The sequence below is a fragment of the Puma concolor genome, chromosome C2 (assembly GCF_028749965.1).
Source record: "Puma concolor isolate L17-30 chromosome C2, mPumCon1.1.hap2, whole genome shotgun sequence".
Classification (NCBI taxonomy): Eukaryota; Metazoa; Chordata; class Mammalia; order Carnivora; family Felidae; genus Puma; species Puma concolor.
Genome location: NC_141675.1, coordinates 22,015,367 through 22,129,268, shown reverse-complemented (window position 1 = coordinate 22,129,268; position 113,902 = coordinate 22,015,367). Strand labels below are relative to the sequence as shown.

The following is a 113,902-nucleotide window of genomic DNA, read 5'->3' as shown; positions in this document are numbered from 1 at the left end:
CCTGTTAACAAACTTTTTGAATTCAAACTTTTCCCACTGCGAACAGTTTTCATTTTGCTAGTGCTTTTAGACAACCGTTCTTTTTAACCACCAGCGCTTCTTAAAAAAAATTACAGAAAATACTGATAAACACGTTTTTTTCCCCCTCTGGCAGACGGGATCCAGGAATTGCTATAGGAAGAAAGCGTTCTTAATTAAAAAAAAAAAAAAAAAAGTTGCACAGAAAAGTATTTAAAAAGAGAAATAGAAAACATTACGCCTTTATTTTGGTGACTTAGTAACAAAGAAAAGGATTAGCTTGGACGGGTTCTTTTCAAAAATATTTTTTTTTCCTCTGGCTCCCGCTAGGGTGGAGGAAGTTGTCTCCGTTCGGAGAGTGTGGAATAGAGTGGAAGAACAAATGACTGGGAGGCTCTGCCTCGTTGGGGAGAGCGGGGGTCGGCCGGGGGCGGGGGCGGGGGGGGGGGGGAGGCCGCCGAGACAGAGGAGGCCAGCAGGTGCCTGCGCTCCAACCCCCTACCCCCACCCTCACCCCCTCCCTCATCCTCACCCCGAGCTTGGCCTCGCCCCCTGGCGGGCGAGCGCTCGGTGCCGAGCAGCGGGGGTGGGGGGCGCAAACCCCGCGGGCAGAGGGAAAGAGGCCGAGGGGGGCCGCCGGGGCCCGACAGGCACGGAGAGGTCGGCACCCGTCGGCACGCACCCTCAGCCCGCAGCCCGCGGAACATGTCCGCGGCCGGCGCGCGGAGCGGAGCCCCGGGGAGGAGGACCGGGGGAGGGCGTGTGCGGCGGCGGCGGCGGCGGAGCCGCTAGTCCCCTCCCTCCTGGGGGAGCAGCTGCCGCCGCCGCCGCCACCATCAGCGCGCGGGCCGCGGCCGGAGCGAGCCCGGCGAGCGGCGCGCGCGGGGGAGGGCGGGGGCGGGGAGGGGGGTGGGCGGAGGGGGCGGGAGGGCGTGGGGGGAGGGTCTCGCTCTCCCGGCGACCAGAGCCCGAGAGGGAGACCCTGGCGGCGGCGGCGGCGGCGGCGGCGGCGCCTGACACTCGGCGCCTCCTGCCGTGCTCCGGGGCGGCATGTCCGAGGCTGGCGGGGCCGGGCCGGGCGGCGGCGGGGCAGGGGCCGGGCTCGGGGCGCTGCCCCCGCAGCCCCCCGCGCCGCCGCCCGCGCCGCCGCAGGGCTCCCCGTGCGCCGCCGCCGCCGGGGGCTCGGGCGCCTGCGGACCGGCGACGGCAGTGGCGGCGGCGGGCACGGCCGAAGGACCGGGAGGCGGCGGCTCGGCCCGTATCGCCGTGAAGAAGGCGCAACTGCGCTCGGCCCCGCGGGCCAAGAAACTGGAGAAACTCGGAGTGTACTCCGCCTGCAAGGTACTCCCTCGCCGCTCCCGGGCCGCCGAAGGTGGGGGGGGGGGGGGGCCGGGGCCCAGCCCGCGGGACCCTCGCCCCCTCCCCCTCCCGCCCCCGTCTCCCGCCTCCCGCCTCCCGCCTGGGGCCGCTGCACCGCGGAAGTGCTGCTGTCGCCCGCGCCCAATTAGCTTCTTCTCGGACGAGAGTCCTGTTGGGTTGGACGGAGGGGATCGCCGAGACCCGGAGCCTCTCATTCTTCCCCCTTGGAAGGAGTTGCCTCTGCGTCTGCGCTCCTGGGCTGCCCTGGGGCTTTGTTGCTCTGTAGGAGCTCGCCTGAGGCACCTTCCAGAGAGGGGAGCAGCGCTTACTAAGTGGCGGGCGCCCCGGGGCCGAGGAGACACCCACCGGGGGCGTCTGAGAGCCCCCTCTTCTCCCGTCTTCTCCCCGTGCCCCGTTGGGAGGAACTGGGTGGAAGGGGTGAGAGTGAATTAGGCTCCAGGACTCCGGCGCTTTGGAAGATCGAAGGGGCGGAACGCGCCGGATGGCGATGTGGGCACAGCCCGAGGCGAGGGTCCGGGAGCTCCCAACATACTAGGCTGAGGGCGGAGGCGCTGCTGCGCGCGGTGACAGCCCCGTCATTATTGTATTATTACTTGTTTCGTTAAAACGCTGTCCCAGCTGCTCGAGGTGTAAACAGGATTTGGCAAGGTGACAGCCCGGCGCAGCGGGCACCACTGCTCAGGTTGAGGACACGCCTTTCTTGCCATCCCCTCTCCATCCCAGCTCTCGGCACCCTATTGCCCCTTAGCTGCAGATCCAGATGTGGGCGCCGCACTCCCGGGGTGGGAGGCTTGCCCGAGGCCGCGGGGCAGGCTGGCCCTGCGCTGTCAGCAGCGGCTTTGTTTTGACAGGGTGACAGCTGAGGGGGGCGGGGACTTGGCCTTGTCAGCTCCTGCGGCCTGTGGCTGAGGCGGGGAAGAGACACACTCACACCTCCCATGTATCTCTCCCGCCTGCTGCAAACAGGGTCAAGTTCCCAGATTCCAGATTCCCACAGCCAAGCTGCAAGGGCCACTTTCTGAATTTTGATGTAAAGATTATTAATCCTGCTGGAACCTCTCTCCACAGCGATGCTGTTTTTAGTATTTACTGGAGTTTCTCAACTGCAGTGGAAGGTCTCTGCCTACCCCCTTTCCCACACCGTTCCCATCCTCATGTATATGTTGAATGCCTACTGTGTACCCTGTATTGGTTTAATAAGTATTTGTTGAGTGAATGTAGGATGTAGCCTAGTGCTTCTCAAACTTTGAGGTGCATAGGAATCACCTGGGGAGCTGTTAAAATGCTGATTCTGAATCAGGGTGGAGATGTCTGCGATTCTAACAAACTCTCAGATGATGTGATGCTAGTCCAGTGGCCACACGCCAAGCAGCAAGGCCCCAATTCAGACCTGGGTGATTTATTATTAATCGCTTTTGGATTCAGTCAAGAAGGCAAACTGTCTTCCTCTGAGGTCAATACATGGTTGGTATTTAGAAAGGACTATAAAGAAGATAGAGGGGAGTATGCTTCTAAGAAAGGTGAAGGGCCAGGAGGTGGTTACAAAGGGCATTAGGCGAAGCGAGATCTGTGCCCGGAATCGAAAACAAGGTCAGTTACCTGGTGGACTTGAGGTTCTGCAGCCAGTGTGGGTTCACGTAGTAAGTGTCAGTTCAGCGTTTCTGTCCCGGCGTTTTACCGTGTTCACTTCATGAATCCCTTCTCTCCCTGCTGCCTGCTCTTGCCTTAACGCCCGAAAACTTCCCAGAAGTTTTGGTCCCCAAACCATGAGCATAGGTTATGTGCCCTGCATTGATATTTTTGATCCTTTCAAACTTCTGAAGAGTGAGATGTAGCAGCTTTTCTAAAGTTTGTGATTTGAGTGTTTCATGTTCTCATTCACGACCAAACTTTGGGGAAGGGAAAGCTTCTCATTAAAGGCCTCTTTTTTCTGCTCCCGGGAGACTCTGAAAGTGTCTATTTTTATTTGCTCATTCATTCGATAAATACTTAGAGGGGTCCCAGCTCGGTGCCAGGCTTTGTGCTCGATGCTGGGGCTGTGGTACCCAGAATGTGTCCTTCTGGAGCTGCTGAGGGAGTGTGTGTGCACGGGCACATGCACGTGCATGCATATGTTGGAGGCCGGGGGAGGTGTGCAGTGAACCATTCACAGCGAAGTAAAAAAAATTGCTTTCTTAGTTTTTTGTTGGAACTCAGAGGAGGGCAGTTCATGGGCTGGCATGGGTGGGGTAGGAATGGCTTCCTGGAGGAAGTGTCAGTGGGTGCTAAGGACTCTTGGCAGTGCAGGGTGGGGTGATGTGAAGCTTCTTGAAGAGGAGAAACTGAAAGCACTTGTGAAAGCTTGGAGCTGGGCCAACGGGAGCTTGCGCTGCTTTGGCTAAGGTCACCAGGTTGGGGGGCATTGTATGTGGCCCCAGGAATCCAGGAATCTTCACCAGGGGAGTAACAGTCTTTCAGATTTGCCTTTCTTTTTTCTTTTTCAACTGTGCTTGGTTGGGTGTGAGGGGAGTGTGAGAGAGCAGTTCTGTGGTTCTTTCTCAGCTTGTCTCTACCCTCACATAAGAAAGCCCCAAAAGGATTCCCCTCTACCTTTTGTCACTGATGGCCCCTTGGCAAGTTGGAGGGAGTAGAGAGGTGAGAGAAGGAGGAGGGACCTGGACAGGGATGAATAGTTTACTGGGGGCTGTTAAAAGAAAACCAGGTCCCAGACCTGATAAAAGATCTGGCCTTTAAACTTCACAAACGAAACAGAAGGAGGAGGGATCTAGTTCACAGCCCTGGTGGTATGCCACACCCTGGAGAGAAGAAAAAAGAAGAAACAAACAAACTTGTTTTGCAGGATTCAGGGTAGAGTTCTTTGAACTATGTTCTGGCAAAGGTTGCTTCAGAGAATCTCTTTGCTCCTGTGTGACACGGGAGTGTGATCATTAAAAATGTAGATCTGACCACATTATATCTCTACTTGGGACCTTTAATTTCTCTTTGCTGGGGTCCACGAAGCCCAGCACGGCCTGACCACTGCTAAGTCTGGCTCCTTTTCGGGGCCTTGCACCCGTGGTTTCCTTCTACCCCGGGGCCTTTGTACACACTGTTTACTGGTACTGAAAGCTTCACTTTCAAATTAATTCCCAACTCTTCTTGCAGATCTCACATTCCTTGTATTTCTTTTACCTCCCCCCACCCCCCCCCCCCCCACCTTGGGCCAGGCTTCCCATTATAAATTGTTTGGAACCCCCTTGTGTATACCTTTCCTTCCTAGTGCTTTTTTTTTTTTTTTTAATTTTTTTTTTAATGTTTATTTATTTTTGGGACAGAGAGAGACAGAGCATGAACGGGGGAGGGGCAGAGAGAGAGGGAGACACAGAATCGGAAACAGGCTCCAGGCTCTGAGCCATCAGCGCAGAGCCTGACGTGGGGCTCGAACTCACGGACCGCGAGATCGTGACCTGGCTGAAGTCGGACGCTTAACCGACTGCACCACCCAGGCGCCCCTTTCCTAGTGCTTTTATCACAAAAATTAATTGTGTGATTATTTGATATGTGTTTGTCTCTGAATAGATTCTAACTGATGTGGTTACTGATTGGATGAATGAATTAGAGAAGAGAAAACAGAGGAAATGATTAGCTCTTACGGATGGAAGTAGTGAAATTTTAGCCTGACTGCTTCTTGACGGTGGGGTAGAGGGGATTCTTTCATGTAGGACATTTCTAGGTATCTCACAGGTGTTCTCAGGACTGGGTTTTTAGTGTTATAAAATAAACTGAAGTAAATGTATGAGTAGCCCAAATCTAAATCTCCTTGAATTTAAGTATTATTTATCTACAAAAAAAAAAAAAAAAAAAAAAAAGAAAGAAAAAAATATCCCACTGACTCTTCCTAATGAAATAGGGCACTTTTTCAGGAGAGGAGTCAGTATAGTGGCCAAGAGCCTGTGCTTGTGAGTTCAGACTAACTGGAGTTCAGATTTCAGGATATCCAGCTGTGTGACCTTGGACAAGCCTCCACTTCCTTGTCTGTAAAGTAGGAATAATAATACCACCTTTTTGCATAACAGGGAGGATTTCAAGTGGGCTAATATGTCTGAGGCATCCAGATGGGTGTCTGGTCCTGGTAAGCCCCTCCTGCAGCTCAGTTTGGGCATATGCTGTTAACGTGGACGTCAGGAAAGAACATGGGGCTTAGAGGTATCTCCAATCTCAGCTCTGCCTCTGTGTGATCCTGGCCATAAGTCATTTGGTTTTTCTCTGAGCCTTGATTACTTCCAAAGTTCCTAGAACCTAAAAGTGTTGGATTAATGCTGGCTAATGGGAATGGCCGAGTTGTCTGTCGGCCCCGGTGGCCACAAAGCATTTATGGAGAACCCAGTTGCTTTGATTTCTGGGCTGACTGCCATACTTGGAGAGTGACACGGGCTGTAAAATTAGGCTTCACTTAAAAAATAATGGTTTCTAATCTAAAAGTAACACTGCTTGTAGCATATGCAGAGGGCAGAGGCAGAGAAAAATTGTCCTGCGTTGGCCAGGAACTGGTGCTTGGGGCCCTAGAACAAGCCCTAAAGTTGGGGAGAGCCCCCAACGCTTTTGTATCTGTCAGTCGCTCCCCCAAAGAGCAAATTTCTTTTTCAGCTGCAACATCTAGAGCAGCGGCCCTTACCTAGGAGCTATTTTGCCCCCCAGGGGATACTTGGCGGTGTCTGAAGACATTTTTGGTCATTGTTACCGTGAGGGAGGAAGTGCTACAGGCAGCTAGTAAGTAGAGGCCAGAGATGTTACTGAGCATCTCACTCCGCACAGGACAGACCTGCACAACAATTATCGGGCCCCAAATGACAGGGCCAAAGCTGAGGAACTCTGTTCTAAAGGAAAATTATATTGACCCATAATATTGTAAATACATTTGCAGCCTAGGAAACATTAATGCTTTTAAGGTTAATTTGAATAGTTTTCAAGTAAACCTGAAAAACCTCACTCTGCGAATCATGGGGCATATTTCTAAACAGCTTTATTGAACTATAATTTATAGATCACAAAACTCACGGGCTGTAAGTGTGCAGTCAGATGCTTTGGGGTAAAGTTATATAGTTGTGTATCCATCACTACAGTTCATTTTTTTTCCCCCGTCACTACAGTTCAGTGTTAAAAGCCTTTCGTCTCCCTGAAAAGTTTCTTCCCCCGGGCACCTTTTTAAGGTGATATTTTGTGTTAATTCATAGTTCATAAACAGAAACCAAATTAGAAATATCCTTTTGGAGACTCAACGGGTAAGTAGAATTATGATAGCAAAGCAGAAAACATGGAAGGGTGTAGCTATAACGTCTACATCTATAGCACATGATTATTTCACATGTGGTAACTTCTCTAAGAGGCGGTGTCATGGAGCCAGGCACACATAGGAAAAATATTTCAATTGGCAGGCACAATATAAAAAGCCCTAGAGAAAGATGACCAAATTTAATTGTTTCCTCATAAACTTTCAGGGAAGATGGAAATTCAAGCCCGCAAAGCCTTCAGATTGCAATTTGCAGTTTTATGTAACTGAGAAAGTTGTTTATAGGGCAAAAGAGAACGTTTTGTTTCAGGAAGCATGTGCTTACACATAGCATTTTGTGATGCGGTGCTGGTGTATTGTTTTTTGTTTGTTTGTTTGTTTATTTTTAAACTACTGAGCAGATTTAAACCTGGCCACATAGGCGGGATTTAATTCTGTTTCTATCAGCTACATCCACAGGTCTAACCCGTCGTGGGGAACGTCTAGGTGGAAACATACGGTTTCACATGAGGTCCCTCGGAACAATCAGAACATGTGCTTCTCACATGAAAGATCTGGATACTCCGTGCAGTGCCAATAAAACTTGGATTTCCAAGGCTCGGTGGCCTCTGATTTAGTTGGTTTGTCTCCGCGAGAGGAAGGTAGTTATTTAGGAACAGTTGTCAGTGGTGTCTTACTCTTAATGGTTTCCTGCTGCTAATCTGATTCCAACACAAAGGCACCTGTGGCAGAGTCGTGGGCGTACTTCCTATTCTGCGCGCTGCCTGGAGGAAACGTGGAGAATGCTCTTCCCTCACCCTCCGTGCCGGGCACGATGGGGCAGCCACTTCAGGGTCTTGGGTTTCAGTTTCCCTAGTGGTGAAGCGGGAGTCAAGGTGGCACCTCATCGACGTGAGGATGACATAGTTTTAGCGTATGTGAAAGTTCTTGGGATACAGGCGTTCCGCCTACGTCTATTTTATTTTACTTTTGGAAACTTTCCCTTGGTATCAGCAGTTGTGTTGATAGTGTTTTGCCAAAGTGTTATGCCTCGTGTCATTTGATTCTTCTGCCTGGGGCAAGAGGAAGGTTAAGGAAGGTCATTTTACTCGCGGAGAACTGAGACCCAAAGAGGTTAAGCAGCTTCTTGGGAGCAGCGGCGGTTGCTCAGGGAAGAGCCAGCCCACGTAGATTTTCTTTCCAGCGCAAAAGAGATTTTGCGTCCTCTTTCCAGACTTTCTTGTGGGGTGGAGGGGATGGTGTTCTGAATCTCAGTGGTTTACAGAGAGGATTTCATTTTAGGCGTTCGATTGCTCTCGTTTGACATTTATTGTTACTCCTATTGAGAGTATGTTCAAAGGCTTTTCTAGTTCATTGAAACCGTGCAGGCCATAAAGCAAACAAAATAAAGTGTTCTTTATTACTGGCCTAGGGCAGACCGATGCATGCCCTTGATTGTTTTAAAGCTGACAGTCAAGAATGGTCACTGTGCTGGCCCATTACAATTCCTTGTTGAAGGAAGATGAAAGTGATACCTACTCAGGCTGTAGAAGGTTCCAGATGTGTCAGAGAGGTAAGGAACGGACTGTCCGGGACATTTAGACGTCCCCAAATAGCTCTACAGAGGACTGCACACACAGCAGTGTTTCAGTACAATTCAGAAGGAAGTCATTTTTTTTACCTTTTACTTTTATTATGCAGACAGTAAAGTGCTCATATCGCAAGCATACAGCTTGATGAATTTGTGTGTAGGCACACAGCCATGCAGCTGCCATCCAGATAAAGCTGGAGAGCATTGCCAGCACTTCTGAGGGCCCCCTGGTGCCTCCTCCCCACCTCTGCTCACCCTTATTCTGACTTTTATTACTAGAGATTACTTTTGCTTTTCTTAAACTTGACATAAATGGAATCACATGGTATGAATTCTTTTGCATCTGGCTTTTGTCACTCACAGGATGTCTGGGAGCTGTATCCATGTTGTTGCATATAGGAGTAGTTTGTAAAGACATTTTTATTTATTATTATTATTTAAGTTTATTTATTTATTTTGAGAGAGAGAGAGGAGGAGAGGCAGAGAGGGAGAATCCCGATCAGTGCAGAGCCTGATGTGAGGCTCAAACCCATGAACCATGAGATCATGACCTGAGCCAAAATCAAGAGTTGGACACTTAACTGAATGAGCCACCCAGGTGCCCCAAGACACATGTTTTTAACCTAAAAATAAGTTTAAAAATTGTCAGCCATTTTCAGGATGGAAGTCCTTGGATGTGGACAACTTCATAAAATGAATTTTAATTAAATCTTCAAAAGATGGGAATTTGATATTCCAGAATTTAGCATATGTGAAAGTTCTTGGCATATAGGGAAGAACGCATGAGGGCAGAAATGGGGAAAAGTAACCAAGGAGGAGGGCGCCTGGGTGGCTCAGTCAGTTAAGCGTTCGACTCTTGATTTCAGCTCGGATCACCATCCCAGGGTTTGGGGGATCGAGCCCTGCGTTAGGCTCTGTACTGACTGGGCTGCCAGAGCCTCCTTGGGATTCTCTCTCTCTCTCCCTCTCTCCCTGTCTCTCTCCCCTCTTTCTTTGCCCCCTCCTCCATCCTCACACACATGCCGCTCTCTCTCTCTCTCTCTCTCTCAAAATAAATAAAAAAAACAAAACAACAAAAAAAAAACCAAAAAAAAAACAAAACCAAGGAGGGCTGTAGATAAGCATTGGGATGAAGGAGGAACAGAATGCTGGGGAGGTAGGTGCTGGGGGCCTGTGATGTCACAGCTGCTGGAACAGCCAGCCTGCATACTTCCTTCTCCTCTGGAATCTGTAGTGGTGAGTCCTTACTGGTAAATACCCCTGGGAAGTCTTGCTGTCACCCATCCTTGGTTCTGAAAGATATCTAGAGTTCTACATTGTATCCTGCAAGCCATGCAGAACCATGGTGGGAGCTGTGGCAGGGTTTCTAGAAGGCTGGCCAGAACCCAGCACATAAAGCTCCAGTAGGCATTGACACCTCTGTTGTGTTATTGGCCAAGGGGATGGAAATGCAGGAAAGAGATCATTTTCCTTCATACTGGAAGTGTGTGCTGAGACCACTAAAGGCCCCTTTCTCTCTAGGAGTGTAGTGAGGAACACTGATTACTCTGTAGCCCCACACAGTTTTGGCATAGCAACTCATCCTTGAAAACTCATATGAAATATGCAAGCTTATTATTTCATGGAATCATATGGACTATCCACTTATAAAGTAATGTTTTCTGTAATTGATGTATTTAATTGTTTTTTAATCTTTATTTATTTTTGAGAGAAAGACAGAATGTGAGCAGGGGAGGACCAGAGAAAGAGGGAGACACAGAATCCAAAGCAGGCTCCAGGCCCTAAGCTGTCAGCAAGAGCCCGACGTGGGGCTCGAACTCACCAACTGTGAGATCATGAGCTGAGCCAAAGTTGGACACTCAAACAACTGAGCCACCTAGGCGCCCCTGTGATTGATGTATTTAACACAACAGAATTTTTTACGTTTTTATTTGTGTGCACATGTACATGGGGGTGTTATAACTAATGCTGTTTGTTTATTCTACATTTATTTCCATGGGCTGCTTTAGATTTCTGCTTAGGTAGCTCCCATCTAAATTCCTTATGACAATTCATCACTTTTCATCACAATTGAAATAGAATTGAATCTTTATAATATTGAATTGCTTTCATCTCTGGCATTTAATTATGCATGCTGATACCCCTTGCATTGCACACTTTTCTTCTCCAGGTATTGGTGTGGCTTGTTGTCAAACCTCATTCTGGTCTGTTATTCAAATGCCAACTTTTCAGAGAAGCCTTCCTGACCACCCCCACCCCCCCACCCCCCGCCAAATACAGCAGCACCCCATCACTCTAAGGTTACCTGTTTTGCTTTTCTTTTCCTCATTTTTCAACACTTGGAAATACATATTGTTTACTTTGTGACAATAGAAGTTCCATGAAGCAGGGACTTTGGTTCACTTTGTATTCCAGTTCCACTGACTATGCCTTGCACATAGTAGGTGCTTAATACATATTTGTTAACTAAATGGGTAATTTCGTGTTCACAGCGAATTTCATATTCACAGGCTTCATGAGACTGGAAGAGGGGAGATTGTGTGTAGAGACAAGGCAGCTGAAGCTCAGAGAGGTTTAGCAACTCCCGCGAAGCTGTGTGGTCGCCGGGCTGGGGCTGGAACAGCATCTTCTGACTCTGTTGCTAAGTGTGGTCCCTGGTGAGCTTACAGTTAGACCTGATGACATAGGCAATACTTGTCAGATGACCTGGGCTTCTGCTGTAAGACGAGCAGGGAGAGTCACATCCACCATGAATCCTTTTCTGAGAGGATGATGTGAACTTCTTTGACCACCGTCTCCTCTTCTGCAAGTTAGAAGTCAGTTCTCAAAAGTGTGTTGTGAGTATCGTGAGACCAGCGAGTTAAAACCTATGAAGTGAGAAAAAGGCCCTACCACATATTCTAAAAGTCTATACTGTGTTAGTGAACGAAAAAAAAATCACCTACAAAGGCATGTTTTCTTTCTTTTTTTTTTTATTGTTTATTTTTTGTGGGGGAGAGGGGCAGAGAGAGAGGGAGACACAGAATCTAAAGCAGGCTCCAGGCTCCGAGTGCTCAGCACAGAGCCCCACGTGGGGCTTGAACCCAGGAACTGTGAGATCGTGACCTGAACCGATGTTAGATGGTTAACTGACTGAGCCACCCAGGCACCCCCAAAGGCATGTGTTCTAACTACTGTTTATATTTTTGTTGCTTTGCTGCCTACTTAAACTAAAGGCTACAGTCGTCTTTCTTTAATTTGTTCTTCTGTTTGTACCAGAAGCACAGACACAGGGTTTATTACTTTTTAAATCAGGAGGTGAATACATTTATTTTGCATCAAGTGTGAATAATATCTTTAATGATCCATTTGGAGTGATACATCACCTAACCTTAGGAGGAGGCTTTGAGTAACCCCTTCAGTCACCTCAGGCAGGACATACGAGGATCCTTCCATTAGTTCTATGCCCTCCTAAAAAGTCCCCATCCGTTGCATGCTCTTGGTCTGTGCAGCCCTCTGTGAGGCTTCTGTGGTATGCAGGAGATTCCAGAAGTACAGGGATGAGACCTGAGTAGTATCATAGTGACTGATGGTGGCAGCTCTAATTTGCATCAGCTCTAACAAGCTGGTGTTGAAACTGGATGGCAGAATGCCAATGAAGTCAAGGTCAGCATACTTTGAAATAGCAAAGTGAGTCATGTAACCTGGGATTTGCACATACCCATAGGACTACCTGACTCACCCCACCTCCAGGGGGACACGTCCATGAGTATTGTTAGGTACCTGTGCCCAGGCTCTGTCCTGGTGGGCGGTGAGTGACAAAGGAAGTGAAAGCCACAAGGAGCCTCACATCTTGCTGGGGAGACAGATATGGAGGGAAAGAAAAATTCAAGTGAATAATCAAGCATGAAGTCAGTGCAGAGAAAAACCATGATAAGCTGGGGGCAGCTGGAAGTGTAGGAGAGAGGCTCAGCCTAGGTGGAGTGAACGATATAAAACAGCAGAGAAACAAAAGTGAAGGGGGCAGGACATCAGAGTGGTTTGGAACGTGCACCTAGGCAGCAGACTGCCTGGGTTTGAATGCTGAAATGCTGCTTTCTCGCTGTGTGAGCAGGGGGAGATTACTTACCCTTTTCAAGCCTCAGATTGCATAGCTGAATATGGAGAGTGTGATTTTGTCAACTTTATCCATTCATTCAACAAACTGTTACATCGTGTGCCAGGCATTGATTTAGATGCTGGGGATACAGTGACAGATGGGTTTTTATTCTTGAAGAGCTTGCTTTCTGGTAGCAGAAGCAGACAGTAAACAAGAAAATAACAGAAAGTGGTAAGTGCCACACAGAGAATGAAAACAGAGAAGTAAATGAGAGTGCCTGGGGAGTCCTTCCGACATGACATGTGCCCATGAAGGTCTCTCAGTGGATGGGACAATGTCTGGGGCCTGAATGATAACAAGAAGCTTGGGTGTGGGGACTGTGTGTGTGTGTGTGTGTGTGTGTGTGTGTGTGTGTGTAGAGGATGCCAGGTGGGGAGTGCACAGACTCTGGGGGGAGAAATGGCTTGGTATGCTCAAGGGTGGCCAGGTGACCCTTGTGGGTAGATGGGGAGCAAGGGGGCAAGTGTAGGAGATGAAGTGGGAGAAGTAGATGGGGCCAGATGGCCAAGTGCATATAATTTTCACACAGTGAAATGATCTGATTTCCGCTTCTTTTTTAAAAAAATGATATAGCTCGCTTGCTCTTCCTTCTTTCCTTCCTTCCTTCCTCTTCCTTCCTTCCTTCCTCTTCCTTCCTTCCTTCCTTCCTTCCTTCCTTCCTTCCTTCCTTCCTTCCTTCCTTCCTTCCTTCCTCCCTCCCTCCCTCCCTCCCTCCCTCCCTCTCTCTCTCTCTTTTCTTTCTTTCTTTCTTTCTTTCTTTCTTTCTTTCTTTCTTTCTTTCTTTCTTTCTTTCTTTCTTTCTTTCTTTCGTTCTTTCCTTCCTTCCTTCCTTCCTTCCTTCCTTCCTTCCTTCCTTCCTTCCTTCCTTCCTTCCTTCCTTCCTTCCTTCTTTCTTTCTTTCAAGAGAGCACAGGTGAGAGAGGAGCAGAGAGGGAGAAAAGCGTGTTCACCTGAAGCAGGGCTCGAGCTCACCTGAGGCAGGACTCAAACTCATGAACCATGAGATCATGACTGAGCCCAAGTCAGATGCTTAACTGACTGAGCCACCCAGGTGCTCCCCATTTCCATTTCTGATACTTTCAACAAATGCATATCAAGACCCAGAACATTTTTTTTTTTAGTTTTTTTTTAATGTTTTTATTCATTTTTGAGACAGAGACAGAGCATGAGCAGGGGAGGGGCAGAGAGAGGGGGAGACACAGAATCAGAAGCAGGCTCCAACTCATGAACAGTGAGATCATGACCTGAGCCGAAGTTGGATGCTCAACCGCCTGAACTACCCAGGCGCCCCCCAGAACATTTTAATCACCCTAGGAAGTTCCCTTCTCCTTGCCACTCAAATTCCTCACTATCAGAAGCAACCACTGATCTACTTTGTATCATGATATATTAGTTTTGATATTCCAGAATTTCATATAAATGAAGCCACACAGTACATCCTGTTCTTCGTTCAGTGTAGTTTTTTTGAGATTCGTCTATGTTGCATGTATCAGTGATTAATTTCTTTTTATTGCTGAGAGGTGCTCGACTGTATGGATGAACCAGTTTGCTTATTCATTTACCTGTTGATGGGTTGTTTCAGATGGATTCAGATAAGATTTTCATTTTAAAGCATCTCCTTGGGCTGTTTTAGGAAAAATAAAGTGTGCAAGAGGAAGAAAAGAGGGCCAGTTGAAGTTGCTGCAGGGTTAGGTATAAGTGGGACGGTGGCTTATGACGGGGGATGGCAGTGGAGGGGTAGGAGTAGACATTTTGGGCAATACTATGAATTCAGAGGCAGCGGGACTTGATTTGTTGGGGGATGGTGGTGAGGAGGAGACAGAAATGAACCTGATGTCTAGGCTTTTAGCCTGAGCAATGGAAAGGATGGTAGTTCCATTTACCAGCTTGGGCAAGACTATGAGAGAGGCAGGTTTGGAGTGGAGGAGAAGAGTCCTTTTTCTGGAATGTGTTTAGTCAGGTGAGTCTTTTAGTAGTCAAGTGTTGTCTTGATAGTAAAATGAGGTAATCCACTTAGTTTGCTTTAGTATCTGGAATATTCTAATTGCTCAAAAAAATGGTAGTTACTGTTACAGTTAAAAGCAGAGCTAAATAATAACTACTGATCTTAAAGAGGTCGGCCAAATTGGAGGAAAAGGAAAAACAAGTACACAGAAATAGTGGGAAATAGGATCCTTTCTTTGGGTGAAGAAGAAATCAGTTGATAGAAAGTCTTGAGTTTCAGGTAGAAAATTTTGGACTGAACTCATTAAATAAAAGTAAGTCTTTGCACTTTAAGAAGGAGGAGACCCGAGATATTTTAGAGTGCCAGCGAAAAGCTCTAGGTTTTGGTTTTGGCTCCCTGCTCCTTTGCCAGCTGGGGTAGCTCAGGCAAGCCACACCCCTTCTGTAAGCATTGAATTCCTTGTCCTGTGGGGTTATAGGGAGAGGAAAATAAGATGATGTAGGTGAAAATTGCCTTGGAAAGTATCAGGCGGAAGTGCTCGATGTTGTTAGATGGCATTTTATGTTATGTTATGTTCTTTTGAGAGAGCATGAGCAGGGGAGGGGCACAGGGAGAGGGAGAGAGAATCTTAAGCAGGCTACACACTCAGCATGGAGCTTGGTATCAGGCTCAATCCCACGATTCTGGGATCATGACCTGAGTCGAAATCAAGTGTTGGACACTCAACCGACTGAGCTACTCAGGTGCCCCAATTAGATGGCATTTTATTTATTTATTTTTTTAAAGTTTGTTTATTTTGAGAGAGAGACACACATGCTCAAGTGGGGGAGGGGTAGAGAGAGAGGGAGTGAGAGAGAATCCCAGGCAGGCTTCGCACCGTCAGCAGAGAGCCCGACTCAGGGCTCCATCTCAGGAACCATGAGATCATGACCTGAGCCAAAATCAAGAGTCAGATGCTTAACTGGCTGAGCCCCCCAGGCGCCCCAGATGGCATTTGAGAGTAGGCTGATGTGTCCGGTGCTTGTTAGATGGAGGAGGAGTGGGGATATACTGAAAGTGAGAAGAAAGCTATTCCTTCTAACTGGCTATTAAAACCTTGACCCGGGGCCCTGCCCATGAGAATGGAGAAGGTGCAAATCTGGGAGAGACTTGGAAAGAAGAATCAGACGGCCTTCCTTGGGTGAAGGCACTGAATGCAGATGTCCTAAGAAAAGGCAATGCCACTGGAGGGAATAGGCTAGTTGAAGAGGGGTGTTGGGGTTGAGGCCCAGCCTAATGTAAAGCTTACCGGGCAGAGATGCCAGGTGTGGGCAGTTGGGAATGCAGGCTGGAAGTTCTGCTTTGCAGGTTCGGCTGGTTATGTGGATGTGTGAGTCATCGGCCCAGATAACGACGGATACCATGAGAACGTGAGCTGTCCAAGGAGCATTGTTTCTGTATGGCACTGTTGGTTTTGCTCATCCCGGCTGACTTGGTGCTAGAACAACAGGCTGAAGAATGACAAATTCTATCTGTCAGCTGGTTGTCTGGCCTGCTCAGTGTCAGCCAAACAGTTTGACAAGTCTTTCCACTGTGTGGAAGACTGAGTTGTCGCTTTGGCAAGGTCACCAATAAAGTCTGAGATTGGTCCTGTGTATATTAAAAGAGGTTCCAGAGGTGCCTGGGTGGCTCAGTCGGTTAAGTGTCTGACTTTTTAAAAAAAATTTTTTTTAACGTTTATTTGCCTTTGAGACAGAGAAACAGTGCGAGCAGGGCAGGGGTAGAGAGAGAGGGAGACACAGAATCTGAAACAGGCTCCAGGCTCTGAGCTGATAGCTCAGAGCCTGACATGAGGCTCGAACTCACCAGCCGTAAGATCATGACCTGAGCCGAAGTTGGCCCCCCAACCGACTGAGCCACCCAGGCGCCCCAGTGTCTGACTCTTAATCATGGCTTGGGTCATGATCTCATGGTTGTGAGATCAAGTTCCACGTCTGGTTCTGCACCAACAGCGTGGAGCCTGCTTGGGATTCTTCCCGACCCACCCCGCCTCCCCTCTGCCCCTCTCCTGCTTACTCTCTCTCTCTCTCTCTCTCTCTCTCTCTTAATAAACAAACAAACATTAAAAAAAAAAAGTCTCAGTGATTGTTTGGGATTTAGGGTTCTGGGGCACCAGTTTCTTGGCCTTGGTGTCATTCAGGACCTCTTGAGGCCCTTCCATGGGTGATGTGTGTTTGGGTTGGTCCTGGAGACATGCCTCAGATGTGATGAAGAGTCTGGCCCATCCCTAGGCAATTTGGTAGCACTGGAGTCATTTAGTACCTTTTGAGATAATGCCTGAGGGTGTGAGCCTTTGATTCTGGCAGACCTGATTATTTAGCATAAAGAGGGCAGGCAGTTCCTGATTGAGCTCCAGCCCAGGCATAGGACTTCTTCCAGATGGCAAGGTCACGAAGGTTTTCTGTTGATGTTGGAGTAATCTTGAGAGCTTGGAAGAGGAGCGTCTGACTAGGGTGTTTATACCTAGGTCATTTCCTCATGACATATTTTCCATTCTCCTTGTGTATCCTTGACTACTCTTCAGTATTTGCTTTGTGTCCTTGTGACTTTCCAGACCCAAATGGCACTCTTCATTAAGGTCTTCAGAGATATTTCTCCCTGGATTGCCACACTGGTTATCTTTTCTCCCCTTCTACCTCTGTTTTTACTTTGAATTTCGGGCAAATTTGTCTTCTGAGGGAAGTCTTCCCCCCCACTACCACCTTCTTTTCACTTGTGCCAAAAGTACCCAGATTTGGGGGGCACCTGGCTGACTCAGTTGTTGGAGCATGTGACTCTTGACCTTGGGGTTGTGAGTTTGAGCCCCACATTGGGTGTAGAGATTACTTAAAATCTTAAACAAAGAAAGCACCCAGATTTTTTAAATCCCAGTTTTAAGTCATAGCTTTATGGTGCCTGCTGGCCTTCCATGTACATCTGTGTGAGCTGGAAAGACTTTCACAGTGGAGAGAGAAAGAGTCTGTGTCCCCGAAAGGATTACCTAGCTATTTACAGTTTAATTGTGTATGAGAAGCTGAAGTTAATCCCGGGAAAAGAGGAAGGTATTAATACATGCATCAGACCACTTTGTCCTTTCAAGTCTTTGATACTCTAAGGGTGGTCCTCACTTGGGAACTTTTTAGGAATGCAGCATTTTAGGTCCCCACCCTAGGTTTACTGAATGAATCTGCATTTTAATGAGATTTCCTAGGTGATTCCTGAGCAGATTACAGTTTGGGAAGCACTGCTTGAAATCACGAGAGCATTATCCACATTGCTCCCAAAGCAGTTCACCTCCAAACTTATTGGGATCACTACTCCTTGCAGAGACTCCAGGTGTTGTTTTTTAAAACAGGATTAAGAGATTTTTTTTCACAGTCACACATGCACACCGTTGAGAGGAGAATCCAGGCAGCTCACGATGGAGGCACATGAAAATATTAGCCCTCTCACCTGTCCTCCTCCATCCTGGCTTTCACTACCTTTCCTTGTCTCCAGATCCAGAACGTGTCAGTCTCCCCCCCCCTCCCCCCCCCCAAGACTGCACCGTGTTGTTTATACCACAGTTCAAGGAGGGGAACTCGATTCACTGTACAGAAATCCATTTGGATTCCTGTTAGGCTCGAATGAAGCTGTGAACATGCCAGAAAGTTGGATGTCAGCAAGTCAAGAGTGTTGGATGAGGGTAGCCCAAAAGAAGCACCAGCAATGTGGCTTTATTATTAGCAAGTTTTAATTGTTTCAAAGTCTCCATTCATTTTAAAAACAGGACAACCTACTTAAAGACGTATTCCCATCCTTTGCTGTTTCTCTTTTGCTGACAGATTCTGACAGTAGAGGTGTGGCTACCTAGACAACTAACTTCTTTTGCTTTTTTAGATCGGAGAAGGACAGAGATGGAGACCCCCATTTTCTGGTTTGTCTTTTGTTTTTTTCCCAAATGTAGCTTATTAAGCTTCTTTAATTTGTGAGGAGAATACGTGCTTCAGTTTTGGGACACAGTTTGGTGAAACTTTCCAGAAGACCTGTATTTGAAGTGATAATTAGTTATTAGCAGTTCTTGCCTTTTTGAAAAACAACTTCAGTGGGATATAATTGGATGCCCTAAAGTCTCTGGTTTTAAGTGTACAATTCAATGACTTTTAGGAAATTGAGTTTTAGATTTCCATCTCCCCAGAAAGATCCTTGTGTCTATTTGCAGACAACCCCGTTTGCACTCCAGCCTCAGACTATATCTATTTATATCCTTCCTTTCTTTCTTCCTTCCTTCCTTCCTTCCTTCCTTCCTTCCTTCCTTCCTTCCTTCCGAGAGAGGGCGCAGGAGCAAGAGAGGGGCAGAGGGAGGGAGAGAATCTTAAACAGGCTTCCTGCTCAGTGAAGAGCCCAACATGGGGCTCGATCTTACGACCCTGAGATCATGACCTGAGCTGAAATCTAGAGTTGGACTCAACCTACAGAGCCACACTGGTGCCCCCAGACTAATCAACTTTCTAGATCTATAAATTTGCCTTTTCTGGACATTCATATAAATAGGATTATATAGTATGTGTCTGGCTTCTTAGCATAATGTTTTTGAGGTTCATTCATGTAGCATATATATATATATATATATATATATATATATATATATATATATCAGCATCTCAGTCTTTTTTTAATGCCAAATAATATTCCACTGTGTGGATATGCCATATTTTGTTTATGTATTCACCAGTGATGGATATTTGGATTCATTCTGCCTTTTGGCTAATTAATATGAATAATGTTGCTGTGGACATCTGTGTGCAAATCTTTGTGTGGATACATGTTTTCATTTCTCTTGGGCAGATACTTTGGAATAGGTTTGTTGGGCCATGTGGTAAATTTATGTTGAACTTAATTAAGTTGTGGTAAAATAAATCTTGCATAAAATTTACCATCTATAAAGAATGTTTTTGTGAACTTGGGTGTACAAATATTTCTTTAAGTTCCTGCTTTCAATTCTTTAAAATTGCTAGATCATATGGTAATTCTATTTTTAATATTTTGGGGAACTGTCATACTGTTTTTCATAGTGGCTGCACTGATTTTCCTTTCCACCAATAATGCACAAGGGTTCCTGTTTCTCTGCATCCTCACCAACACTGGTTCTGGTCAGTAGCCGTCCTAATGAGTATGAGGGGGTAGGTATCTCATTATGGTTTTGATTTGTATTTCCCTAGTGATTAGAGATGTTGAGTGTCTTTTCATAGGCTTATTGACCATTTGTCTTTGGAGAAATGTCTGTTCAAGTCTTATCCCCTTTTGGGTTGTTTCTTCTTTGGTTGTTGAGTTGTAGGAGTTCTTTATAGCTTCTAGATATTACCCTTTATCAGGTATTTGATGGGCAAATATTTTTTTTTCATTCTGTAGGTTGCCTTTTCACTCGATTGATTGTGTTCTTTGATGCACAGAAGTTTTTAATTTTGATTAAGTTAAATGAAGCTATTTTTTTAAAATGTTCATTTTGAGAAAAAAAAAAAGGGGGCGCCTGGGTGGCGCAGTCGGTTAAGCGTCCAACTTCAGCCAGGTCACGATCTCGCGGTCCGGGAGTTTGAGCCCCGCGTCGGGCTCTGGGCTGATGGCTCAGAGCCTGGAGCCTGTTTCCGATTCTGTGTCTCCCTCTCTCTCTGCCCCTTCCCCGTTCATGCTCTGTCTCTCTCTGTCCCAAAAATAAACGTTGAAAGAAAAAAATTTTTTTAAATGTTCATTTTGGGTGAGAGAACTGGAGAGCAAGTGGGGTACGGGAAGAGAGAGGGAGAGAGAGAATCCCAAGCAGGCTCCCCACTGTCAGCACAGAGCCTGGCTTGGGGCTTGATCTCATGAATAGATAGATGAATACCTTCCTCCTACAGGATGGAATAGAATAGAGAGCCCAAAAATAAACCCTCACGTAAATGATCAAATGATTTCTGTCAAGACCAGTCAGTGGAGAAAGGGCAGTTTTTTCAACAAGTGAGCTAGAAAAACTGGATATTAACTTGGAAAAGAGTGAAGATATTGGACCCTTACCTTAAACCTGGGTGGCTCAGTCAGTTAAGCATTTGGCTCTTGATTTTGGCTCAGGTCATGATCTCATGGTCATGAGATCAAGCCCCAAGTAGGCTCTGCACTGAGCACAGGGCCTGCTTGGGATTTCCTTCTCACTCTCTCTGTCCCTCCCTTGCTCATGTACCCATGTGCACACTTTCTCTCTGAAAATAAGTAAATAAATATTAAAAAAAAAAAAAACAGGAAAAGCTTCATGACATCAAATATGGCAATAATTTCTGATATGACACCAAAGACACATGCAACAAAAGAAAAAATAGACAAGGGGTATCTTGGTGGCTAGTCAGTTAAGCATCTGAATCTTGATTTTGGCTCAGGTCATGATCTATGTTTAACTTTGTAAGAAACTGCCAAACTCTTTTCTACAGTGGCTACCATTTTACATCTCCTCCAACAATGAAGATTCCCATTTCTCTACATCCTTGTCAACATTTATCATTACCTGCTCTTCTGTTTTTTAATTTTGTTTTTGTTTTTTAATTTTTAGAGAGTGTGAGCGGGGGAGAGGGGCAGGGGAAGAGAAAGAGAGGTCGAATCTTAGGCAGACTCCATGCCTAGTGTGGAGCCTGATCTGGGGCTTGATCCCATGACTCTGGGATATGACCTGAGTCAAAATCAAGAGACAGGTGCTCACTGACTGAGCCACCCAGGTGCCCCATTATTATTATCTGCTCTTTTGGTTGTAAGAGCAAGGTGTGAAGTTGTATCTAATAATGGTTTTGGTGTTGACTTTTAAATATTCTACTTTTGTCTCACCTGGAGTAGAGAGGTAGTAAAATAGAGTGAGGACCTCCGCACACAACCACAGGACCAGTTATTTGCCTCAATGTACCCAATGAGTGCTTCTGCAGGGTAGACTGAGAAAGTTCTGGCAAATCTCTTAACATCTTAGAGCCTCAGCTTTTTCTTCTGAATAGCGGGGATATGGGGCGCCTGGGTGGCGCAGTCGGTTGAGCGTCCGACTTCAGCCAGGTCACGATCTCGCGGTCCGGGAGTTCGAGCCCCGCGTCAGGCTCTGGGCTGATGACTCAGAGCCTGGAGCCTGTTTCCGATTCTGTGTCTCCCTCTCCCTCTGCCCCTCCCCCGTTCATGCTCTGTCTCTCTCTGTCCCAAAAATAAATAAACGTTGAAAAAAAAAAATGTTTGAATAGCAGGGATAATTAATACCTTCCTCCTACAGGATGAGATAAGAACAAGTATACAAGTGCTTTTTCTCATTTTAGGTGCTTAATACATGTTGGAGGCACAGGTTTACTCCATCAGTTTCCCTTCAGTGTGTTCTTGCTATGAGACATCCCTGTCACTGATTTAAGTTTTCTAGCAAATAGGACTTCCCAGTATTGTAAGCATGACTGAATCCTAGTCATCTTGGCTGTCTTTCTCTTGTTCCTCTGGATGTCACCCAAATATCTTCACGCCTGTCTCACTCATCGACACTGAATGAACTGTGAGCACCCTGCTCCCTTGTCTAGCTGTCATCTGAGTCATGATCCTGTGTTTCTCCAGTGTAGCTTCCTTCTCATCCTCCATCCTGGCTTCTGCATACTACAATGAAGGCTGTTGCCTTCTCTTGCCATCTGACCTTGGATTCTACTGGGGCAAGACCATTTACATCCTGGGCCTGTTGAAGCAATCCAGTGGCTTTTTCCTTCTTGCTTGGTTCTGCCAAGTCTGCAGAGATGTGCTCTTGGGGGAGATGAAGTCATCTGGGGAGCTCTCTCCTCCTTGTGCCTGGGTTGCTAGCTGCAGCAGTAATTGGCTTTGCAGCATACTTCCTAAAAGGTTGTCCTTCAGATGGTACTTTGTTAAAGCTGCAAGGCCAGTCCCCTTGGGAGTTCCCGTAGATAGCAGCTGTCTTGCCTAATTAAGGAGAGATGTGGGAAAGGTATTTTGAAGGAAAACCTCTTATCTGGAAGAACAGTGGCTGGGTCTGCACATCTGGAAGGGAGAATTAAAGGCCAAGGCAGAGGGCATGGTAGCAACAGCTTGGAACATGTGGCAGAAAGTGCTTTGCTGGCAGTCAAGGATAAAGGCAATGAATGTTTTCTTTAGTATGTCCTCTTCAGTAAATTGGGCAAGAAGTCCCACACATACTACAATTTTTTTGCACTTAGGTTTCCAAGTGCCCAAGTGCGTGTCCACATGTAAGAAGTGCTTTGTATATCCTACTAAAAAAAGAAAAAAGAATAAATCCTGAAACAAGTGCTCAAGGGATTTCCAGGTATCTCAGAGAGGTATAACTCAAACCACTTAGAACCACTTAGGAAATGTTAGGACTGTCCTAGGCGTAAGCTCTTAGGGTCTATAGCAAAGACGGGTTTTGGGGGGTGGATCCCTTTTAAACTCTAGTGCAGCAATAGCCAGTAGAAATGTAGTATGAGCCACGCATGTGACTTAACATATGTAATTTTCCAGTGGCCATATGTATTGGTTTCCTAGGACTGCCATAACAAATTATCACCAATAAGGGGGGTTAAGTAACAGAAACTCCTTATTTACAGTTTTGGAGGCCAGAGGTCTGAAGTCAAGGAGTCAGCAGAGCCATGCTCCCTCCAGAGGCTCTGGAAAGAATCCTTTCTTGCCTCCTGGCCATCTTCAGCATTCCTTGGTGTATAGATGTATCACTCCAGTCTCTGCCTCTGTCTTCACATGGTCTGTGTGTCTCCGTGTCTATGGCTCAATGTCCAAATCTCTCCTTTCTTTTATAAAAGCACCAGTTATTGGTTTTAGGGCCCAGTTGATGTTCGGGATAATTTCATCTCAGCATCCTTAACTGTTCATATCTACAAAAAATCATATCTGTTTTCAAATAAGATCCCGTCTGGTGTTCCAAGTCCCGGACTTGGCACCCACTATGCCAAATTAAAAAAAAAGAGAGAAAAACAAAATATTAAATTTTATTAATTTTAGTATGTTAAATATTCTACAATATCATTGTAACATGTAATAATATATAATAATTTTTTTTAACATTTATTCATTTTTCAGACACAGAGACAGAGTGTGAGTGGGGGAGAGGCAGAGAGAGAGGGAGACACAGAATCTGAAGCAGGCTCCAGGCTCTGAGCTGTTAGCACAGAGCCCGATGCAGGGCTCAAATCCATGAGCAGTGGGATCATGACCTGAGCCAAAGTTAGAGGCCCAACCAACTGAGCCACCCAGGCGCCCCTAATATAAAATAATTCTTCATGAGATATTTTAACATTCTTCTTTTGTTTTTGACACTAAGTCTTTGAGATCTAGTGTTTATTTTACTCTTAGAATGCATCTCATTATAACATGTAATCAATGTAAAATAATTCTTCGTGAGATATTTTAACATTTTTTGTTTTTGACAGTACGTCTTTGAGATCTAGTGTTTATTTTACTCTTAGAATGCATCTCAACTTGGACCTACTCCCTTTTGGAGACTGGATACCCACTTGTGGCTGCCTGCTGCACACCGGCCAGCTCAGCTCCAGTGCTTGTGGGGCTCACAAAACTTTTATACATCTCAGTGTTTTGCTTATGTTTTCTCCCTCCTTTGCTCTCTCTGTCCTTTTATCTTCCGATTAGTTTTCAGGGAATTTTCTATTTATTTGGAAACAGTCTCAGTTGTTCTGAACAAAAGAAATAAAAGTCTACTTTGTGAAAGCTACTGAGATCCAAGACTCAGTGGGGGAAGCAGAGTGAGTCCATTTTGAAAGAAAAGTCCTTTATTCAGTTACATGTTTAAGTGTTTATTGTTGGTGGAATTCATTAAGTACTTCTATCACAGGTAGCTTAAGGAAGTGAAGTTAATACTTGGGATGTAACTTTTTTTTTTTTTTTTAGCAGAGGGAATGTAAGACTTTATTATTCCAAATCTCTCTGCCCTGAGATCTTTACCCATTATCAGACCCCCATGAACATGGCCATTCTTCTCTGTCATGTTAAGACAAGGAGTGGAATAAACTTTTCTTTATGGGCTGATTCTTCTAAGTCTGTTGTAATAATGAAGTCAGAATTTCTATCTCTAAAAATCTATATTGTCTTTTTCAAGAGTTGCAGGCTTGTTATTTGTTGGCTTGAACCTCAGGAAAGGGAGGGAGATTTTATAAGCAACCCCACGGGGGAAAAGTTTTGGATCCTTGAATTCTTAAATGTGGTTTGTGATAAGGATGTGGTTTCTGCACTTCCTCCCCCACGACTGATTTATACTGAGCCTCTGTTACAGTCCTTGGATATTTTTCTGGAATTCTATTTTCCCCTCAGATGAATTCATGTTAAAGAAAATTAGCAAGCAACCCATGAATATGAATACCGTAGAGAAAAATATAAAGTACAGTTTGGGGACATCTGGGTGGCTCAGTTGGTTAAGCATCTGACTCTTGATTTCAGCTCAGGTCATGATCTCAGGGTTTATGAGATAGTGCCCGATGTTGGGCCCTGCACTGACAGCTCAAAGCCAGCTTGGGATTCTCTCTCTCTCATCCCCCATTTGCTGTCTGTCTGTCTGTCTGCCCCATTTGCTTTCTCTCTCTCTCTCTCTCTCTCTCTCTCTCTCTCTCTCAAAACAAAGAAATTAAAATAGAAAAAGAATGATAAAGTACAATATGAATGTCCCTCTCCCTTTCCCACTTCTGCCCCCCTCCATAAGTATGTATCCATCTAGTTTCTCTGTATATCCAAATACATATTACATGCTTAAATTGCATATTCTCTTATTTTATTAAAAGATATATTGGATTATGCTTAGTATTGTTCTGTAGTTTGCTTTTTCTGCCTTTTACTGGGACCTGGAGGGGTCCCAAGTCTACGCGGTTAGTTGTATTGATAAATGTGGCATAATAGTCTGTGGCACCAATCTACATAATTTTATAAATTCTTATATTAATGATCAGATTTTACCTGACATATATTTTTTCTTTTGCTCTAATAAATGGTGTACAAATATCATTGAGCACATGTGAGTATTTCTGTAGGAAAGCTTCCAAGTAGTGTCCTTGGGCCAAAGGGCGCAAACAGTCCAGTTTGGTTTCTGAAAGTCTGTATCAATGTTTCCTGCCACACATGTTATATGAGGGTGTGTGTTTCCTCACATCTTGGTCAACTTTAGATATCAATGTCAACTTTTTCTGTATTTTTGCCAACTTAATTAGTATGAGGAAATACCTCACAGGGCTTTTACTTTTTCATTTCTACATTACTAGTTATTTTGACCATTTTGTATAGGTTTATTTAACATTAGCATCCGTTTTTCTTGGAATCATCTGGATTTGCAAATTTTTCCCTGTCAGACTGTGCTTTTTACTTCTTGTTTTATAGATGATCTTTATAAATTCTGAATATTAATACTTTGTTATATATGTCATAAGTGTATATTCTTTCAACTGATCTGGTTTATGGAACTTACACGTTTGAGGAGAATTGCAATCTTTACAATACAGATTTACCATATTGTAAATTGTAAAATTAATACGTTTACATCCTGTCATGAACAATGCATATTTCTTCATTTCAATACAGAAATTTGTCCAGTCTTTAGTAGAAAGTTATAGTTTTCTGTATACAGATCTTACTCATCTCCTTGAAGATTTATTCCTAAGTATTTGATGGTTTTGCTATTAGGATCTTTTTTTTCCCCTATTACATTTTCTAAGTGGTTCTTGCTGACATAGAGAAAAGATTCTGACTTTTATATGTTGATCTTATTCTTTAGTCAATTTACTGATTTCTGTATAAGTTTTGACAATCTCTAAGAATTGCCTACCAATTTTTACAGTCTTTATCTACTTCCAGGACAGTGTTGAACAGTGGATGTGTTGAGGGCTTCCTTGTTATGGTAACTTTAATAGGAATAATGTATCTCTTTATTTAATATAATGTTTTTGAGTTAAAAGAATTTTCTTCTATGGCAAGTTGGCAATTTTTTTAAATCAGAAATTGATACAGAATTTTATGAAAAGCTTCCTTGGCATCAATTGTAATTATTTTTTTCTTAATTTGTTAATGTAATTTGTTTGCAGTGATTGATTATCTTTGCATTCTTGTGATAAACTTGCTTAGTTCTTAGGTGTCGGTCAAAATGCATGATTTTAATTGTACTGTTGGATTTAATTTACAAATATTTTATTTCCATTTTCTTTAAAGTTTTTTTGTGAGGTTGGGCTAGTGATTTTTTCCGTGTGTTTTGCTGTCTGTATTCTGTTTTTGTGGCGGGGTTATACTGGATTCGTAGAGTGACATGTGAGTGTGCGTCTTTTTCTAACGCTCTGAAACAGTTTACAATGCAAAGGACTAATCTCTCCTGAGTCCAGTATGGTAGCCACCAGCCACAAATGACAGTTGAGCACTTGAAATGTGGCTGGTCTGAATGGAAATGTGCTATCATATATTTATGTCATATTAATAGTGTTTTTATACTGATTACATGTTGAAACGGTAATATTTTGGACATACTATATTAAATACATTTATTTAAATTAATTTTACTTTTTTTTTTTTTTTACTTTTTAAAATGTGGCTACTAGAAAATTAAAAGTTTTATGTGTGGTTCACATTATATTTATTTTGGATAGTTCTTGAGAATTAACTGGAACTTACTATAAAACCGTCTGATCCTGGAGCCTTTTTTTTTTTTTAGCTCTTTGACTACCTTTTCGTTTTCTTCTAGGGTTGTTAGAAAACTTTACTACTTATTAAATCAGGTTTGATAATTTATATTTTCCTAGAAAGTCACTTGATTCATCTAGTTTTTCACGTTTAGTGGTATAAAGTTCTACAGAGTACTTATCTATAGTTGTAAAATAAATCTGTAGTTGTATTTCCTTTCTCATTGTTCTTTTTTTCTTGCCTTCATTAGAATTGTCAAGAGTTTGTTTCTTTTAATGTCTTTTAAAAAATCAACCATTTATTATATTGGTTAGGTATATGATTTTCTTTGTTATTGATTTCCTGAAAAATTTTTTATGTAAGTTCCTTTTGTCAATTTTTCTTGAGTTTATTTTGTTACTCTTTTTCTAGATCATTGAGTTGAATGAATAGTTTACTTATTTTCAATCTTCATGTTTTTCCCGTATATGCATTTAAGGGTATATGTTTTCCTTTAAATGTTGCCTTGACCATATCCCATGGATTTTGATATATTATATACTTACTGGGTGATTGTGTATATGTAACCCGGCCATCATTTTCTCTTCACCTCTGCTTTTTGTGAAAATGTCCACCGAGATCACCAGTGAGCCGTTGAGTGACTTCCCACTGTTCTCGCCTATAGTGGACATGGAGTTGATTTATTCTTTGAGGAAAATAATTTTTTACATAACTTATAAGCTGCTCAGTCTTTTATTCAGTAAGATCTGTAACCTCTTTCATAGTGATTGAGGCCAGTGTCCTCAAACTACTTCCATTGGTTGCATCCTCTTCAAGTCCTTGCTTTAAAGTATTAACTGTCGGGGCGCCTGGGTGGCTCAGTCGGGTAAGCGCCCGACTTGGGCTCAGGTCATGATCTCTCAGTTCACGAATTTGAGCCCCGCGTTGGGCTGTGCTGACAGCTCAGAGCCTGGAACCTGCTTCAGATTCTGTCTCCCTCTCTCTCTGCCCCTCCCCTGCTCATTCTCTCTCTCTCTCAATAATAAATAAAACATTTAAAAAAAATTAAAAAAAGTATTAACTGTCATAGTTCCTCATGATTTATAGAGCCCTTGTTCCTTGCTCACCTTTCACCTAACAGAATACTCCTAGCATATTATCATTATCAGTGCCACTGTAATCTTTGTTACAATTTCCATTTATTCAGCATCTACCCACATTAATTGCTTAATACCTCCAACAGTCTTGTGAGATAGGTACTTTAAAACCCACTTTATAGATTAGGAAGCTTGGAGAGGTTAAGTGATTCACCCTAGGTTCACATAGTAAGTGTTGGAGTTAAGATTTGAAATTGTATTTCTTTAATTGCAAGTCCTTTCCTCTTGACCATGGCATTGATGCTGTATACTGTCACTTGTGGTCTTTCTGCCAACTGCAACCTAAGCTGAAACATTTTGCTGACCTTGAGTTTGCCTCCATTCCTTCTGTTGCTGCTATGATTGGGTTGAGAGCAGGGTGTTGAGGGGTAGTGGAGAAAGGGAAAGAGCCCTTGCAGGAGTGCTCAGAAAGAACTCTTTCTTAGTTTCCTGCCAGTCTTTTTTTACGACGGTGGATAGCCTCAAACTCCTGTCTTTCCTGTAACCTGGCCCCTTTTTTCTATCCCTGGCCTCTTTGCTTCTTCAGAGTCTGAGGAAGGCTGTTCAGGAAGGCCTGAAAGAATGTTCTAGTTCTTAGATTTTGCTGCAAGAAGATCTCGTCTCTTTCCATACAGCTATCTGGGAAAGTATCTGAGAATGTATTTCCTGAGCAGAGCTTCAGGAGGAATAGGTATGCATCACCTATTTGATTCAGTCCCAAAGTCTTATCTATTCTAGGCTGATGATTCTCAACCTTTGTTTTTTAATTTAGACTGAATATTTATTTATTTATTTTTATTAAAAAAGTTCTTTTTTAATGTTTATTTATTTTTGAAAGAGAGAGAGCATGAGTGGGGGAGGAGCAGAGAGAGAGGGAGACACAGAACCTGAAGCAGGCTCCAGGCTCTGAGCTGTCAGCACAGAGCCCAGTGTGGGGCTCGAACTCACAAACCACGAGATCATGACCTGAGCCGAAGAAGTTGGATGCTTAACCGACTGAGCCACCCAGGTGCCCCTAGGCTGAATTTTTAAGATAAATATCATGACTAAAAAAGGCAAGGTTCAGGCAGAGATCTATAAATGATAGCCCCCCCCAAAAGGAGTAATTTTATAATGTATTTGTTTATAGTGATAATTTTAGAATTTTAAACTATACATATTCTTTTATCCCTTCATAAAAATCCTAGAAAATTCTGACACAAAGATGTTAACCACCCTCTTTTCTCCTCTGTCACCCAGCCTCAGGAGAGTACCACTGGTCTCTAATTACATAGAAATGTTATGGAGAAAGCAGGCACCTACATATTTAGGTATACATGAAGCGATGGGTAAGAAGTATGTTCCAAAGCACACATCTGCTGTTTCCCTTCTAAAATGAACTCTTGTTCCCCTCCTCTCCTCCCACTTGAAAAGCCCCTTGTCTGTGTAGATCTTCCTGACATGGCCTATTAGTATGCATGTGTGTTTTATTTTTTTTTAACGTTTATTTGAGAGAGAGAGAGAGAGAGTGTGACTGAGTGTGAGCAGAGGAGGGTCAGAGCGAAAGGGAAACACAGAATCCAAAGCAGGCTCCAGGCTCTGAGCTGTCAGCACAGAGCCCAGTGTGGGGCTCGAACTCACGAACCATGAGATCATGAACTGAACCAAAGTTGGACGCTTAACCGACTGAGCCATCCAGGCACCCCAGTGTGTGTGTTTTTAATGGATCCATTATTAGTAACTCTTCCTTTTAGATCAGAGATGCCCAAGTTTGTCTACACATTGGAATCACTAGCTTAAAAAAATACTGATGTCTGGGATCTATATCCAGATATCCTGATTTAATTGATCTAGAGCCAGGTGTGGTATTAGGCTTAGCAGAGCTCTCCAGTAATTCCAGTGTGCCTCTAACATTGAGAACCACTGGGGTAGGTTTCTATTTCTGGAGAAATTTCTTGTGTGTCTTCTGTATCTGGTCCTATGATTGATATGTAGTAGTGCTCAGTGTTTGAAGAATGAATACGTAGCCAGTGCATGAGTCAGTAGGAAAGGTTCACATTCTGTCTATTCTTTTCCCTCTGCATTCTTCCCACCCACCGTCCAAATACAGAGAAAACATTCCCCGTTAGCATTGTCTTCTGAGATAATCCATTCCCAACACTGCCTTAGCTACGGCGTGATCCCATGGATTTCAGCCCCAAGCACAGTATGGAGAGATTTACCTGTAGACTCATACCTTTGAACTGCGGAGTAGTGTTTTGTCAAGGCTGATGCCTCTTGTAGAGGTGAAGTACATAGGCTAGAAATACTTTTGGATCAGTTCAGAGCAAGTTGGCTTCTCAGGCTTCCTCATAATGAAGGAAATTCATGTCTCACTGGGTCACTGTCTCTCTGAGAATCTGGAGTTACCGCTGCTGGCAGTGGTTAGTCTTACTCTGGTCCATGCAGAGTTCCTGCTAGTTTTCCTGCCTTCCCATAGACAACCTGCCAAAGAAGGAGACGTAGGCTGTCGTTGCTAATGTGCCCAGATGCAAAATCCATCGTTTGTCAAAAGCTAAAGTGAATGAGGACAGAATCCCAGATTACATAATTCCTTGGGGTTTTGAACTTGTTATTACCCACCTGATCTCTAGCCTAAAGTTAATCTTGGGCCTTAGTAAGTGATAAAACTCTTTTTTTTTTTTTTTTTTGAACGTATGCAAAATCTGTTTATTGGGATAGTTCCCCGCTCACGTTGACTCAGGGTGCACTTAGTGCTACTTCCGTCTGAAGGAGCATCCTTCCGTGAGCCTTGCTTTTCCTCCTGTCAGCTGGCACAGAATGGTGGAGCAGCCCACACACAGCACCACTGTCTGTGCATGGCTGAACACGGTGGTGATTTTGTAGCACCCCGGGCACTTCACGTCCATGAAGTAGGAGTTGGGGCTCTGTACCAGGCGCTTCTTCTTGTGTTTCCTCTCCTCTTCTTCCAGGGATGGGTGCAGGAGGTCCTTCGCGAGGGGCATGTTCTTGTGGGCAGGTTGTCACTGCCAGAAAGGCTAAGTGATGAAACTCTTAACGAGACAACTTGGCATCTTTTGGTAGTTTCAGAAGAATCCTTTGTTCTGTTGCTGGGCCTTGGTTAAGGTATTAGACTAGAGTTCCTTTGTATCTAGATAAGCAAAGAGATTTATAAATTCTGGAATGTATGAGTAGTTATTGTGCTTCCCTGTGTAATAGAATAATGCATAGTTGATCCTGGATTGGAAGTTAAAAGTGAAAGGAAATTGGATTATTTGCTCACATAAGCTAATGACAGAAAAATGGATGCCTCTATGAGTGATGCTAAAGGAAAAGAGAAAGTGGGAAGGCTTTACACAAATGAGGAAAGGAAAAAATGAAAGAAACAAATGAGTTTGGAGACATCTTGCCTCATGTCCTTGTGTTCTGTCCCTATCCCTGTTTCAAGCCCAGAGGATCCTGTTGGAGAGGGAGACACGACAGCTGAAGTCCTTCTTACTGCCTCTGAGGCTTTGCAGGATTCCTCCTACTTCCAGCTCAGCTCTTTCCTTTGCTCACTGTGCTCTAGCCATGCTGGTCTTTGCTTTTTGTTGATCAAGGCAGCCACTCTTGACTTTGCTTTATTTCCTCTGTCTGGGATATTCTTCCACCAGACATCTAATGGTCGCCTCCCTCTGCTCCTTCAAGTCTTTGCTTTATTGCTCCTTTCTCAAAAAGGCTACTTAAAATTGCAGATTCTATCCTGTCCTTTCCCCCACCCCCTCTCCCATCTCTTCATCTTTCCTTCCATAGCACTGTCACTTTCTAATATACTATATACTTCGTTAATTTGTGTTGCCTGTTTGCCCCATCCGTCATCACCAGGAGGGCAGGATCTTTAGTTCTTTCCTTCTATACTTAGCAGAAGTACTTGGCACAGAGTAGGCCCTCAATACATACTGTTCAATGAATGACTCAATATGCATAGTAGTTCTTTGGCTTGGAATTTAGTTCTACAAACTGAAAGGCTTTGGGCCATTGCTATTTTTCCTTTTAGATTTATCCTGCTGTATTTAATCGGTTTGTTGGGACTACTATTGTCATCATTTTTCTTTTTCTACCAAGAGTTTTTTTTTTTTTTTTTTTGGAAAGGGCAGCTGCTCAGAGAAGCCAGAGGCCGTGGGAGTCCCTTGGGTAGCTATTCCACTGCTAGGAGAGGAATGGTCCACAATGGGGGTGTTTTCCTCCATCCCTACAAAGATTATAGGGATGCTTTCTTGGGTGGAAGTTGTCATGAGAGCCCTTCTCAAAAACATGGCTCTTTGAGACCTTTCCAGTCTCTGAAGAAGTGGCTGGCTCATTATAGGGAATTTCACGGCCCAGTTCAGCTTAGTAAGTGAAGAGTAGGGTTTGATAGTCAGATCCTTCCTGATGCCTGGCCAAACATAAGAGGGTTGCTTGAGCTACTACTCATTGGGGGTTGTGCTGTTAAGCTGCTGTTTTTGGTCTTCCTTCTCCATCCTCATGGATGATAAAATGTGATAAAATGTGAGAAGCAGTCAGGCTGGGCTTGCCAACGTTCGCAGGGCCCACTGCAAAGGACTTATCTTCAAAAGCATAGGGTCTTATCTGTAGAAACACGTTTTCCTTCTTTCACCTTGGCCCTTCTTGCCTTGCCAGTTATGTATTCTTTCATTTCTTATTCTCCTATATGTGTACACACTTCAGAAACTGCCCCTGTCTTGGAGAATTTTCTGTGTGAGGTTAAGGTAGCAGCCTTTCTCCAATTTTCTACAAATTAGACTTCTACTAACTTCAGCTATCTGCTATGGGGTTTGTGGGCTGGCGGGTGGGAGGTGGTGGGAAGCGGGAAGAAAAAAATCTCTGATCAAAGATCGAACACAAAGCCTGAGCACAAAAATTTATGCGATGTTTTGTAGACCAGTGCTACCCAAAGAAGTAGAATGTGAACCACATATGTAATTTTAAATGTTCCAGTAGCCACATTAAAAAAGTAAAAAGAGGGGCGCCTGGGTGGCGCAGTCGGTTAAGCGTCCGACTTCAGCCAGGTCACGATCTCGCGGTCCGTGAGTTCGAGCCCCGCGTCAGGCTCTGGGCTGATGGCTCAGAGCCTGGAGCCTGTTTCCAATTCTGTGTCTCCCTCTCTCTCTGCCCCTCCCCCGTTCATGCTGTCTCTCTCTGTCCCAAAAATAAACAAACGTTGAAAAAAAAAAAAATTTATAAAAAAAAAAAATAAAAAAAATAAATAAAAAATAAAAAAGTAAAAAGAAACAGGTCAAATGAATTTTAATATCTTTTATTTAACTCCATGCACCTAAAATATTAATGTTTCAACATGTAACCAGTGTGAACATTAATAATGCGATATTTTATTTTTGCATTAGTGTTTTAAATCTGGTATGTAAATCTGCAGCACATTTCAGTTTGGACTAGCTACATTTCAAGTGCTCAACAGTCACATGTGGCTAGTGGTTACATATTGGACAGTGTACATAGAAGGCTCTCACCCGCAATCAGCCAGCTATGTTTCATGCTATTTTTACATTTGAAAATAGTTGATATCTTTCTATCCCTCGTCCTACATTTTATAACCCAAGTCACTATAAAAAGGCTAGATTGTATTCACTGTTCTCAAAGAAGGTAGGGGAATGTGGAGAGTATGGAAGATATCTAGTAAGTGTTGCCAAAATAATAAATAATAGTGTTGCAGTTCAGGAAACCTCAGAAATATCACAAGTAGAAATCCCAGACTACACGGTGAGACCCTCTCTCTTTCTAAAGCTGGAGCCTACTTGGAAGGACTTAGAAGCCAGCAAATGTGGCTTCCCCTGGGCGTGTCCCTCCTCAAGTCCTTAAGATTGCTAACTTCCTCAGTTTCGTGGGTTTCCTTTCTGGTCCTTGGGACAGAGTTGCAGCGGGGAGGGGTGGGGGGGTGGGGTGGGGGGGGTGGGGGGGCCTTCGAACCTGCAAGGCTCAATCATGGCCAAGGCCCCGGCTGTGTTCCAGGTACCTCAGGAATCTGGCCTGTTGCCTCGGGAAGCTTTCTGCATGGATTCCTTAGGAACTGACCACTCCATGGACATTTGCTTGGGGCAATGGTACCAAAGTGTATGGGTCTGCTGTCTGAGCTGCAGCACTCACATTCCAGCCAGCAGAAAAGAAACAAACAAAAAAACTACAAAAACACAAAATGCCTGGATCAAACACTCCCTTTGCCTTTTTCTCTGTTTTTTTGTTTCTTGTGCATATATTGAAAGTTACAAAGTCAGGAGCGGGGAGGATAGCTGTCCTGTAACTAGTGTGTATTGATCTCACGTAAAATGTTGAGTCCATTGCTGCTTGTTACATGATTTTCTCTATTCCTTTTTTAGGCCGAGGAGTCTTGTAAATGTAATGGCTGGAAAAACCCCAACCCTTCTCCTACTCCCCCCAGAGCTGATCTGCAGCAAATAATTGTCAGTCTAACAGAATCCTGCCGGAGTTGTAGCCATGCCCTAGGTGAGTTCCTAAATCTTCAAGGGAACGTGAACGATGTCCTCGTTGCCTGAAAGTTCTAACTTACTGAATTCCGTGGGTTAACCAAACTCGCATGCTATTTACCTCTTTTTGAGGCAGTAACAAAAGAGTCTATTTAGTCTCATGAATTTGCTTAATGTGAGACAAGCTCTGCACTGTTTGCACTGAGTCCTTATCCATCTCTCCCCCCTTCCCTAAGAGCTGGGTTCCACTGGGGGATTGCTGGATAAGATGGACCACGGCCATTGAGCGGCTTAGAATAGAGTGTAATGTGTCCTCATTCATTCTGATGGGAGCCTGAAGGTCTTTGAGCTAATCGTTATTGTTATTTTTATTATTTTATTTTCTGATTCCTTGAACTTGCTGGAAGTGCTTCATTTTATCTTTATATTGTTTATTTTCTTGCATCTGGTAGCTCTTTCTTCACTGGGGTTGTGTTTGGTGAATGTTTACTTGTGTTCTCCCTTTCAACTTTCTTATCTATCCCTGGCAAGATAATCATTGTCAGTTTGGAAAGATAGGCTCTGCCAGAGTTACTCAACTGAACTGTGCTAATATGTTCTTGTCTCGATACTCGTTTTAAGATAAAATTTTAAAAATTGTATTTGGTTTGGGTAGATAAAAGTTAACGGGTAGTTTTCCCTAGATATTAAAATTCTAGTTCATAAAGGACCATCTTGGAATATTATACTTACTTTTTCCGCTTTGGTTATCCAGTCTCCCGGAGAACGTCTTGCATGTTCAGTTTACTGTCCAGGGTTGTTCTGGGCAGAGCCTGGTCACTGAAGCGGTTTTTTCCCCCTGACCATTTGTAAGTAGGTGGCTTCTTTTTGACATCATCTTTCTTTCGAGCTTCCTGGTGATATGAAACAGTGCAGCATCAGCCTTCAAGGTAGCATGATGTCAGGCCGAGTCTGAAGTTTTATTTTGTACTCAGCTGGAGAGTATTTCAATCCTTACAGAGCAGAAAAGTAGATAATGTGATCCTCCCAGGAAGTTACTGCACTGAAGTAACCTTCTGAGAAAGGAAATAGAGAACATTGATCTCACAAAAGAAATAAACATACCATAAACACATAATTACATCATTGTATAACTGGTGTCTGAAATAATGTAAGTTGTGATTTTTGAAAAAACCAGTGCAAAGGATGGATTCCAAGAGTTACAGAAACACCTTTGCTTATAACTTACCTTTTCCACAATTGATCCCAGAGCGAGTGCCCTTTAGAATTTGCCTCAGGAAATATGATGCAATAAAAAGCTGGCTCAGGAACTTCTTAAGCACTGTGCTTGAACTGTATTTGGTATTGATTGGGAAATCCAATTATCTTACATCAATTAACATTTAAAAACAGAGCCTTCTTTCTTAGCTGAGCAGATTGTCTCCATTCTGAGCATGTAAACACACATGAATGCCCAAAGGCAGAAATGGCCTTTTACAAAGAAAAGCTAACTTTGTTCCCTTTTATATTTCTCAACTAGCTTTGAAAACAAATACCCTTATTTGATACACAATCAAGAATAGGGAAAAAAGTACATATCCTTTGACCTGGCAGATCCATGCCAGAAATTTAACCTATTTGTAAATCAAGATGTGTCCTCAAAACTAAAAGAACATTATTACAGCTTTATTCATGATATTAAAAGACTAGAAACAACTTAAGTATCCCAGAGTAGGAGATAATTGCTTGAATCATGACAATCTATATTATAAAATTCAATATGGCTATTAAAAATGATGTATTTTCCAATATGGAAAGACATTCTTAACATATCATTAATGAAAAAAGCAAGTCATAAAGTAGCTTAATTGGAGCTTTTATAATTTAGGACTTAAGGATCCACCAGCCCAAGATAAAATCTTGGTTCTACAACCAGTAGCTGTGAGTGGGGCATGTTATTCAGTTTACCTGGAGCTCCATTTTCTCAGCTCTGAAACCGAGTTAGTAACAGTATTGATATCATAGGATTGTTGTGAGGATTAAGTGAGATAAAACATAAAAATTTTAGATCAGTACCTGGCAAATTAATGCATTACTCTTAGCTCTTCTTGCTGTTAGTGGTAGTATTACCATACTCCCAGAGTTCTTGAACTTCGGCCAACAGATAGGAGTTCTGCTTAGCTTAAATAAGAAAACAGTGTTTATAAGAAGGTAGCTTCCAGAAGCTGAAAACACAGGGAGACCCAGTTTTAGTCTTGTTCAGGGATCTCAGCTGCAGAAATCTGTGGGCCTTCTGTCCAGGACACCCCCACTGGATGATTCAGCTCCATCTGCCCAGCCCCCGGGAGTATCAGCTTAGGAAGATTTACATCCCTGGAGGATAGGATCCGATTGGTGTAGCATCTGTCACGTGCCCAGCCCTCCGCTGCACCCTTCGAGAACTGCATGGAAGGTGGTCATTCCCACGAAGGCATGCTGACTTAAGAATGGCATCATGAGTATAATCTCATTTTATCAGTTTAGAAGATATGACATATTTTTTTTTCAATATATGCTAACAGGAAAGGATCTGGAAGGATTATGTTGAGTTGCTGACAGTGATTTTCTCACGGTATTGAGGTTGTTGGTGTTTTAAAAATACTTTTCCTCGTCTCTGTCCTTTCCCTTCCCACCCCGTTTACCTCTGTCTCTCTTCAGTGTGCTTTTCTAAAATTGAAATGTCTGTACATTTTCAAATGCTCTTAGAATTATTGGCAGAATCTCACAGTTTATTTTTTGGTCTTAGTATCAGAGTATTTTGCCAGAGTATTTAAATCAAGTTCCACACGTATTTTCCTATTTATGCAGATTAAATTATGCCAACAGTAGAGATTAGGGTATAAGGAATTCTGTTAGAAATGATGGCCTGAATTCTCAAATATATTTAAATTTGTGTACACCATTCTGATTCCACAGTCACTATGCTGAGCCTGGTGGATTTAGTCCCCAGTGATCATGCACATGTTTCAACGTGTAACATTCCCGTGCTTATCAACACATAACCTTCAGGCTTATCGATTGAGATGATGTCTGTTCTGTTGCTTTGCTGTCCGATACTGTTTGGTTCAGCCATACATTTTCTTTTGACAGTGAGCTCTGGTTTCATGCGGTCTCCTGACAGTTACTGCCCTCCCAGGTGTCCTTGGCCTGTCATTGGACACTCTTCCCTGTCTCCTGGGTACAAAACATAGGACTGACAGTCTGGCCGAGTGGAAAGAACGTTCAGTTGTGAATTAGGAAACCAGAATTCTAGGCCTGGCACAGCACTTTCCCAATCCCTTTGTGATTCAGAGTTTTCATCCACAGAATAAAATGGTTAGTCTAGACCCATGCTGTGCAACGTTATAGCTACTTGCTACTTGAGTTAGTGAGCACTCGAAATATAGCTACTCCAAATTAAGATGAGCTGTACATATAAAATACGTGCCAGATTTTGAAAGGTTAGTATGAAAAAAGGTAAGATGAGCTGTCTCATTAATAGTGATTATATGTTGAAATGGTATTTTAAGTATATTGGGTTAATAAAATATATTATTAAAATTAATTTCACCTGTTTCTTTTTCCAATGGAAAATGGTCTTCCAAATGGAAGACTTAAAATTACACCTGTGGTTCACATTATATTTCCTTTGGATAGCGCTGGCCTGGCAACATTCGAGTCCATTGTCTGAAATTATTTGTCATTTGAGATTGGGACAGTCAAGTTCAGATTACAGAAATTTAACAAAGCACTTCATTGGCCCAAACATTTCTCCTTATTTTAGTATTAATAAAAGTTCCTTATTTGGGGATTGCTTATTTGATTGAATAGCAGTCTGCTTCTATGATCGGGAAGGAGGAAATGCTCCATTGTGATCAAACACAATTGGAATTTTTGTTGTCATTTTGAAGTTCATTGTTCTGACCTCTGCCAGGATACACTGATTATTAAATTTGACTAATGATAGTTTTCTGCAGTTGTAAGTAGGAGGTTTTTGGTTACTGTTCCCCTGCCATCACTTTTTCCTGATAAAGACACATATATCACACAGATACACTCGTGTTTAAACATTACAATGGTAGAAATTGACAGTTCTTTTTTACTATGGTTACCTCTGCTTACTTGCTTATTTACAGTGGAAACTTTCTAAGGAAAGTAAAGACTAGCACTAACCAATTACACTAGAGCTTATTTTCTTGAATAGCATGAGGTATGAAGGGACTACCAGTGTTTTCCTCATGGACTAATTCAGACATTTAAATCATAGGTAAATCATTGACCCAACACGTTTTCTTCAGCCTTACCACACTGCACAGACCTCCACCACTTAATCACTTCTAGTTCCCATTTACGAATGTACTATATAGATGCCAAATGATAGAAATAGGGGGCCCAGCACACTTGACCCAGCCATCTGGGTCAAGTCAGCATGTTTCTCTGGCTGGGTGTTCTCCCTTTTGTTTTGTTTGTAAAGATTTTCTTTGTAAGTAATGTCTGCAGCCAACGTGGGGCTCAAACCAACAACCCCTAGATCAAGAGTCGCGTGCCCCACCGACTGAGCCAGCCAGGCCCCCTTGTGTTTCTAATGCTGTCTTTTACACATAGGTTTCAGAGTTGTCAGGAGCTGGGAGTCTGGTATACAGTAGGAGTTAAGGGGATAGATACATCTGGTAATTTTTTTTCTGCTCGCTTCATGTGAGTTACTTCTCCCTACCTTCCTTGGATCATGAAGTCCTTCCTGTTGCTTTTCTCGCCTGTGCCTCCTTCCAGCTTTCCCTGAATTCAGGTTTCTTCTCTGTAGCAGGAGCACCTGGAGTCCCCATCTCCATCCTTGTGCACTCAGCGTCCCAAGAAAGTAGTGATCTAATTTGAGCTAAGCGTTCTCGTGTTTAGCCCCTCTGAGCCTCCCATTATTCTCAGAGTGAAGTTCAGCTCTCGCTGAGGATTGTTGGGCCTCTGGCGTCTAGCCTTCACTGCCCGCCCCGTCTCTGCTGCATTTTGGCTACCAGGCTGGTCCATGTTCTCTGAAGGTCTTTTTTTTTTTTTTTTTTTTTTTTTTTTAATGCTTATTTATTTTTGAGAGAGAGCCTGTGAGCACACGCATATGCATGAGCTGGGTAGGGACAGAGAGGGGCCGGGGGAGGGGTGGGGGACAGAGGATCTGAAGCAGACTCTATGCTGATAACAGAGAGCCCGATGCAGGGCTCAAGCCCACACATTGTGAGATCCTGACCTGAGCCGAAGTTGGATTCTTAATTGACTGAGCCACCCAGGCGCCCCTCTGAAGGTTCTATTTTCTCCCACCTCTACTGTGGATGCAGAGGCTCACAACACCCGCAGTGCCTTTCCTTCGTTCTCCTCCAGGGGAACCCTGCTCACCCCCAAGGTTTGACTTGTCTAGAACTTGGTGGAGAGAATAAAGGCCTCTTGGAGCTGTACTGCGATGTTCCTTGCATAACTATAATTATTCTTAATCATACATCTAAGATATATAATAAATGATTATATAATATGTAACTATATAATAGTGTATTGTAGGCTTTCTGTAGTAGACTAAGGTTAAGTACTTTTTCTCTAGTTCCTAATATATTCAGTTCCTTGGGCATAATTGGGCTTATTCCTTCATTGATAAGCACTCACTGAATTCCTTAATATTAAAAAATGGCTGCTAGCATTTAGGGGAGCTTTCACAGTTTGAAATCTGTACCGCCACTGTCCAAAACAGTAGCCACTAGTCACGCGTGGCTAGCTTGAATTGAAAAACACTGAAGGTGTAAAACGCACACTGGTTTTGAAGACTTAGTATTATAGAAGAATGCAAACTATTAATAATTTTTTACACTGAGTGCATGTTGAATAATGTATATATTGAGCTAAATAAAATGTATTAATAAATTAATTTCACCCTTTTATTTATGTATTGTTTTTAATTTTTTTTAACATTTATTTATTTTTGAGAGACAGAGTGAGACAGAACTTGAACAGGGGAGGGGCAGAGAGAGAGGGAGACACAGAATCCGAAGCAGGCTCCAGGCTCCGAGCCATCAGCCCAGAGCCCGACGCGGGGCTCGAACTCACGAACCGTGAGATCATGACCTGAGCAGAAGTCAGATGCTTAACCAACTGAGCCACCCAGGCACCCCTAATTTCACCTTTTTAAAAGTGGCTGCTAGGGGCGCCTGGGTGGCGCAGTCGGTTAAGCGTCCGACTTCAGCCAGGTCACGATCTCGCGGTCCGTGAGTTTGAGCCCCGCGTCGGGCTCTGGGCTGATGGCTCAGAGCCTGGAGCCTGTTTCTGATTCTGTGTCTCCCTCTCTCTCTGCCCCTCCCCCGTTCATGCTCTGTCTCTCTCTGTCCCAAAAAAATAAATAAACGTTAAAAAAAAAAAAAATTTTAAAAGTGGCTGCTAGTGTACTTATATATACATATGTGTCTTATATTCTATATATATTGGACTGAACTCATCTAAAGGGCTCTTAATCTTAAACTTCTCTTTTTCTCCATCCAGATCTGAGATTACAAAAGAGGAAACCCCTTGTAAATTATAAACTTTTAGATGTTAGTCAATTCAGAAGGTTTCATTGAAGGAATCTGTTTTACCTCTTCTAGCTTTGACCTCAAATTCCCATGAGCAAAAAAAATATATTTGAACAGCTTACAAATGCTACGGGTGCTGTGCTGTTTGCTTTCTTTCCAGTCCAAGGAAGCGGAGACATGTTAGCCGCCCGCCCAGCTGCTGCCTGTTCACACTGCAGGGCATGTGAGGACGGGCAGGCTGTCCTCAAGAGAAGTGCAGGCCAGTGATGCACGGAGCCAGAGCTTAGAGAGGGTCACAGCACATGGTGACAGTGTGCTTCCTGTTCCCAGCAAGGCAACAGCTGCACCGTGATCCTTGGCAGCAGGCCTTTGGCAGGTCTCTCTGGGGCACCCTGGGTGTTGCACTGAGAGGTGCCAAGGTACATCCTCCTGGAGAGACATGAAGAGAGCAGACCCTGCCCCGCCAGTCTTCTGGCTCACACCTTCCCTCCGCTTCCCCCTGTCCTCTGCACACGATGGACCCTTGGGGAAACCTTGGCCCACCAGAAAGAGCAAGCTTTTCCCATAAGTAAAGGGTTGGCCAATTTTGGAAAATTATATCGATGCTCTGTGCCATGTCCTTGGAAGACTATTTGGAATGAAAACAGGGTCCTTTATATATGATTATTAAATTCCAAGTGAATGAAAGTTTTTTTTTTTTGGCGGGGGTGGGGATGGGGATGAAAGGTTTTTAAAAATCCGTTTATTGGGAAATAATTTCAAACCTATAGAGAAGTCATTAGACTAGTAACAAAGGACATCCCATATAGATTTTGCTCAGATTTACTTCAGATTTATGCCCGATTTCCTTTGTTATTTGCTCTCATATATGTATAAATATACATAGAGACTCACATATTTGAGTTTGTGTGTATTTTTTTAAGTTTATTTATTTTTGAGAGAGAGAGAGAGCACGAATGCATGCATGAGGGAAGGGACAGAGAGAAAGGGTAGAGAGAGAATCCCAAGCAGGCTCTGCACTGTCAGTGGAGCTCGACTGGAGCTCGAGCTCATGAATCATGAGATCATGACCTGAGCTGAAATCAAGAGTCAGAGGTCTCACTGATTGAGCCACCCAGGGGCTCCTGTGTGTATTTGTATATACATTTTTTTTCCCCCTGGACCATATGAAAATAAGTTGCATATATATACATCATGGCACTTTCCCCCTAAATACTACAATGTGTATTTACTAAAAATAAGGACGTTCTTTTACATAATCCCAGTTCAGTTACCAGCGTCAGTATATTTTAGCATTAATGTAATATTTTAATCTACCGTTTGTATTCTACTTTTATCAGTTGACCCCAACTGATATTGTCCTTCACATTAAGCACCCAGTCTAGAATCACGAGTGTGCTTAGCTGTCATGTGAAAGGAAAACAGTTTGCTCACAGTCAATACTTCCCGAACGCTTCTGGCACCAAATGTGTGGGCTTTTTCTCATCAGCAATACTCTGGCGCTCCAGTGGACAACTACAGGCTGTCTTGCAATTCTTAACTCAGTTCTGACGCTAATGGCCTTATAGTCAGTACAGACCCCACAGGTTGAGGGCTCGGTCCCCCACCTTCCTCCCACTTGAGATGCCAATGGCAAGTCCCAGTTTCACTTGTGTTTCTGACCAACTGGTTGTAAGCTGGAGATTCCCATGCCCCCCCTCCTGGGGTTGGATAATTTTCTAGAGTGACTCACAGATCTCAGGAAAACAGTTTCTTTGATTACTGGTTTATCATAAAAGGACGTTGTTCAGGGGTGCCCAGGTGGCCCAGTTGAGCATCCGACTCATGATTTCGGCTCAGGTCGTGATCTCACAGTTCATGAGTTCGAGCCCTGTGTCAGGCTCTGCACTGAGTGTGGAGCTTGCTTGGGATTCTGTGTCCCTCTCTGTCTCCTCTTCTCCTGCTTGTGCAGGCGCGCGCGCTCTCTCTCTCTCTCTTTCAATAAATAAATATTAAAAAACAAACCAAAACACTGGATTATAGTTCAGGGACAGCCAGTTGGAAGAGAGGTTGGAGGAAAGGAGCACGAAGCTCCAAGCACACTACTCTCCCAGCACCTTCCTTTTTGCACCAGCCTTGAAGCTCTCCAAACCCCTTCAGCTGGGGTTTTTATGGAGACTGCATTATATGGGCACGATTGATTAAAGCTTTGGCTACTAGTGATTAATTCAGCCTCCAGATCACTCCCCACCCCCATCATAGGTAGAGAAGGTGGGACTGAAAATTCCAACCCTTAGTCACTTATTTGGTTCCCCTGGCAATCAGCCCCCCCCATCCATAGGGACTTTCTAAAAGGTCAGTGACTTAAATTCAGGTGTGGTTGCAGAGGACTTGTTATGAATAACAAAAGATACTCCTTTCGCATTGTTGCTCTTATTACTTAGGAAATTCCAAGGGTTTTAGAAGCACAGTGGGGGGTGGGGAGGAAAAAGCACTGTGCCAGGACAGGGGACAAAGACTAAATATATATATTTTATTACAAGTTACAATTTCACAGCAGGTCCCTTTAGTTTCCTTTAATCAGGAACAGTTCCTCAGCTTTTTTTCTATATTATTTTGTTTTCTGTCTTTTATGACGTTGACATTTTGGTGGAGGAATGTTTTATATTTTAAAAACAAACCTGTTCGGCTGCCTTGGTGGTTCAGTTGGTTAGTGTCCTACTCTTGGTTTCTGGTCGTGATCCCAGAGTGGTGGGATCGGGCATGGAGCCTGCTTGAAATTCTCTCTTTCTCTCTCCTTCCCTCCTCTCGCTTGCTCTCTCTTTCTAAAATAAAAAAATAAAATAAATTAAGAACCTGTTAAAGAGCTAGGAGAAAATACATTTTTGTCATCTTCTGGTTATTTAGGGAAGACCTTTGCAAGCAAGGCCTTAAAGAAAGGCCTAACATAGATTTGACTTTATAAAAAATTTAAGATTCCTTTACAACCCACCCCAAACCGCAACAAAATCCAGGAGCATTTACAATGAACATGAAGGACTTAAAGCTCTTTCAAGGCAATGAGAAAAAGACCAACATCCTAAGAAAACCAGGCAGAGGACATGAATAGTGCTCAAAAGAACAAATACAAATGGCCAGTAACACGGAAAAACAAACACCTCCAAGGGCATTTCAGTGAATGCAAATCAAAGCAGTGGGGGACTCATTAATTTTCAAAAGGCTAATTTAATTACCGAGAATGATTCTTCACTGGAGGCAGGAGTGGGGGAAGGCACATTATGCTCTCACACTTGAGAGTCTGCATTGATGCAAACTTCCCTGGTGGGGGAAGCTAAACTAGGGAGCATATACAACAGCTTTATTTGTTTATTTTAAAGATTTTAGTTTTTTTTTTTTTTTTTTTAAAATTTTTTTTCAACGTTTATTTATTTTTGCGACAGAGAGAGACAGAGCATGAACGGGGGAGGGGCAGAGAGAGAGGGAGACACAGAATCGGAAACAGGCTCCAGGCTCTGAGCCATCAGCCCAGAGCCTGACGCGGGGCTCGAACTCACGGACCGCGAGATCGTGACCTGGCTGAAGTCGGACGCTTAACCGACTGCGCCACCCAGGCGCCCCAAGATTTTAGTTTTTTATTAAAAATTGTTTAATGTGTATTTATTTTTGAAAGAGAGTGTGTGAGTGGAGGAGGGGCAGAGAGAGAGAGAGAGAGAGAGAGGGAGAGAGAGGGAGAGAGGGAGGGAGAGGGAGAGAGGGAGGGAGAGGGAGAGGGAGACACAGAATCTGAAGCAGTCTCCAGGCTCTGAGCTGTCAGCACAGATCCCAATGCAGGGCTTGAATACACAGAGCTTCGAGATCATGACCTGAGCTGAAGTCAGACATCTAACCAACTGAACCACCCAGGGGCCCCTGAAGATTTTATTTTTAGGTAATCTCTACAGTCAACATGGGACTCAGACTTGCAACCCTGAGATCAAGAGTTGCATGTTTTACCATCCGAGGCAGCCAGGGGCCCCTACAAAAGCTTTAAATAGCAATGATTCAGCCTTACGAGTTCTGTGGCAGATTAACTGCTATAGATTTGTACAACGTAGTTTACAGATTTTTACTTTTATTTTTATTTTTTAGTAATGCGCTTCCAAACTGAAGCACAGATTGCTTTCCAAATTGAAAGAAGGGTTTTTTTCAATTATGACTGACCGTTTTTAGTTAAATATGAGTTGATTGTCAGTATAGTAAATAGTTTAGCTTTGTAGTTAGAGTGAAGTGCACCTGGGTGTTTGCATGGGTTGGGGTTGATTGTGGGCTCCTGAGTAAGTCCTGTCCACTTCTGGTCAGCAGCCACAAGGAGTCAGTCTTTGGATTTGGTAGGGAAGGGGTTGTTTGAAGAAAGTGGTGTTTTAGGAAGGGTGTCCCGGGAGAGAGAAAACAGTCTGGGCTATTTTGGTACTCTAGGCTTGAGATCCCAATGACCAGCAAGGTAGGGACAGGGAAAAGTGGTTACTCTGAGAGACAGTGAGAGGAAGCTCGCCTGAATCTGGGGGCTGGTTTCACCCCACACCCACCCTTATTCTCAGAGGAAGAGATACCGACCCTCTTGTGCTGCAAATGTTAGCCCCATTTGCCGGGCACAGCCTTTCCCCTTTCCCTCCCTCCTTCTGGAAAACTTGCTGTTCCATTTAACCCACAGGCCTCCCAGTCTTCAGCTCCTTAGTCCTTTGTGCTTTGGCTTACACACAGAGCTTTGAGGAGAGATCATGGATTTCATTATGGGCAGAATCAGCAGGAAAGAAATTTCCTCGGGTCTTACTTTTTTTTTTTTTTTTTTCCCATAAACCTTGACATTTCTTTTTTTTTTTTTTTTTTAATTTTTTTTTTTTAACATTTATTTATTTTTGGGACAGAGAGAGACAGAGCATGAACGGGGGAGGGGCAGAGAGAGAGGGAGACACAGAATCGGAAACAGGCTCCAGGCTCTGAGCCATCAGCCCAGAGCCCGACGCGGGGCTCGAACTCCCGGACCGCGAGATCGTGACCTGGCTGAAATCGGACGCTTAACCGACTGCGCCACCCAGGCGCCCCGGGTCTTACTTTTTAAGCATTTTAATGTCTCTTTTTCAGAATACGCTGGATGATGGTTCTAAACAGTGGTTTTCAAACTGTAGAGCCCCAGCAAGGGGAGGGGATGCCCCCAAGCTCGCCTTCTGATAGTAGATGCCTCCAACTTCTGTTTCAATCAGAGCAACTTTTTCTAATTCTGATTAAGAATTCCTTTGGGCTGGGGCTCCTGGGTGGCTGAGTCTGTTAAGCATCTGACTCTTGGTCTCAGCTCAGGTTTTGATGTCAGGGTCATTAGTTCAAGAGTGGCATTGGATTGGGCACGGAGCCTACTTAAAAAAAAAAAAAAGACGAAGAATTCATTTGGGTTAAGTGTTTTGTGGCTTAAAGAAAGTCAACCACTGGTTTTAAAAATAAATCATGGCCTGTACTTCTATGAGTTAAACCCACTTATCTTAGCACCTTAATTAGACTGTTTGGTATGGTGGAGAATCTGAAGGAATTGATGTTATGTTATAAACCGATTGCTTTCATAGCTTATCACTGGAAAGCAATTAAACATTACAAGGCAAAAGCAGTTTTCAGTAAAATTATTTCTGTAAATAACTGACATAAAAATTTTGACCTAGTTGTCTTCAGAATGAGGCCTGTGTCCCAAAGGCTCCAGACTGACCTCAAGGAAAATTTTGCACAGACTTAAAAAAAAAAAAAAAAAAAAGTGACCTGGCAAACATTATACCTAAAAGGAAGTCTAATTTTGGGTAGCTTTTAGGAAATGATGAAGTCACATGTTGGATAGCCAAGTAGGAAGTAATAGATTTGAATATTAATGTTTTATTTATACTCATATATATTTGTAATTTTTTTTAAGATACAAGTTACTTAAGTTCTGAGAAATAGTTTAGTTGGTTACTCTTTTTCTATTTGGTAATGTGATGATACAGTGTTGGCATCTAGTTTAGATGTATCCATTAGATTTATTCCACAGTGCCCAAGGCAGACAGATAAACAAACTTCCTTCTTCTCTTACCTTGAAAAGTGTTCTATGGGGTGCATATGTGCATGCACACGCACACCACGCACACGTATGTGCACATCATGCTGATTTACCAATGGTCCATGACCTTGGGCCCATCACTCTGCCTTTCCATCATTTTTCCACGTGAGAAAGGAAGGAAAGTTGGGTGTCCTCTGCCTCTCTAATTCTGAGTTCTTTAATCTGGCTTCCTTGTGGACAATTTACAAGTCTCAGCCTCTTGGTATTTAATCCTCTTGAGTCTCTGAAAATGCATTTGACTGCATATTTTAGTTTGAGCTCCCTCAGAAGCAGATCCTAAGACAGGGATTTGAATGCCTGTAGTTTATTTGGCATGAAGCTAGGGGAGTAGAAGGGTGAAGTGAGGAAAAAGCAGCCAAGAGAGGGTGAATTACTGAGCCAGCTCCCACCTTGGGCAACTGCTACTTAATTTTGGGTGGGGAGTGGGAAATCTGGGAGCCAGTTATTCAGCCTGAGGGATGAGGGATCTGGGGTATTTATTTATAGGCGGATGTCTTGGCTTTGGGTTAAGGGCTGCTGTTGAGGGGCAGGTGGATGGCAGAGCAGATTACAATGACTGAAAAAGCCCTTAGGTAGAGAAATGGAGCTGCCCGTAACTGGACGCCAGAAGGTATACCTGAAGTGGTAAGGGGAGGAGATAGCCCAGGGTACCAGCAGCATTCTCTGTCCCAGTCTGATGATTGAGTTTCGTGGATTAATGACAAGAGCACCATGGTCTCTGGGGTAGACTGACCCATGCCTGACACCTGACAAGTATTCCTCAATAATCTTTAGGTCCATCTCTTTTTTTTTTTTTAATTTTTTTTTTTAATGTTTATTTATTTTTGAGAGAGACAGAGACAGAATGCGAGTAGGTTAGGGGCAGAGAGAGAGGGAGACACAATCTGAAGCAGGCTCCAGACTCTGAGCTGTCAGCACAGAACCTATGTGGGGCTCCAACTCACGAGCTGTGAGATCATGACCTGAGCCGATGTCGGATGCACAACCGACTGAGCCACCCAGACGCCACAGTTCCATCTCCTTTTAAGAAGGCAAGGGAAATCTACGTGGTTTAGTCTCTCTTTAAAAATGATCTCAAACACTTCTGTGTCTAAGCATTTTTAAGCCAGCATGCCAAGAGCTGTACCTAAGAGGTTTCCCTCAAAGTGCCATTGCCTATTCTGTGGCAAGCATAGTGATAAATGCTGGGGATGCAGAGATGAGAGAGGGGATCCTGACCCAGGAGAGCTCCTGGGATAGGGGTTGAGTGGTTTACCTAGAGGAACCTTTGTAAGTGAGGAAGGACTTGAAGTGAATCAGCTAATCAACAAAAAGTGTGCTTTTTGGGAATTTGGAATTTGGGTCAAGCATTTTTCACTTTTAGACCCTGGCTCTGCCTTGTTGGCTAAGTGACATTGGATGAAACAGCATCCATTCTCTCTGAGCCTCAGTTTCTCCAGTTGTCAGATGGGATGACTAATACCTATTCATGGGATGGTTTGAGGATTAAATGCAATAACCTTGATAGATGGACTGGATTTGGGTAGAAGAGAGGACAGGGGCATGGGAGAGAAGGTCAGTGGCTAGGTCACTAACTAGAGATCTTACAGAACAAAGGTGGGAAAAATGCATTTGGGGGCTTGACGAAGGAAGGCGTTGAATCTGAAGCTCAAATAGGTCTTGGGACTTGGCTGCAACGATAGTGAGATTTCATTGCATTGCTCAGAAAGGCTGAGGGAAAGGGCCGTTATTCAGTTTTTACACTAATATGATATTCTTGGCTCACTGAACTATTCACAGGCATGGGGAAACATAGGAATTCTTATGTGGAAACATAGGAATTTAACGCTGTCAAAAAGCAGAAACAAACCCATAAATACAGAGAACAAACCGGTGGTTGCCAAAGGACAGGGGTTGGGTGGATGGGCAAATTGGGTGAAGTGGGGAGGGGGAAGCTCAGGCTTCTAGTTATGGAATGAACATGTCATGGGAACGAAAGGTATACCATAGGGAATATAGCCGGTGATTTTGTGATAGCTACACGGCTGGTGAGCATACTGTAACATATAGACTCGTCGAATCACCACGTTGGACGCCTGAAATTAATGTAACGTTGCACATCAGCTCTACTTCAATTCAAAAAAAAAAGAATTCAACACTATGAGGACCAGACTTTGGTGCCGACAAGTTCTGGATCTTAAAGTATACGTTTATTAGAACACATTAGCTGCTGGCCCACTTTGGGTCTTGGAGGGGGAGGCCAGGGCTCAGCAAGTTGACAGTCTTTTAATTTTAAGTTGACTTTGAGAGAAGACTGAGGTCTTTCAGGAGTTCAGAAATTCCTCTGTTTACAGTGCAACCTAATGCATTGGTGTCCCCGGAGATTTAGAGAGAGACCCTTCTGTTTTAAAGTCAAGAACGTTTGCTGTCTCCAGCTCCCGTGTCACATATGTTCCCTCGATTTTTGTCTTCAGCTGCCCATGTTTCCCACCTGGAAAACGTGTCAGAGGAAGAGATGAACAGACTCCTGGGAATAGTGTTGGATGTGGAATATCTCTTTACCTGCGTCCACAGGGAAGAAGATGCAGACACCAAACAAGTTTATTTCTATCTATTTAAGGTGAGGTTTCACCCTTTTAAGAAGGCTTTTCTTCTCTCTCTCTCTCTCATTGTTCAGATGTGCTCCGTTTCTGTATCCCAGGTCGGGGGTGGGAAGGTTCTCAGCTCATGGTATGTTTCGCCCGCAGAGTTTGTGGAAGCATGCATTTCTCCATGAGGGAGTCTCTAAAGTGACCCGCCATGTGCTGAACACATCACTCTCCTTGAGAGCCTTCATATTTGTATGCAGATTTGAATATCTTTATTTGCTTTTGCTTATGGATTTCTTTCCATCCATCCACCCATCCATTCATCCATCCAGATATGTATTGCACACCTGGTCTGTGCATGGCACTCGTGTAGGCATGAGGGATAGATCAGTGGGCAAAACAAAGTCCTTGCCCTCATGGAGTTGACATTTCAGTAGAAGAGGCAGACAATCAACCAGTAAATAATATATTTGCAGGTGGTGATAAGTGCTGTGAAGAGAAACAAAGTAGGGTAAGTGGAATCAGAATGGCAGGGATGGTGGTCGGTGGGCGGACATGATAATGAGGAAGGGCAGTTAAGAAAGCCTTTCTGAGGAGACCACAGTCGAGCAGGAACCTGAATTGGGGGACAGGAGCCATTGCCGAAAAGGGCTGGGGGCAAGAGCTTTCCAGGCAGCAGAAGGACCGCCGTCTAGGCCGTGCACTGAGTGAGTCTGATGTGATGTGGGAACAGTAAGGAGGCCCGTGTGGTGGAGCCCAGTGAGCCAGGGGAAGGTGGGGGGAGATCTGGTTGGAGGGTGGCACCAGGGCCTTGACTCTCGTACTTCAAGGGGAGGAATCAAGAATTTCCAGATTTGGGCACCTCACCACTGTCCTCTGTGTCTCCTTGACCCCATTCACTGATTCCTGCTGCCATTCCCTGTAGCTGCTTCCTCGTGGCTCTGCCTCAGCTGCATTTGGGTCACATCCGTCCCCTCTCTGCAGACCGTTGTCTCCCCAGTTTCTGATTGCTGTCAGGATGGACAGTGTGGGAGAGGAACTAGTGGTGGGAACAGACAGAAAAAGTTCCAAAAATGACATTTTTTAAAGGGGGCTGACAGGAAATAATTAAAAACAAAAACACCTTGCTATTGAGGCACTGTTGATTATGTCGTATTATTTAATACTTACAAGATTCTTTTAAAAACAAAGACAGCAAACAAAACAGTGTACTCAGAGCTTGTAGCCAGGAAAGGTTTGCCCCCGCCCCCTTTTTTTTAATGTTTGTTTATTTATTTTGAGAGAGAGAGAGGCAGAGGGAGAGATCAGAGAGAATCCCAGGCAGGCTTTGCACTCTGCATGGAGCCAGATGTGGGATTCTGTCTCACGAACTATGAGATCACGACCTAAGCCGAAATCAAGAGTCAGACACTTAACCGACTGAGCCACTCAGGCGCCCCAAGGTTTGCCTCTTTTTTTTTTTTTTTTTTTAAATTTTTTTTTTCCAACGTTTATTTATTTTTGGGACAGAGAGAGACAGAGCATGAACGGGGGAGGGGCAGAGAGAGAGGGAGACACAGAATCGGAAACAGGCTCCAGGCTCTGAGCCATCAGCCCAGAGCCTGACGCGGGGCTCGAACTCCCGGACCGCGAGATCGTGACCTGGCTGAAGTCGGACGCTTAACCGACTGCGCCACCCAGGCGCCCCAAGGTTTGCCTCTTTTAATGAGCACCGTGCTTCATTTCATATGATAAGGATAGGAAAATTTTCCACTGACTTCCCTCTTTTGCTTTGGCTGCTAGGAATCTCATTGCAAATTTTGTGCCCAATTCCCATAGCTTTTTTAAAAAAAAATTTTTTTAACGTTTATTTATTTTTGAGAGACAGACAGGCAGAGCGGGAGCAGGGGAGGAGCAGAGAGAGAGGGAGACACAGAATCAGAAGCAGGCTCCAGGCTCCGAACCGTCAGCACAGAGCCCGACGTGGGGCCTGAACCCACTGACCTCAAGATCATGACCCGAGCTGAAGTTGGATGTCCAACCGAGGCACCCAGGCACCACACTCCCTTTTTTAATGTGAATTTACTTGATAACATAATTTTCCCTTCTCATTTATTTACTTTTGTCTTTTTTTGGGGGGGAGTACTAATGGGGCTTTGGGGTAGATAGGAGACAAACAGGTAGATAGGAGAATTGTATTTTTAGGTTTTGGGGATATCCTTTTTTTTTTTTAATTTTTAAAAATATTTATTTTTGATAGAGAGAGAGAGAGAGAGAGAGCACAAGTGGGGGAGGGGCAGAGAGAGAGGGAGACACAGAATCTGAAGCAGGGTCCAGGCTCTGAGCTGTCAGCACAGAGCCCCACGCGAGGCTCTAACTCACGGACCATGAGATCATGACCTGAGCCAAAGTCGGACACTCAACCAACTGAGCCACCCAGGCACCCCTAGGGGATATTAGTTCTAAAAAGGTTAATGGGAGGTGAGGGAGAGGAAACAGAGAGAGAGAGAGACAGAGAGACAGAGAGAGAGAGAGAGAGGAGCGGGGTGGGCAGAAAGAGGACAAACAGCTGAATCCCCCACTACCATTAGCAGGCACTAGGCTACTCCAGGTGACAACTTGTTGACATGGCTATGAGGCCTGAGTCATCCAGATTGAAGCCTGGCAGGGTCATGCTGTTTAGAGCTTCTTTGGAAAAAGATCTTCGTCGAAGAAAAACAACGTCTGCATGACTGCCGCTATTATTTGTCTTGGAACGAAGTGCCCTGGCAGCCCCCACCGCCGGCTGGAAGTGAAGGTGGTGTCAAGGTTTCCATCCTGCCAGCCTCCTCTCGATTCCCTTTATAACTAACCAAATAGGCCAGAAAACATTGCTCTGCTTTGAAGTACGTTTTCTCTCTCTCACCTCCCTCGTCTTCAACAGTGCAAATATGTTGGCCCATGGGAACGAAACCCCAACTATTCAGCATTCTCCCCCACTTCCCCCAGAGTCCTTTTTTGGGCAAATAAGTAATAAATCACCCATGCCTTACCTTTTGAAAGGCAGTTCCTGTGTCTTATGTCTCAATAATTAAATTAAAATGAAATGTATTACACATTTGTGTAACATCTTAAAAACCTCAGGCTTAGATGTTGAAGATAAACCCAGTGAAAAGCTGCCTCGTAAAGCTGGGTGTATCTCGACCCTGTTAATGTGGCTCTGGAAGTCCACTGTCTGGGTTTGAACCCTGGGTCCATCACATTGGAAATGTGACATTGGGCGGGTCATTCTCCCTGTGTCCTTATCTGTAAAGTACAGACAGTAACAGCACCTGCCTCAAAAGGTTGTTATGCGCATTCCAGGAGATAAGACCTATAAAGAACTGTGAAGAGTGCCTGGCAAAAGTAAGGATGCAAATGCTTGATGCTAGCATTAAATGTCTTTCATGGGCCCACTTATCCCAGCTCTGTCCTTTTGTAGATGAAGAAACTGAGATTCAGCAACTCCCCAACCTGTTAGTTTATCTCCGTTTTGAAACCCCTAGTGGACCAAGTTCCCAAGAGGTCTTATTTTAACTGGGTAAAAAAAGTAGGCAGTGGGAATTTATTTGTATTTAGATTTTATGATCAAGCTTTCCGTGTCCTTAGAAACAGATATAGTGACTTATTTTTGCATACTTATTTTTGTAAAAATGGGCATAATTCCTTGAAAAGATCAATGAATGTCCCATGCTAATAATGTATTGGCACCCCTAGAAGGAATTGAGGCCCTTGCAAAACATGGCCCAGGGGGAGCACATGGTGATCCTCAACCTTGGCCATTTGTCCGTTTCCATTAACTCCTGGGAGAATGGTTGCTGTGTTTTGTTTCCACTGAAGAGGCAGTAAGTGGAGAAAGGAGGGAAAGATTTAACTTAAATGTGTGGTCATGTGATGACTGGCCCCCATGTAAATGTTATGAAAGATTCAAGCAAAGGTTGAAAGTAAAGGATTTCAATACCAAATTTATTTTCAAATTAGGTCTTGATTAGTGACTCTGTGTTCCCTTTTCTCTCTGATATTTGCTCTTTGAGGGCTTTAAATTCCAGTGGCAAGGATTAAGAGCAGTGTTTTGTTTTGTGGGCATTGAGATGCCAGAACACTTGGCCTGCATTCTATGGATGGAAAGGAAATGAGAAAAGACCGCAGCAGTGAAAGTTGCCAATTGAGAGTCTTAGAGAATTCCTTCCCCAAGGGCCTGGGCTCTAGATGATGCATACGACATATGGGAGCTACAGACATCCCTCTCCCCTGGCCATACTTGTGCAGAATGGATCTCTGCCTTTCAGGGGGTTAAATAAAACCCTCTTGAGCGCACCTGCATTGGCCTAGGTGGGCATGTGCAAAATGTGCGTGTTGCACGCCAGGCCTCTGGGTCAGTGGAATCTGGAAATAGTGGGGAGAAGGGAAATGAGTCGGAGAGAGAGTCCGGTGGCTACTGCTACTGTGCTAGTCTGCACAGAACATGAAAGGGGTCTTAGTTTCTCATAGCTCTGGTCATGGGTGTGAAGGCAAATTTGGGTTACCTGGTAGTCACCCATTTTTACTGATTTAAGGATTTATTTACATGTAGTTAAGATAATTAGAATATGGTTACTTCCCTTCAGAGGCTATGTATGTCTCTGTGTGTGTGTGTGTGTGAGAGAGACACTGATTTTCTTAATGATTTTTTTTTGCAGCTCTTGAGAAAGTCTATTTTACAAAGAGGAAAACCTGTGGTTGAAGGCTCTTTGGAGAAGAAACCCCCATTTGAAAAACCTAGTATTGAACAGGTAAAAAGAAAAAAAAGAGAGAAGCCCTTTTTTATTGCTCTAAGGCTGAACAAACCTAATCTTCTTTGCATTTTTACATGCGTCTTCCTTCCATCCTCTATACCCAGCTTAGAGATGCTTAGAGATGAGTATGGAGAAATTGTTTTGGACCCTTTGCATCACAAGTGAATATTTAATTTAATAAATGATCTAGCTTTTGTCTTTTATGGTTGCTGTATACTCAGAATTCACTGTGTGTTTGGGGAAGAAAAAAATTAAGAACATGTAGTTCACAAGAACACACGGAATGTGCTCTGTTTTGGTGTTGATGTTTTAAAATTAGGTCTTTGTCCTTTTATTTGGCACTATCTGAAAAAGCCTGTTGAGGTGAGGGAATTCAGGAGCATTGTCAAAAACATTGTAAGTCAAGCAAAAAGCACAAATAGGAAATGAGATTTTGCATCCAGAAATTGACTTTCTGTTACATTATGATTCCTGGAAAGAAACTGGTTTACTTGGGGAATCTGTTGACATGGATAGACTTTCTCTGTGAGGTGTTCTACTCCTCGTCAGAGTCACTTTTTAGCCTATCATTGTTTGGCTAAATAAATCTTAGATTCTCTTGACTGAATTTCTTAACGAGAATGATTACAGAAGATAGGACATCAGAGTCCCTAGTACAAATAAATGTATTTTTATCAGTTTTCAGTAGAAGAAATTTTATTTTGTCTCCAAACTCTGTTAAACAAGAATTCATTGTTCTTTTATTTGAAATTAGATTAGATGGGAGTGTTCTGCAGAAAGATTAAATGAATCCACAGATTCTTTTAAAAGCTCATAATTCTGAATAAGAATTTTTTTCCCCTTGGTAAGCTTGCCAAAAAAAGTGATAGTAAAGAGTTTAAATTCTGTTGGTTTAGTTCAATGGAAGACGTGCTGGTGGCCTTTGGATTCACATTTTGGTAATGCAAAAACATAATGTTTATCCAAGAACCTCATCGTATATAATCTATGTGGATAGTGCAGGAAGAATTAGTTTACAAAATAGTCCTATTTTATCATTTGAAACGTTTTGACCTTTTCAGTCTGTGAGTTTGATTTTCTGTGATGCTTGAGGATTGCAGCAGGCACAGAATAGCAACTCACAGCTTCTCTGTCTTGTCGCTTTTCATCCACTGTGATCTGTGGTGCAGTTTCCTCCGGGCATTCCTGTTTTCTAATAGGGAAAAGGAAGAGGCTTTGTGAGTAGAGAAGTGTCTGTTCTCTTGCTAATAACCGTCAGTGGTGCTGTGTGGGTGTTCAGAATTAGTATGCTCGCATAACTATATGAATAAATGGCCTTCCCTCCTTTTAAGGGTGTGAATAACTTTGTGCAGTACAAGTTTAGTCACCTGCCAGCCAAAGAAAGGCAAACGATAGTTGAGTTGGCAAAAATGTTCCTAAACCGCATCAACTATTGGCATCTGGAGGCACCGTCTCAACGAAGACTGAGATCTCCCAATGATGATATTTCTGGATACAAAGAGAACTACACAAGGTAATCAGACGATCAGTTCCTTTCCCTTGGCCCTTGTAGAGCCTGTTGCAGACATAAAATTGCTGCCTGTGTCTGTGAGCCGAGGGTTGCCCAGTTACTGTGGTAATCCATCAATTCAGAGAGAATGTTTCTAGAATGTAGCTTTTTATTAATATCACGATATTTTGGGGGGTGAGAGATCCAAACCACCTAGTCCTATACTATCCAGTATGATAGTTGATGGCTACCTGGAGCTACTGAGCACTTGAAATATGGCTAGCATTGAGATTTCTAAGATTATACAAAAAATAGGAAATTTAAAAAAATGTAAAATATTTCATGAGAACTTTTTTTTAAACTACATTTATTTTGAGAGAGAGAGACAGAAGGAGAGAGTGCACGGGGGAGGGGCAGAGAGGGAGAGAGAGAATTCCAAACAGACTTGTGCCCACAGTGCAGAGCCCATTGCGGGGCTCTAATCCACAAACCGTGAGCTCACGACCTGCGCTGACATCAGGAGTCCGAAGCTTAACTGACTGAGCCACCCAAGCGCCCCTCATGAGTACTGATTACATGTTGAAATGATAATATTTTGGATATATTCGATTAAAGAAGATATTTTAAAGTTAATTTCATCTGTTTATTTTTACCTTTTCAATCAGATTGCTGGAAAATTTTAAATCAGTTATGTGGCTTGCATTATATTTCTATTGAACATCAGTGATCTAGATAACCATACTGTGACTCCGTAATTATTATATAGAAACCTCAATCATTTCAAAAAACAAAACAAAAGAACAATGACCGTGAGTATAATAGTGGTAAAGAATTTTTATAAAGAAGGAATGATCACCCTAGTCCCAGAACCATGATGGAACTAATATCATTATACAAGTTGTCTTCCAGTCTTTGCCCTTTAAATAATATTTTATATTAGTTAGAATGAAAAAATATATAGAATTTGCATCCTTTATGTCTCCCTACTTAACATCATATCAAATATTTTACTGGTTACACTATAGTCTGTTGGGTTGATGTACTATAATTAACCCATCCGTTTCCCTGTTGGTTGACATCAGACTGTGCAAATGTTCCTGGATTGCACATTTTCTCCTTAATGTGGGAATTTGTTTTTCTTGTTTCTGAATTGCAGAATAATAGAATTAACTTAAAAAAATCTTAAACATGGGCCACACAAAACAGGATGACTACATTTATTTTCATTTAAGTAAGAGAGTGACTTGAATTATCCATTTTATTTACCTTTTTGTACTTTCCCCCTTTTATAGTTTATTTATTTATTTAAGTAATCTCTGTACCCAACATGGGGCTCGAACTCATGACCTAGAGATGGTGAGTCATATGCTCTACCTACTGAGGCTCCTGACTCCCTTATATTTTATAGACACATCAAGCCTGGTTCAAGAGGTATTCCTGACTTAGAGTAGGCAATGTTTTTTGATAGTGCAAAGAGCACTTCTACCTAGATTATTTTCTATAATAGCAGATGACATGTAGGAATGAGATAAGCTTTCCTCTCAGATCATTGACCTGATATTCATGAGTAATATCCCCTTTTCTCTGTCCTCCCTTCTTTTACAATAGATATAATTTGAGTTATAAAGTATTTCCTCTTACTAATTGACTTTTATGAGAATTACAGATATCTTCGACACCAATTTTTTTTTTTTTTTTTTGAGAGAGGGCACAAGTGAGCGAGGAGGGGCAGAGAGAGAAGGAGAGAGAGAGAATCCCATGAGGGTCAGAGAGAGAGAAGTGGGGCTCAAGCTCACCCAACACGGGGTCCGAGTTCATGAACCGTGAGATCATGACCTGAGCCAAAGTCAGATGCCTAACCAACTGAGCCACCTAGGTGCTTAACATCAATTTTTTAAAAATTATGTCTTTATTTCTATACCTTCATTTCAGAATTTTGCATGAACAATAGGTCCTATAGTGTCTTAACTGTCATTTATAATAAGAGTTGAGAAAACACGTCTATCAAAAATATAGGGACACCTGACTGGCTCAGTCAGTAGAGCATGTGACTCTTGATCTTGGGTTTATGAGTTTGAGTCCCATGTTGGGTATAAAGATTACTTTAGGGGCGCCTGGGTGGCGCAGTCGGTTAAGCGTCCGACTTCAGCCAGGTCACGATCTCGCGGTCCGTGAGTTCGAGCCCCGCGTCGGGCTCTGGGCTGATGGCTCAGAGCCTGGAGCCTGTTTCCGATTCTGTGTCTCCCTCTCTCTCTGCCCCTCCCCCGTTCATGCTCTGTCTCTCTCTGTCCCAAAAATAAATAAAAAACGTTTGAAAAAAAAAAATTTAAAAAAAAAAAAATAAAAAATAAAAAAAAAAAAAAGATTACTTTAAAAAATCTATCTATCTATCTATCTATCTATCTATCTATCTATCTATCTATCATCTGTCTTATCTATCTTTGTCTTAAACCTGCCTGTTAACGATTGGAAAGCTGAATATTTGCCAAAGGCAGACCCCTGAAAGTATTTACCACTACTAACAGAGGAAAAAGTGTTTCATCAAGAAGAATTAAATGTGAAGCAGCATGGAGATATTAGTGTATTTTAGAAAACTGTAAAAATACTATGTAGCACTTGGAAATTACCCAGAAATGGGTGGCACTTACAAATAATACTTAAGGAGTAGTAAAGTTAGAGATGGAGCTTTGAAATGAACAGTGGGTATGAATCCTAGCTCCATTTCTTGCTAATTCTGTGTGCTTTAAACCAGTCACTTTACCTCCTTGACCTTCAGTTTCTTCCTCTGTCCGAGCCTCATGAGCACTGAGTGTTGTGTGTAGCGTCTGGCACACAGAACAGGCACTGGGGAGATGCCTAGTCATCATTTTCCTCCCACACACGTTATTCTCTAAAACTCAGCCACTGCCAGCGTGGGACTCTTAAGCTAGAGCACGTACAACTTAATGAGAGTGTCGTTATTTGAATACGACTTAAGAAGCCAACATCATAGGGAATAGAAGGATAGTTATTTGAATACAACTTAAGAAGCCAGCATCATAGGGAATAGAAAGATAGCCGCAGATTCCTTTCCAGCCCAGTATCCTGAGCCAAGGACTGAAGGCAGAAGAGTGGAGTCTGACAATGGTGAAAAGAAACCTGCTGAGAGTCTGGAATGAATACACCCTGATGAGTTCTGAAACCTGCTGATTTCTAGGTGGAATGTAGACCAAGAGCCTCTGTTAATAATAAATAAGGAAACGAAGGTAGACAACACTCACCTCCCCCGCTTGCCCACTGTCACGCCATGTTGACGAAGAAAGGGAAGTAGAGAGAAACAACCTGTGAAAATTATGAGAATCAGTAATTGTTTCAGAGTAAAACCTCACTGTCATGACCACTTAGGATTTTAATAAACCACACGCCACTACAGCATGGTGTCTCCTTGATATAATCTTCTCGAAAATGGGTAATATTACAGGCTGCAGGCACCACCAGGCTTTATCTTGATGTGTAAGTGAGCCTCAGGACCTGTCATGCTGGTTCCACATATAATTTACAGCATTTGTAGCAATCAGAGCAAAGCGGTTGAACACTTCTTGGAGCTTGTACGTCAGCACGGAGGTGGGGTGATACAGGATTCTCTGTGGAAGAGACTGGATCCTGAAAATGAAAGAAAATGAAAGAAAACTTCCTGAAACAAAACTTTTATATATTGAAAATATGACACAGTAATGTTAACATATACTTAATAATAGCAATATATATCCCCCAGAAATCACTGTGGTTTTAGGGAAAAAAAAAACAAACAAACTCTGAACAAGTATTTTGAAGTTCCCTGAATTTCATGATGGTGCACTAATATGGTTTCATGAAGAAATAACCTGAAAATAAAGTGTCAGAGAAATGTGACTTCTTAAAATACATCTGACAAACAGAATCTGCTGTTGGAAGTGGCAAATATTTAGTCTTAGATGCTAAGTTGTGCAGACTGTCTGAAAGTTGCTAACGGTCATCCCATATTGGGGAGGTTTTTTTTTTTTTTTTTTAATTTAAGTTAGTTAACATATAGTGTAGTCTTGGCTTCAGGAATAGACCCCAGTGATTCAACACTTACATATAACACCCAGTGCTCATCCCAACAAGTGCTGTCCTTAATGCCCGTAACTCATTTAGCCCATCCTTCCCACCCACCTCCCTCCAGTTTGTTCTCTATCATCTAGAGTCTCTTATGGTTTGCCTCCCTCTCAGTTTTTATCTTATTTTTCCTTCCCTTCCCTTATGTTCATTTGTTGTGTTTCTCAAATTTCACATACGGGGAGATGTTTTGTAGGAATACAGAGCAAGTTTGATATAACTAAGTTGATTTTTTTACGTAACCATTGTTGTGTGTTACTGAGCGTTCATCATCAGGCATGTACATCTAGGACAGTATCGTATCGGGAGGCATGGAGAGAAAGTGGATGAGGTGAGAGGAGACCCTAACCTTTAGTTCAGGTGCACTAGGAGAGATCACAGGATTCCTACAAACCTTAGGATTTTCACGCCAGTAAGTAGGGCGGCGTGGTCTTCTGTGTTCAAGTTCCATAGTTCTGTTCACATTTTGAAGAAAGCAAGGTGGTTGCAAAGCATCGTAATGGTGTCAAAAATCTGAGAGAGTTATTTGAACTACCAGTAAATTGCACACACATGCCATTCTTATTACGCATGCAAAAATGAATGGACCGTATCCCTGTCATTACTTCTTAGATGACCTGACACCAGTCATTTAGGTAAAATCTTTTCTTACAGTTAAGTGTTTGGAGGAGTGTGTGTGCAGAGATGCACACAAATTCCCATTTCTTCTTTTCATCCCACTATGCGCGATGACGATGTCATTTGTTAAAACAGCACTAAAACACCACACGTTGACTCAGACTCTCTCTTATCATGCTGTGCACTTGACAGATTTATAAAATAATATTAATCTTGGAAGCAAAAACAAAACAAAGCTAAAAAGCATAAACTATGGTCTATAAAATGCTTCTTAGAAGAAATGGATGGAAGTCCATTACTTGAAACATTTTACTAGACGATAATGGTCTGTGCTGCCTTCCCCTACCCTGGGAAGATTGCATGGCCTGTTACGCCCTTCTTTATAACACTTCATGATTTTATGGTGATATTTAAAACCTACCATTGCTGTAGCAGAAATAACATCATTTTTAAGTAGAGTCTCAGATATCTGTGACCCCTTCACAGATGGAAATGCTCTGTAGACTCAAAATCAGCACCTCCCATAGATACATAATGTGAGCTGCAAATGTAATTTAAAATGTTCCAGTAGTTAACGTTTTAAAGGGTAAATAGGCACAGGACATTAATTTCAATAATGCTTTATTTTACCTAATGTATAAATATTACTGCACTGTGTAATCGACGTGAAAAATTATTAATGATATATTTTTACCTTCTCTTGTGCTGTCTTTGAAATCCAACGTGTATTCTATACCTACGGCACATCTCAATTCATTCACTCAATTTAAAATGGTTAAAGCTCAGTGGAGTCCTACCAAAGCAATAAAGTTATATTTCATGGAAAAATATTTCACACTAAAAGTAAATTTTAAATTGATTAAATGACATTACAAATTAAGCTTCTCAGTTGTCCTAGCCACATTTCAGGTGTTCAGTACTTACGTGTGGCCAATGGCTACTGTATCTGCACAGTATCAGTATAAACCGCTATTTTGGACAGTACTGGTCTAAATTCTGAGAGTCTTCTGTCTTCCATTGCAGAAAATTGGACATATTTTTAATATTAAGTCTTACTGATAGTCTTGTGATGGTCTAAGTCTCATGCAACCGAATTTCTGATTATTAAGGTCTGTAAACTGTTTAACTCTTAACATTTGTCGTTTCGTGATTAGCCACTTGGCGGCTGGCCTCCCTTCAGCCCTGAATATCTTAGAACGTCATTAAGTGGCCATGGACTAATACCCAGCAAAGACTAGCCTTGAAGGTGATACAGTTCTGTGTGCAGTGCCTTAGGAAGCACAACATAAATGCGCTTCCTGGCCTTTCTGCTACCGAGGTCACTGTTTGTGATTTGACAAGATCAACACGTAAGAGGCCCATTTTGGAATTGTAACCAACAAAGTGACATTTGGGTGTTAATTAAGACAGAAAAGCTGAGAGAAGAGAAGACATGGTAGCAGGATTTTAAGGTCAGGTTTAAATTTAGGCAGATGAACTAACAGTAACGAAAGTTTTCTTTCCCAAAGATGAACCACTGCCATCACCACCACGCACAGGGGAAGTATGAAGTCATACAGAGTGAGATAAAAAAACCAACAAAAGTTAGGTAACCACTATTATTCCACTCTTTATTAAGGGTTTGAAAGTTCATTGGGAGCTTCCCAGTACCAGTTTGGGCTCATTAGAGCCAGCCTTCCCTCCCACTTTAAAGGAGATCAGGAAGGCACACAGAGAGGAGGGGTGTTAATTTTTGGAAAGCAGGTCCTGCCCTGGAAAGAGATATTTGGATCTGCTACCAAGGAATGAAGATCTGTGCAACGAAGCTTCTGACCCCTGGTCTGGTGCCACCCCCTGACCCCCACTGTACATTTGTGTTGCTGGGTCCTGGGAATCTGAGACCTTGCATCCTGGGAGACTGTAAAGAAAGAGGGCTGGTGTTGAATAAACTTGCATTCTCTAGCTTCTCTTGGGTGAGTGAGCTTTCCACATTGTATGCCCTACACAGCCAGTGTACCCCAGAACTGTGGTCTGATCTCAAGAAAGCCCCTGGTTTCCCTCTGGGCCTGGGCACACATCCAGCTTTTGCAATGCCAAAGTGCATTTTTAAGTTTGAGACTGAGTCATTGAAAATGCACCTTAGCGACAGATGGTGGGAGCTCATTACTTCCTGTGTTTTGACTGAGTTTTGAATAGTCTTGAAGATCTTTATCTTCCCACCAAGGCTTTGGGGGTATGTGAGTGCTGTGTAGGCATTTTAAATTTTACTCAGAGAACTAGATGGTGGAATTCTCATCTTTCACAAATGGGACTTCCTCAGCTTCCTCTTCTTAATTTCTTCTTTTTATTTAAATTACCATTTACGTACCAGAAACTCAAGTTGCACTGTGCACTTTCCATATGGTATCTCATATAATGCTCGTGATCACCCAACAAAGTAGGTATTATTGCTGTCCCCATTCTACAGATGAGGAAATGGAGACTTAAAAACATAATTAAATTCTCCAAGTCAAGCAGCCCGTTAAGTGGCAAAGCAAGGATTTGACCCCAGGTGTGTCTGACTACATGACTCACCACGCGATGTTGCAGAATAGAATGGTTGTCCTGGAACTGGACCCAACTGCTTATATCGGGGCGAGCGAATCTGACTTCAAGTTCCATTAGCTGGCAGTGATACTGACCTAGTTTCTTCCCCTGTGGTTAGTGGTGTGAGAGTCACCATGCTTGGATATTTCAGATCATCTGGGATGTTGAAGGGATATTGATGGTGCTTGTCTCCTCTGACCACAGGTGGCTGTGTTACTGCAACGTGCCCCAGTTCTGTGACAGTCTACCTCGGTATGAAACCACCCAGGTGTTTGGGAGAACCCTGCTGCGCTCAGTCTTCACAGTTATGAGACGACAACTCCTGGAGCAGGCGAGGCAGGAAAAAGACAAACTGCCACTTGAGAAACGAACTCTAATCCTCACCCACTTCCCAAAGTAAGAGAGCACTCCTGCAGGTCTTTGATCCTGGAGCTTGAGATCGATGCACACGTTCCAAAGCCTGTATCAGCCACGAGGTCAGGAATGATAGCAAAAGCGTCCCAGGGAGGAGGCAGAAGGGACCCTCTCCTTCTCACCTCCCTTTGTGAGTCGTCTTGGGACGCATCTGTTATTAGCTGCAATCTGTGTTGCTGGCAGTTGTAGCTCCCTGAGCCCCAGCTCATCCCACCCGAGTAATTGTGTCTGGGTCTCGGGATGGGGAAGCTGCCAGGAAGCTAGGGGACCATGGGGGAGAGTGGTAGAAGCAGTTTCCATCTACTCAGAAGTGGTGCAGGACAACTTTAGTTTGCTGGTTTTTTTTCCATCCCAGATCTCTAACCCTTTCTAAGACCTGGTGAATCACTCCTGCCTCAGCCACAGTCGGCCTGCCCCCTCACTCTAAACTAGACCCCACCAGTGGGCTGGAAAGGAGTAGAGAGGCTTCCTTTAAAATGATCTTTGTACCTCTCTACTCAGTTTCTTTTTCTTTATTAAAAAAATTTTTTTAATGTTTATTTTTGAGAGAGACAGAGAGAGAGAGAGCAGGGGAGGGGCAGAGAGAGAGGGAGACACAGAATCTGAAGCAGGTTGCAAGCTGTCAGCACAGAGCCTGACGTGGGCCTCGAACCCACGAACCGCAAGATCATGACCTCAGCTGAAGTCAGACGCTTAACCAACTGAGCCACCCAGGTGCCCCTCTACTCAGTTTTTTAGAGAATATGCCTGACTCCTATGCACCTTGCTTTCTGTACCTGCCAGAGCTTCCAACGTATAAATAATCACTTACATATTTTTCAAATGAAAGAAGTGTGTCAAAGGAATAGGGAGTTGCAGTGCTGTAACATTGACATTGGAAGTGCATTTTCGGTGCTAAGAACCAAAAATTGAAGCTAAAAGGCTGACTGCTCATGAGAGGGGCTGAGGATGCAGTGGCCAACTTGTCATGGAGCAGTGACAGCAAGACATGAGTGAGACGGTTCATTCTGGGGCATCATTCTGCCCAGAGCAGCACTTTGGTGTGGGGGAAGTCGAAGGTATAATTTGAAAGGACTTTCTAGGTATGATAGAGTCTGTCTTCCCCCGCCCATTAAGAACTGCTCATGTAGAGAAGAGATGAAGAAACGAGATATTCTTTAACCAAAGACTGATAATACCCTGTTTTAGCAGGGAAACTAGATTTTTATTAAGTTACAATTATTGTATTACCCAGTTTGTTTCTCAGGAAAGATAGCTTTAATTAAAAAAAATTTTTTTTAATGTTTATTTTTGAGAGAGAGTGTGAGAGACAGAGCACGAGTGGGGGAGGGGTGGAGAGAGAGGGAGACACAGAATCCGAAGCAGGCTCCAGGCTCGGAGCTGTCAGCACAGAGACCTACACAGGGCTCCAACCCACAAACCGTGAGATCATGACCTGAGCTGAAGTCAGATGCTCAACTGACTGAGCCACTCAGGCGCCCCAACATAGCTTTAATTTTAAAGAATAAGTTAGGTCTAAAACAACCACAAAAATGGTTTTTTGATAGAAATTGACTGAAAATTCCTTGGCAGTGTAACACAAATCTTGAGCCGTGGGTAGAGGGCATCATGGGTAATTCTGATGAGCTTTAGCTGAATGCCCAATGTTTGTACATAAATCCTAGCTTCCTGATTTTCAATGTATTATTAAGCAGCTGGTACCTGAGACAGGCATGACACGAACACTTTGGCGTTCTCCGGGAAAGAAGGTTCAGCACCACTGAAATTGGAGTTTGGGTGTTTACCCCTAAATGGCTTATGATCTCTGGGCACACTCATGTATTCGGTGGCTGCCTTTTAGCTTTCCTTAGGGATTTAAAGCAATTTTCTTATTTCTCTATTACATTTGCCACATAAGCAGCATTTTACACTTTCAGATTACAGTTGTCATTCTCTGTCTCCAAGCCAAGGAACAAAGAGGACCCTCCCCCTACCCCACCTTTTGCAGTACTTAAAGAGAAATTTTAATCACCTAACATAGTAACAATTTTTCCCCCATAGCAAAGTCATCTTGCTTCTTGGAGATATTTGCTAATTATAACGTGTTACGTTCCTTCATCCCATAGTTCTGGCGTGCTTCTGCTACTGAGTTAAAAAATCAGTGCTGCTTTTTTTTTTTTTCCCTTCTCTATTACTAATGGTAGGGTAAAACTACCACCCACTTCTCCTTTGAAATCCCTTGTCATTGAATATAACAACATTGGGCCCAATAGGGATTTATCCCCACAGCCTTGGCAGCTGAATCATATATATTGAAGCTTGAGGTGCTGTGTGGGTCCTGGACACTGTCTCAGACTGAGAGCTGTGACTGGCTTCATGCCATTGTGCGGGGTGGCTGTGGCTCTCACATGTACTTGCGGGGCTTATGTCCTTGTTGTCCTCCTCCTATGTGCCCTTTCTTCCACTTGGCTTTAACTCGTGCCTCTCCTCCCATCCACCTACTTACAGGGTTGTTTAAAAAATGTTTAGTGTCTGTATTTCATTCTACAAGTGATAAATGCACCTGCTGATGAAAATACGAAAATTTGATTAAGAGATAACAAAGAAGCAAATGACTCCCCCATAGCCCTACCACTCTGAACTGCTTTTAGTGTTTTTAGATATTTCTCTATTTCTCCATGTAGTGTGTTCTTTTATTCTATATACAGTTTTATATTGTGTGTGTGTGTGTGTGTGTTTATATATATATATATATACATAAAGCAAGCACTTTCTCATGACATTTCTGAGGCTGTTCTTTATTACAATGAAATAAATGTATTTACGTATATACATAAAACACACATACATGTGCATATAAAATTATTTTTCCTAAATTATTAATGGCATTATTCCTTGATGAGTCTTTGGAGGGCTTTGTGAAGAGTGTTCTGACCATGTAATTACTGATAGAGAAAGAGCCTAGAAAAGGAAAGGAAATTTACTTCTGTGATGAAGGGCAGTTGGGAAAATCTTGAGGGCTGTGTAAGGTAGGAAAAGAGGAAAAGACCTCAAGCACCTTCTTTCTCATCAGCAAGATCAAAATGATCTCAGAATGTGTTGCTGTCAGCCTTTCCATAATTGGCAAGAAACACACTAAAATGTTTTAAAACGTAAGATAATGGTGGCTTGCTTAGGAAGTAGAAGTGACTCATGCAGTTTCTAGAAACCATGAATTAAACTATCGAGTGCAGGTAGGTGTTCATTCAAGTGGTTTGTTTTTAAATCTGAGATTTAACCCGAGCAGCAAGTAAAAAGACCCCTTAGGACCTTTCCCCATCTGTTTTCACTTATGCAAAACAAAGTTCTCCCATCCCTGAAACCATTTAGAATTTTGCAGTCATTGATAAATGAGAATAGTGGTACTTTTAGTGATGGTGATGAGGAGGATGATATAGATCCTTGATCAGTTATCCAAAACCTTGATACTAATGTTTCACAGTTCAAATTTACAGTATTTTGTAAAGGTAATATATAACACAAAAATTATTAGGGCACCTGGGTGACTCATTCGGTTAAGTGTCCAACTTCGGCTCAGGTCATGATCTCATCGTTCATGAGTTTGAGCCCCCACTTCAGGCTCTGTGCTGACAGCTCAGAGCCTGGAGCCTGCTTCGGATTCTGTGTCCCCAACCCCCTCTAACCCTTCCCCACCCCTCTCCCTCTCAAAAATAAATAAACAAAAAAAAAAATTAAAAATAACGCATACTATATATCATGGCTTTAGGGATGCAGGCAATCCCCCTAAATCAAATCCATTTATAATTATAAAAATTATAAATAGTTTTATGTTTGTTTGGGTCAGATTGTTGCCAGATGGGTTATGGAAGATCTTTTTTTTTTTTTTTTTTTTATGTTTATTTATTTGTGAGAGTGAGAGTGAGCAGGGGAGGGGCAGAGAGAGAGGGAGAGAGAGGATCTGAAGCTCAGTACAGAGACAGATGGGGGTGGGGGGGCGACAACTCACGAACTGTGAAATCATGACCTGAGCTGAAGTCAGAGGCTTAACCGACTGGGCCACCCCGGCACCCCTGGAAGATCTTTTTTTAAAGAGCTTGTGGATTTCAGAATTTCAGAGACAGGAGAGCGGACTCTTCATATTCAACCTTTGTTACACGATTGCCGTGTGAACTTCGGGAGGGCAAGGTGGTGGTTCTGTTCACTCTGTCCTAACAGCATCTGACACAGTATCTGGCGCTGGGTAGACACTCGGTCAGTGTTTGTTGAACGAATGAGTGGAGCATTTACTAGGGGTCAGGCACCATTTCGCGCCTGCACCTCAGCGTATCCCTCACGACTACCCTGCACAGGAATTACTGTTGATATTTCTGTTTTATGGAAGAGGAAGCTGAGGAAGAGAAAACTAAGAATGTGTCCCAAGGGTCACAGAAATTAAGTGTTGAGCTTGGCAAATGGATTCTCGAGCCCAGGCTCTTAGTCTCTTTTCTGTATCCTTCCGCTAGAATTAATGTGCCTCAAGAAGAGGCTTGTAGGAAGGTACTTCAGTACCAGATGTATAGATCTGTGTGTGTAGTTAAATCATAGTTCTTCAATTTTGGTGTACAGAAGTCTAAGGTACTTATCAAAATGTGGTTACCCAGGCCTGTTCTCATGGACTTCAATTCAGTAAGCCCAGGTAGGGCTCGGTTATCCGTATTTCTAACAAGGTCTCATCCATTTGGTTTATAATATGACCGGAAGTATAACATAGTAGTCACTGGTTCTTTTTTAAAAATGTTTGCTTATTTTTGAGAAAGAGAGAGACAGAGTGCGAGCAGGGGAGGGGCAGAGAGAGAGGGAGACACAGAATCCGAAGTGGGCTTCAGGCTCCAAGCTGTCAGCACATTGTCAGAGCCCAACGTGGGGCTTGAACTCATGAACCACAAGAGCATGACCTGAGCCGAAGTCAGATGCTTAACTGACTCAACCACCTAGGCACCCTGGTTCTTTTTTAAAAAAAATTTTTTTTAATTAACTATTTATTTTTGTTAAGTAATCTCTGTGCCTAACGTGGGGCTTGAACTCACAACCCCTAGATCAAGAGTCATATGCTCTTCTGACTGAGCCAGCAAGGTGCCCCTCAATCATTTATTCTAATCCCAGCCCTGCAGTTTATTAGTTGTGGAACTTTGTACCAGTTATTTAATCTCTTTGCTTGAAGTTTTTCTTCTGTAAAACGAGTATAATAATGGGTTCCATTTCATAGGTTTGTTAGGAGAGCACCTGAGTTAATAATACATCAGCCACGTAGAACAATGTCTGTCATGTAGTAAGAGTAGGCGTGTGATAATAAAAATAAAATATGTAACTCACTGGGTTGGTATGAGGATTCAGTAAGTTCATAGAACAGTGCAGGCACATGGCAAGCATTCGATAAATATTAGTTTTGCGGTGAACAATGACAGCTACATAGATGGTAGGAATCTTGCTCTGGGGCTCACTGAGGAATGCTCAGTGGAATGCATTCCTACTGATGTATGCTCTGTGCATTCTATGTTATGTCAATCTGTGCAGAATCAAAAGAGAATAAATTTGTGGAAATGCATTTCTTTATTTGAATATACCAGGCCCACCCACAGATCATCATTTGAGTCATAATTCGCGATCGTATTTCTGAGTTGAAGGTGAGAGGCTGATGTTGGGGTGCTTGCCATAAATGGTTAGGGTTTTCATCCTTCTAGTAATATATTAGTAATATATTTTGATCTTATTATTGCTTTCACTCTTGTGTCTAGGTTTCTATCCATGTTAGAAGAAGAAGTTTATAGTCAAAACTCTCCTATCTGGGATCAGGATTTTCTCTCAGCCTCTTCTAGAACCAGCCAGCTAGGAATCCAAACAGGTAAATTTCTTTTTGCATAAATCAGAGAACAACCAGAATGTGTTAGTCACAGCTCACTCTGCATTTATTTGTGGTTTTTTTTTGTCAAAAAATCGAAGAACAGAGCCGGCCAAAAAGTAACACCTTGGCAAATCTTACATGTGCATCTCGGTTAATGAAGAGAGCAGGTGCAAATCAGTTAAAACAACCCCTCCTTGTGCTATTGAGTTTGCTTAGCTTGCACATTAGGAGGTGTAAAATGCCGTACAGCTCAGCTCTGTAGTCAAATGCTGGCTTTTTAAAAAGACACTTAAAGTGTTGGTCAGTAGTGGCCAGATATGCCCAGGAATCAAGCCTTGGTCTGGTTTCGGAATCTGTGATGTCAGTTTCGTGCAGCAAGTTACTGTCACGGATAAAGGTAGGGTGGTGAGTGGAGGAGAGCCATCTTGAGTCTCAGGTCGTGAAGTTCTTCCTAGTGGGGCCAGAGCATCCTTGCCGTTGCTTTGGGTGGCAGCAGCTAGTATTTTGTGACGGAAGAAGGCATGTGACTTCTAGAGTCCCACTGATCCCAGAGAGAGGCTCTGAACTGCTGCCTTTGACGCTAGAAAGACTCGGAGAAGTTTGGCAAGAGATGCCAAAGCAGTCATTCCTATGTGGCCGTGGGGAAAGCAGAATGCAGAATTTCCATATTAGAGTTTTTAGTACATCTAGCTCAGTGTATAGTATTTTTGCCTCTAGCAAAAAAAAATCTTTTTTGCAAATGGTAAAAGTCACCTTCTTTACTGTACGGTTCTGTGAATTTTGACAAACACATGCAGTTAAATAACCACCAGTACCATTAAAATACAGAATAGTTGCTTCACCCCGGAAAATTCCCTTGCAACCCTCTGTAGTTCGTTCGTTGCCCCACCACCAGCCTTGGCAACCACTGATTTGTTTTTTGTTCCTGGAGTTTGCTTTTTCTAGAATGTCATATGAATGGAATCATATGGTACACCATTTTCTGAGTCTGACTTCTTTCACTCAGCATAATGCATTTGAGAAGGTGATTAATAATGTTTTTCTTATCTAGCGCCTAAGTTTGGATGTAAATATAATTAAATCCCTACAAAGCAGAGTACTTAGGGAATGAGGTATTTTGGTTTGGATCAAATCCTTTTTGTTTGAATTCTTGTTTTTAGAGACCCCAGTTTCTAGCATTTACGGACATATCCTCTGTAGTGACTGGGCATGTCCTCTGTATTGCTCTCTGTCCCTGTGCTGTTCACTTTGTCTTTATCTCATCTGGTTTTCAAATAACATCTCTCCCACAAACCCTCTCCTTGCTCCTCCCATGCCTTCCAGCAAGGACTGCATCTCTTTTCTTCCAAACTTTCACAGAACCTTGAATATATCTTATCTTTGGTTTTCTAGCTTGGCTGTGTGGTGGCCTCACTTGTGATTGAAAATAATATTGATTTCTGAGGCTTCTCCCAAAAGAGTGATGTAATTGGTCTAGCCTGGACATTGAGAATTTTAAAAGCTCCCCAGGTGATTCTGATGTGCAGCCGTATTTGAGAACCGCTGTGTCACGTAGCACTTACCTCGTGCTGTCCTAACCCCACTTTTTTTCTGTAAGTCTTCTGTCTCCAGTGAGTGTGGTGGTCAGAGGCTGTTTGCCACAATCATAATAACAGACTTCCATTAAGTCCTTGCCTGTGAAGTCTGCTTCATAGTGAATTAGCTCAAGCCCGGAGAAGTTGGTATTATTATCCCCTTTATATAGATGAGAAATAGAAGCTCAGAGAGGAGCACCAAGTTGCCCACAACCAGAGCTCCTAAGTGATGGAATTGGGTTTCATGCCCAGTCTGTGAAATTCCTCAACTACTACACCCCATGAAGAGCCAGCCAGACCTCCAGCCAGGCTTTCTAGCATGTGCTGTGAATGTGCCGGCAGATAGACGCTTGTGGGAGGAGTGAGTGAAGAGCAGTTTCCTCCTTCAGGCAGGAGGACACCAAAGCAATTCAGCAGGATCAGCTGAGTTCTTTGCTGGAGGGTCTTCCAGAGAGGATTCCTCTTTGTGAAAACTCCCCTTAATCTTTGCCCTCCCGGAATGCCTCCCTGGTGTGTTCAGCTTCTAGCGCATTTTATGTCTTAGCACAGGATGGAGAAGGCAGAGGTTGTGTCTGACTCTCGGGGAGTTCCACATTTATTTGTGTGGCTGAGGTTGTAACCCGGTTGAACTGCATTGTCCTCTTTAGTGTTACCCAAAGCTGTCAGAAGCAGGCTGCCTTCTCCTTTTTTTTTTTTTTTTTTTTACTGTAATTGCAGTGTGTTCTCTGGGGGGAAAGAAGAGTGTAATCATCTACTTAATTGGCATGTCTGCACATCTATGCAGCTGTGATAAATGACATTCGTAATGATGGCTCTGAAGTTTTGCAAGATACTCAAATGTCTTCAGAATAACCAGAGCTTCCCCTTTGTGTGCAATCACTCCAGTGCACTTTGAGATTCAGAAGGCCTGTTTCCTGGAAGGAAAGCCATATGTATGTGTGTATATATACACACACACGTATATATATATGGCCTGGCACTCTGGTATATTCTCCGTGCTGTGGAATGGTGTCTCTCTGTAAACTTACTCCGTCACTTTCTTGGCTGTTCAGAACGTCCTCTGAGGACCGAACTGTGGCTGCATTGAAACTTAGTTGAACGTTCTCTCTGGGCATCTGGCTTTACTGCTATACTCTGTCCTGTACATGACCAGTGCCACTGAAAATGTCTGTATTCTTCATCTGCTCTCACCACACTAGCTACAAATCAGCAGCACACTGGCAAAGCAATATCCTATTTCTGACAATGGCTTTTATAAAAGAAAAGAAAAGAAAAGAAAAAAGAAAAGAAAAGAAAAGATGTTTTTTTAATTTGTAAATATTCTCAAACTTACAGAAAAGTTATAACAATAGGACAAAGAAATCTGGTATATTCTATATCCTTCACCCAGATTCACCACTTGTTAACATTTTGCCATACTTGGTTTATCATCCTCCCTTCTTTTTTTTTTTCTAAACTATTTGAAAGTTGCAAACCTCATACCCCTTTACAGAGCACAGTGAATATCTCCCAAGAACAAGGACATTCTCTTACTTAACAGCAGGACAGTTATCAAAGTAAGGAATTTAAGCTTGATGCAATATTATTACCTAACCTATAGGCTATTTTCCATTTTTGCCTCTAATCACAATCCTGTGGTTTATAGCAATTTTTGTCTGACCTCAGGAGGCACATGATGTTGGCCTCCCTCATTAATTGTTGGTATAAGCTTGATCACTTGGTTATGATAGTGTTTACCTGGTTTCTCCACTGTAGTGTTAACCATCTTTCCTTTTGCAATAAAGAAGTATTTTTGTAGAGAGACACTTTGAAACTAGCCTGTCTTCATCGAAATTATACTCCCAAGGTTTAGCCTGCACAGATGATTCTTCCTTGAATCAATTATTACATGCTGGCTGTCAAGTGTTTTTTCTACCCCCTAATGTCCACGATTCCTTCCTTTTTATTTATTGGTATTCTCCTATAAGGAAGACCTTTACCTTCTCCCCACTTATTTATTTATTTAATGATTCATTTATTATTATCATGTTCATTTTGGCCCCATGGCTGTTATTTTATTTTAATTAATTCATTCATTTTTAAAAGATTTTATTTTGAAGTAATCTCTACACCCAACGTGGGGCTTGAACTTATGACCCCAAGATCAAGAGTCACATGCTCCATCAACCAAGCCAGCCAGGTGTCCCTCCATGGCTTTTATTTTAAAGATGATTTTGTTGTGGTGTTGGGCAGGAATGGGATGGTTGCATGTGCACGTGTTTCCTTGTTGCTTAAGAAAGGAGTCACCTAATTCCTGTTTTTCTTTTTGGGGCTAGTTATCAGTCCACCTCCTGTAGCTGGGACCATTTCATATAATTCAAACTCATCTTCCCTTGAGCAACCTAATGGAGGGAGCACCAGTCCTTCCTGCAAAGGCTCTTCTGGGCTTGAGGCAAACCCAGGTAAGCTTGTAAGGGGGCATAAGAGAGGGCAATGATTGCCATAGAAGTCCTGTTATCTCAGGAGTGCAAAAGGTAGATTTAGACCAGCTACAGATTGTGTATGTCCAGGATTTTTATGGCTGGAAATCACTTTGAGCTGAATTGGTTAGTTACAAAATGCAACCCAAATGCAGAGTCTTAAACAACAAAGCAACCCAAAATGCAGAGTCTTAAAGCCATAATCATTTATTATCATAGCTCACTCATTCTGTGTTTCCTGGTAGGTTGTTGATCTCAGCCAACCTCATTCAGTCAGTCTTTGCTAGGCTTGCTCATGAGCCTACCTATTGACTGGGGGCTCTGTTCTGGGCTAGAGCACTTAAACTGGAGCATCTCTGTTCCAAATATTTCTCATCTTCCTCCTGGGATCACTGGGCTGCTTTTCTTGGAGCAGAATATGTCCTTCTGACAATGGCAGAAGTACCAGAGAACAAGTAGAAATACAGTTTCTAGAAGCCTGGACTCAGAACTGGTATACCATCACCCCTGCCTTATTTTGTCAACTAAAGCCAATTACATGGTCGAACTCAGATTCAAGGGGTGGAGAAATGTACTCTTACTTCTTTTGTAAGAAGAACCACAAAGTCACATGGCAAGAGTGTGGATACCAGGAGGGTAAAGAATTTGGCTGCTAATGTAATCTGCCATGTGGGCAAAACCATCTCTTAACCCTAAAGGCATTTCCTAGTTACAGAATGTTTTGAAGGTTGTCCTTCTGTCCATGGGCTTAACATCTTGTCAAGATATGACCAAATCTTGACATTAAAGAAGTGTCAGACCAGAGGAAAGAAGAGAATTTTAAATGCAGTACCACATATTTAACATGTGTGCCACCATTTACTTTCTCACTTCCAAGGGAGATGCCACTCATCAATGCAGAAACTCTTCGCCAGTGAGCTTGGATGTAGCCTCAGATACTTTCTTACAATGACACTAACAGCAATTTATCGAGTTTGGGGCATGTTATTATAAACCTTGGCTACAAAATAAATAGTTCAAAGCATTACTTTTTGGGGAATCATAGAATTTGGAGGCATGTTGGTCAAATGACTGAAAAGATTCTCATTTACAACTAAAAAAGAGTTATAATAACAAGAACTCAACAAAAGCCATTTATTTTATTTATTTTTTTTATTATTATTTTTTTTAATTATTTTTTTTCAACGTTTTTATTTATTTTTGGGACAGAGAGAGACAGAGCATGAACGGGGGAGGGGCAGAGAGAGAGAGGGAGACACAGAATCGGAAACAGGCTCCAGGCTCTGAGCCATCAGCCCAGAGCCCGACGCGGGGCTCGAACTCACGGAGCGCGAGATCGTGACCTGGCTGAAGTCGGACGCTTAACCGACTGCGCCACCCAGGCGCCCCAACAAAAGCCATTTAATAAGTGGCATAATGTTTATGGAAGCATCTTATACAGACAAGATACGTTACATTGTTCTGCTCCTTTAACTAAAGATGTGTGGAAATGTGCCTAGTGGGATTCACAAGTGAGGAATAATTAGATTTGAACATCTAAACAAATTTTAAACTTATTGTAAAAATAAATTTATGACATTTTATGACAGGGGGAAAAAAAGAGGAAAAACCAACCATGATAGTAGAAAGAACAAACAAGCCACCATGTAATCTAAGGAAGAAAGTGGGAAAAAGTTATCTTTGCCTGGCCTTTCCCAGCATGTGACTTGTCAAGAATGGCCCTACTCACTTTGTGGGGTATCATTTTATGGCAAAAAAGTATCGTGAGAGATAAAGAGGGATTTATTTATTTATTTATTTAAAGTTTATTGATTTTGAGAGAGACAGAGACAGCACAAGTGGGGGAGGGGCGGAAAGAGAGGGAGGGAGAGAGAGAATCCCCAGCAGCCTCCACACTGTCAGCACGGAGCCTGACATGGGGATTGAACTCATGAAACCATGAGATCATGACCTCAGCCCAAACCAAGAGTTGGAACCTTAACTGATTGAACTACCTGGGTGCCCCAAGAGGGTTATTTTATAATGAGAAAATTAAATTCTCTAGCAAAATAAACATTTCATTAGTATAGGTCAAATATATATAGTCATACATAATATACATGTACCTATACATATACACGCATGCGTACATCATAAAAGAAAATTGCCGGAACTGGAAAGAGAAACAACCCAATCAACCAATAGTTGAAGGCTTGAAGCAACATCTCTGAGTAATTCATAGTTCAAATAGACAAAGCTATCAAAAAGATACAGAAACCCTGAAAACATAATCAGTAAGCTTACTCTAATGGATATACAGGGATCATTACTCCTAAAAGTCATACAATACACATTACTTTCAAGAAGACAATACACATTTACAATTAATTGGTCATATTTTATGTTCTAAAGTAAGTTTCAGAAATTTTTGATGTTTTGTTATCATATGAACCATGTTCTTTGACCACAAAGAGACTAAATTTAGAGATTAATAACCAGTGATAACTGAAATCACCCCTTGCATTTGCAAATGAACACATAACTCATATAGCAAGTTAAAAAATTATCATAGAAAGTAGAAAATATTCTGAATGTATCTGTGGTTGGTGATTATTGGGACCTCCTCCCTTCTCTTTCCCATCTTCCACAGCCACCCCTTCCTGGGTAAATGGAGAGTTGACTTCCATGCCCATCAATGTTAACAGAAAATTAGTTGGATTAGTTGTCACGTATTATCTGCTTTGTATTTACGATCACCCATTGTTTGCCCTTTTGTTTTGATCATCACAGGAGAAAAGAGGAAAATGAATGACTCTCATGCCTTGGAGGAGGCCAAGAAACCCCGGGTTATGGGGGATATTCCAATGGAATTAATTGACGAGGTCATGTCTACCATCACGGACCCTGCAGCAATGCTTGGACCAGAGGTCAGCAGAGTAAACCAGAGCAGCCAGCTGGTAGCCCTTTTCTGTCTCCAACTGTTGGAAGTGGGGGTGGTATCACTGAGAGATAGCATGTTATGTTACCCTGGTTTACATTCAACCAGGTGGTCAAGGTGTGGAGGGCAAGAAAAGCTGGTGGAGAGGTGGTTCCCCTGGGTGGATATCACACCACAGAGAAATATGCTAATAATCTCACACAGCTGAAGGTATTCCCACCTCCCTCAGCTCTTTAACTTGAAAAATTTAAATCCTGACAAATGTTATAAAAATTTCGTGATGGAGATTCATAGTTTTTCCAATTTAATTTTTTTTTATTAAGTTTATTTTTTTGAGAGAGAAAGAGAACACAAGAGGGGAGAGGCAGAGCGAGAATCCCAAGCAGGCTCCGTGCTGTCAGAGCAGAGTCCAATGCAGGGCTCAAACTCATGAACTGTGAGATCATGACTTGAGCCAAAATCAAGAGTTAACCAAGTGAGCCACTCAGGTGCCCCCCCCACCCCCAGTTTCTTTATTTAGATTCACCAGTTGTTAACATGCCACATTTGCATTTCCTCTGTCTCTCTCTCCTGTGAACCATTTGGAACCATTTCAGAATTAAATATAGATGTCACAACATTTCACCCTATTTTTACCTGTATTTCTTAAGATAAAGACTATTCCTTTACATTACCACAGTGTAGCTACCATTCAGAAAATTTAGCCAGGTCACAACATTTTTTAATATATGGATTGGCAAACTACAGCCTACAGGCCAAATCTAGCCCACTGGCTGTTTTTGTAAATAAATTGTAATTTAAACATGTTGTCTATGTCTGCCTTGCACTACAAGAGCAGATTTGAATAATTAAGACAGCAGGTGTAGGACCTACAAAGCCTAAACTACTTGTTACCTGGCCCCTTTATAAGAAAGTCTGACCCTTGGCCTAATGTATAGAGAGCCCATATCTGAATTCCCCATATAACCATATTATGTCCTTTATAACATTTGTTGCTGTTGTTCAAGGATCAGCCAGGGATCATGAATTGCGTTTAGTTCTTTCTCTTCATCTCTTTAGTCTCCTTTAATCTAGAAGAGTTCCCCCGTCCGTTTTTTGTTTTTTTTTTAAATGGCAGTTCCATTTTGAAGAATCCTGCTCCCTAGTTTTCCATAATGACCCCTTTTGGATTTGTCTATTTATTCATGATTCGATTCAAATAAAGCATTTTTGGTAAAAATTTTGCTGTTATCCCATTGCATTGCATCCACGGGCAGGGCAGTTTAAGACATTTGTGACAGCTTCCAGGAAATGAAGAGATGTCTTGGAGATTATCTTATAAAATATCTTGTAAAATTTTTTTAGCGTGGCTCTGCTCCATCAATTTTTAATTTGTCATGTTTCCTTAGATATTTGTTTGATAGTATTGAGGATAATTCAGAGAACAGGAATGTTTTAAGAGAAAGATCTCATTGTAAGATTATTCTTCTCATTTCTTGTTAGATATATATATCCAGTCCTGGGAATCTAAGACTGCAGTACCTTTTCTGTACTTGTCTTTCAAGGAGTTAGTACCTTCGCAAATTAGTTCAGCTCGGTTTTTCAGCTGTGACGTGTGGATGTGATCACACATTTCCAGATTTGTTGGGTGGATTTGATAGTGAACTGGAGTTGGCTCATATAGGCGTACACAAGGCAGTTGTTAAATTTTCAGGAATTTTGTGAGCTGGTTGTTAAATGCAATGTTAGCTTGAAGTTGACCACAGTGGAACCTGGTCACCTGGGCAGCCAGCTGTAGACCAACGGGATGAGCAAGTGCTACCGTTTGGGGCTGTTCTTCCCCGGGAGCTATTTGTTGAACATTTACCTGCACATCCCTGGGTGGATTAAATAGGATGGGGAGCATGAAGTGCCAGCACGGGATTGTGCCACCAGCTGTGGTGGAGAGTGGGTCAACAGATGACCCTCTGGAAAGAAAACTATCTTCCAAAAAGAGGTGCTGACACTGTAAACGTGACTGCCACTGTCGGGACTGCAGTGAGAATTTGGCGGGGGCGGGTCTGTCATCCTGAGGGTTCTACAAAGTTCAGCCAGATGGGATTCCTCTAGACCAAAGAGTAGCACACAGGCCAAATCTGGTCTGCTCTCCCTCTGCTTTTAAATAGTGTTTTATTGGGACACTACTACGCCCATTCACGTGTGTATGTCTTTGTGGCAACAGTGTTGACTAGCTGCCACCGAGACCTTCTATTTACGATCTGGCCCTTTGCAGGAAGGTTTGATGACTCCTAATCTACAATAAGTATGCATGTACACATATAATACTGTAATCTCTCAAAATGTTTTGTCTCCCTTTTCTGTTTTGTTTTCGTAACTGGTATATGTTGTTTGGGTCCCTGAAAATCCACAAATGAGCATCTTATTAGAACAAGTAAGAGAAACATTGAGAGATCCCATCTCCATTGTCTTAAGAGAAGAGCTCTGCCTAATTTCTCTTGTCTCCCACATTGCAGACCAATTTACTGTCAGCACATTCAGCCAGGGATGAGGCAGCGAGGCTGGAGGAGCGCAGGGGTGTGATTGAATTTCACGTGGTCGGCAATTCCCTGAACCAGAAACCCAACAAGAAGATTCTGATGTGGCTAGTCGGTCTCCAGAATGTGTTCTCCCACCAGCTGCCCCGGATGCCCAAAGAGTATATCACACGGCTTGTCTTCGACCCGTAAGTGGTGCTCGACTGCCTGGCTCTTCTTTCTTTCTTATTTCCTTTTTAAATGAAGGAGGAACCACTCAGATACTAGAAGTCAGCCAGGGTCACTGAATCCTGCTGCCTCTTGTCATGCCAGGGAATACAGAGCTCCATCAAGCTAAGTGCCATGTTTAAAAGCAGTAAGATTAATTGTTCAACAATTTATACATTTTTTTGTTAATAATAACGAAGGTTTCTACTTTGAGTGGCTCGTGACTATCCTGTGCTTCATTCATTACAGTAGTGAAGTATTAACACCAAGAAGGGTCCCACTTCTTTCATAGCCAAAAACATGCTTGATTTTGGTATCTTAACAGGTACCACTGTTGCTGGGTCTTAACTATGGGAAGATTCCTGAGCTATCAGACAGGTACATTTGAAAATCCGTTGCTTTAAGTAAAACCCCAACAACAGAAAACCTAAAGGTCTCTAATTGAATGTATTTTAACGCATATAGCCCCACAGCCTATGTGGACTGTGATCCCTGCATGTGACCATTCAGTGTGACATTTTGGAAGTTCTGAAGAGATGCTACAGTACAAGTTTTGACGAACTGTACATGTGGATTTGTATTCTCTTCCATCATGTTTCTGTAATATTTTTGAGTAAGAGTAAACTCTTCAGAAACATGTGCCACATTTGTCCACGACTGTGCCTTCCCTCTGAACCCTCAATTTGGGACCCTTGGCATTGAGTGTAGCACCATTCCAGTACCGGTGAGCACCTCCACACATACTTTGTCCTTTATTTGTAAACCTCAGGCCCTTCGTAGGTGGCTGACATTTTTTTTGGATGAATGAAGTCTTGTGCAGGCAAGCTTACTCTAGAGTTCACATTGAGAATGTTCTGTGCTGGCTTCAGCAGCTCATACACTAAAATTGGAACGATACAGAGAAGATTAGCATGGCCCCTGAGCTAGGATGACATGCAGATTCTTGAAACATTCTGTATTAAATAAAAATGAAAATAAAAATAAAAGAATGTTCTGCCAAGATAGTGGTTAGATAAAGGAAGCAGCCATAGAAACTCCAGAAAACCACTCCCCTCCTATCCTGGTTGGTTCATAAGGCACACCCCAAAAAGTATTTTTATATAACCAAAATAGGTAAAACTTTGCCATAATCTTATTCTTTCAGGAAACACAAAACCCTTGCCCTAATTAAAGATGGCCGTGTCATCGGTGGTATCTGTTTCCGTATGTTCCCATCCCAAGGATTCACAGAGATTGTTTTCTGTGCTGTAACCTCAAATGAGCAAGTCAAGGTAAGGGTAACCCAAGGTGTTAGAAGAAAAACTGAATGCGGTGCTTCTCCCTAAAGTTGTGGAGCTTGGCAAGGTCTGTCTCTGTATCATGTCTGCAGAATGTCTAAAGTGGAGTTCAGGACTTTCCGAGAAGAGTTTTCTGGCTGCAGGTGTCTGTGTATGTGTGTGACAAGAGTAGATGGTTCCATGTCCCAATAGGTCAGCTTCTCCCAATGGTTTGGACCTGGGGCAAGGAACAAGGACCCCACACAGCCCCAAATGCAACTGAAGTACAGTCTATGGCAAGTGAAGGGAGGTTCGAAAAGAAATCTCACTGTTCATTGTTAATTTCCACACGCACAGGCACACACACACACAGTTGGTAATGCTGAACCACCAGAAAGGATGTGGCGTGGGCTACATGACTTAGGTGGCTTACACTTAAGGAAGATGTCTTATGGCTTTGTCTCTAAAACCAGTCAAGGGCTAAAGAAATTCTAGAAGGGAAGTCATGAAAAATTTGAAGAAATTTAGGTCTGTGTTTTAGAAGTATTCATGCTGGGTTTGGAATGTGGGGTGTGTGCGCGCATGTGCGTGTGCATGCCTACCTGTGTGTGTCTGTCTGTGTGTGTGGTTCATTTACCTTCCCACTTGGCCTTGGCATTGGTTCTTTCCTCCCCCGGAGCGAGGCTGTTACCTTGAAACTGCATTTGGTGTTGCAGTCTGACTGGAATAAACTGTAGACTCTGTTGTCAGAAAGACCTCAGATCTAGTGTGTGTCTTGTTCTATTCTGCTGCTGCTTTTAGGAATATGGAACCAGGAAATGTGTTTTTATTATTCATTTGGTATTTTGGGAACCCTAAAAACTATCATGCAAAACTAGGGCAAATAGTGGGAAGACAATTAACTCAGGATTAGATAGCTGCTGAGAAAAATGACTGGAATGTCTGAGGCAACGTTGTCCAGTGAAATATGATGCAGTGTGCAAATGTGAGCCATGCATGTAATTTTAAGTTTTCGAGTAGCTACATTGAAAGAAAAGGAAACAGGCAAAATTAATTTTCTTTTCTTAATTAAATTTTCGATTTTTTGGGGTGCCTGGGTGGCGCAGTCGGTTAAGCGTCCGACTTCGGCTCAGGTCATGATCTCGCGGTCCGTGAGCTCGAGCCCCGCGTCAGGCTCTGGGCTGATGGCTCGGAGCCTGGAGCCTGTTTCCAATTCTGTGTCTCCCTCTCTCTCTGCCCCTCCCCCGTTCATGCTCTCTCTCTCTCTCTGTCCCAAAAATAAATAAAAACGTTGAAAAAAATTTTTTTTTAAATTTTCGTTTTTTGAAGTTTTTATTTAGAGAGAGCGCGAGTGCCCGTGGGAGAGGAACAGAGAGAGAGGGAGAGAGAATCCCAAGCAGGCTCCCCACTGTCAGCAGAGAGCCCAACACAGGACTCCCTCTTACAAACTGTGAGATCATGACCTGAGCCGAAATCAAGACGTGGATGTTCGGGCACCTGGGTGGCTCAGTTGGTTAAGCATCCGACTTCGGCTCAGGCCATGATCTCATGGTCTGGGGTTCAAGCCCCGCGTTGGGCTCTGTGCTGCCAGCTCAGAACCTGGAGCCTGTTTCGGATTCTGTCTCCCTCTCTCTCTGACCCTCCCCTGTTCATGCTCTGTCTCTCTCTGTCTCAAAAATAAATAAACATAAAAAAAAAATTAAAAAAAAAAAGAGGTGGATGTTCAACGGACAGAGTCATCCAGGCACCCTGGCAAAATTTTTCTTTTCTTTTCTTTTCTTTTCTTTTCTTTTCTTTTCTTTTCTTTTCTTTTCTTTTCTTTTCTTTCCTTTTCTTTCCTTTTCTCTTTTTTCTTTTCTTTTCTCTTTTTTCTTTTCTCTTTTCTTTTCTCTTTTCTTTTCTTTTCTTTTCTTTTCTTTTCTTTTCTTTTCTATTTCATTATTTTTAAATGTTTATTTATTCTGAGAGAGATAGAGATAGAGATCACACAAGCATGGGAGGAGCAGAGAGAGAGAGGAGAGAGAGAATTCCAAGCTCACAGAGCAGAGCCTGAACGGCAAATTTAATTTTAACAACGTATTTTATTTTACCCACTACCCAAAGAGGTGTCACTGTACTCAATGTCACAGAGAATCACTAATGAGACATTTTATATTCTTTGTTTTGTACTAACTCTCCGGAACCTAGGATGTGTTTTACACTTAGAACACGTCCCCATTTGGACTAGCTACATTTCAGGTGCTCCCTGGGCACATGTGGCCAGTGCTCCCATATCGGGCAGTGCAGGTCTAGGGACACTGTTGCTTGCTCTAGCTGCAAAGAAGCAATGCCGTTTACAAAAAACAGCAGTAATTCACTGGTAGGAATCATTCTCTGATTGAGGGCTACAGCCAGTGCTGTGGGTACTTTGGTTTTCATCAACGGCTTTACTCTGGTCACAGAGCCCATGATAGCTGCTGATTTCTTCTCATGAAGCACAAGTGGGGCTTTTTGTCTTTGACTCATAGTACTGAGCAGCAAATGATAAACAAAATTCATCAGTCATACATCTGTCATTCTGACTGGGGAAGGTGAGAGCCCAAATTGGCTCAAAACTGACGTCTCGCACTTTTTCCAAGGAATTCTGACAGCGTGTCTTTAGATGGTGCTGTTGCTATGCGTATCATTTTTTAGTTTCTGCTCGCCAAAGTGGGAAACAATTTCAAGTATGCAGAGTTTAGAAACGTACTTAAAAGCAAAATTTGTTTGGCTTTTCATAGGGAGAGGGAACTGGCAAACATGTCCTTAGTTTATGATTTCAGAAAAAGATTGCAAAGTTTTTGTTTGCAGAGAAAACTTACACCAAACACCTTGTTTGGAGAGGTTGATTGAGGGTGACGTGGACGCTTTTAGGGCCACCAGAGGAAAACTAAAGGTATTTAATATGAATTGGATACTCTGTCTTATTACTTCCCAGAAGGGCAGTTTATTTTTTTCCCAAACCATGTAATTTTCTAAAGATTTGCAGGCAGGTGGCCAAATATTACAAACCCAGTAGGAGGAACTAGAAAAAGCCACTTTTTGTAAATGACTTGAAACTATAGTTCTAGAAAATGAAGATTAGTCTTGATAAATGGGGAAGTTTGATAAAAGCAAGTGTTGGTGGCACCTATGTGGAAAAAACCTCAAGTTCATAAGTGGAGGTTTTAGATTTCTATTTAATATGTTAAAAATCTTGCGGGGCGCCTGGGTGGCGCAGTCGGTTGGGCGTCCGACTTCAGCCAGGTCACGATCTCGCGGTCCGTGAGTTCGAGCCCCGCATCGGGCTCTGGGCTGATGGCTCAGAGCCTGGAGCCTGTTTCACATTCTGTGTCTCCCTCTCTCTCTGCCCCTCCCCCGTTCATGCTCTGTCTCTCTCTGTCCCAAAAATAAATAAACGTTGAAAAAAAAATTAAAAAAAAAAAAAAATCTTGGCTAAATGATACTTTCAAATTTGCCTCCTCTCGTTTTAGAGAATCCAGCTTGCATATAAATTCCTGAGAATGAGGAAATAAGATTTGTATGTGACTTTATCTCAGAGCACACGCAAGATAACATTTGAGATTTTACTTGAAGCTCGTCACCTGGTTTTAGAATTATCTTGTCATCTCAAAACTATTTGGATTTGTTATCATGCACACTTAAAGTTATGGAGCTAATATTTATATATCTTAATATTTAAATAAACACTGAGGTTGCTAGATGGATTTAGAAAAGAAAACCTTTGGTGCACCTGGGTGGCTCAGTTGGCTGGGCATCCGACTTTGGCTCAGGTCATGATCTCACGTTTGTGAGTTCGAGCCCCACATCAGGCTTGTGCTGACAGCTCAGAGCCTGGAGCCTGCTTCGGATTCTGTCTCTCCCTCTCTCTCTCTGCCCCTCCCCTCCTCATGAGCTCTATGTCTTCTTGTCTCTCAATAATAAACATTAAAAAATAAAAAAAAAATAAAAAAAGAAAAAATAAGGTATCAGAAACTCAAATTTAAAAAAAATAAGTAAATAAAACCTTTGGTGATAGTTAACAATAAAGGTGGACCAATAAAGGGAGAAAGTTCTAGGTGAAAATCTAAACATTTGTATATAGTGGTTTAATATTGCTAATTGCCTGCCAAGGAAACATTTAAGCTAATCAAGGAAATGTTTTGCCTCTACTGCCAGTCACAGTACTAGACAGGATTTAAGTTAAAAGATACAACCCTTACTCTTAAGTGATTGGAATCTGGAAAATTTATTTGGCAAGGTGACAAATAAGTGGCCAGTGATGAACAATATCTTATGTGGGTTTTGAGAAGCTATTTACAAAAGAACCATTACTGTTCATTTTGAGAAAAATTATTGGATTGTGGGCAAAGCTTAGAAAGTTTATGGCCTATTAACCCCTTGTAACAAAAGCCTCGCTTTCTTCCATCAACTTTATCTATGTTAAAGTGAGTTTTGTCAGAAGATGCATTTCTTATGAATTCCTAAATATTGCTATTTCTATGCCCATGCAGTTCCCTCCAACTAGCCAACCTTTTCTTTTTTCTAGTTTTCTTTTAATTTTTCTTTAAACATAATTTTTAATTACATAGATCATACATAAATACACTTTTAGGTAAAGCAAAAATCCCACTCCCCCTTCCCCCTGCCATCCCACTATTGTCAACTTCGTGTGCAACCTTCCAGATGATTCTTTACTGATTTATGTGCAGGGAAATGTACCTGTTTATAAGAGCGGCTATGTGTTTTGTTGCTGTTGACATAAACACTTTTCATAATGTCTTAGAGCTCTTTCAACTTTAGTGCATATATGTGCTTATTTAAACTTATAGTTAGATCAATTAAAATTAAATAAAATTTAAAATTCAGTTCCTCAGTCACACAAGTACTCAATAGCCACATGTGACTGATGGCTACCACATTGGATAGCATAGATAAAGAACATTTCCATCATTGCAGAAATTTCTATTAGTGCTGATATACAGCTATTTTCTTTCTATAGTATTTAATAATGTGGAAGTAACATAATTTATATAATATTCTCTATTGAAGACATTTATGTTTGGCGTACCTGAGTGGCTCAGTCATTTAAGCATCCGACTTCGGCTCAGGTCATGATCTTACAGTTTGTGAGTTTGAGCCCCACATCGGGCTCTGTGCTGACAGCTCAAAGCTTGGAGCCTGCTTCAGATTCTGTGTTTCTCTCTCTGTCCCTCCCCCACTCTCTCAAAATAAATAAACATTAAAAAATTTTAAAAAAGAAGACAGTTATGTTTATTTACAGATGTTTTCTTTCACAAACAGTGCTCTTTTTGGAAATGTTTTTCTGGACGCTGAGAAGTGGAATTACACAGAATTGAATATGGCCTGTCTGAAGTAAAAAAAAAAAAAAATATTTCTAGATTGCCCTTGTCAATGGGCTTACCAATTTACATTTTTACCAGTGTAAATGGTTTTGCAGAGTACCGTTTCCCCTGTCTTTACTGACACTGGATACCATCAACCTTAGAGATGGTGACATACTCTTGAGTGACAGTATGTTGCATTTCCCGATGGAGTGCTCTAATTACTACTGAAGTTGAACGTCGGAATTTATTTTTTTTGGTGATACCTATGACTTGTTCCTGTGCTTTGACCATTTTTCTTTTTCTTTTTAAGGTTTATTTATTTTGAGACAGAATGAGAGCAGGGGAAGGCCAGAGAGAGAGGGAGGTAGAGAGGATCCCAAGCAGGCTCCACATTGTCAGTGCAGAGCCTGATGTGGGCGTCGAGCTCACAAACCACCAGATCATGACCTGAGCCAAAACCAAGAGTTGGATGCTTAACTGACTGAGCCACCCAGGCCACCCCTGTCTTTCTTTTTTTTGTACTGATCCCATAGAAGATGTTAAATCTTTGTAATATGTCTTACAACTGTGCTGTCAGTTGTCATTTGTGTTTTGTTTATGGTATCTTCAATTGCTTATAATATCTTTAAGGAGTTTTAAAATTTGAAGTAATCTACTTAATCTCTTCTTTCCTTTATACTTTTGCATTTTACATTTTTTTTAGGAAGCCTTTTTGTACCCCTATGTTATAAACCCACTTTCCAATATTTCTTTATAATGCTTTTATATAAGTTTGTTTTTCTTTACATTTACATTTCCAATCCATCCTCTTACCTTGCTTTCCATTTGACAAACTCTTTTAAGGCCTAGCTTAAACATGTTCTTTTCCTTATGTACCTTCCTCCTTCCCCCTCTTAAATACCATACAGCCTTTTTCTGTATTGTAGGTACAAATACATGATTCTATACCAATGCTACACAATAGAAATATACTTTGAGCCTCAAATGCAAGCCACATACATAATTAAAAAAATTTTTTTTTACATTTATTTATTTTTGAGAGACAGAGACAGCGTGAGCAGTGGAGGGGCAGAGAGAGAGAGAGACACAGAATCAGAAGCAAGCTCCAGGCTCCAAGCTGTCAGCACAGAGCCTGATGTGGGGCTTGAACCCACGAACCGTGAGATTATGACCTGAGCTGAAGTCAGACGCTCAACTGACTGAGCCACCCAGGTGCCCCACCACATACGTAATTTTAAATTTTTGAGTAGCCATATTTAAAAGAGTAAAAAGAAACAGGTGCAATTAATTTTGTATTTTTTATTTAACCTAACATGACCAAAATACTGTCATTTCAACATGGAATAAGGGTAAGCTGTTATTGAGCTTTTTTTCCCTGATGTGTATTTTACACACTCTAGTACATCTCAGTTTCAGCTAGTCACATTTCAGTTGCTCAAAAGCCACATGTGGCTATGAGCTACCATATTGAACAGCACAGCTCTATAGTGTTATTTTGTATTTATGGGTTTATCTTCCCCATTTTACCATCTTCTCCTCAAGGAAAGAGACATTTCATTCCTCTTTTTATCGAAGTTTTATTGAAATCACAATATTTCAGTATTGGGATATGTTTGTGGAAAGCTAAGATGTCCTTTGGGTAACATCAATGGAAGAATAATTTCTGGAAAAATCAGGTGGTAATACTATTATCCTATTCACTGGGCAGACCATCCCCTAATTATTATGCTTGGTCCGGGGATCTCTGCTTTAGAAGAGCATGGATATACAGGAGAAAGCCCTAAAGACAATGATTAGATTCATAAGGGGTCTTCCAGTCATGCCTTTTAAGGAAGGACTAAAACCTCAATGGTATTTCACATGGGGTTTGGGAGGTAGGGATGGGCATGAGAGAGTATAGTCTTGAAGGGCTTGAAGAGTTATTACGAGCAAGAATGATCCTTTGTTACTCTAAGAGTAGAACTAAGGTCAATAAGTAGAAATAAGAAAGGGTCAGATCTCGGGTAAACTTTAGGAAGGACTTCCCAACCATAACAATATCTGAAAATGAAATGACCTATGTAAGGACCAAGTGATCCCCCTACCCTGGCGGGGTTCTAACAGCTCGCCTTTTCAGGATAGATGGCAGAAGCCTTCTAGCGTCACATGGGATAGAGAATTAGATCAAATGACTTCAAAGATCCTTCTCCCCCTGTGCAACTACATTTCCATGAGTAAGCACATTTGAGTTCTTTAGAAAAGTGTGTCACCAAATTCTAAAATATTTATGTGAGGGTATTTGTGTCTGGATGCTTGGATTTACTTTCCCCTCTTTTAATGAAGTTCTAAAACAGTCACTTTAAATGTATAGATTTTTGTCTAAGCTTTGTATATGACTGAAAAACCTAATACTTGCATTTTTTTTTTTTTTTGTATTTCAATCATTAATTTATTCAGCATTGTTCACTGTCTTTAGTTTACTTCTTATGTCTTCTGACTCTCTCAGAGATCCTGGGTTTGTTAGACCTCGCTCGGAAAGGCCTGATAAGACAAAGATGAAAACCCTGTCTATGTGATATGATTACATTTCTTTGGAAGGGTTGCTGATTTGTATACATACAGGAAACGCTTGGGTTAGTATTCTAGTAAAGATTAGCACTTTTTTTTTTAATGTTTATTTTTGAGAAAGAGAGAGAGGGCATGGGCAGGAGAGGAGCAGACAGAGGGAGACGGAATCTGAAGGGGCCTTCCGACCTGACAGCAGAGAGCCCGACACAGGGCTCGAACTCCCAAACCATGAGCTCGTGACCTGGGCTGAAGTTGGATGCTTAACCAACTGAACCACCCAGGCGCCCCTAGCAGTTTTCATTTACATTGCTCTTTGCATCTCAGGTTCTCAAATACTTTAAAGAGAAGCAGAAATCAGAATATTTAGTCCCCAAACTGCTTTATTAATATTCAGCCATCACTCTTTAGGTTTGAACTAGCCTCTTGTAGCTTTGGTGTGTTTTTTTCAAAGAACCAGAAGCTTGTATTTTTAAATGTTGATTATATCTCAGTTCAAGGATTTTGAAATTTTTGGTTTTGTAGGTCATCTTCAAAGTTGAGAAATGTGAGAACGGATGTTAGTCTATGTTGGTAACATGTATCAAAGTACCAACTTCTAAATTTGCCAACATTTCCCAGTGAATTTGTAGGAATGTCCTTTCTCCAGAACCTAATATGTTTGTGTACTAACTTTCACATAGGGCTATGGAACACACCTGATGAATCACTTGAAAGAATATCATATAAAGCATGACATCCTGAACTTTCTCACATATGCAGATGAATATGCAATTGGTTATTTCAAGAAACAGGTAGGTTGTTCACGTGTAACTGTTCTGTCGTTTCTTTTCTTAGTATATTCTCAGGTAGCCTTCATCCAAATAAGTTTTTCCTCTATCATTTTCTACTTACAAGAAGGACATGCATTTTTTAATCCTTAAGTCAGTAGTAAGCTTCAGACTGTAGTAGAGGGTATAACCAGCCCATAGTAAGTACTAAATAAATATTTGTTGGGTGAATGAATGAATGTCATCTATAAATGAAGTATTCTATTGCATCCTGATATATGGTATCCCCGGGCTAAGGAGAAATTTCCAGCCTAAGGACTGGGTAAATAGAGTTCTCCACCTATCAAACAAATAGTTTCAGCCTCTGGGAAGCTGCCATTTATGACAGCAGAAAGAAAATTCTGAAGTCTATGAAGGGCTTCAGACAATCCTTCTTCAGCAGCGCACATAAGGCTAGGAATGTGACTGCCACCTTGGTCCTTTCTTACCAGAAGTTTTCACCTCAACTTTTTTTTTTTTCGGGTTAAAGATAATATTTGTTTGTTTATTATTTTATTTTTTATTTATTTTGGGGGGGGGTTAAAGGTAGTATTTAAAGAATTATATCTAAATTTAGAAAAATGATGTATACTTATAAGATGCTCAGATCTTAAACCAACATTTTGATAAGCTTTGACAATTGTATATACCTGTGTAGTCATGACTGCAAACAAATAAGAATAGTGGTGTTCAACCCTGTCAGCTCAACTTTTTAAGGATTATTCTTTGGCTGCATATTTTTTTTTTAATAGTGCTTTATAATTCCTAAACACTTTCCTAACTACAAAAGCGATAACACAGTTATTGTAGAAATCTTGGAAGACCTAGTAAAGCAGAATGAAGAAAACCCACTTGTAATTTTACCGTCCCAAAGAGATTGACTGTTAATGTTTTGATATATACCTTTCTAGTAATTGTTCTCTGTGTGTGTGTGTTCATGTGTGTGTATATATATAAATAAAAACTTGGCTCGTAGTATATGTGATTTAATTACTTGCCTTTTTCACTTACTATATTCTGATCATTTGTTATGTAATTTTTGATGGTTCTCTGAAATTTTATGGTGTAAGTAGAAAATCAGTAAACCATTACCACATTTTTAGGACATTTAAGTATTTCTTGCACACAAGTGTACATTTATAAGTGTGTGTGTGTGTATGTGTGTTGCCCTCATCTATGTTAAGTTTGTTTAGAATAAGGGTCTAGAAGTAGAGTTGTTTCCAGACATATTCAAGGTTTTTGTTATGCATTGACAGGGACTGTAACAACTGTTCTTGTCAGCAGTATGTAAGGGGTTCAGGAATATATTTTTACTCCTTTCCTAGATAAATTGTGTGTGTTTGCATTTATTTGATCTTTGTGAAGTTTGACATGTTTTTTTCTTGTTCGTTGATCCTTTGTATTTCTTCTTCTGTTTTTGAATTGCCAATTCATTGTCTTTTTGCCTCTTTTTCTACTAAAATCTTTATTTTCACAGTGACTTATGAAAAGTCTTGTATCTAAGGATATTAACCTTTTATTTTGTGATTTTTCTACCTTTCATCAGCTGTCTCAACATTGTTTATGGCTTTTTCATGTACAGAACTGTATTTCGTGAATACATAAAATCTATTAACTTCTTTTTTTATGTAAGTCTTGTGTGACTAGAGAGCTTATTTTCCTCTGATGTCAGATAGTTCATCTCCTATTTATTTTCTTCTCATTCTTTAGGATTTGTTTGTGACTTTTTAAATACAACTCACTTGGGAGAACTTGGTGGGATTGTTTTACTGAGGGCTTAAACATCATCCTTAGGCTGTAAATACATTGCAAAGCTTGAAATATCAGTCATGTTTTTTAAATGACTTGTCTGTAGTCCTCTTTGAGGATTATGGCAATGATTGCTTGGAAAATAAGTTTTTGCTGAAAGGGAAGCAGGAAACTGCTGGTGATAGTTCTGAATTTCAAGTAATTTACTGCAAAGAAGTGAAATAGGCACTGTAGGGAGAGTTATGTTTATAATATATATTTAAAATATATATCCTGAAATACTAGGTTACTGCAGGTTAAAGTATGTAAAAGAATAAATTTTAAATAAATGTCACTGAAACAGCTACACATTATGATGGCCTAGAAGTTTTTGCCTATACAGTAGGGGTTTCATTTCCTCAACATCAAAGTTCTAATTCTTATATATATAAGGGCGCCTGGGTGGCTCAGTCAGTTAAGTGTCTGGCTCAGGTCATGATCTCATGGTTTGTGAGTTTGAGCCCTGCATTGGGCTCCGCACCGACAACAAGGAGCCTGCTTGGGATTCTCTCTCTCTCTCTCTCTCTCTCTCTCTCTCTCTCTCTCTCCCTCTCCCTCTCCCTCTCCCTCTCCCTCTCCCTCTCTCCCTCCCCCTCCCTCCCTCCCTCCCTCCCTCCCTCTCCCTTTGCCCTCCTCCACTCATGCATACTTGAGCATGCTCTCTCTCTCTCTCTAAGTAAACTTAAACGAATTTGTATATATATTTAAAGATTTTATTTTTAAGTAATCTCTATACCCAACGTGTAGTTTGAACCCACTACCCCAAGATGTAGAGTCACGTGCTGTACTGACTGAGCCAGCCAGGTACCCCTAATTAATATACTTTTGGATAAGATTTTCTTTCAGAATTTAGATCGGTGTTTGATTTGTTGAGAATCCTGCGGTTCCTTCCCCATGTTGGGAGAAATTATGCATTTAAAGCTTATTTTAATTTCTGTGAAAACTGTTTTGTATAATTCGTGTTTTACGAGGATTATGGGTTTATGTCATCTTGCTTCCTGCTTGCACAGTTTGATTTGTGATGTTTTTGAACTTCGTGGAGGGGTTTCTCGCTAATCCTTCCCCGAATAATGTGATGAGAACTTGAAAGAAGCATATCTTGAGGCCTACCACGTGGTTTGCCCTCAGTAAGTACCTGATGCACAACACCCGTATGAATGAATTTAATCTCATTGCAGGGTTTCTCCAAAGAAATTAAAATACCTAAAACCAAATATGTTGGCTACATCAAGGATTATGAAGGGGCCACTTTAATGGGATGTGAGCTAAATCCACGGATCCCATACACAGAATTTTCTGTCATCATTAAGAAGCAGAAGGAGGTAAGCATGTGACTCATATTCCTTCCATATAGGTTGGTCTTCGTTGGGTGAGTTGTGTACCAGTGGGTGTCAGGTGCATGGCTCTCGCACGTATCGTAGCCTTAGTTTAGAATGGTTTGTATAGATTTCTTCTTTGATCGTATCCTTGATCTGTCTCCTCTCTAAGCACCATTCCGAAAAGAGTCAACACTTGTTAAATTGGTGTAAAATACAAAACTTATAAAATATGATGACGTATCTTACTTTCACCTTCAAAGCCTTTTACCTTCCGGCCTCTTGCATCCTTCCCATACTTACCTCTTTGCTTTCCTAAACTCTTCTCTAAAAGTCATTACTGATGCTTTAAGCCTCTATCTTGGTGTCTTTCTCCATTACCCACCTCACTCTCCCCAATGCACATACAAATCGGACTACTTGGGCCTGTGTTCAGTTTCTCCTTTGAACTTCTCTAGCATAAGTTTGATCCGGTCATTTGAATTTTTGTTATTCATTATCTTACTTAGGGTTTATCTTCGTATGTATCCATCTCTTCTTTTAACGTTGCAACTTCTGAAGGCTTATACTTGTAGGAATTCAGTGATTTGTTACCTGATTATGGGGCGAAGTCTTTTATGCACAGGAACTAAAAGAGAAACGGTAAGGGGAAAGGTTGATAGATTTGACTGCATAGTAATTTTACATTTATCCACGATAGAAAAGAAAATACCATAAAAAGAGCAGAATTGGGGAGTGTGCAGAGGCCGTTTATGAAATGAATGCATTTTGTGTGAAGCCACCTCCTTACTCCCGTAGTTCGTTGGCCTTCAAGAACAGGCTTTGCAGCTGTGTCTTTGCACATCAGTTTCATTTCATACCTCTGTTCTTCATTCTAGTGCACTTTTGTCCTAGCAGGTAACCAAAAAAAGACATCTGTCTTCAACCCATCTTTGTTTTCTGGTTTCTACTCATGTTCCTTAGCCCTAGTTCTTAGTTGTTTGTCAGACATGACCAACATGACAGACGTAAAACTCCTTACATAGAATTTGGTGCATAGTAGGAGCTCAATAAATATTTTCCTTTTACTTGAAGTGGGCCAGACTTGTTCTTATGAATGTGAGCATGACTGTGAGTAAAAGCTCCCCCCACCCCTTTGTTTTAAGTTAGAAAATAACAACCTTTGTTGTTTCTTGCTAAGAGATGTCAGCCTTAGAATTACAAATAGGGTACTTGGAGAGTTAATAAAAGCACAGCAGCCCCCCCACCTCCCCCCTCCGTCTCTCTCTGAAGAGCTAGCTTTCTTCATTGTTCTCTTTGGAGTTTAATGAGCAGGTCTGTATTCAGCGGCTCAGTGTTCAGCATGGGGGGCCAACTAGAGCCATCACCGAGCAGTCAGCTGCCCTTCCCGCATTCCTCCTCCGAGCAGGACTCCTGTGTCTCTGGGTGGAAGCTGAGAGCAGGATTTCCCTGCAGATTCACCTAGTCTGGATCTTTTGGCTCTTACTACATAGAGGGGAAAGGCACACACAAGGAGCTAGCAAAAGCAGGCACTTATTTAGACGACAGTGCTCCCTCCCCCTTCCTCTTTCTCCCCTCCTCTTGGATCTCATCTCCCTCTCTCCTCACCTTCCCTGTTTCCCTCCAGCCTTCTCTAACATGTGCCTCGGAGTGGCTCATGCTGGCTTGGAGCTGTTAACCTAGTTCCTTTCAAAGAGACGTGAACTCGGGGCGCCTGGGTGGCGCAGTCGGTTAAGCGTCCGACTTCAGCCAGGTCACGATCTCGCGGTCCGGGAGTTCGAGCCCCGCGTCGGGCCCTGGGCTGACGGCTCGGAGCCTGGAGCCTGTTTCCGATTCTGTGTCTCCCTCTCTCTCTGCCCCTCCCCCGTTCATGCTCTGTCTCTCTCTGTCCCAAAAATAAATAAACGTTGAAAAAAAAAAAAAACAAAAACAAAAAACAAATGCAAACACCTCGTGTAAAAAAAAAAAAAAACAAAGAGACGTGAACTCACCATAATAAAATACTTGGATTCATGTAGTATCTTCTTCCACAGAATTCAAGAGAGTGTCACAAGTCTCTTTATTCTGACTTTTGAAGACCTCCTTGTGCAAGGCAGGGACTAGTGGTGGTAGCAAACAAAGTTGTAAGTGTGTAGAGGGTTTTCCTGGCCCCTAGAAGCATGCAAGAGCAGAATATACTGTGGTTGTGGCTGGTGGAGATAGAGAAGTTTGCAGCTGGACAGGGGAGCAGAGTGGGAGTGGAGGACTACTTTGTGAGCATTGGCTCCAGGAGGAAAGTGCGATCTGTAAGGGTCTAGCATCATTGGAGGTGTCTTCATGTGAGATGTATTTTGAGCTGTTTTGAGCCTGCTAAATCCCATCAGCATGGGCAAAGATTCAGAGTCCAGCATAAATAGATTCAGCTAGGACCATAGCTGTGCCAGTGATAAAAGGCACTATTTGAGAAAGTGTGACTAGACCCTGAGCAGACAGAGGTGAGTGTATGAGTGCATGTGCGTGTTGGGGCGAAGGGCCTGAGAGGTGGGGATACTTCTCAAATCTTCATCCAAGTGTGAAACAATGAGGGGGGCTGGGTTTGGAGGATCCAAAGTAAGGGTGAGGCCAACTAGCGTGATTTCTTTGTAAGAAGATGTGCTAAGACTTATTGGCATATCACAGATGGGGGAGTCCCCCTAAATCTTTGGTTTGGGGAGACTGAAATGGACAGTGGTGGACCGGGAGAAGGATTTGAGGACAGAAGGATGATGACAGGTGGAGAAGTGGAGACATTTTCGAGGGAAGTGAAGATAAAAGACTGGAACAGAAGTGAAATGTCTCCTTTTTCCAAAGCGATCCTTGGAGGCTCAGAGGGGTTAAGAAACCCTCTACTGCCATTACCAGTCACTCACTAGGACCCCAAACCTTCAAGGTACTACACAAGGGGTGTGGAACCCACTGGGGTGGGATATCACATCTGAGAGCATTCCTGATAAAGAGAAAAGCTTTTAAAATTTAACTTTGAAGTTATATTTTTTGAAGGTGTTTATTTAAGAGATTGCCATTAGGATTCTCTTTTAAAAAGACTTAAACTGGAGGAGGGAGGCACCTGGGTGCCTAAGTTGGTTGAGTGTCCAACTTCAGCTCAGGTCATCATCTCACGGTTCATGAGTTGGAGCCCCACATTGGTCTTGCTGCTGTCAGCGCAGAACCTGCTTCAGATCCTCTGTCTCCCTCCCTGTCTGCCTCTCCCCTGCTCATTCCCACCGTCTCTCTCTCTCTCACAAAAATAAACATTAAAAAGAAATTCTAAAAAAAGGCTTAGACTGGGGGAGGGGTGCTTGTTGGCTGGCTCAGTTGGAAGAGTATATGACTCTTGATCTCGGGGTTGTGAGTTCAAGCCCCACATTGGGTGTAGAAGATTACCTAAATAAATACAAAAACTTAAAATAAAACCCAAAAACTTAGACTTGGGGTGCCTGGCTGGCTCAGTTGGTAGGCCATGTGACTCTTGATCTTGGAGTTGTAAATTTGAGCCCCATGCTGGGTGTAGAGATTACTTAAAAATAAAATTAAAAAAAAAAAAAAAAAGACTTAGATTCATAAATAAACAAGGGGGAGCATCCATCTAGATCTGTGTGTCCAGAATGGGAGCCACTAGCTACATATTGGCTATTGAGCACTTGATATATAGACTGCTGAAATTGAGATGCACTACAATTTTGAGGACTTGTTATGAATAAAAGAATGTAAAGTATCTCATACATATCTTTATTTTTTTTTTTAATGATTATATACAGCCGTGATAATATTTTGGATATATTGGGGTAAATAAAAACATACTGTTAAAATCCAATTTTACCTGTTACATTTTACTTTAAAGAGTGTGGCTACTGGAACATTTAAAATTACATGAGTGATGGGACGCCTGGGTGGCTCAGTCGGTTGGGCATCTGACTTCGGCTCAGGTCATGATCTCAAGGCTCGTGAGTTTGAGCCCCGTATCAGGCTCTGTGCTGGCAGCTCAGAGCCTGGAGCCTGCTTCGGATTCTGTGTCTCCCTCTCTGTCTGCTCCTCTCCCATCCATGCTCTGTCTCTCTCAAAAATAAATAAACATTAAAAAAAAAATTACATTAGTGGTTTGCATTATATATATATTTTTTTAAATATTTATGTAGAGAGAGAGAAAGCACAAGTTGGGGAGGGGCAGTGTGAGAGGGAGAGAAAATCCCAAGCAGGTTCCATGGTCACGTTCCAGCAGGTTCCAGCCCCAACATGGGGCTTGATCCCATGATGGTGAGATCATGACCCGAGCCTAAATCAAGAGTCAGATGCTTAACTGACTGAGCCTCCCAGGGTGCCCCACATTGTATTTCTATTGGACAGCATTGAACTAGATTTGTTAGGAATATACTTTGACTAGTCCTATTCACATTATGGAGTTCTTTGTTTACTTGTTAGGATTAAAATGTATTCATGCTAGAACATTTACCAACGATGTGTTTGAGATCAAGCTGTTAGGAACTGGAATTTTTTGTTTTCCTTTGTAAATTCAATTAATGACTGCTACTGTTTTGTTTTTTCTTTTCCAAAATTCAGTTATGACAGTTTCTGGATGGCTATTTTTAATTTATCTTTTTCTGTTTGTTTTTTTTTTTTTTTAAATGGAAAACTGTTCTGTTTTGGAAATAGTTAACCTAAGTACATTAGGAATTATTTTACAAAATTCCCTTATAGGTCCTGAATGCTCACAACAGGAGTTGTGTTGCCTGAACAATTTGGAATTGCTTTTTTGATACAAACAGCATGGGTTAGGGCTATTTATTTGTTTTGAGAGAGAGTGAGCATGAGCCAGGGAAGGGCAGAGAGAGAGGGAGAAAGAGAATCCCAAGCAGGCTCCGCACTGTCAGTATGAGCCTGACGCGAGGCTTGAACTCATGAACCGTGAGATCACGACCTGAGCCAAAATGAAGAGTCGGACGCCTAACCAACTGAGCCACCCAGGCACCCAAGCCTTGACAATTTTGAGTGCTAGTAAGGTCATCCTGTCATTGGCAACTTTCTGAGGCCTGTTCATGTGCCCTCCAGTCTGAAGGGAATAGTTCCTGCTCTGGGGACCTGAAGGGGTCCTGACACGGGGCTCAGCTGGGTTAGCTGATGCACAGAGCTGCTTGGCTGCCCCTTGGGCAGAGGCCCCTCAGAGAAGCAAGACAAAATCACTGGCTCCTGTGCTAGGGAGGATCGCCGCCCCTGAGGGCAGTGTGTTCTCTCAGTCTTGGCTGTTTTGAATGGCAGGGGACAAGGTTTCAAAGACAGTTGTGTGAATGCCACCGAAGGGGCATGGTGTGTAATAGAAGGTTTTCATGTCTTACCTGTAAAATGGCATTCACCCTTTCTCCTTTTTTGTGTCCTGAAGGTATATTTAGGGGCCCAACTTCCTAGGTTGAGTAGCTCAATCTGTAGCCACAAACTTCTGTCACTAAACACATTTTCTTCCTGTGCTTTACAGATCATTAAAAAGCTGATAGAAAGAAAACAAGCCCAGATTCGAAAAGTATACCCTGGACTTTCGTGTTTTAAAGATGGAGTTCGACAGATTCCAATAGAAAGCATTCCTGGAATTAGTATGTATAGATCTTCTTTTAAAAGCAAAACCTTTTGGTCATGCCATGAGATAGGTTTGAAACAATTGCCAGAGTGCCGTGATTTGGAAAGCTTTTTGCTCTGCCTGTCTCCATTCATGGTGTTTGTAGTCTTGGGAAGGGAGTTCATGCTTTCCCTTTATGTCTTTTCTCTACTTCTCAGTGTGGACAAATCAAGGAGAATTCAGATGACCCCTTCTTGTATCTGATAATATCTGCCATTTATCGAGAGGTTGCTGTTAGAGCACAGGGGAATTCTACTTCTACAAATGGGGAATTTGAGTCTCAGAATGATTAAGTCCTTTGAGCTTACATAGTACATGGCTAGTAACTGTCAGAATTAGAAGCCGCCTGATTCGGATCTCCAGACATTTTGCTGTTCGTACCCGTTGCTCATTGCCGTCATGATTGCAACCTGCCCACGTGTGCTCGGCCAAATCAGTCTCTCAGCATTTCTAAAAAAGATGATTGGAAACATATAATTTGTTTCAAGTTCCCTATTTTAGAGTAGTTTTCCCAAGGGTTCTTATCTGTGAGTATGTGAGAGGTGACTCATCCTGGGATAAAACACACAAAATAGCTTGTTTTTGTAGATCGAAAGTATTGAATAGCTATGCTTTGATTCAGTTCAAATCCAGCATCTTCTAGTATATTGAAGATTTAATACAGAAAACAAAATGCAACAAACTACAGTTCTCCAGAAAAAAAATAAGACATTATTTGGGCAAGATATATTCCTTCATTACAATGGCTACCCTATAGCACATCTTACTTTTACTTCTAGCCCTAGAGATTTCACTTCCCTATATCATCCCTGTTAATGGCACAATAGCTACCATATTGCCAGGCATTTTTCTGGTTTTTTGTTTTTTTTTTACATCAACTAATCTCAAAAGCGATAACGTCACCTAATTTTTAGAGTTCTGTTTTATAGATTGATAAACTGTAGAGGCAAAAAGTTAAGTAATCTATCTAGGATAAGTTAGCTTTTAAGGAGTGAGCAAGAAATCAAATCCAGGTCTATTGGATTTGAGGCTGTGTTTTCTTTCTGCTGCGCTAAACCATCTTGCATTGCAAGCAGGTTCTTTGCCAAATAAAATAGAGACCGGGAGGGATAAGGTTTGTTCTAACCTAAAATAACAGCTTAACTCTTTCACATGTGATTAGCAAAAAAAAATGTGACTTAGAGTTTCAAATATACACATGTCCCCGGTACTGACATATTTATTTTTTATACTCTCCTCTGAAAAGTTGGAGTTCCTCCTTTAAAAAACACTAACCTAAAGTAGTGTTGGTTATCTTGGGAATGTTGGAAATGTTTCAGGTTTGTAGCCATATACGGAAGAAAACTAATTGCAGTTGATTTCTGTCTCTTCCCAGAAATAGACTTTTATTTAGGCATGCGTATAATTTATTGCATTTTGATAAGTATTAATGTTGTTATTCTCTTGACCGAAAGCAGTTCTCATTCAGTGTTTAATTTCGTTGACATGTAGGAGAGACAGGCTGGAAGCCGAGTGGAAGAGAGAAAAGGTAAGTCAGATGGGTGAGAGGATGTTAATGGAAGTGATTTTTCTTTCCTCCCCGCAACTTAGAGGAAACGGGCAAACTGACTGTAATCACTCAGGCGGCACTTGCTGCGTTTCAGTTTTCATAGAAAGTGCTGGGATGGTTCCAGTCTTAGGGTTTTGTGAAAATGAGCTGAATAGGAATCCCCTGGCAGGAGGGCAAAAAACTAATCATTGTTCCTTGTTGTTTGCTCTTTTCCTTTCAAGTAAAGAGCCCAAAGACCCTGACCAGCTTTACAGCACGCTCAAGAGCATCCTCCAGCAGGTGAAGGTGGGTGTTTTCTTTTCATTCACCTCATGCAGATATTTTGAAATGATTTCCCACATGGAATTTCCATATTAGATACCTTACTTTTTTCTTTACTCAAGAGCCATCAAAGCGCTTGGCCCTTCATGGAACCTGTGAAGAGAACAGAAGCTCCGGGATATTATGAAGTTATAAGGTTCCCCATGGGTAATGCCATTAACATTTTCTAAGTATAGATGTAACACTCTCTGGATGGCGGTGTGGGGGACAAACGGTTGCTGAGGTTGATTTGTAATCTTCTGTGGTAGGGTAGGGTTTGTGTGATGACGGGCGGTGGGATTCCCCATCCCCGCGGAGGGCCAGTGACGTAGAGCAGCGTGATAAAGGAGTCGTGGGTGGCTGTGTTCAGGAGACATGCTTGCACCTTTCAGAGCTGCACCCGACAGCACTCGATGCAGAAAGCCCACGCGGGGAACTGCACTCAGCTACTAGATGTGAAAGCTGGCTGTGTGGACACAGCCTTGTTTATACTCCCCCATTTGGTTGCAAATGGAGAAACTTCAGGTTGTCCTCTTGATATATTGTGAGCCTTTTGAGAATTTTTGAAAGCAATAAAAAGAAGTTGGATTAAGCTGCTTGCCTGCTATCCTAGCAGAGGGAGAAATTCTTGATTTTCCATGTTCTTGATGGATACTATTAGTGTCCCTGTTTACACTCCTTTTTAAAGCTTTATTACACATCCAATACCAAACAAACAAGAAATGCCTTTAGAAATGTAGAAGTGTGGGATTTGCTGCTGTACCTGCACCATGCTAAATGATTAGTTGAACCAATTGAGAATCCAGTTAAACTAATTTGGCATTGTGTAGATGACAGAAAACTAGCTGAAATGTTTTCTTTTCAGTCACTTGTGTGGCCATTGTTTGGGAGCCAGCCTGTGTCTTCTGTCCCTTTTCCACCTGTAATCTATTCCTGGTACCAAGCAAGTATTAAAATAGGAAAGGGACCCATTAGCTCCCTGGCAACAGAATTATTTGTGGGTGTTTTCTATAGCCTTAATTTTCACATGAATGTGTTTTATATAGTCATAGTAATGATTTGGGTAGTCTGTACTCCTTAAAGTGGACATACATCTATATGCTTTTCTTTCCCTTTGCTTTCTGCCTTGCTTCTGTGTATTTCAGTTATGAAAACCAAAGTGTGAGGATTGACTGAGTCTAGAATTCTGTATGGAACGGTGTTTGGGGAGTCTGTATATTCTTTTCTTTTTTAAAAAAAATTTTAAGAGGTTTTATTTTTAAGTAATGTCTACACCCAACATGTGGCTCAAACTCACAACCCTGAGATGAAGAATTGCATGCTCTACTGACTGAGCCAGTGATGTGTCCCTCGGTATTTTCCATCATGTAAAAAATATGTTAAGACCAGGGTACCTGGGTGGCTCAGTTGGTTGAACATCTGACTTCAGCTCAGATCGTGATCTGGTTTGGGAGTTCAAGCCCTGCATCAGATGCTCACTGCTGTCAGCACGGGGCCTGCTTCGGATTCTCTGTCCCCCACCTCTCTCTGCCCTTCCCCTACTTGTACTCTCTCTTTCAAAAATAAATAAACATTTAAAAAGTATATGTAAAGACCATTTGTGCCCATTTCCAAACTTAAGTTAACTGACCTTTGGAGTTAACTCCAACTGACCCTGGACCATCTCCACTCCTTTTATGAAACCCTCGTGGGAGGTTGTGTGAGTTTGGGGAGAATAATTATCTTTTAGCCCTGCTCACGTATGCTCTGAAGACCTGCAATAGTAGTTCTAGAAGGTCCTGTCTGTCATAGCCTACTCTCAGCCTGCTTTCTGGAAGTGTTTTTCCTGGTCCAGCCAAGCAAAGGGATGAGCCTTTCCAGTTGGATACCACCTGTGTGCATAGCTGAATGCTTCCAAGGGCAATATTGGCCCCATTGAGCAAGACCAGTGGTGAACTGAGGTGTTTTCTAGACAAAGAGAATTAAAACAGTAAATGGTGCTCTTTAGGGGAGTAATGATATTTTTCTTGAGATGTCTTTAGGTGCTGAGTAAAATGTGTAGTCTTGCCCCTAAGATGGTCATGCCCAAAAAGATGGTCTTTTTTCTGAGGACAAGACTGACAGATCAATAATTTTACTTTCTCCCATTATTGCCTTCTTGGCTTTTTCTAAAAGCATTTCTTCTCTTTCCCCTTTGCCTTCAAAAACTCTTTTCTCCCATATGAATGAGACCTAACCTGTGTCATTTGGGGCATCTCATTCAGAACATTGTCTGAGTAGTCTGGTTCAAGCATGTCTTCTTACCATGTGTGGATTACTAGTTAGAGTTTTCCTATTTACCCAGAACTCCCAAGTTGGTGGGGGTGGGGGATGAAAACAGAATAATTTTATGATTTCTTCCTGTGTGGTATCACTGATGTGTAATCACCTTCTTTTTTAACACATGCCTTTTGGGCCACCAAGCCTCTTAGAAGGCTGGAGGAAGAAAGATGTTATTTATAACTGAGTAGAATAGAAAGATGGAAAGGAAATGTACGGAATTGGCTGTAATTATTCTGAAAGGTTCAAATACTTCTATGACTCTTGTTTTGTTCCTACTGTATTTTAGGCTCTCCCCATCTCTTCTTATCCACTCTCTTCCAAATAATAGTTTGAAAGCTTTTGGATAAACTTCTTTGTGCCATGTTTCAGTCTTTTTTTCCCTTTTTGGTTACATGTCTTTTCCTTCTAAAACAAAAAATTATATCAGGTAGCATATCTTAAGTGGTAGGCATGTGGTGGAAGGAAGGTAAACATCTAACTTACTTGGAGAGACACAATTAATTTCATTAGTCTTTCTTCATTTAATGAGAGGACATCTTCATCTGTTCAGTCACACTCGGGTGAGACAGCTAGTGGGGTATTTGCTGAACCTTTAAGTATCTTAACACTTGCCAGTTTTTCTCTTTTTCCAAACTGTTTTAGTGAGAGAAGAAAATTGAACGTTGAACTCACAGATTGATGACATAGCACTACCAAAGATAAGCTTTGTTCAGAGGAAATAGGCGAGAGTACATATTTCCCATTTTTTTCTTTGGTGTTTTGGTAGATTTAAGATTTTGATCTAAATGAATTTCCATTTTTGGTTGTACATAATTTTATATATCTGACTAACTGATAATCCCACTGTAGTTGGTTGTAAGTTTCCTTGCCTCTGGAAAATTTAATCATATAGTGGGAATTTGGGTTATGGGTAGTCAGAGGTATTTCTTTAACAATTTTGACTTATTTTTCCATGCACAGTTAATATAATTTTTTTAATGTTTATTTTTGAGAAAGAACAAGCAGGGAAGGGGCAGAGGGGGGGCGGGGAGACAGAGGATCTGAAGCGGGCTCTGCACTCACAGCAGAGAGCCCTACATGGGGCTCGAACTCACAAACCATGAGATCATGACCTGAGCCAAAGTCAGAGGCTTAACCAACTGAGCCACCCAGGTGCCCCACAGTTAATATAAGTTTTAATGATAGAACCAGACTTAGAGTCAACTAGGAACCTATCAGTAGACAAATGTTAACATCTTCTAATCTGCATGGAATTTTTTTTTTTAATACTTATTTATTTTTGAGAGAGAGAGAGAGCGAGTGGGGAAGGGGCAGAGAAAGAGGGAGACACAGAATTTGAAGCGGGCTCCAGGCTCTGAGCTGTCAGCAGACAACCTGACATGGGGCTTGAACTCACGAACCGTGAGTTCATTACCTGAGCTGAGGCCGGATGCTTTACCGACTTAAGCCACCAAGGCACCCCTGCATGGAATTCTTTAAATCAGTCCTAAGAGTGGGGAGTAAACAAGCCCCATGGTATTCTTATAAGTTTAGATAAAGTACTGTTTTCATTTGTAAAATAGTATAATTTAAAGGAAGTAGATATATTGGAAAAATACTATTTTACAGTAGTCTCTCAAGGCTTACTGGCTTTAGAAAAAAAATTTTGTGTGATTTTTTTTTTTTATTGCTTGTGATTCTTATTTCATGGATGGAGCATGGAACTAAATGAATTTGAATCTTTATATGCAAGGACACTGGTGTATCTGCAGATTTATTTATGATCAGTTTCTGTACTTTAGTTCTGTCTCTACAGCACCAAAACAACTGTGAATTTATTGAAACAAACTCAGTCTGATTGTTCGACTTAAGTAATGCAGTGATTCAGTACAAATGTCCCACCTGCTCTACTCTGTGTAGATAGAGCCTCTTCTGTGTAATTCCGAATGAATAGCTAACAGTACTTAGTTTATCATACTTATCACTGCTAATCTACTTAGCTTCCTTGTGCTGAATAGGGGATTGGGCCAGATGACTAATAATGGTCCCTTCAATGTTAAAATGCTGTGATTTTACACAAGGAACGCTCACAACAGAAACAACCTAAGATTTAGGAACTGTTTTCCTTGATCATATGAATTTCTTATAAGCAGGGGCATTGGGGTGGTAAAAATGTAGCCAAACCAATGACATAAATTTCTCTCCCTGTCTCCCTTTTGTCCGCGAGTGTTTAAAATAGGAGTCAAAGATTGCTAATATTTTTTTTTCCTGTGCAGATCTGAAAACCATGAGCGAACGCCTCAAGAATAGGTACTACGTGTCTAAGAAATTATTCATGGCAGATTTACAGCGAGTCTTTACCAATTGCAAAGAATACAACCCCCCTGAAAGCGAATACTACAAATGTGCCAATATCCTGGAGAAATTCTTCTTCAGTAAAATTAAGGAAGCTGGATTAATTGACAAGTGATTTTTCCCCCCTCTGCTTCTTAGAAACTCATCAAACAGTGTGCCTAAAGCAAGGTGGTTTAGTTTTATAAAGAATTGGACATAATGTATTGAAGATACTTGTAACTGTATTAATTAGCACTTTTGAAAAACAAAAAAACCTCCTCTTAGCTTTTCAGATACGTATTTAAATTGAAGTCATAGAACATTTTTATTTTATGGAATAGATTTTAATCTATTTACTACTATTAAATGTAAATTTTCTATGGCATGTCCATTAGCTGAATATTCAGTGATAGATGATCAGGGGTTTCCTCAAAACCTGTGTATGAGGAAATTGCACATAGTACCAAGATTTGGGGGAATGCAGAAACTTTTCAGACCATGAATGTTTCCATTTTTTCTAATGGAATGTGAGAGTTTATTTTTATTTTATTCTGAAGGACTTTAAGGAAGGGATACATGATAAAAAGCCCGTAAAAGGTGAAATATGTGATGTTTGAAGTCTCATTGTAGACTTTTTATATATATTTTTTAAAAACACTCATCTAGATGAGGTGCTTTGAGCAGTTCTGAAAAAATGCAGTTCCAGAAAAGCAACTGCTTTGATTCCTAAGGAAGAAATTCTAAATACTGCAAAGTTTTTTATAAGCATCTGGGTTTTTGATAATTCTGTCTACCTACAATAAACTTGTGAGCGCATAACCACTATTTTAATAATGATTTTCTCTACACAAATGTGTAATATTATATTTGACTTTGCTTATGCAGGCCATAAGTTCCAAAAGGCAATCTCCTGTTGCACAAAGGCATACATTTGAGAACACTTGAGATCGAATCAATGTGCTTTAATAAGAAAAGATGCATAATCTACGTATGTATCAAATTTGGTGGATCCTTGTTCTAACTAATAAGGATTGTTTTCGTTTTCTATGAGACACACAACCCCACTGATAATGTACGATATGAACATTTTTCCTGTTGCATCTCTACATTCTGTTCATTGTCTGAGGTGAAATCAATTACCAAGATTTGCTGTCAGTATTTTATCACCTACATTGGAATACAGACCCAGGGTGATATCCCACTAAAATCCGTCGTACAGACGGATTAACCTGTCTCGGGACTCCAGCTTAGCGCTTGGGTTTATTTTCTGACTAACACTACATAGAGAAGTGGGACGTCTGCCATCCCAACTCTGGGAGAACCAACTAATATCAAAACAAATGAAGGCCATTTTGATGGTCTTTGACACTAATTTTTATGATACAAATTTATAAACTGATTTTTGTAAAGGACTAAGTTTTAAAAGTGTATTTAACTTGATGGGGTTTTTTATCAGCATAAGTGAATTAAAGTGATCATTTAATCATTGTTAAAAACAGTTGCCAGAGATAATCTGCATGACGGAAAAAACCCTGCAAATGGCTGTTAAGCGGGAAGTATTGTTTTTAATAGGTAAGAGATATTCAGAATGCTCACACTGAAAAATGCCTCAACTTTTTTAAGTCTAAGAAACTGCCTCGAGTGGCATCTAGATTTCTAATGAAGAATGATGATACACTTTGGATTAAGTATCTTGGACTGGTTTTAAACAGTGCTTTGTACTGAATCTGCCGAAGCATCTGTCCAGCTTGGTATCCTGTGAAAGTTTGTTATTTTCTGGGTAGACATTCTTATAGAGTATTGTCTTTAAAATCAGATTGTCTCTTCTATATTGAAAGCATTTTTATGTTTTCTAATTTAAAAATTAATATTTTCTTATAGATATTGTGCAATAAAGCTGAAGTAGGATGTGTGGTTTTTGCAAATGCTTTAACAGCGGATAAAATTTTACATTTGTAAAATTAATATATTGTACTGGTACAACATAGTTTTAAATTATATTTTAAAAAGCTCTCAATGTGGTGTTGCGTTTTCTTCTTCTAGCCCATTAAATTCAACGGGGCGATGGTTGATGACCATCGACTAGATCCGTAATTCTTGCCTTTTAGGCATTTCGTTGAAGATGTTTAGAACTGCTGCATTCGTTGGAAGTTTCATAAAAATTCACAAACCACCATTGAGATAATTCCATGAGGAGAGACACTTGTCTGGGTCTGTGTCTTTTGAGTGGTCCACTGCATTTTGCCCGCTGTCACTCATTAAACAAAGGGGAGAAAAAAAAGCAGTGAGAGAGGAGTGTTATTGGTTTAGAAGTTAAGTCCCTCCCCCCCCCACCAGTTTTTCTGCTTTCCATCTGCAGAAAGATGAATGAAGACACGGGTAAAAATATAGCTGGTTCTTAGACATCTCCTAATGAGCTTCTAATTTCACTCAAAATGCTGACTGCAGGAAAGAATCCTATATCCTGTTGGGGTATGAGAAGTACTGTACCTTTTCTTACTCAATCCTGAACCAACTGAGAAGTCAAAGGAATAAGGCACATGATGACCAAAATATCTTCATTAATAATAAAATGGATATTGAAGAATGTGGCTTATATATCTATGGAAAATGGGCTAATACTGAACCCCAGAATGTGACTGACTCGCCAGCGGCTCTGCAGACACTGCCAGCTTCCCCTCCAAGGGCAGAGCCTGGACCGTTGAGTTTAGTGCATGGCCAAGAGCAGTGGTGCTCTCTGAAGGCAGGCCAACTCTGAAGAGGCACAGGTGATGGAACAGCCAAACCGTGCAGTCCAGGGCCTTGCTGTAACTCATCAATTAGGTAAGTCCCTCCCAGGGGAGGAATGAATGAGGGGCACAGGGAGGCCAGGGGGTGATGTCTGTCCTTCCACAGGGATGCAAACATCGGGATTGGAGGATAAGTCTCCTTCCCACTCCACCCCATGTATCCATATCAAAAATTGCTCTGAAGTTGTATTCAACACATTTAATAACTGGTTGTATTCATTAGAATAGTGAAAAGAAGACCAAGGTTTTCATATTACTTAGAAGTAAAATTTAAAATTGTGAAACCTAAGAAGTAGAAACAAGATCAGACTGAGGTACTATGGGCAGGTTGATAATGTGTCATGTCTTTTAGCTGACGTCCTTCAGACCAATGTTGAAGAGATTCTAAGAGCTGTACAAGGAAGGGTTATTGGTGGCAGCCTATGGCCTTTTCCGTATTGTTCCGAGCTGGTCTGCCCGGGCCCTCCGGAACTAGCATTCTCCCCTTAGCAAAGTAGAACCAATAGTTTGGAGGGAGAGCATCAACAAAGTACACAGAAGATGCTGAAAGAGGGGGTGAGAGAACACCCTTAAGTGCCATGAAAAGTTCTCTACTGTAATTTATGTATACTTATGCCTTGGCTTTTTTATGGTAGTGTCTTTACTTTTTTGTGGAAAAAAACTAACAGAGACAAAGCCGTAGATTTTCTCTGGGTTTATTAAAAAGCGACGCAGAGAAAAGCAAGGAAAACAAAAGTCAGTCTTCCTGCTCCCTCTTGTTATTGGGAAGTCCAACACAACCTTGGCAGAATGAGTTTAAAAAGATGAGAAACAACACATCTAATTTGTGTATGTGTGGAATTTTCTGAGCTGAACCGAAGGTTGTCAGTTTTAATTTATCTAGGTTTGAAGTTCTTCAAGAGCAATCCCTCGCGGGGGCACCTGGGTCACTCAGTCAGTTAAGCATCTGACTTGGGCTCCTGTCATGATCTCGTGGTTCCTGAGTTCAAGCCCTGCATTGGACTTTGCACTGGTCCTGTGAAGGCTGCTTGGAATTCTCTTTGCCCCTTTCCCAGTTAGGCTCTCTCTCTCTCTCAAAAGAAAAAAACTTTGAAGGAAAAAAAAAAAAAAAGAATCCCTTGGAGAATTTGCTAGAAGATAAGGACCTCCTTGCACATGTTCATGCATATGCGCTTTCTGCAATACCACTTCATTTGGTTATTGGGCCCTTTCTAAAATTCACTGGTCTCTGTTCTTTGCTCTCTGTCAACCACCCATTTTCTGCAGTTAAGAGAGATGGGTATGCTATTTATGCTTAATAATATCTAAGAACAAAAAATCTGCCTTTTTGTCCAATAGGGCAGTCCAATAAGAGAATAGGAAAAGGGTTATAAGAGAGTGCTTAAGTTTGGTTAATGTTGGTTGTTTTAAAAATTGAATAGAATACACATTTCATACAAATTTTATGACCAAGCTCTTATTAAAATCTTTTCTCCCCATACAGTGCTATTGATTCAGTGTGCCAGCACTGCTTCTACTCAACACATTCACACCTATATAGTTGTATGTTGTTTTGTGGAAAACTCAACATTCCCTTCTATATTCATCATTAAAAAAAAAATTAAAGTGGGGCATCTGGGTGGCTCAGTTAAGTGTCCAACTCTTTTTTTTTCTTTTACTTGTTTTAAATTTATTTATTTTAAATTTATTTTTGAAAGACAGAGGGCAAGTCAGGGAGGGGCAGAGAGAGAAGGACACACAGAATCTGAAGCAGGCTCCAGGCCCTGAGCCATCAGCATAGAGCCTGATATGGGGCTAGAACTCAGGAATTGTGAGATAGTGACATTGAACCCTGCGTCCGGCTCTGTCCTGGCAGCACAGAGCCTGCTTGGGATTCTCTCCCCCTATCTCTGTCCCTCTCTCACTCATGCTCTCCCTCTCAAATAAACTTTAAAAAATAAAGTATAATTAGCAATATACATGCAGTACAACACAATACCATACAAAACGCACATAATACAATAAAATACACAGATCTTCAGCGTAAGCAAAAAAGTAACAGAAAACATGGGAAGACTTCTGAAATCATTTTATGAGGCCAGTATTGTTACCCTTGACACCAAAGTCAGGATAAAATTTACAAGAAAACTATAGATCAACAACCCTCATAAACACAAATTCAAAGATCTTTAACAAAATATTAGAAAATGGAATTCAATATATAAAAAATATCAGAGATCATGACCAAGTGGGGCATATCTGATTAAGTCAAGGTTCATTTAACACTGAAAATCCACTAATATAATTAACTATATGAATAGCATAAAAAAAAGTTCATCTCAATAGATGCAGATAAAGCATTTGACAAAGTTCAACACCCATTCCTTTAAAAAAAAAAAAACTAGCAAAGAATAAAAGGAAACTTCCTCAATAGGGTAAAAGTAATCAATAAAAACTTATAGCCAACATCACAGTAATGCTGAAAGACCAAATGCTTCCAAGGTTGAGATAAAGGCAAAGATGTCTGCTCTCATCACATCTATTCAACATTATAGCAGAGGTTCTAGTCAATGCAGTAAGGAGAAAAGGCACACAAGATAGAAAGAAGTGAACTGTTTTTATTTGTAGACTATAAGGTCATGTACATAAAAACAATTCTAAGGAATCTGAAAAAAAAATACTAGAACTGGTGAGTGAATTTAGCAAGGTCTATATATGAAAATCAGTTGCATTTCCATAAACTAGTAGCAACTACATTTCTATAAACTAGCAGCAAACAGGTGAAAATGAATTTTAAAAATACATTTACAATAAGTCAAGAATATGAAATGCTTGAGATAAATTACCAAAATATGAGCAAAAAATTTGTCAAGACTTCTCAACAGCAAAATTAAGTCCATAAGAAAATGAAATGTTGGGGGAATTGTCAACCTACACTCAACAAGAGTGAGGGCAAAATTAAATACATTTTTAGAAAAAAGACTGAGAATTTGACCCTCGTCAAAATGACTTCCAAAAGATATTCTTCAGAAACTTGGCTTTGGGAAGTCATGTATACAAATTAAGCCAGTTCAGGATAACCACTTAATAAAAGTAGAAATAAAGACAACTCCACTAATCCAATGGTAAACAGTTAAGAGAAAAAAGAAAATAAGGCAGAGTAGATAACATAAAAATATTTGCTGGAAATAAATCACATTATAGCAGTTATCACAATAAATGTAAATGGACAGAATTTGTTAGGTAAAAGGTGACAATTCAATTTGGACCAAAAACAAAATCTAGTAATATACTCTTTAATGAGATATATCTAAAACAGTAACATAGGAAGGCTTAAAAAAATGGAAAAATGATATAGTAAAAGTGCTAATACTAACCATACACAGGCAAATATTAACCATATATAAGTTGCCTTAGCTATATCAGACATTAAGACAGCATTACGAAGGAAAAAGAGTGACTACAACAGTGATAAAAGTAGTAATTCACTAGGAAAATCAATAAATCCAGAAATTCTGTGGAAGGTGGTGTGTGTGTGTGTGTGTGTGTGTATAGCAAATGATGAATCAGGCAAAATTGGTAAAGATACAAAAAAAGATTGAAAACATTATGCAACATTGCATTCAACAATTAGAGAATTTATGTTCAAGGATATACAGTTAAACATTTGCAAAATTCAACAACTTTTACTAGTCACAAAAGATTTAAATACCAAAGAATCAACACCATACAAATAAATTTTTTGATGTATTACAAAAAGAAGTAGAACTCACTTAACAAAGAACAATAACAATAGAAATCTCCAATTTGGTATGAAAAAAATTTTGTTTTACATAATAAGTCAAAAAAGAGGGGCGCCTGGGTGGCGCAGTCGGTTAAGCGTCCGACTTCAGCGAGGTCACGATCTCGCGGTCCGTGAGTTCGAGCCCCGCGTCGGGCTCTGGGCTGATGGCTCAGAGCCTGGAGCCTGTTTCCGATTCTGTGTCTCCCTCTCTCTCTGCCCCTCCCCCGTTCATGCTCTGTCTCTCTCTGTCCCAAAATAAATAAACGTTGAAAAAAAAAAAAAATCACAAAGTTAGAAAATACTTGAAATCAAACTTGAGATATATACAAATAACACTAAAGAGGTCATGCAGTAAAACTAAGAGGCAAAAATTAATGCTTTTAAAAACTTAAGAGTAGGAGTGCTTGGCCGGCTCAGTTGGTGGAGTATGTGGCTCTTGATCTCAGGGTTGTGAGTTCGAGTTCCATGTTAGCAGAGATTACTTAAAAATAAAATCTTAAAAAATATATATGAGGAAAACTAGACATCAAGGAGCTAAATAGAAGTTAGAAAAATGACAGCATAAACCCAAAGAATATGAACAAAGAAAATAACAAAAGCAGAAATTAATAAAGCAGAAAATGAAAAAACTGAGGATCGACAGAAGCTGGTCCTTTGAAAAGATTAACAAAATAAGAAAAGATTAACAACTAGCAAAAAGGATTAAGTACAAAAGAAAGTAGATACAAATACGTAACAAAAAAGTGATGTAACTACATAGTATAGAGATTTGAAAAAAAATTTTTTTTAAATCCTTTATTTTTGAGAGAGAGAGAGAGAGAGAGTCAGAGACAGAGCATGAGCGGGGGAGGGGCAGAGAGAGGGAGACACAGAATCCAAAGCAGGCTCCAGGCCCTGAGCTGTCAGCACAGAGCATGACGCGGGGCTTGAACCCACGAACTGCGAGATCATGACCTGAGCTGAAGTCAGACGCTTATCCAAACGAGCCACCCAGGCGCCCCTGAAAAAAGTTTTTTAAATAATATACCATTAAATAAAACATAGAAATATGCAATTTGTAAGAAAAATGTAATTTAACTGAATAGAATCAAGAATTAGAGAACTCTTATAATCATTAAAAAAAATCAAGACAAAAATTTGCCTACAAAAGCACAGGATAAAATAGTTTCAATTGCAAAGTTTTACCAAATGTGAATAGGTACCATTTGTTCCAGAGAGCAAAAAAGGAAGGTTCAACTAATTTTAAGAGTGGCCTTGCTACCAAAAATGTATATGGGAAAGGATATAGGCAAATTTATGATCATAGGTATAAAAAAATTCCTAAAATATTAAGAAATCAATTCCATCCATGTCTTTTAAAAAAACTTGTGACTTACAAGAAAAGATATGGGAAAAACTTCATGACATTGGATTAGGCAATGATTTCTTAAGTATAACAATCAAAAGCAAAGAAAACAAAAGGAAAAATTGATAAATTAGACTTAATCAAAATTAAAAACTTGTCCACCAGAGGACACTCCCAACAGTAAAATGGCAACCCACATAATGGGGGAAAACATTTGCAAATCACAGATTGGATAAGGGATTAATATCTAGAATGTTTTAGGAACTCCTCTAAGATTCAACAACAAAAACATCCCAATTCAAAAATGGGAATAGGACTCGAAGAGACATTTTTCTGAAGAAGGTATATAAATGGACAATAAGCACATGAAAAGATGTTTAACATCATTAATCACTGGGGTAATGCAAGTCAATACCACAATGAGATGTCACTTCACACCCATTACGATAGGTATTCTGAAAAAAAACCCACAAGTATTAGCAAGGATATGGAAAAATTGGGATCTTTGTGCATTGCTGGTGGGAATGTAAAATGGTTCAACCACTCTGGAATACAGCATGTTGGTTCATCAAAATATAGAATTACCATATTATCAACAATTCTGCTTCTGGATATCCAAAAGAATTAAAAGCAGGATCTCAAGCAGATCTTTTTACATCCATGTTCACTGCAACATTCTTTCTTTTTTTTAATGTCTGTTTATTTTTGAGAGACAGAGATGTGGCATGAATGGGGGAGGGGCAGAGAGAGAGAGGGAGACACAGAATCAGAAGCAGGCTCCACGCTCTGAGCTGTCCGCACAGAGCCCAACGTGGGGCTCAAACTCATGAGCTGTGAGATCATGACCTGAGCTGAAGTCGGACGCTCAGCTGACTGAGCCACCCAGGCGCCCCTCAACATTATTTCTAATAGACAAAAAGTGGAAACAACCCTAATGCCCATTGATAAACAAAATGTGGTACATAGATCCAATGGAATACTACTGAGGCTTAAAAAGGAATGAAATTCTGGTATGTGTGGACATGTATGAAACATGCTATGGCATGGATAAAACATTATGTTAAATAAGCCAGATACAAAAGGGGAAATACTGTATATACTCATTTATATGAGGTACCTGGAATAGTCAATTTCATAGAGCCATAAAGTAGAATAGTGGTTACTAAGAGATGGGGTGGGGTGGAGTAAATGGGCAGTTATTTAATGAGTACAGAGTTTCAGTTTGGGATGATGAAAAAGTTCTGGAGACGGGTAACTGATGATTGCACAGCAGTGTGAATGTACATAACGCTACTGAACTATACACTTAAAAATGATCAAAATGATACTATATTTTATCACCAAACCAAAAAAAAAAAAAAAGTGATTATACAGTACATAGCTAGACAAATAAACCAATAGAAAGAAATTTCGGTGTGTGACAAAGAGAGTGGTATTCATCAGTGGGGAAAAGATAGATTAGTCAATGAATAGTGCTAAGGCAATGGGCTATTCTCATGGAAAATAAAATCAGATCCCCATTCCACAAAATGCTACACAGTTAAAGACCTAAGTGAAAAAGCAAAACAAATTTTAGAGAAAAATTTTAAGCAAAAAGGTGACAGAGGATA

General features: G+C 41.7%; 1 protein-coding gene, 1 long non-coding RNA gene, 1 other non-coding gene and 1 pseudogene across 5 annotated transcripts; 3 read left to right on the top strand and 1 right to left on the bottom strand.

Annotated features, from left to right (window-relative positions):
• Positions 1–1,053: 1,053 nt before the first annotated feature.
• On the top strand, positions 1,054–106,412 carry KAT2B (lysine acetyltransferase 2B). 3 transcript variants are annotated; one of them, XM_086674201.1, is made up of 18 exons: positions 1,054–1,359; positions 34,446–34,572; positions 49,634–49,779; positions 54,424–54,516; positions 55,851–56,032; positions 63,512–63,703; positions 69,475–69,581; positions 73,471–73,596; positions 76,384–76,520; positions 79,024–79,232; positions 80,396–80,522; positions 89,080–89,190; positions 92,172–92,315; positions 97,795–97,909; positions 99,424–99,460; positions 99,703–99,766; positions 99,865–99,949; positions 104,338–106,412. In XM_086674201.1, exons 1-18 carry the CDS (start codon positions 1,069–1,071, stop codon positions 104,529–104,531), a joined length of 2,487 nt encoding a protein of 828 aa, XP_086530327.1. In that variant the 5' UTR covers positions 1,054–1,068; the 3' UTR covers positions 104,532–106,412. The 3 variants fall into 3 exon arrangements, with proteins under 3 accessions (XP_086530327.1, XP_086530328.1, XP_086530329.1); XM_086674202.1 differs by lacking the exon at positions 73,471–73,596; XM_086674203.1 differs by lacking the exon at positions 99,865–99,949 and having other exon boundaries at positions 104,338–104,516.
• On the bottom strand, positions 30,770–33,070 carry LOC112849349 (small ribosomal subunit protein eS27-like pseudogene; annotated as a pseudogene).
• Positions 50,265–52,767, top strand: LOC147577133 (uncharacterized). The gene is made up of 2 exons (XR_015239939.1): positions 50,265–51,189; positions 51,438–52,767. It is a non-coding gene; the product is annotated as an uncharacterized LOC147577133 (long non-coding RNA).
• LOC112850522 (U6 spliceosomal RNA) lies at positions 80,108–80,214 on the top strand. Its single transcript, XR_003222646.1, has one exon. It is a non-coding gene; the product is annotated as a U6 spliceosomal RNA (small nuclear RNA).
• Positions 106,413–113,902: the final 7,490 nt, after the last annotated feature.

Coding starts and splice junctions, on each gene's coding strand:
- KAT2B (XM_086674201.1), top strand. CDS start 1,069: ATGTCCGAGGCTGGCGGGGCCGGGCCGGGCGGCGGCGGGGCAGGGGCC. Junction 34,573..49,633: donor GAGTTGTAGCCATGCCCTAG/GTGAGTTCCTAA, acceptor TTTTGTCTTCAG/CTGCCCATGTTTCCCACCTG. Junction 69,582..73,470: donor CCAGCTAGGAATCCAAACAG/GTAAATTTCTTT, acceptor TTTTGGGGCTAG/TTATCAGTCCACCTCCTGTA.